The 121,896-nt window shown below is 46.6% G+C and overlaps 1 protein-coding gene across 2 annotated transcripts; it reads right to left on the minus strand.

Annotated features, from left to right (window-relative positions):
* Positions 1–41,409: 41,409 nt before the first annotated feature.
* Positions 41,410–99,827, minus strand: LOC119971138 (cysteine-rich secretory protein LCCL domain-containing 2-like). 2 transcript variants are annotated; one of them, XM_038806311.1, is made up of 15 exons: positions 99,241–99,827; positions 98,298–98,585; positions 97,030–97,148; positions 91,228–91,360; positions 89,391–89,506; positions 88,215–88,315; positions 84,054–84,212; positions 60,292–60,352; positions 59,501–59,567; positions 58,761–58,894; positions 57,371–57,414; positions 57,180–57,252; positions 53,796–53,871; positions 43,496–43,629; positions 41,410–41,724 (listed from the first exon to the last, which is right to left on the minus strand). In XM_038806311.1, exons 2-15 carry the CDS (start codon positions 98,520–98,522, stop codon positions 41,673–41,675), a joined length of 1,494 nt encoding a protein of 497 aa, XP_038662239.1. In that variant the 5' UTR covers positions 98,523–98,585; positions 99,241–99,827; the 3' UTR covers positions 41,410–41,672. The 2 variants fall into 2 exon arrangements, with proteins under 2 accessions (XP_038662239.1, XP_038662240.1); XM_038806312.1 differs by lacking the exon at positions 99,241–99,827 and adding an exon at positions 98,933–99,063.
* Between the last annotated feature and the right edge of the window lie 22,069 nt (positions 99,828–121,896).

A 121,896-nucleotide genomic window follows, 5' to 3' on the forward strand; every position in this document is an offset into this window, starting at 1 on the left:
AGTTATGTTTATTTCTGAAACGTAGATGCTGAGTTTATTTTATGAGTGATTGAACAATGAGAAGTTAGAGTATGATGATTCTCAAGTTTGCCACTTTGCCTTTTTTCAGTCTTCTAATCTTTAATAATCTTTATTGTCACATGTAGGCTTACATTACTACTGCAAAGATGTTACTGTGAAAATCCCCTAGTCGCCACATTCCCGCCCCTGCTCGGGTAGTCTGAGGGAGAATTCAGAATGTCCAAAATGCTTCACAGCACGTCTTTCGGGACTTCTGGGAGGAAACCGGAGCACCTGGAAGAATCCCACGCAGACATATGGGAGAACATGCAGACTCCACACAGACAATAACCCAGTGGGGAATCGAACCTGGGACCCTGGTGCCTTGAAGCAACAGTGCTAACCACTGTGCTACCATGCCACCCTGCACAGCAAATGTCACAAAGCAGACGTCAGGATTATTCCTCAGAGGATCTCATTCCCTCTGGGGGTGCAACATCCCAGGATGCAGACAGGCACTGCCGAAGCTTCTCACACTTCAGTACCTGAGACAGTTAGATGGGTTTACACCTGGTGATTCACTTCTCACAGTGATCACCAGCAGACACTAGCTGTAAACAGCTTGCATTGCGTGGCATGTAATCCTTTCTAAACTCTGCTCAGCTAGACACACAAGCTGAATCCCAGGGGCTGTCATTGAGAATGAGGATAGTAGAAGTGCATCAGGAACGTAACTGGATTCTGCAGACACAAGAGTATTAATAAGCCTTGCAACATCAACCTATACAATGTTGTTCAGCAACAGATAGTGTGGTTTTGTTGTCAGTAAATGGAGAGAATAACATCTGTGAATTAACCACTGACATTTGTGATATGGAGATAGATCAAGATCGCATTGAAGTTGTCAGAATGGAACTTGCCCAGCATTTGCTACAGCACAGTGGGCTAAACAGCTGGCTTATAATGCAGAACAAAGCCAGCAGCACTGGTTCAATTCCCGCACCGGCCTCCCAAAACAGGTGCCAGAATGTGGCGACTCGGGGCTTTTCACAGTAACTTAATTGAAGCCTACTTGTGACAATAAGCTATAATTCTATAGATGTTGATACTTTAATAGTTTGTATATATATTTTTATAATATAATAGATATAATATAGATATTTTTGTAGTTTGGTTCTTTGATCCACATTGTTGAAATGACTTATGCACTAGTTGTCTTTGTTGAAGTAGTATTAGAGATTGAGCATCGTATTTTTAGTGTAACACAAAATGGGTGCTGGGTAGATGGAGAGCTGACAAGAAGAGTGTGGGTTATGGATAGAGAATGACCAGAAGTGAAAGAGAGCATGCCCAGACATGAGGCAGAAAGCAGTCAAACGGCATCTACACACACAGAACCCTGGAACAAAGGACCAACCAAGCATGGCTTGAACACTACAATTAGGATGCGGGCGGTGATGATGATTCATACGACCCATCATCACATTGTTGAGTAACTTGAGGCTGAAAGCACGGTGCCAATGCGAAAACAACATCATTGCAAATGTAGCATAAAGGTCCGACAGACGGGTAGAAGAGCCAGACGTCTGCCTGACTCGGAGCTGCAGTCAAAAGAAAGGATTACCTGGTCAGCTATCAACATGAGTTACAGAACAGGATTGTTCGGCCGCCCAGCCCTGTCTGTCAAGAAACCAAGCGATGGGATTGTGAATATACATCAGCAGATGTTTGTGGCAGTATTTTGCATCGATATTAGCCGGATTATCTGTTCCCGGACTCAGCACGTCCATGCCCATGGGTTTCCCAGTGGCGTGGGGTGTCTTCATTGGGAAATCCCATTGACAAGCAGCAGAAACAGCAAATCCCACCACCAAAGATCAGCGTGCTGCCAGGAAACACACAGCTGTGGGCCAAGAGAATCTCACCCATTGATCAATATGCTAAGGAGGTTGCTTGTAATGCAAGTAAAGTGTGCATTGAGTCATTGATATCCAGAGTAGACCTCTGAACCACAAGGATCCAGGCCTAGAGGGTACTTAGGATTTGTTGGATTTTAGTCCCGTCGGTTTGTCTAATACTTTTTCTCTGCTGACAGTTTCCTCACTCTTCTAAAGTTCTGTCTTCTACTATGAAGACACACGCAAAATATTTGTTCAATCTCTCTATCATTTCCTCATACCCTATAATAATCTCTCCTGTCCCCTGCCTCCAAAGGACCAATGGAGCTACTCTCTTCACTTTTATATACTTGTACCAGCCCTTAACAATGTCTTGATATTCACAGCTAGTTTACTCACATATTCTATTACCCCTTTTTATCAACTTTTTGGTGGCTTTTTGCGAGTTTCTAAAAGACTCTGAATTCTCAGATTCACTATAATTCCTTGAAACATTATATGGCTCTTATTTTTACTGATCTTAATGATTTACCATCCTTAACCTCTTTAATAAGCCATGGATGGATCTTTCGCACTGAGTTTTTGGTTTTCAATAGAATGTAGATTTTTTTAATTGTTCCTTTAAATGTTTCCCACTGTTTATATATTGGTATACCTTTTAGTCTATTTATCCAGTCAACAACGAACAAGGGAGGGCAGCACGGTGGCCTAGCGGTTAGCACAGCTGCCTCACAACGCTGAGGTCACAGGTTCGATCCCGGCTCTGGGTCACTGTCCATGTGGAGTTTGCACATTCTCCCCATGTCTGCGTGGGTTTCGCCCCTACAACCGAAAAATGTGCAGAGTAGGTGGATTGGCCACGCTAAATTGCCCCTTAATTGGAAAGAATAATTGGGTAATCTAAATTTATTTAAAAAACAGAGAACAATGCAGCACAGGAACAGGCCCTTCGGCCCAAGCATGTATCAGTCATGATACCAATCTTTGCCAAAACCATCAGCGCTTCCTCGTGCCATATCCCTCTATACCCGGGGTGGGCAAACTACGGCCCACAGGCCGCATGCGGCCCGACAAAGGTTTTTATGCGGCCCGCCAATGAGGTGCCCGGAATCATAACCGGCATTTTTGAAAAGCCGCCGGGGAAAAGCCGCTGAAGTAAATGCGCTTATTCAATAAGCGCATTTACTTCAGCGGCTTTTCCCCGGCGGTTTTTCAAAAATGCCGGTTATGATTCCGGGCACCTCATTGGCGGGCCGCATAAAAACGCGCGCAGTGGGGTGGATGAGTGGGGCTGTCTCATTGGTCGGTTTAGTTGGGTGTGCGACCAATAGGAGTCCAGGTTACAAACAATAATAAGGCTTATTGTTTGTAACCTGGACTCCTATTGGTCGCACACCCAACTAAACCGACCAATAAGGCAGCCCCACTCATCCACCCCACTACGCGCGTTTTTATCGTTGACTCGGCTAGGCTGTGCTTCTGTCAGTGTTAAGGATCAGCACAAGCAACTTGACACCTGATTTCAACAAACTGGTAAATGACTGCAGTCAGATGCATCATTCTCATTGACATTGTTCTGTTACTTACTGAGTTACTTTGTTTTTCAAATAAATGTGCTTTTTTTTCTTGAAAGACCTTTTATTTTGGCTATTTAAAATATTAATTATTTTACTTAATATACTATGCGGCCCTTTAAAATTGTGAATTTCTGAATGTGGCCCTTGCACGGAAAAGTTTGCCCACCCCTGCTCTATACCCATCCTATCCATGTGTTCGTCAAGATGCCTTTTGAACGCCATTAATGTATCTGCTTCCACAACCTCTCCTGGCAACGCATTCCAGGCACTCACCACCCTCTGCATAAAAAAACTGCCTCACACATCTCCTCTGAACTTTGCCCACGGACCTTAAACCTATGTCTCCTGGTGACTGACCCCTCCCCCCTGGGAAAGAGTGCCTGCCCATCCACTCTATCCATGCCCCTCATAATCTTGTAGACCTCTATCGGGTCATCCCTCAACCTCCGTCTTTCTAATGAAAACAGTTTGAGTCTATTCAGCCTCTCCGCATAGCTAACACCCTCCAGACCAGGCAACATCCTGGTAAACCTCCTCTGCACCCTCTCCAAAGCCTCCACATCCTTCTGGTAGTGTGGCGACCAGAATAGTGCACAATATTCCAACCTTAGCCAGTGCTCCCTTGTGCTGTGCAGTGGTGTGAAGGATACAACATACCACTATTACTCTCGATATCCTTGCTGGGTGAGTACTGAATGACAACCCTGAGAGATATCTAGGCAACTGAAGCACTTCTCTATCTAACATTCCTGTTGTTTGCTTGGTTGTGGCCATGTTGCTGTCATTGTAGTGCTCCTGTGTTCCACCGATGGGGTTCCTCAAAATATCATGCTCCAATTTTGATGGCTATATCCCTTGTCCACTTACTTTAACAGTGCCTTCCAAACCAATGACCTCCCCCACCTAAAAGGACAAGGGCTGCAGATGCCATGAGACCATAAGACATAGGAGCAGAATTAGGCCATTTGGCCCATCGAGTTTGCTCCACCATTCAATCATGGCTGATATGTTTCTCATCCCCATTCTCCTGCCTTCTCCCCATTATTGATCCCCTTATTAATCAAGAATGCATCTAACGCTGTCTTAAAGACACTCAGTGATTTGGCCTCCACGGCCTTCTGCGGCAATGAGTTCCACAGATTCACCACCCTCTGGCTGAAGAAATTCCTCCTCATCTCAGTTTCAAAAGGAGCGTCCCTTCAGTCTGAGACTGTGACCTCAGGTTCTAGTTTTTCCTAGTAGTGGAAACATCCTTTCCACGTTCACTCTATCTAGGTCTAGCAGTATCCATAAATTTTAATAAGATCCCTCCTCATCCTTCTAAACTCCAACAAGTACAGACTCAAAATCCTTAACCATTCCTCATATCACAAGCACTTCATTCCAGGGATCATTCTTGTGAACCTCCTCTAGACCCTTTCCAAGGCAAAAACATCTTTCCTTAGATACAAGGCCCAAAACTGCTCACAATATTTCAAATAGGGTCTGATCAGAGCCTTCAACACCTCAGAAGTAATAATAATAATCTTTTATTGTCACAAGTATTAAGTTACTGTTAAAAGTCCCTAGTTGCCACATTCCGGCGCCTGTTCGGGTAAGCTGGTACGGGAATTGAACCTGCGCTGCTGGCCTTGTTCTGCATCACAAACCAGCTGTATAGCCCACTGAGCTAAACCCTGCTCTTGTATTCGAGTCCTTTCAACATGACTACTGACATTGCATTTGCTTGTTAACTGCCGACTGAACCATAACCGTAAGAAAATCTTTTTATAAATTTAGTGTATGCAATTCAATTTTTCCAGTTAAGGGGCAATTTAGCCTGGCCAATCCACCTATCCTACACATCATTTGGGTTGTGGGGGCAAAACCCATACAGACACGGGGAGAATGTGCAAACTCCACACGGGCAGTGACCCAGAGCCGGGATTGAACCTGGGAACTCAGCACCGTGAGGCAACCATGCTAACCACTTGCGCCACCGTAAGAAAATCTTGATGTGCTTCTGATTTCCTAAGCCTTTTCCCATTTAGAAAATAGTCTATGGCTCCATTCTTGCTACCAAAGTGCATAACCTCACACTTTTCCATATTGTTTTCCATCTGCCACTTCTTTGCCCACTGTCCTAGCCTATCCAAGTCCTTCTGTAGCCCCTTTGCTTCCTCAATACTACCTGTCCCTCTGCATATCTTTGTGTCACCTGCAAACTTAGCAACAGTGCTCTTGGTTCCTTCTTCCAGATCATTAATATACATTGTGAAAGGGCAGCACGGTGGCTCAGTGGGTTAGCCCTGTAGCCTCACGGCGCTGAGGTCCCAGGTTCGATCCCAGCTCTGGGTCACTGTCCGTGTGGAGTTTGCACATTCTCCCCGTGTTTGCGTGGGTTTTGCCCCCACAACCCAAAGATGTGCAGGGTAGGTGGATTGGCCACACTAAATTGCCCCTTAATTGGAAAAAATGAATTGGGTACTCTAAATTTATTTTAAAAAAAATATATACATTGTGAAAAGTTGTGGTCCCAGCACAGACCTCTGAGGCACACCACTAATCACCGGCTGTCATCCTGAAAAAGACCCCTTTATCCCCACTCTCTGCCTTTTGCCAGTCAGCCAATCCTTTATCCATACCGATATCTTACCCTTAACACTATGGGTTCTTAACTTATTTAACAGCCTCCTATATGGTACCTTGCCAAAGGCCTTCTTGAAATCTATATAGATTGCATCCACTGGTTCTCCTTTGTCTAACTTCCTTGTTGCATCCTCAAAGAACTCTAACAGATTTGTCAGACACGACCTCCCTTTGACAAAGTTGTGCTGACTCAGTCCTATTTTACCATGCGCTTCCACGTACTCTGCAATCTCATCTTTAATAATGGACTCTTAAATCTTACCAATGACTCAAGTCAGGCTAATCGGCCTATAATTTCCTCTATTATGCCTCCCTCCCTGCTTAAACAGGGGTGTTACATGACCCATTTTCCAGTCCTCTAGGACCCACCCTTCCACCAGTGATTCCTGAAATATCACCATTAATGCCTCCACAATCTCCTCAGTTATCTCCTTTGGAACCCTTGGGTGTAATGCATCCGATCCGGCTGATTTATCCACCTTCAGTTTCCCCAGAGCCTTGTCCTTAGTTATGGCCACTATAGTCACTTCTGCCCCCTGATTCTCCTGAAGTTCTGTAATCCCACTGGTATCTTCCACCATGAAAACTGATGCAAAGTAACTATTCAGTTCCTCTGCCATTTCTTTGTTTCATATTACTACTTCCCCAGCCACATTTTCCAGTGGTCCAAAGTCTATTCTTGCCGTTTCTCTTCCTTTTATATATTGAAAATAAACTCTTGTTATTTTCTTTCATATTACTAACTGGTTACACTCATATTTCATCTTCTTCCCCCTTTTTGATTTTTTCCTTGTCCTCTGCTTGCTTTTCAAGGCTTCCCAATCCTTTGGCCTCCCACTAATCCTTGCCACATTGTATGCTTTTTCCTTTGCTTTTCTGCTGTCCTTGACTTCCCTTGTCAGCCATGGTTGCCTTGTCCTCCCCTTAGCATGTTTCCTCCTCCTTGGAATGATTTTCTGCTGTGCCTCCCACATAATCTCCAAAAATCCATGCCAAAGCTGTTCCACCATCTTCCCTGCTAGGCTCCCCTTCCAATCAACTTTGGCCTGCTCCTCCCTCATCTCTTTGTAGTTACCTTTCTTCAATTGGAAGACCGTTACATCTGATTCTAGCTTCCCCCTCTCAAACTGCAGGGTAAATTCTATCATACAGGGGAACACCACGTTCCCCTCCAAGTCAATCCCCATCCTGACTTGGAAATATACCATCGCTCCTTCAATTTAACTGGGTCAAATCCCTGGAACTCCCTTCCTAACGGCATTGTGGGTGTAGATACACCACACGGACTGCAGCGGTTCAAGAAGGCAGCTCACCACCATCATCCAAAGGGCAATTAGGGATGGGCAATAAGTGCTGGCCTGACCAGTGATGCTCGGTTCCCATGAACAAATTAAAAATAAAATTTGCTTCACGGATCAAAGAGATTTGGAATGCACACCTTCCACACAATGAGCGCATCAGGACAGCTTGCCGGGAATCAGGCATAGATCTGTCTAAACCTCTTCCTGTGGTTGCACACCAGCTATGCATTGATGGATGAATAATCTTTTGCATTCATAAGAACTCCTGGTTGCTTTGCTGGTGTTCAGATTGTCATGGCTTGTGCATCGATAGCATCCTTCATCTGTGGAAATCCAGCGAGAAAGGCCAGTTGGAGTGCCTGCTTACCCTGCCTATTGTCAACACAAGGGAAGTTTCCACAGTTCCCAGCACTGGTAAGTAAGCCGTCCATTACCTTAGTGTAGAGCACACTGTGAGACACATGAGATGTCTTTGCCAGAACCTTGGAAGATACCAGAGGTAAAAGGATCGAGAATGATGGTTTTCTTCACTGCCATTAGTTCATGTCGACCAAGTCTAGCCTTCTTCAAGCCTTCTTCTAGGAGGTTACACAAGTTTACAACTAACGAAAGCACTGCCTTCTGAGAGGTCAAGGAAGCTGAAGCTCTGTGTGTAAACCCTGTTGTGGAGGTGCCGGGTTTGGACTGGGGTGAGCACAGTAAGAAGTCTTACAACACCAGGTTAAAGTCCCAACGGGTTTGTGTCAAATCACTAGCTTTCGGAGCACTGTTCCTTCAAGATATGAAACAAACCTGTTGGACTTTAATCTGGTGTTTTAAAACTTCTTACTGCAAAACCTGTGACATAGGTAAAGCCTCTCCTCACTTCAGCCCCTCTCCAGCACACCACCCTCCCCCAGCACCCCCTTCCCATGCACCACTCTTCCCTTCACCTCCTCTGCACGACTCTCCCTGCACATCCCCCCTCTGCACCACCCTCCCCTACACCCCCTTCCTCTGCACCACTATCCCCTGCACCTCCTCCCTCTGCACCACTCTCCCCTGCACCTCCTTCCTCTGCACCACTCTCCCCTGCACCTCCTCCCTCTGCACCACTCTCCCCTGCACCTCCTCCCTCTGCACCACTCTCCCCTGCACATTCTTCCCATGCACCACTCTCCCCTGCACATTCTTTCCATGCACCACTCTCCCCTGCACCTCCTTCCTATGCACCACTCTCCCCTGCACCTCCTTCCTATGCACCACTCTCCCCTGCACATTCTTCCCATGCACCACTCTCCTCTGCACTTCCTTCCTCTGCACCACTCTCCTCTGCACTTCCTTCCCATGCACCACTCTCCTCTGCACTTCCTTCCTATGCACCACCCTCCCCTGCACATTCTTCCCATGCACCACTCTCCCCTGCACCTCCTTCCTGTGCACCACCCTCCCCTACACCTCCTTCCTCTGCACCACTCTCCCCTGCACCTCCACCCTCTGCACCACTCTCCCCTGCACCTCCTTCCTCTGCACCACTCTCCCCTTCACCTCCTCTGCACCACTCTCCCCTTCACCTCCTCTGCACCACTCTCCCCTGCACCTCCTTCCTCTGCACCACCCTCCCCTACACCTCCTTCCTCTGCACCACCCTCCCCTGCACATCCTTCCTGTGCACCACCCTCCCCTTCACCTCCTCCGCACCACTCTCCCCTGCACCTCCTTCCTCTGCACCACCCTCCCCTTCACCTCCTCTGCACCACCCTCCCATGCACATCCTTCCCATGCACCATCCTCCCTGGCACATCCTTCCTGTGCACCACACTCCCCCTGCACCTCCTTCCTCTGCACCACTCTCCCCTGCACATCCTTCCCATGCGCCATCCTCCCCTGCACCTCCTTCCTCTGCACCACTCTCCCCTGCACATACTTCCCATGCGCCATCCTCCCTGGCACATCCTTCCTATGTGCCACCCTCCCCTGCACATCCTTCCTCTGGACCACTCTCCCCTGCACATCATTCCTATGCACCACCCTCCCCTACACCTTCTTCCTATGCACCGCTCTCCTGTGCACCACCTTCATGGCATGTGCTGATTACATCATCGGTACCATGGATAATACTTGGCTTCCTCTTCTGTTGTTCTGTCAAAAACGGCCATTACTACCAGCCATCCTGATCGTGTTGTCTAGAAAATGTAGAAAAAGCTGTAGCCACACCAACATTTTCTACCAAAGCTATCACTGAGGGAACGGTAACAAGTGAACTTTATTCAGATGGGGCAATCACAAGTTTAAATCTCCACCTGAATCGTGGCTCAATTTCATAATTTCTCTGGCCAGTTCCCCAAACCCCAGGAAACCCATCTCGAAGACATTAGAATGAAACCTATGTATAATTCATTTTGATGACACTGCACTAATGTCTCCTAACTTCAGCAATAAGTCCCCATGCACCTGCACTAATTGAGGCAGTGGTTCTCAGAGTATGATCTGCGCGGGTCCTTCAGGTTGTCCACAGGTTGGTCCAAATACAAGTCATCGATGTGCAACATCATGGTCAAGGCTAATTCGAGAAAATGGGGCAGAACCCTCAACCTGACCGCCCAGGTGGCATCATACAACCAGACCAGCTCCCGTGTGTACGGCAAGAGTCATCATCAACATAAGCCGCTAACGTGTAGTTTTAGAATCAAGGTTTTTGTTTTTGTCCATTTTGTTTGATTATTGTAGATGTAAAACAAGAATTAATCTGCCAGAAGAAGATTATAGTGATGATTTGATAGCTCAAAAATATATGTTTCAACAAAGAGTTTTCTCCAGTAGTATCAGGTTTATCTTTTGAAAATCTTGAAAGCGAATAGGAAACGTCCAGTAGGTGGACTGCGATGGCCTTTTGGCCCACCTAAGTGATCTGAGGACAAAAAGGTTTGAGAAGCACTGAAATAAAGTCCCAGCATTGGCAAGATGGTTGGTCACAGGCATCGAAACCTGTCTCCATCACACCAGGAAGTTGGTGCGGTCGTTGTTGTGATGTTAAAGTCAAATTTTAATGACCTGTTCTTGGCCCCCAAGCTGTTCTTGGGGGTTAAAATTATACCCTTGCTGGTCTCCAGATAATCCACAATGTGTTTTCAACTCTTAAATACAACAGCACAGAAAATCCTACCATAGCTCTAGCCAGCAAGGAAAACAATTAGTTGCCACTTTTCAATTGAATAGCAGAGGCTTGCAACCATCTGCGCCAGTAATAAGGGCAGTGAAGACATCAGGGGCTGCCTGCTCCGGTTCCCCAGCCGTGTGTTTTACTGCGGCGCACAGTTCGCGGACGGCGGAATTCTGACTTCCCGCCGCATGTCAATTTCCCATTGGGATTACCCATTGCAGCCACCCCCACGCCGCCGGAGAATTGCGGCCCAGCGCTGCCATTTAATTGGCTAACGAGAGTCAATCTGAGCTTCAGTAAACTTGAATACTGCCGCTTTCCAAGGGCTTCAGTCTGTGGTGCTCAGAACTGTTATCACAATTTGAGAAGTATCTGTAGTCGAGCATCTCGTCAAACAAATTTTTTTTTTTTAAACTATGAGCAAAGTGCAGGCCAGCTGTCCCTGCGCAATGGTGACAGCATTATGCCAATAGGCCTCACAACTGGGTCAGGACAGTACGTTTACACAAGAGCTTACAATGTGCCTCTTCTCTCTGTCCTGGAGAACAGCCAGCCTCAAAACAGAACACATCTGTTAAGGTGAAAGTCAAACTATATTCTAGGAAGAAAGGCTTAGTGCACTGGTATCTGTACAGACAAGGATGTCTAAAAGTTCATATAAATAATGATTGAGCCGCTTGGATCTGAATTGTCTCTTTTAAGGACTCTGTTGTTGTATCCCTTTGACGCTTTTCCAATTTTTTTCAAACACTCACTGTTTTCGCCATAACCTCTGCAGATTTTCCTCTTCTTTCTATCGGATTAGTGAGTAGAGTGAAGCCAGTTAACTCAATCACAGCACATTTTAATCGGATTACATAGACTACTAATTAATGGATAAAATGTTGTTCTAAACGACCTAGGGTGGAATTGGTCTGCCTGAGTTAATATTAGCATCTGTTTATTACTCACGCTGGAATGGCTAATTTGGCATTAGCATTACTTTCACTGGCATGGTCATTACAATCCCACATTTCGCAACATTAGTCACAGTCTCTGTGCATTAGTAACAAGTAATAAATTGCTCAGGTAAACTAATTATTAAAATCTGTGCATGACTACTGTAACCCAACATTTTTGACATACTTTCCCCTTTGCTTCGGTTTTCATAAATCTGAGGTTCAACATAGTAATAGATTCGCAAAAGTTAGAATAAAGCGGGTAACTGGGTCTTTTGAGGTAAAGGTATATTTTACGTAAAACTTAAAATTAATACTTTATTTACCTTTTGTCACACAATGTCAATCTCTAGTGTTGGGGGGGGGGGGCGGTATCAGACCCGGTGTTGGGACAGAGGGAGAGAAGGGGGTCAATCCAGGAGGGACTGAGGGGGGTCAATCCAGGAGGGACTGAGGGGGGTCAGTCCGGGAGGGAGGGAGGAAGGTCAGTCCAGGAGGAGCGTAGTCCAGGAGGGGGTGGGGTGGAGTATGTCGGACCGGGGGGGGTTGTGCTGAGTGTCCCGTACAAGGCTGGGTCAGGGTGTTTAAATAGTTACTCTGGAGTTTGAAGCTTTTTTTCTGTCAACTCTGTCAGAGTAACTATCAGGGTAAAGACGGCAGAACCGTCCGAAGTTAGCAATTTAAATCGCTTCTCTCGGATGATTTCCAGCCCAGCGCAATTGTCCACAGGACGTTAGCACTTCTGGGCAATTGCTGCGTAAATCCTTCCACTGGAACTTCCGAGAGTGATTCCCAGTGCATCGTCGGGGTACTCCCTAAATGCGACGCTGGGGAACCTGGAAGCTATGAGCCATTGTCACTTTAATCGCAGCCAAATTTGGAACATGGGGTACATTCTACATAAACTGTGTGTGTGTAGTAATTCATATACTTCATTGTCTTAGTGTAGTATAGCCCTGTTGATGTGTATATGACTTTTCTTTCATTTAATAAATAGTCTTTCATAATTGTTACATGTTACTGGAACCCATTCCCGCCTGGCAGCTCGAACTCCTCCTCCAACTCCTCCAAACTTGGGAGTTTCAGATCATTTGATGATTTCAAAGTAATACCTGTTTCTGTAGAGAATTTAAACCTGCGTCTTTGTTTAAAAGGGTTTAACTTATGGATGGTGCTAGGAAAGGGATTAAGGGTTACCTATAGAGTATTGTATCTTTGGAGTTATGTGTGTTGGTAGTTGATAAACTGTTTACTGTGCGTTTATGCACAAGACTCATAGAATAAATATTGTTTTGTTTTAAACATACTTTAGCTCTCTGTTGCATCACATCTGTAAAGTGGGCCCTTGTGGTCCCCATAACCAAAATCTATTTAAAGTTGTGGGTCAGGTGAACGCCATGATATACTTTGGTGTTCTCTAAACCCTGGCCCATAATAATAGAGGTAGACAACCAAATACACAGAAGCCAGCATCAACGTGGAACAAAGGTTTAATGACCAGGATCCTCAGATACAAGGCAGGCCAGTTGACACCTAGTAGCCTTTGAAGCAGACAAGTCCGTTTTCAGCGAGCAGCCTGGAGGCCAAGTTTCACATCTAACAACCTCTAAGTCTTAGAGCCAAGGCTGTTCAGAAACCTTCGGAAAGGGAGTTTAATTACCTTCGCTGGTTGAGGACAAGATGTTTCCCAGACTTGACTATCATCCCTGTATTGTGTGGTAACTATAATCTGGTTTTAACTAATAGATTTATTTAATTTGGATGTTGTTTGGGGGACAGGGGAAGTTTTAATGAGTTAAGGGATCCTAGATATAGAACATAGAACATAGAACAGTACAGCACAGAACAGGCCCTTCGGCCCTCAATGTTGTGCCGAGCCATGATCACCCTACTCAAACCCACGTATCCACCCTATACCCGTAACCCAACAACCCCCCCCTTAACCTTACTTTTTTATTAGGACACTACGGGCAATTTAGCATGGCCAATCACCTAACCCGCACATCTTTGGACTGTGGGAGGAAACCGGAGCACCCGGAGGAAACCCACGCACACAGTGGGAGGACGTGCAGACTCCACACAGACAGTGACCCAGCCGGGAATCGAACCTGGGACCCTGGAGCTGTGAAGCATTTATGCTAACCACCATGCTACCCTGCTGCCCATACAATTGCTCATTGAGAACACAGTGCAGAAAGTACAGGACAACGGTTTAACTGGGATTGTGCAGAAACCAGAAGTTCATGTTGCAAGTGCTCCTGTCTTTCTTGAATCCACATTGCCTTTCTAACAGCGTACATGTTGTGTTATGTGGTTTACCGCTCTGTCGAGTTGACCTCCTGCTAGAATCTATCACAAACAGCGAGATTCCTCTGTAGTTAGCCAACAAGGCTTTTATCTATTTCCATTAGACAAGTGAACAATCATGGCATCCTTCAACTCCTAAGGAATACTTTGTTGCTCCCACATTTTGTGATATAACTGTGTGAGTTTGATGGCTAGCTGGGGTCTCCCAGATTTGTAAACCTCTCCTGGGACTCTGTCGGAGCCTAGAGTTCCCTCAGGGCATGGAATCTGATAACTTAGTCAATTTCCACAACAGAACGTTTGCCATCCAGGTTTTCATATATGAGCCAGCCTGGAAACTTGTCTACAGCTACACCATTTATAATGAAAGGGCAGTTAAGCACACACTTTTTCTCCTACAGCAGTTCCTTAATTTGATCATCATTTTCATCTAACCAGCCTGAGTGGTTTCTGTGTTCCCAGGACATCATTGGCAGCTTTGAAGATGGTGTAGGTGATTGACACATTCCATCCTCAGCCTGATTGTCAGTTCCTAGCCTTGCTCTGAAGCCCTTCATCACAATGAGATGGCCTCCTGTGGAGTTCTTGCAGCATCTGTGTCCAAGTCACTTTAGAATTTGTCCTTCATGTTCCCAGATCCGGCCGTTGTTGGTGCCTGTGCAGAGATGATTCTTCCTTGCTTGTTGTTCAAAAGAGGCAGGAGTAGAATCATCAGGCAAACATTTATGAACCTCGGGAGAGCATCAAAACTTCTTCAATGTCTCACTTGATAGCAAAGCTGACAGCTGCCTCTCACCTCACACTCTCTGTGTGGTCTCCCAGAGGAATGTCTGCTGATAACTCTGCGAGCTGAGCTTCCTCAGCTTAAAGCAGCAATGTCGATAGTATCAATATTACATTGCAATAGTTCCCTGTCAACCAGAATACCTCTGGACAGAGATGCTGCAAGAACTCCACAGGAGGCTATTTCACCAGAATACCTCTGCACTGGGGTTCAGGAGCAATGTACTCAAGTATGTGGATAAACAACAAAGGAGTGCATTTCAGGATATAACGAGATGTGTGTGAAGGAATCAGTAAGGTGTGGACTCAAGAAACAACACTGCATGAGTTAATCACAGTGGAGATCACAGAGTGCGGCCAGCCCCACACTCTCAGTCTTACACATTAGCTCCTGTTGGCTTGGTAAGTCAAGGCGACCGGAAATATGGTTCAACTGCAATGGTTGATCTGCAGAACCTTCTCTGCCCGTGTGGATGAACTTTACAGCTGTGCTCACAGCTGGACTGCGATGCTTTCACTACAGTAAGGGAATTTCATTTCCTTGGCTACATTTGACAAAGCAGCTTTTATGTGCAGTTGAGAAAGGGTGGAAGGAGATAGGCATTGTCCCTCACATGTGGACACCAGCATGTGAGCCACCCTCGCCTGGTTTGGCCTGCGGATCAACACAGTTACCGTGGTGCGTCGCTGCTGTGCACTAGTAGCTATGTAGAGTCACAGGTGAGAGATGACTGAGTGTCGAACACCAGCTGCAGCGTTAGCCATCCAGCCATGAAGTAGGATGTAGCTGAGTCCTGCAGAAGAAGCTAATGTTGACACATATCCCACACATAATCTGGACAGGACATACTGGGCCAATTTCCACTCTGGTAGATCCCAGTATTGTAGCTCTACTTGACAAGTTTGGCAAGGGGCTGTTGTAATCTGCCTTTAAAGGATAGCACACATGACATCACTAGAAGGGAAGTGTGTCATGTGGTCCAGTCTCAGTTTCACTTTTGTCTGTGAGCAGGAGACAGCACACGCAGCTCTGTTGCTGATGGCTTCAAGCTTTCTATCCATGTATTTTGTTCTCACGGGCGTACTTTAAATAAATGGACTCACAATGTGCCTTCACAATTCCTTATGAGTGATCGGTATTTTAATGTCATAATAAAAACACAACAAGGGTGTGGCTAGTTTTGGAGAACAAGTTTTCAGCAGTATAGCCAGGATGCTGAAATGGTGGTAGAGGCAGGAACAATCACAACATTTAAGAAACATTTAATTGAGCATTTGAAACATCATAGCACGGACCAAGTACGGGAAAATGGGATTAGAATAGATGGCCGGTGCAGACATAATGGGCTGAAGGGCCTCTTTCAGTGCTGTAGAAGTCTCTGACTCTCTGGAGTGCATATAACCTTACATCTGAATGTGGGCTGAATCTAATTGGCTGCAGACTGGAATGGTATATGGTGGGTGCTTCACGGGGGAGGCCAGGATGGGTCATCTATTCGGTACTGAATACAGTTGCAAAAGCTTCAACCTTCTCCCTCTCATGTAGCAGACCAAAGGGTATGGTACTGTTATGCATCTGGAAAAAACTCTTGTTGGTTCTGCGTCACATGATGTGTAGTGGGGAGGTAGTGGCATAGTGATGTTGTCACTGGACTAGTAATCCAGAGACCCAGGGTAATGTTCTGGGGTCCTGGGTTCGAATCCCACCATGGTAGATGATGGAATTTGAATTCAATAAATTAAATCTGGAATTAAAAGTCTAATGGCTATGAAACCATTGCCGATTGCCGTAAAACAACATCTGGGCCGGGATTCTCCCTTACCCAGCGGGGCGGCGGCTCCCGGCGTATTGGAGTGGCGTCAACCACTCCGGCGTCGGAGAATTCCGCACCTTTGGGGAATTCTCCGCACCTTATGGGGCCAAGCCCTCACATTGAAGGGCTAGGCCTGCACCGGAGTGGTTTCCGCTCCACCAACTGGCGCGAACGGCCTTTGGTGCCCCGCCAGCTGGGGCCGAAAGGCCTTCGCCGGCCGGCGGAAGTCAGCAGCCGCTGACGCACCGGCGCATGCACAGGGGAGCAGGTCTCTTCCGCCCCCGCCATGATCAAGGGGGCCCATGGCGCCCCCCCCCCCCCCCCCGCAGGATCCCGGAGCCTGCCCGCGCCGCCAATCCCGCCGGCACCAGAGGTGCTTTGATTCCCGCCGGTGGGAGAGGCCTGTCAGCGGCGGGACTTCGGCCCGTCGCGAGCCGGAGAATCGCCATGGGGGCCCGCCGACCGGCGTGGCACGATTCCCGCCCCCGCCGATTCCCGGATGGCGGAGAATTCGGGCCACGGCTGGGGCGGGATTGACGCCGGTCCCGGGTGATTCTCCGACCTCCCGGGGGGTCGGAGAATTCCGCCCCAGTTCACTACTGTCCTTCAGGAAAGGAAAGCTGCCAACCTTACCTTTCTGACCTGCATATGACTCCAGACCCAAACTGCAAACTATGGGGCTGGTTTAGCACACTGGGCTAAATTGCTGGCTTTTAAAGCAGACCAAGGCAGGCCAGCAGCACGGTTCAATTCCCGTACCAGCCTCCCCGAACAGGCGCCGGAATGTGGCGACTAGGGACTTTTCACAGTAACTTAATTGAAGCCTACTCGTGACATTAAGCGATTTTCATTTCATTTCATTTCAATGCGATTGATTCTTAACTGTCCCCCTCTGAAATGGCCTAGGATGCCACTTAGTTCAAGGGCAACTAGGGATGGGCAACAAATGCTGCCCAAGCCAGCAACGTGCACATCCCAAGAACATTTTTTTAAAATAATGGCTTCAGCAGAATGTTTGCGTGGGCTTTGAGCAGATCACCATTTTGTTTATATGAGCGACACCCTAAGTAAACCTCTCATCGTATTTTACAAGAATCCAGAGTGTGGCCATTTCCATATCTTTTCTCTTTGCGACAACAAAGAAATGAACAGGAGAGAAAACTGGCGATGAGGATTGAGGCAGAAAAAGATCGCTGAAAATAAGATCTTTGTCGACTACTTGTGAGACAGCATCGGGAGCAACGGAAGATTCCTGGAGCCGGACTCGCCCACACACAGATGTCAGGCGAAACAGTGCCGCCGATATGAAGGTGAAACAAAAGTGTGACAGAAGCTGTGAGTAAGTAGACCGCCAGACGGGGAAGACTAACTTGCATTGAAGTGAGTGTGGTCTGGGCGGCAGGGACCATGCTCATGGCAAAGTTACACAGGTGGCAGGGACTAGGGATTTCAAAGTATGCCGACTCTGTGTGGGCTACTTGGTAGAAAAGCCGAAATACTCAGGCACAAAAAGGAAAGAATTCCTAGTTGCTTGTTCAAGGGGTTGCTAGTGCCATATTTTCTAATACAGTCAGAAGGTAGGAAGTGTAGACCCTAGGAGCCAGACCAAAATGGTGGGAAAAACAAGCACAATGGGCACATTTGATGGGGATTATGAAACATGGAATTCACATGAAGAAAGATTCCAATTGTTTTTAATAGCTTATCAGACACCGGAGGACCGAAAGGTCGTGACATTTCTCAGCTCAGTTGGCCGTAAAACATGTATGCTGCTACAGACTCTTGTTGACTGGCAAAACCAGGAGGCAAGTCCTTCAGTGAACAAATGAAAACCTCGGCCAAGTGGCCTAGTTCTGCTCCTATGTCATATGGTCTTATGGACAGTTCTCTCTTGAACCGTTATTGATTACAGAAAGGTTCTGATTCCACCATCGTAGTCAAGAACATAGGAATTAGGAGCGGAAGTAGGCAATTCAGCCCCTCGAGCCTGCTCCACCATTCAATCAGATCATGGCTGATCTCGTCCTGGTCTCAAAGCCACCTCCCTATCTATTCCCCACATCCCTTTAACCATTTTTTAATCATAAATGTATCTCCTTCTTGAAACCATTCAATGACTCAGACTGCACTGCACTACGGGGCAGCGAATTCCACACATTCACCACCTTCTGCGAGAAGTAGTTCTTCTCATCTCAGTTCTAAACCTACCGCCTCACAATCTACATCTGTGACCTCTCGTTCTAGGTCTATATCTGTTACCTCTCATTCTAGAAGGAAGAAGGTGAAACTATTTTACAGTTTGCAGCATCTTTAGAAAGATTATCTAGATATTGTGAATTTGATACAACACTTGATGATACTCTTCAAAACAGGGCTGGTTTGTGGATAACAAAGTGAAGCAATTTAGAGGAAGATGCTTAGTGTAAGTGACTGAACTCTGATTGCTGCTGTACAAGTTGCCACTGCTATGGAGCTTGCAATGAGAGCAGTTTCACAGATAGGGGCTGGAGAAAAGATCCACAAAATGGATACCTCAAGGAACAAGGCTGCAAAGGTGTAACCATGTCAGCGTTGTATGCAAGTTGGACACTCAGCGGGGGAATGCTGGAGTAAATCAAAAGCATCCAAGAACTGTGGCAAGAATGGCCATATTACCAAGGCGTGGTGGGCTCAAAAAACATCTATACGTGAGACAATTCATCATCAAAAACTGAAGCATCTGCCTTTAAAGCAGTCAAACGTGATCCAAAGGATGTGCATTGAAGAGGTCATACCATTAAAAGGATGCATTCTGGTGAAACTAGAAGCAATTGAGCAGACAGCGAAGTTGCCTCTTCAGGTTGTCCGTGAAAATGTTCCTGCTCTATTTAGCAGAGCATGGTTGGCTAAGATTAAGCTTAACTGAGAAACAGTCAATCAATTAATGGATTCAAAGAGCCACTTGCAAAAACTTCTAAAGAAGCATGAGAAGGTGTTCAAAGATTTGCTAGGCTCCATGACACCTAAGATTCAAGTCAGACAGTACACCCAAATGCATCAAAGCTAAAACAGGACCATACACCAGCACGGTAGCACAGTGGTTAGCTCAGTTGCTTCACAACTCTAATGGCCTAGGTTTGATTCCCGGCTTGGATCACTGTGTGAAGTCTGTACCTTCTCCCCGTGTATGCATGGGTTTCCTCCGGGTGCTCCAGTTTCCTCCCACAGTCCAAAGATGTGCAGGTTAGGTGGATTGGCCATGATAAATTGCCCTTAGTGTCCAAAAAGGATAGGTGGGGTTACTGGATTACGGGGATCGGGTGGAGGCGGGCGCTTAAGTGGGGTGCTCTTTCCAAGGGCCGGTACAGACTCAATGGGCCGAATTGCCTCCTTCTGCATTGTAAATTCCATGATGATTCTATGATGATTAAACCTAAAGTTGAAAACGGACTAGAAAGATTAGTAAAGACAGGAGTCATTGAATCTATTGTGACAAGTGATTGGGCAACACCAATCATTCCTGTGTTAAAACAGGATGGCTCAGTGAGAATTTGTGGAGATTTGAAAACTACTATTAACCCAGTTTTGTGCGTAGATCATTATCCACTCTTGCTGATTGAAGACTTTTTTGCTGGACTTTTTGAGGGACAAAAATTCAGTAAAATTGATCTTTCACAGGCATATCTGCAGTTGAATGTGGCTGGAAAATCACAGCCACGACATACCATAGTGACGCACAAAGGTCTGTTTTGTTACAGAAGACTTCCTTTTGGAATAACATCTGCTGCTGCTCTTTTTCAAAGATCCATGATTCAAATTCTAAGTGGGTTGAATGGAGTGCACTGTTGTTTAGATGATATACTCATCGAAAGTTGCAGTGAGCTGGAACACTTGACGAATCTGGAAACTACCCTTAAGCGGTTTCAGAACCACAACCGGAGAGTTAGGAAGAAGAAGTGTGACTTTTTCAAGTCATCCATAAAGTACCTTTGTTATCTTATAGACAAAGACAGTTTTCACAAAGAGCTGAAGAAAATGTCAGCCATCTTAGACACAACTACGGTCATTTTTAAGATTGATCAATTACAATGCTAAGTTCGTGCTGAACTTAGCGACACGGTTGTGCCTTTACGCAAGTTGCTATGTGTCTGACAGGCATGGCACTGGTCAGAAGAATGTGAAAATGCAAACAATGAAATGAAAAAAACTTTACTGAAGTCAGAGCTTTTAGTTCATTATAATCCAAAAATGAAGATGCAATTTGGGGTTATTTGGGGTTGGCGCAGTTGCCTTGTGCATTATGCTTTCAAGAGAAGAAGAACCAATCACATTTGCATCACGTACTCAGCTAGAAAAAGAAGCTTTGAGCATCATTTCTGGTGGAAGAAGGTTTCACCATTACCTTTAGGGTATTATTTTACTCTTTTGACGGATCATCAACCCTTGGCCACAATCTTTGGGCTGTATAAAGTATACCTCCGTTGGCAGCTGGCAGATTATTGATACTGTCGGCGCACACTTACGGTATCCAGTATCGCAAGTCAGAGTGGCATGCAAATGCTGATGCTTTGTCATGATTGCCATTACATGTGAAGTGTGACCCAGAAGGAAATACCATCGATATTTTGTATTCCTTGCTCATGGATAATGTACCTGTGACTACATCTCAAGTTCAAAGATACACAAGAACTGATCCAGTGATGGGGAAGGTGATGGGGACTTGGTCCAAAAAAGAATGCTATGAGATGTTCATAAGAAAAATCCAGACCTCAAGTCCTACATCACATGAAGACTTGAGTTGACTGCACAGAATGCATTTCTATTGTGGGGAATCCATATAATTATTCCTCCGTGCTTATGTAGTAGAGTCCTTGACCGATGCATGAGGGACATGCTGGTGTGGGAAGGATGAAGGAACTGGCACATAGTTATTATTGGTGGCCAGGATTAGATGCTCAAATTGAAGAGAAATTTAGGCAATGCCGATCTTGTGCAAAACTGAGGAGCTTCCACCATTACAATCATTAAATCCGTGTGAATGGCCAACTCAGCCATGGCAGAGAATTCAAATCATTATGCTGCTCCACTGGAAGGCCGTATGTTCTTGATGATTGTTGGCGTACTCCAAAAGGCCAGTAGTTGCGATAATGAAGTCAGCGACGACTGAGCAGACCATTAAGAAACCAGACAAAGTATTCGCAAGATTCGGAACACCAGAGCAGACTGTCAATGATAATAGCACACAAATTACTTTGAAAGGGCGGGATTCTCCGACCCCCCCCCCCCCCCGGCCGGGTCGGAGAATCATCCGGGGGCCGGCGTCAATCCCGCCCCCGCCGTGTCCCGAATTCTCCGCCACCAGAGATTCGGTGGGGGCAGGAATCGCTCCGCGCCGGTCGGCGCCCCCCCCCCCCCCCCCCCCGGCGATTCTCTGGCCCGTGATGGGCCGAAATCCCGCCGCTATCAAGCCTCTCCCGCCGGCGGGAATCAAAACACCTACCTGACTGGCGGGACTTCCCTGCATACAACACACATGGGATTTTCATTCTTATTTGCATCAGCACAATTGACAAAACCATACCTCCAGAAATGATTTTTATACTGCTTTGTTCCCGAGTTAGGTTTCTTCTTTGTAGGCCCTGGAGCTCTGTCCAGAGCTAACACTAGCACTGCGCTGTCCTGCCCTGGACTCTCCTGTGCAGCTCTCTCCAGCAGGTTTTGTTATGAGTTCCTGTCCAGTAGGTACACTGACTATGTAAGTCTCTGGCCATCTCTTACTGATTAAATAATCCATCTTCCATCTTTGCAGTCTTCTTGCCAGCAGGTGGAAAATGGAACCAGTTCTGCTCTGTGATTTTGCGCCAAAAGCATGACAAAGGAGGGCACTTGACGTCAAGTATGCATGCAGGGCACGTGGCCTGCTCTCTGCTGTCGCTTCTGGCCGGAAAACTGCACACAGCCGCATTTATTTTCAATTAAAAGGCAGCACTAGCCGCCATTCTCAATTCTAAAAGCTGGTAACGACATTGTGGATAGCACAATCGCTTCACAGCTCCAGGGTCCTAGGTTCGATTCCGGCTTGGGTCACTGTCTGTGTGGAGTCTGCACATCCTCCCTGTGTGTGCGTGGGTTTCCTCCGGGTGCTCCGGTTTCCTTCCACAGTCCAAAGATGTGCAGGTTAGGTGGATTGGTCATGATAAATTGCCCTTAGTGTCCAAAATTGCCCTTAGTGTTCGGTGGGGTTACTGGGTTATGGGGATAGGGTGGAGGTGTTGACCGTGGGTAGGGTGCTCTTTCCAAGAGCCGGTGCAGACTCGATGGGCCGAATGGCCTCCTTCTGCACTGTAAAATTCTATGATATTCTATGACACTTCTCCCATGATCGGGACCATCGCGGGAACACTGCGACCCTCCTGACACCCGTCCATGACCTGCACTTTGAAAAACCCTGTCATACATACACCATACAGCCGGATAATGAAAGAGTTTTGCAATGTCATTATAATCAGTTACTTGCTCCACAAAGTGGCTTTGCAGATACTTCTTAAGAACTTCTACTTTTCGAGGACCTAGAAAGCTATACTTTGGAACAGAGACCAGAGACAGTGACGGGTTCAGATTCAATTTCTTAGGACTTTTCAATGCCTATAGTGACAAATATCTCAAGGTGTACCATTTACAGAAAGGAATGAGGACACTTCTGTGGTCACAAATAGCTGAGTTCGTGAACACCGAATTCTACCAAAATAAATAAACGTCCACCACAGAGACAGTCTTCTTGAATTGTACATACCGATGGAAACAACATATCAGGGGATCTGTTGTATAAATGTTAATTGTTGTTGCACTAATTAAGCAAAGAAGGAGGGGTGATTTGTATCCCTCTACATGCTGTGCCACGTGATGTGTAGTGATGTCGGCAGAGTGTTTGAGAGGGCTTTGAGCAGAACTCCATCTTGAATGTATAAACCTCTCATTGTGCTTTACAAGCGCCCAGAGTTTGGGACCCTCCATACCTTTTCTCCTTGCGGCAACAAAGAAATATAACAGGTGCCTACAACATACAAGACTGAGAGCGGGCAGTCTGACCTTGAAGTGAAAATCAAGGCCTTCTCCACATGCAACACCGCAGCCTGTCAACCTCATCAGCTTTAAACAACTCTGAAAACCAAAAGCATTTCTACAAAATCAAATAGAGCCAGTACAAATGAATCAGCAACTTCAACAATAACTTATATTTTCGCCATAAGCTTCATTGGGACATTATAAAGCAGAATCTGTCACTGAACTACGCAAGGCAATACTAGAGCAGACGGCCAAAAGCTTAATTAAAGAATTAGGTTTTAAGGAGAACCTTTAAGAGAAAAGTAAGATAGCAAGATAGAGAGAATCAGGGAGAGCTCAGAATCTCAGAAGTTGAAGCTACAGCCACAGCCACAATGGTGAAGCAATCAAAATAGGTGATGGCGGGGCCGGCACGGTGATGCAGTGGTTAGCACTGCTGCCTCACTGCGCCAAGAACCTGTGTATGATCCCGGCCCGATCACTGTGGTGTGGAGTTTGCACATTGTCTGTGTGGGTCTCACCCCTACAATCCAAAGGTGAGCAGGGTAGGTAGTGTGGCCACGCTAAATTGCTCTTTAATTGAAAAAATAAGAATTGGGTACTTTAAAAAAAAATTTAAATAGGTGATGGAAGTATAATTGCTCTGCATTGTATATCGTTGCCTGGTTGGTAAATGAGGCTGGTTGCTCTGTAATCACGGCCAAAAGAGCTTCAGAAGCCACAGACCATACAAACCCACCATATGATCTTGAATTCAATCTTAAAACTGGTGGCGGAGGGCAATGTCTGTGCTAAGGATGCATGTAAAATCAACCTCGCACAGAGTGTCCGATCACAAAGTGTTTTTATTGGTGAAGGATTTAAGTCTCGTCTATCAGATGGACGACGGAGAATGTTATAACGTCTCATCTTTATGGGTGAAACTTAATAGGATGGTGAGAGCATTTATTTGCTACTAAACAGTAGCCCACTCGGTTGGTGGAAATTTGTGTTTACTTTTTACTTTGAAAACTTGAGTCAGTGTTGAGTGGGTAAAGAGTAAGCACACAGACAGGACCTGTGCACACAGCGTGTGTGTTTAAATGCTGCCCACAGTCCACCAGGCCACAGCAACACCATATGGAGCTCAGTATCGTCTAGCGTCGCTCCAGCTTATTTTTCTAATCCCAACAATTTCAACTTTATATTCTTTACCATTACAACCGGGGCCTTCATGTGCCTTCTCCAACCAGGAATGTTGGTAAATAAACGTCAGCCACCACCAACGATTGCTAAAACAGTGCTTTTCCTTGTTTGGCCAGGAGATTTCTTAGATTCAAGTCAGAATAACTGAGCTTATCTAATTTTTATTCCAAACACTACACAGCAATAATATGCTTCCACAAGACGACATCCAAGGCAAGAATATGGTTTGTTTTACTCAGGGTTCATAGGTCTTTATCAAATAGCTCATAAGAAGCGTCACATTCAACCCAAAATGTTGGGTTCAATTCTCCCAAAAAATGACTAAGGGTGCAATCTTCCCAAAAGGGAAGCACATGGCTACTGGACTAACTTGAATAAGTGGCCTAAACGGGGAATGCACGGCCAAGGGTGCACGTAGACCTCTTTCTTTATAATGGGGAGCCCTGCTCATCGGAATTCCCCATTTCGTAAGAGATCGGGACGCCATTTAAAAATGGCACCCCGATCTTCAAGACCCACAGAAAAATCCCCAACCTCTCCTCCAGTCCCAAAACAACATTGGAGGGTCCCCCAGCCCCTGTACCCCCCCCCCCCCCCCCCCACACTGGACCACCCCGACCCAATCTCACGTATGCAAAAAGATGCTAACTTGGCGCCTTGGCAGTGCCAACCTGGGCACCTTGGCAGTGGCAGGGCACCACCCTGCCCAAAGGGCATGCAGCTGGGGCACTTCAATTCCCTTGGAGACCCTCGCAAATGCCATTCCGCCTGGTCTCCGGTTGTGGGAAGCAGTTCCCGAGGCGACGGGATTGAATCCCAAAGCCTCAGGTAACTTGGAAATCTGCACATTAGAGTAAGGCATACTGCCTCACTCTAATATGCAGATTTGCCAAAAACTGAGGGCAGGATTACCCTTGCAATGTCGTGCGAGATTGCATTGAATCCCGCGAGGCATTGTGTTGGTCCTGGGAGTGGGGTCTCCCGGCTTTCACCGGCCACACTGTGCCGCAGCGAGATGCTTTCCGGCGCAGCATGGCCGGAATATCGTGGGTTTTGTGGGGTGTTTCCGGCTGGGTGTTTGGGATTGATCACAATTGCTACTCACTAATGCTTTGGAGTCTCAGTGAATCATCCCACATCTGGGCGCAATTTAATGGTTTCATTGTACCCGACTTGGTGGGGCTTCTCGCGTGATTTGCGATGCTCGGAATGCCTCACAAGATCTAAGGAGATGTCGCAAGTCGTCGCAATCTGGACCCTGCCATCACTGGACAAGAACCAGATTAACATATTTAAGTGAGCCATTAGGCATATTGAAACATGTCTGCAGCCAATTATCTCGAGGCCCAGGAAATAACGCCCATGCCTGGGAGACCTCACCATGGTGCCATTTAGCACTGGTCCGCACATCGTGGACCAGACGTAATGGCATCTGCGGGAGTCGGAGACACCTGGGTGGTTGAGCTCTGGGCAGGGTGGTACCCTATGCTCCCACTGGTACCTGGGCGCCTTGGCATTGTCACCCAAGCACATTGGTACAGCCACCCAGGTACCCTGGCAGTGCCACCAAAGTGTCCAGGTAGCAGTGATTGGGTCCGGGGGTGCCCTACCCTTGAGAGGTGGGGTGAGAAGGGTCTCAAGGACCCTCTAAGGGGTAGGTTGGGGCAGTGGGTCATCTGTGGGCTGCGATGGGGTTTCCCAGGTATCAGAAGTTTGGGGCAGCATTTAAAAATTCCGAAGTTCATCAGTGCAGAGAGCTAAGTGCGGCCTTGGCAGGCATTCCCTACCGTGGCCCAAAAAAAGGCAGAGTTCCGTTAGATAGCAGGATGGTTCTCAACACTGTAGGTGCCAAGAAAGACCCCGCTATATACACCCAAAACAGGACTCTGTTCTTTGCGCGTTAAATCTTGTCTGGTGTGGGGAACTAAAGATGGCAGCAAGACCGGCTCCTCAGAGATCAGGATGCCATTTTTAAAGGGTGCCCAGACCTCAAAGTTAAGTTGAAGGTCCCCCAGCCCCCCCACCCCACCCACGGACATCACAACCCCCCCCCCCCCCCCCACCTATTCGGGGTGTTGGACCAGCCGGGGCTGGAGGCGGGTGTGGGGACAGATGTCTTAGCCTTCGCCTCGCTGATTTCCCGAAGGTGGATCCTGTTGGGGTGGAGGTCAGCTTCTCCGTCCTGTGCCTCGGCTTGGCGGGGGGACCTGCTGGAATTTTTAACGCTCAAGAAGGTGAAGTTTGAGCTGAGGGGGAGGATGGAAGGGTTCTGCAATGCATGGGCATTGTTTATCATGTTTTTCAAGAATTGGATGCCATTGAACATTGTTGGGGGGGACCACGGGTTGAGTGCATGGTTTATTGGTTACTCTGTATGGGATGACCATGGTTTCTCTTTTTCTTTATTGTTTTGTATTTGGGATGTAGGGGGGAGGTTTGGGTTTGTAGGGTTATTGCTCAGGGGATTGCTGTTATATTTGTTATCGTTGGTGATCTTTTGCTGGGTGTACATTTGATGAAAATGCGGAAAATGAGGAGAATAAAAATATTTTTTTAACAAGTGTGAAGAAGTGAAAGTAACTGAAACAAAGCAGTGTTGTGCTAACGTCTTGCCATCAAGTAGTACCACCAAACGCAATATTCTGATTCTTCATCCGGTTGTGTCTATGTGCAAGATTCCTGGTGTGATTGTCAATGTGACCATCATCGATTTCAAAGCAACCCATTGTACATGAAGCACTGAGAGCTATGATGATGAACTATATAAATCCAAAACATTTTTTACATTAACTTCAAATGTTGATTTTGTTTTTACAGTAACCAAATTTGGTGACTGTGCTGGAATGGTTTCTTTTTCCACATTTATCGACAGTTATATACATTTTTTGCTGCCTTAATTTACTGTATTACACGAGAGGTTTATCCTGTCCTTCCCTCAATTGACTTTATGTACATTTCGCTGCCCTCTGGCTCGGCCTGTGGTTCCTTCCGCCACCCCCCCCCCCATCCCTCCCTGCCCGTCCCCCCCCAACCTTGTGTCCTCCTTCTTTCAGTCTCCCCCCTCATTCCAATTTATTCCCCCCGTCAACTTCTGCTGTGTTTCACCTGTGATTGGGGGGGGGGGGGGGGGGGGAGGATTGGCCCCTGATGCAACCATCATTCATTCCAAGACACGAGTGAAGTAAACTGTGGCTTTAATCGACTTACAACTGAGCCTGCCTGCGACTAACTGAACTGAAGACGGGCTCGTAAGACCGCAGCACTTTATACTTCCTGCTGGGGGTGGAGCCAAGGGCGGGGCCCTGTACATGTTCCTCATCTCCCCCTGTGGGCAGAGCCACGCAACGGCTCACGGATGGAGCCCACAGGGACACAGTCATATACAGTGTGGATTTATATGTTGTACATTCACCACAGCCCCTCCCACATCGTTTGCAAGGCTCAGACTAATGCAGCTCAAAGTGCACAGAGCGCACCTAACCAGCACCCGAATGAGCAGGTTCTTCCCGAAGGTGGAGGACAAATGTGAACGGTCAACCACACCCACATGTTTTGGGCCTGCCCCAAGCTTGCTGGGTTCTGGACAGCCTTCTCCGAGGCAATGTCCAAGGTTGTGGGGGTGAGGGTGAAGCCGTGCCCAATTGTGGCAATCTTCGGGGTATCGGAGCAGCCAGAGCTATACATGGGAAAGAGGGCCGATACCCTAGCTTTCGCTTCCCTAATCACACGCCGGGGAATCGTGCTCAGCTGGCGATCAGCAGCACCACCCACGGCTGCAGACTGGCTCCCTGACCTTTTGGAATTTCTCCACCTGCAGAAGATTAAGTACGCCATGTGAAGGTCGAAGGACGGCTTCCTAGATGCATGGGAACTGTTCGTCAGCCTGTTCCAAATCCTGTTCAAGGCCAGCAATGAAGAGTAAGATCAGAAAATGGGAGCGATAGGAAGAAAAAGAGGAAGTACAAGGGGGGAAACCAAGATAGAAGGGGAACCAAAGGAATGTGCAACCCGGGGAGAGGAGGAAAAAGAGGAAAGGCTGGAAAGCCACTCCGCTGGAAAATTGTTGGAACAGATGACTTTTAATTCATCATAAATCCTCAGCATTAGAAAAGAACAAGTAAGTTTAGGATGAGAAGGAACGTGTTTCCTCCGATCCTCCTGTATCCTAGATCCAGAAGTTACAGCTGGGATAGCATTTAACACACAGATTCCCAGCTCCATTATTACAAGTTAGTAAGTTAGGCCTCAGCACCAACATTGGGGTAGAGGCTGATGCTGGTGCTAAAAATAACGGGGTAGATTTTATGATTGGATGGATTACCCACTCTTCTGACCGAAAAGTCCACCAGCACTGTGCTGACCAGGAACCCAACAGCCTTAATTGATTTAATCTGGGGCTCCCGCTCCCATCTGGGAAGGAGTCCCACCGTACCAAGATGCAGGCCAATCTGGGCGGCTGGCACCTTTCTAGACTCAGCAAACCAGGGTTGAGTAGTGGCCAATGCTGGGAATACAAGCAGCTTCCATGGAATAATGTTGATGGATCCTGGGCTTCAGGTAAGTCTGGGAATTTTGGTCAGGCCTGCCTGGCAGACGCCAGCGAGTAGGAGGGGAGAGGTTTGCAGGGAGGAGAATTATCTAGTGGCATTTCCTCCGTTGGGCATAGGGGCCCACCCTGTCTGAACAATAAAAGCTGCCAGTTGTCCAACGTGATTCTGCCTTCCCCAACACCATGTATTATAGCAGTAAAGGCAGAAGTCGGCCCTTCTGTGGCCATCAGTTGGACATTCGAGGGCTTCAATAGGCCAAAGGATAACCCACAATAATGTTGATGTTGGGCAGGAAGGTGTTGGGCAGGCCACACATTTAATCTTACAAGCCATCCCCATTTTCAAATATGTCAGCGGGGAAGTGTTGTATGATTGAATAAAGAAGGGCCTCTACAATACAGAAACCCCATGTAGATTTAAAAAAAGTGAGTTCTGCTTCCAACCCTCTTTTTAGACATTAGACATTAGAACATTACAGCGCAGTACAGGCCCTTCAGCCCTCGATGTTGCGCCAACCTGCGAAACCAATCTAAAGCCCATCTACACTATTCCATTATCATCCATATGTTTATCAAATGACCATTTAAATGCCCTTAATGTTGGCAAGTCCACTATTGTTGCAGGCAGGGCATTCCACGCCCCTACTACTCTCTGAGTAAAGAACCTACCTCTGATATCTGTCCTATATATCTCCCTCAATTTAAAGCTATATCCCCTCGTGCTAGCCATCACTATCTGAGGAAAAAGGCTCTCACTGTCCACCCTATCTAATCCACTGATCATCTTGTATGCCTCTATTATGTCACCTCTTAACCTTCTTCTCTCTAATGAAAACAGCCTCCAGTCCCTCAGCCTTTCCTCATATGATCTTCCCTCCATACCAGGCAACATCCTGGCAAATCTCCTCTGTACCCTTTCCAATGCTTCCACATCCTTCCTATAATGCGGCAACCAGAACTGCACGCAATACTCCAAATGCGGCCGCACCAGAGTTTTGTACAGCTGCAACATGACCTCATGGCTCCGAAACTCAATCCCTCTACCAATAAAAGTTAACACATCGTACGCCTTCTTAACAACCCTATCAACCTGAGTGGCAACTTTCAGGGATCTATGTACATGGACACCGAGATCTCTCTGCTCATCCACACTACCAAGAATCTTTCTGGGAACTGTTACACTGCTGAGGCTCAAATCAACAATTAGGAGGCTCAGGGGCTCAGGGTAGCACAGTGGCACAGTGGTTAGCACTGTGTTTATTTGCAGCCTGGGGTAACTGTGTGGTGTTTACGCAGTCTCCCCATATCTGCGTGGGTTTCCTCCCACAATCCAAAGATGTGCAGGTTAGGGGGATTGGCCATGCTAAATTACCCCTCAGTGTCCAGGATGTGCAGATTAAGTGACATAGTTACAGGGATAGGGTGGGGTGGGCGGGCAGTGGGCCTGAGTGGGGCACTCTTTCAGCGGGTTGGTGCAGAATCAATGGGCCAAATGGCCTCCTTCACACTGTAGGGATTCCACGATTCTATGAAAGCAGTTAGACTCATTTGGAAATTTTCACTTTCCTTCTGCCTTCCTTGTGTGGGATTATTTTGTGGTTAGCACTTAATGCCAGTAAATCATCACACAGAAAGCTTTGAGCCCGAGTGTAACCGAATCGTGCCACACCACATTGGCACAATGTTATAAACTACCAACCTGCTAGACATGATGCATATTGAATTACATTTTTTTCCTAGACCTCCTGAAGCATGTCTGAAACTGCTAGAAAGTGACCGGGTCATCAAAAGTTCAAGCTTAATGGGTTGAAGCAAATTGAGCTTCTGTTGCTGGAGTGACTTATGATTGCTTAGTCACTGCAAACTGTAACAAATGTCAATTTCCTTAAAAACCTTGCCGCAGTCTTTTTTAATTCCAGTCCCAGTTTGAATATGATAATTGTGGTGAATGTAACTTGGTAATTCACACTGTATCTTTGTAAGCGCAGTAGCGCTATCCGACCACTAGAGGGAGTAGCTCTGGGAATGCTCAGGAGCTTGTACAGGGCTCCACCCTTGGCTCTGCCCACGACTCCTTCCCCTTGTGCTGCTGTATAAATACACTTGTCCAGAGTCAGCCTGCAGTTCACCGAGAGTTCATCAACAGGTAACAGGCTGGCTCTGTAGTAAGTAGATTATAACCACTGTTCATATCGGAAAGCACGTGTCTGGTGAATTGATGGTTCCATCAATAATATAAGTTACGTAAGGCTACAGCTCTGAAACACACCACGCAGACCAACCGTTCTTTACTCCACAAGAACCTCCTTCCATCCCACATCAACATCCTCCCTCCACTGCTCCTTGTTTTACTCCATATTGTGGGAAAATATGTTGTGGCAAAATCAAAATTCTTTAAAAATGCTGAAATAGCCATTTGTTATTTTGTGGCTACAATGATTTTGGAGATCCTGAATAGGACCCTAGACCAGCAGATTGGTCTGATTGATTCAATCCAACTTGAAACCCATTTATTTAAGCTCATTGAGAAAGCTGCTGTCTACTCAACTATTCAACTCCACATTGACGCTCGTTTTAAAAAATTGAACATAAAGTCTGGCTTTGAATTTGCTTTTATTGAACCAGCTGAATTTAAGCAGATTTGGTTTCATAGTTGCTGAGAGGTTGTTTCTCTCTGCGGGAGAGTCTAGGGCCAGAGGGATTAATCTCAGATTAAGGGGTCGCCCAATTAAGACCGAGGTGGTTTAGCACAGGGCTAAATCGCTGGCTTTGAAAGCAGACCAAGGCAGACCAGCAGCCTGGTTCAATTCCCGTACCAGCCTCCCCGAATAGGCGCCGGAATGTGGTGACTAGGGGCTTTTCACAGTAACTTCATTTGAAGCCTACTTGTGACAATAAGCGATTTTCATTTCAGGTGAGGAGGAATTCCTTCTCTCAGAGGGTAGTGAATCTGTGGAATTCTTTACCGTGGAGGCTGGATCATTAAGTATGTTCAAGGCCGCGATAGACAGGTTTTTAATCAGTAAGGCAATCGAGGGTTATGGGGATAAGGTGGGAAAGTTGAGTTGAGGATGATCAGATCAGTCATGATCTCATTGAATGGCGGAGCAGCCTCGATGGGCCAAATGGCTTACTTCTGCTCCTACATCTTATGGTCTTACAGTCAAGCGATACCCAGGACTGGTCTATGGTGATCTAAATATCGGGAGCAAGAACAGCTTGGTTTCAGAACCAATTACTGAAACAATGTGATGTTGAATATATCAGTTTTTTAGAAACCTGTGTGCAAAAATTGCTTTTTGAGGAAATGTTAATTCTTGATATGTGGTGTGGCCATCTAAAATGGCCGCCCGCAAAGATCGATGGGAAATTTGGCCAAGCCTGAGCACAGACAGGCTACAGCCTGCAAATATACAAAGCTGCAGCTCAGACATATGCAGAAACTAACATAGGAAAAAGGGCATTATGAGGTCATTCAGGGACAATGGGCTCCAGGTAGAAACTGACAATAAGTGGCAGACTCAGCAGCGCCTGCTTTCCTTATTTGGGAAGGCCTACGTGCCTCGGAAACTAACGGCTATGGCCGACCGGCACCTGCCCAGCCATCAAGGTGTTCGCTCCCGAGGGCAGCACGGTGGCAGAATGGTTAGCACCAAGGTTCCAGGTTCGATCCCGGCTCTGGGTCACTATCCGTGTGCAGTTTGCACATTCTCCCCGTGTTTGCGTGGGTTTCGCCCCCACAACCCAAAAATGTGCAAGCTAGGTGGATTGGCCACGCTAAATTGCCCCTTAATTGGAAAAAATTAATTGGGTACTCTAAATTTATTTTTTAAAAAGGTGTCCGCCCCTAATTGGTCAAGATCGATCAGGGTGATCGAGACCTGATTGATCCATTGGACCGTCACTTGGGAGCACCCAAAAGAGCGCAAAAGCTTTAAAAGGTGCTGCGTTGCCCACCACTCGCTCTCTCGACTGCAGCCCTCTTCACTGCAGCTTTCGACAGCCAACAGCAACAGTCAACCCTTCACTAGACAAGAGGAAGATCATCCACGCCATCCACAGAGGGACAAGAACAGAGGGCAAAGATGACCAGTTACAAGAACTCCAGCACTGCCAGTTTGCGAGATCCCAGATAAGGCCATATATACCCTGTGCTTGCCACTCATCTGGGAGTTAAGTTAAGGTCGTTTAGTGTATTATTTAGAGTCGAATGTGCATGTATGTGTGATTGATTAGTATTAACCTTGTGTGTGTATCAATAAACTGTTATTGTATTGAGCAACTTGTGTGATCATATTTTCACCGTGTACGGGTTAAATACACACTGTGGTTTAGAAGGTACAACGGTGGTGATCACATGCCTTCATGAAACTTGATATATTTGAATGTCTTTCGAAAGCATTGAGGAGAACAATTAAGAGTTGACTAGATTAACATGGGACATGATTCACATACAAATCAAACCAGGTATGGACAGCAGGGATTCCATTCCTTTTGTTTTAATTTTTCCAATTAAGGGGCAATTTAGCGTGGCCAATCCACCTACCCTGCACATCTTTTGGTTGTGGGGGTGAGACCCATGCAGCCATGGCGAGAATGTGCAAACTCCACACGGACAGTGATCCGGGGCCGGGATCGAACCCAGGTTCTCGGCTCCGTGAGGCAGCAGTGATAACCACTGACTTTCCATTCCTGAAGAATATTGCTGAACCAGGGGTTTAGAACAACCGATACCTTCAAACAACTGAAGCAAATCATAGTGTTTTTATTACAATAATAATCTTTATTAGTGTCACAAGTAGGCGTACATTTTTTGGGGGGAAAATATTTTTATTAAGGCATTTATAAATTTTTAACACCAATTTTCTCAATGAAAAACAACAAAGTAAATAACTCCACCCAACCAACAACCACAACAAGTAGGCTTACATTAACACTGCAATGAAGTTACTGTGAAAATCCCCTAGTCACCACACTCCGGCGCTTGTTCGGGTACACTGAAGGAGAATTCCGAATGTCCAATTCACCTAACGAAAATGTCTTTCGGGACATGTGGAAGGAAACCAGAGAATCGGAGGGAGCCCATGCAGACACAGAGAGAAGGTGCAGACTACGCACAGTCACCCAAGCCAGGAATTGAACCCGAGTCCCTGGCGCTATGAAGCAACGGTGCTAATCACTGCTAAAGCAGCTGAAGAAAAAAATAAACATTCACTTCTGCCATTGACAATATAAATGACCATTTATTTAAAATGTCTATGTTTGGTAACACTTAAAAATTATTACAAATACATTTGTTAAAAAAGGCAGAACATTTCCATTATTTCTCCATTTGTTGTCCCAAGATAACAATAAGGTATTCAAATTGTTCCATAGAAAGTAATCACACACCAGTAATAACAGAACGACAGGCTGAGGTAGCAGAGAGCCCAACACTAATCAGAATCCTGCAGATAGTTCAGAGTAGACAAGTAATGCAGGCACAAGGGTATATTGCTCCTTGTTATTTTCATCTGTTAGGAAACCGTATTTAATCGGTTCTAGTTCTAATATTTTGTTAAAATATGTTCCATTCTTGCGACATGTTCATGAACATAATATGAATTGCTTCAAATATTTGTAATGAATTATTAAATAGTAGCCTTTTTAAACTGTTAATAATGTAATTGGAATAGTCTGATATTTCTAAACAGTCCACTGCTTGAAGGCTGGATATTTCTAATTAAAATGGCTCATTTGATGCAACAATGATAATAGCATTGAATCAAGCCTTGGCACAAGGACAGCTAAAAGGAACTGTCCACTTTTAAGTTGCACTTAGGGCAGAGTCAGCAACAATGTCAGAAGTGTCAGAACACTTAACGGAGGAGCAAATAATAAAGTGAATTTGGTGATAAGTCAAATTCAATTATGGAGGTGATAAATGTATAGGTGAATAAACATACATCTATTGGTTAAGACTGTTCCTCTGAAAACAGATATTGCTGATATTAGTGACTGCTGCACAGTCCCAACAGTCGGCAGAATTATCCCCAAGTGTAAAAATAAAAGTTAAACAATGTTTGGAATGATTTATAATATGAAAATCTATGTTCTGTAGAAGGATCATTTCGATCCAAAAGGTAAACTCTCCACAGATGGTGCCAGACCTGCTGAGTTTACCCAGCATTTTCTTTCAGATTCCCAGCATCTGCAGGATTTTGCTTTTGGTTGTTAGGAATGGATTGTCTTGGCCCACATTCTCTTCTGGAATTGTGCATTTTCCAAGTGTTGGCTGGTGCTTGGGAGTGGAGAATTCCTGATTGACACACAGCCAGTGGAATGATTTGCCACCCTGGGGTGTAAACTTTCCCCACATTCACGGATCACAGGAGCCTTCCCTCTTTGCAAGATCTTTCATGCTTTGCTCCTCCACTGCTATTCTGTGGGCAGCATGGTAGCACAAGTGAATAACACTGTGGCTTCACAGCTCCAGAGTCCCAGGTTCGATTCCCTGCTGGGTCACTGCCTGTGCGGAGTCTGCACGTTCTCCCCGTGTCTGCGTGGGTTTTTTCCGGGTGCTCCGGTTTCCTCCCACAGTCCAAAGACATGCAGGTTAGGTGGATTGGCCATGCTAAATTGCTCTTAGTGTCCAAAAAGGTTAGATGGGGTTATTGGGTTAGGGGGATGGGGTGGAAGTGAGGGCTTAATGTGGGTCGGTGCAGACTCGATTGGCCGAATGGCCTCCTTCTGCACTCTATGTTCTATGCTGTAACCACTTACACTTGTTTAATAATCTGTCACATCACCATACCCCTTCACCTTCCACCACCAACCCTTTTGTCATTTAATCACTTGTGTCTCCACCCTATCACTTTCCCCATCACCCCCAATTTCCCTTGGATCTGTCTTTACTTGCCTATTTCTAATATCATCCAGTTCTAATGAAAAGTTATCAATGTGAAATTCTGGGTGCAATTTAATGGCCTTGCCGCACCCAACTTGGTGATGGGACAAGACTGTTGAATCTCGCGAGACGTCGCGACCTGGATCTCGCCCTCGCTGAGTGCCCTGATCTGCGAATACACTTCATGCACTAGCGAGCTGAGTTCATCAGTGCAGGAAATGATGGAAGCGCAGCCTCAGTGGGCGTTCCTCGCAAGGCTAAATAAACTAAGCAAAGTGCCGTTTATCATAGAATCCCTACAGTGCAGAAGGAGGCCCATCGGCCCATCGGGTCTGCACTGACCCTTCGAACGAGCACGCTACCCATATCCACTCACCCAAACACCTCTCCATACCGCCCTTAAACCCATAACCTAACCTGCACATCCCTGGGCACTAAAGGGAAGTTTAGTACCTAACCCGCACATCTTTGGACTGTGGGAAGAAACCGTAGCACCCAGAGGAAATCCACGCAGACACGGAGAGAACGTGCAGACTCCGCACAGACAGTCACCCAAGGCCGGAATTGAAGCCAGGTCACTGGTGATGTGAGGCAGCAGTGCTAACCACTGTGCCATCTCATAAATAGTGGTGTTGCTCTTGGCACTGCAGGTGCTGAGACACACCCCGTTTAACCCGCCTAAAACGGGACTCTGTTTCTGTTCCGTTAAATCGCTCCTGCTATTCCTCTGTTCCTCTCTCCACAGATATTGCCAGTACTGCTGAGTGCATTCCAACATTCTCTGTTTGTATTACAGATTTTAGTTGTGTTTTCGTTTAATCTAAAGTTTTACAAAGACGGATGAGCTTCAATGAGCCTCTGGATCTTTCCTTCATGTTCTAAGAGAGTGACCGGACCGGACAGAATCGTGTGCCCTCTGCCATTGCAAGTTTGGTGATGGGGAGATATTTACTCAGGTATCAGGATGGCTGGTGCACCCCCCACCTTTCTGCCTCCACACCGATTAGGTCTGTGGTGGAAGGGCTGAGGACAGCCTTCCTGCCTCATTACCAATTGGCAGCCAGAAATAGGCAATTAATCCGACTCATCTTCCAACCACCGCAGGTATTAACCCAGCAGTGGGCAGGGGTTCACCAGAGCATGACAAGCAAACCCGTGCCGGGTTGAAAAGAAGCAACCAGCAGCCTAGGCCCCCCAACATAGAATCCCGACAGTGCAGAAGGAAGTCCTTTGGCCCTTGACTCTCCCTACTGTGCACCCTACTTAGGCACAATCCCCCGTCTGATCCCCATAATCCCACCTGACCTTTGGACACTAAGGGCAATTCAGCATGGACAATCCACCTAACCTGCACATCCTTGGACTGTGGGGGGAAACACACGCAGACGCAGGGAGAATGCGCAAACTCCACACAGGCAGTCACCCTCGGTTGGAATCGAACCCGGGTCCCTGGCGCTGTGAGGCAGCAGCGCTGACCACTGCGCCATCGTGCCACCTCCACAAGATTCTGCCCATCATGTACAAATGATACAGGGCTGCATTTTTAAATGCACTGTGAACTTTGTCCACCGATATATTTAGTTTGAATACCAAAGGAATAATTTGGCCGATCTTAAAAATTACTTTTTCTGCGTAAGTCCAAAGATGTGCAGGTTAGGTGGATTGGTCATGATAAATTGCCCTTAGTGTCCAAAATTGCCCTTAGTGTTGGGTGGGGTTACTGGGTTATGGGGATAGGGTGGAGGTGTTGACCTTGGGTAGGGTGCTCTTTCCAAGAGCCGGTGCAGACTCAATGTGCCGAATGGCCTCCTTCTGCACTGTAAATTCTATGAATTCTTTGTAAGCACTTTTAACAAACAAGTACTGGCAAATTTAAAAAGCAAAGACGTTAGGTAATTTTTAGAAGTATTTTCTAGCAGTAATTTCTGGGCAAGTTCATTCTCGACGAGTAAGAAAATGTGTCGCTTTCCAACTTATTCAAAATACTACTTTACCACATGTTTAAGCCATTAAACCCATCTTAAAGATCACCCATTTAAAGTGTGGTTGGGTTTTATTTGTGTGAGAATTTCAAAAAATATTTGGAATTGGAAATACAGGAATTATTATTAAACATTATTACCCACATTTTTGTTCGGAGGTACATCACTATGAGCTGTGGAAATTCATTTTATATTAACTTCAGGAAACATGGGGAAGTATTGAAAGCAAGATGTGCCATCAAATTTTCCTGCATATTCCAGAATTTCCTTTCCAAATTTCTGCAGAATATTATGGGAAATAACCTAGCATGCAGTCAGATAGGAAACCAACTTCAAACTAATGTAATGCTGCACTTATTAAAAATAGTTATAAAATAAATAAACTTAAGTAAAGTATTTTAGCTTGTTGATCCTTTCTCCTTGTGTAAATCTATTTGTCACAGAATCGCAGCATAATATTTGAAAATGGTGCACCATTGAAACATTAAATCGAATGTCTGCAGAGGCTTTAGTGATGGAGCATCTCAGCTCAGCTGAGCACCAAAGTACGTTGCCACAAAGCGATGGTTAAAGTTTCCACAACCGTGGCTGTTTGCAGGTTCCCCCACCGGTGGATGGAGAATTGGGTGGGGGGGGGGGGGGGGGGGGGGGGGGGCGAGATAATTTATTTTGCACTCCTGCGCACCTCATGGTGGTTCCTTCAGCTTTGCATTGACAAATAGGGTCATTTCATGGTTCCTTCAGCCTGGGCCGATGTATGTCCCAGAGATCGAGAGGGATTGTTTTGTTTTTAACAAGGGATTTACAGGGGAAAAAAGTTAGCACCTCTGTGAGGTAGTCATGGACACAGAGTGCTAAATCGAGAATAAGACCACTTGAAATATGTTAGAAGGCTGTGCACAATAGGAAGTATTTGATGACACAAACATGGCAAAGGACTTTATGTAACCAGATGTCTTAAGCGTCTTTCCAAACACAGTTCAGTTACACAATATACACTGTTTCATTTTTGTTTAGCCTCTTAGAGCATTCAGTTCAGCTTGATCCTTGCGCTGCCATTACAGCCAACAAATACGTCCATTCAATTCCACCACATAACAGGGGGAGGTTTAAAAATTCCCATCCAAGATACAATAGGGTCAGTTGACAGAAAAATTTAATTTTATCATGAAATGATGCACCCTGTTTCATAAATGTATTAAAAATAGCTGATGCGGTTTGTCAGTGTACATAGTTTTATATATATTTATGAAAACATACACAATGCCATAACACAAATCAAAGTGGTTGGACAGCTATCCCCGTCCACGTTGGCCCGACACAGCACAATAAATTATATTTAATAGTATGATCAGAATTTGCACCTGCAAATATTAATTCTGGAAGAATCTTCCAGATCGCTAATGGTTTGCAGACATGCAATGGATGAGCAAGAGAACTTAATTTTTTTTTCTGATAATTAAAAGAAAACTTAACTTGAGTGGTGACTGCAATGCATGAATCCATTTATCTAATATCGCTTATGTTTGTCACCTCATTATAAATGTGCATTTCCCTGTGGATTATTGATGTGACGGAAGATTTGGTTTTAAATTAAGGTTCCGTCTACCCCGCCTCCCCCCCTCACTCCCAACCTTTCAACCATAACTATAGTTTTGGTAACGCAGGTGAACAGGTAAGTACATAAGGGCACCAGTTGCACATAATTCTTAGCAGGAAAGCTGTGTGACAGTGTTGTGTGGTCTATCGAACTGAGCATACTGCACTCAAAGGATAAGGAACAAGTTTTTGACAAGCACTGAGGATAATTAAATAAACTGGGAGTTACGATAGCATTGTTGCAAAAGGGATCGTTTTGCCTAGGTAGTTCTGATGAAAGGTCACAGACCTAGGATGTTAACTCTTTGTGCTCTCCACAGATGTAGCTAAGCCTGCGGAGTCTTTCCAGCATTTTCTGTTTCGATTTCAGATTTCCAGCATCTGCAGTATTTTGCTTTTACTTGAGGGCGGGATTTCCCGGTTTCCCCAGCCTCGCGCCTCTCGGCAGTGCGCCATCCGCTGGTGGCAGGATTCTATCTTCCTGCCGCTTGTCAATGGGATTTCTCATTGTAACCACGCGGCGCTGCTCGGAGCCCCGAAGACGTGGGTGCGCTGCCGGCGGGAGAGGTGAATCACAACGACAGGAGAATTCCGGCCATTGCCTCACTTGGATTTGATTTACCTTTTAATCAAGTTAATTTGTGGAATATTAGACAAGCAAAGGTGGAATATGGTCCTCAATTAGTCTGAGCCAGTATTCACACGGGTGGCACAGCCACAAGACACTTACAAACTTAAAGGTAATGAGGCACCGCCTGAACGTCTGTGTAATTCCTTCCTGTCCACCATAATTTATATAAAATATACAAATTCCTTCCTCTTGTCTCACGTCATGTACCATGGCTGTGATGTTACTGGTGTAATATGACCTTGTGGTTAGCAAGCCCAAGAATGAGCCTGTGGATATCTGATCGGTTGGGACTGATGTAAGTACAGATTGCAAGGTTATAATTTCAGAGTTCAAAGATCGAGGATGAAGCTTACATACATTAGAATCTAACAGTTACACGATACAATAACCGTGAACACAATTGGTTGTTCAAGCCATCCAAGCAATGCAAATAACTCAGCCTCCAAGTATCTTCCAAAGAAAAGTCACCATTGTTTTGCTGTGTAAAAGGAAATAGCATTACAAATATTTTGGTAGATTAACCTGGATGTCCACCAATATTTACCAGCCTTTATACCCTGTCCAGCCAAATGAAAAGCTGCTATGAAGTCCCCTTAACTCCGCTCCAAAATTTCTTTCACAAAACGTACACACATGGGGCAGGATTCTCTGTCCTGCCGCACCAGTTTTCTTGTACAGCACACCCCGCCAGCAGAGGGATTCTCCGTCCTGCCAGCCAGCCAATTGGGGGCTGGACTCTCCGCCACATTTCTGCCTCGACTCGCCGGCGGGATTCTCCATTACGCATGCCGATCAATGGGTTTCCCATTGTGGGGCAGCCCCACGCTGTCGGGAAACCGCCAGGCTCCGGCAAAACGGAGCTTCCCGCTGGCGGAGAATCCTGCCCGGGGTTTCCCATTGTAGGCAGCCCCACGCCATCGGGAAATCCCCGGGCGTGAGTGCCCTGCCAGTGTAACAGAGAATCCCAACAGCGGAGAATCCAGCCCATGGTGTTTAGCCAATTTGCAGTGAGGAAAACAAACGTAAGAGACTCACAAACCCAAATACAATAGATTGCACTGAAATATATATCAGACTAAGAGTAAATATTTACCTATATTAATATTGAGCAATTTAACTTATAGACTTACCAGCACCGCTGTAAATAACTATATTTCTGCCTTTAATCAAAATATTACATTTATTATGTACAAAAGTGATAGGAATGTTCAAACCAGAGTCCATTATTTTTGGCAGATGAGATGCAAGATATGTAGTCTGAGAACGTTGTTTAATTTTTCCTGTGATGAAGATGTTCATGACTGTCAAATGTGCACAGTTTCTGCTAATATTTCTTGTGCTCGTGCTTCCTGCTCTGGGAAATCAGTCTGGCAAACCCAGAAGAGTTCTCTCACAGTTAATCCCTCATTCATGCCACTGCAAATATTCTGAAAGCTTTCCCGTCAGGAGGATTTTTTATACTGGAAAAGAACACAAATGACAGAGATGATCAACATGAAGCGATAGCATCTTGTGTACTGTCTCTATGGATCTGACACAGCATCTCAGGAACATCACTGTGAACAAGAAGCAAAGTCCCACTCAGCCACTTAAAGGGAGTTTCCAACCTAATTCCAGAGGAGTTCTGGAGGCGCAGGCACAAAGTCCAAAAGAATTTTTTCCCATTGACTTCACACCACCTCTGCTGCCTCACGGCGCCGAGGACCTGGGTTCGATCCCAGCCCCAGGTTACCGTAGATAACCAGAGTAGATAAGGAGAAACTGATCCCATTGGCAGAAGGGTCGAGAACAGTGGGACACGGATCTAATGTGATTTTTACCATAGAATTTACAGTGCAGAAGGAGGCCATTCGGCCCATCGAGTCTGCAACGGCTCTTGGAAAGAGCACCCTACCCAAGGTCAACACCTCCACCCTATCCCCATAACCCAATAACCCCACCCAACACTAAGGGCAATTTTGGACACGAAGGGCAATTTTGGACACTAAGGGCAATTTATCATGGCCAATCCACCTAACCTGCACATCTTTGGACTGTGGGAGGAAACCGGAGCACCTGGAGGAAACCCACGCACACACGGGGAGGATGTGCAGACTCCGCACAGACAGTGACCCAAGCCGGAATCGAACCTAGGACCCTGGAGCTGTGAAGCAATTGTGCTATCCACAATGCTACCGTGCTGCCCAATTGATTGATAAAAGAACCAAAGAGGACATGCGGAAAAAAATCTCTTTGCAACAAATGGTTAGGATCTGGAATGTGCGGTGAACATGAGTGTGCGGTGGAACTAGATTCAAATGTGGCTTTTAAAAGGGAATTGGATAATTAACTCAAGACACACAAAAAAAATGCAGGGCAACAGGGGAAAGGTGAGGGAGTGGGACAAGGCAAGTTGCTCTTTTTAAAAAATTAATTTCTGGACAAGAATGTCGCTGGTTAGGCCAGCATTTATTGCCCGTCCCTAGTTGCTCTTCAGAAGGTTGCAGTGAGCTGCCTTCTTGAACCGCTACAGTCCTTGAGGTGTCGGTACACCCACTGTGCTGTTAGGGAGGGAGTTCCAGGATGCTCCCCCGGCGACAGTGAAGGAGCGGCGATATATTTCCAGGTCAGGGTGGTGAGTGACTTGGAGGGGAACCTCCAGGCGGTAAGGTTCTCAAGTATCTGCTGCGCTTATGTTGTCCACGGGACCTTGGTAAGTTACTGCAGTGCATCTTGCAGATTGCACACATGGCTGCCACTGTTCGTCAATGGTGGAGGGTTTGAATGATTGTGGAAGGGAGAGCAATCAAGTGGACTGCTTTGCCTTGGATGGTGACGAGCTTCTTCAGTATTGTTGGAGCTGCACTCATCTAGGCATTACACTCCTGCCTTGTGCCTTGTATTTGGTAGACAGGCTTTGGGTGGTCAGGTGGTGAGTTACTCACCGTAGGATTCCCAGCCTTTGACCTGCCCTGGTAGCCACAGTATCAATATGGCTAGTCCAGTTCAGCTTTTGATCAATGGTAACCCCCAGGATGTTGATTGCAAGGAGCTAGCACAGACACGACTGGCCAAATGGTCTCCTTCTGAGCTGAAATCATTGCGAGTAAAGATTATTTCCCGTCAAATATTTCTTCTTAGCTCAGCCTGCTACAGATGAGAAATTTAAACAGCCATCCACCATCATCTCAAACAACCATACTTGTAACAAGATGTAACGGGCAATTTGTCTCCTTCTTTTCTGAAGGTTACCTCTCTGACTGAATTCCATTTTTGGAGGCTGCTGCATATCGGTTCTTCTTCTCGACGGGCTTCACGTCTACAAGACCCCCAATGTGGTTCTTAATCACACCGGCATGTACTGCTGTTCGACAGATACTCGATCTCTAGAAGGCGAAGCAGAAAAATTATTTGAATCCTTCAGCGCTTTGTGCAGCTGAAATCTTGGCAACACTTGCCGTTAGAAATTCTATCTATATATGGCAAAGATGAAACAAGCTTTCATATTGGAGCACACTCTCGGGGAGGAAATGTTCCTGGTGTAATTTGCCTCTGATATATCTCTTTCACTAACAAGTGAGTCAGAAAGACTTTTATCAGTTTTAGTATAAAATTGATGGTAACCTCATTTCCGGCAGCCAGTTCTCTTTTTTCTGAGGTACTTTTCTGCCATTTATCCCCTCAACTCAGTTTACAGCCCAAATTGAGTGGTTAGGGTGGTACTAGCAAATTAGAAGGAAATGCCACTATTGTCCTTTGTAGACTTGGTTAGCCGAATGAGGGGGTGTAAAGAAAAGTGAGGTGTCCTCATTCTAAATCAAAATGGTTATTTGACAAAAAGATTCCGGTCGACATTACGTCATTTGGTTGTCTGTTTCCATTGCCGTTGCGATTTTTAAAAATAAAATGATTTTTTTCCAATTAAGGGGTAATTTAGCGTGGCCGATCCACCTAACCTACACATCTTCAGACACTGAGAGGACATTGCAGCACCTGGAGGAAACCCACGCAGACAAACAGACAGTCACCCGAGACACTGTGAAGCAGCAGTGCTAACCGCTGTGCCACCCTGGTTCAAATCAATCTAAGCCACCCCCCCTAGACTGCTCGCCATTTGCTCTTCAGTCCTTCGCAATGATTCTATTAATAATCTTTATTGTCACAAGTTGGCTTACATTAACACTGCAATGAAGTTACTGTGGAAAGCCCCTAGTTGCCACATTCCGGCGCCTGTTCGGGCACACAGAGGGAGAATTCAGAATGTCCAAGTCACCTAACAAGCACGTCTTTTGGGACTTGTGGGAGGAAACCGGAGCAGCCGGAGGAAACCCACGCAGACACATGGAGAACATGACGACTCCACACAGACAGTGACCCAGGCGGGGAATCGAACCTGGGACTCTGGCGCTGTGAAGCAACAGTGCTAACCACTAAGCTACCATGCTGCCCTACTGCTAGTGCAAACGGCATAATTCCCTCTCAAAAATGGTTTCACATCCCAACTGACAAAAGGCAGCATATGTGCACCATGCAGTGTCAAGAACCACAAGAGCTAGCTAATGGGCAAGTCAACTATTTCAGAGCTCAAACCCGCAGCAGGGAGCTCTTTAAAACTACCTGGTTGCCAGCTCAATTCATTTGTTTAAGCCTCCACTTGTGTGTATTAGTATAATTTTTATACATCTGCAGTCCTTCTGCTATGTATAGTGAACAGTGTGAATCCAGCTGAAGCTGACTAAGGTTGCTATTAATATACACTGTAACCTATTTGTATTATGCCTTCCGTATGATTCCTCCCAAAAAGGAAGCACAATTGTATTTAATTTGCTAAAAGGTACTTGCTGCGCACATAACAGCTCGCTGATCACACAAGGCAGAAGAAACAAATCACTAGCTACTTTAGAGCAGCAAAATTTTGAACTTGGAAATAGAAATTTCAAAACTTAATTTTGTACAAAATCCATAACTAAAAGCTAATCCTGATTCCATTGGATAATCCATACTAAACTGGGAATCCAGACTCTCTGCCGTAAAATGTCTGAACCTGTTTCTCACACTTCAGTTAATTAACCCACCAATAACTGGTAAGCCTACACTCTGTCATGGGCCAAGTGTTGTTGCGCTGCAGCGTGGCCGATGAAAGCCAGAGACCCCGCTCCCAGGATCTACCTTGCTCACCATGCCTCACGAGATCCAACTCAATCTCGTGAGACGTTGCGATGTAAATCCTGCCCAGAATGGGCGGGGTCACTTTTTGGCAAATCTGCTCATTAGAGCGAGACAGCTAGTCTGACTCTAATGTGCAGATTCCTGAGGTACCTGAGGCTTTTGAGATTCAACCCCTTTGCCTCAGAGACCTTGGGCGAGCGCTGTTCAGACGGAATGGCACTTGTGGGGGCCCCCAGGGAACCGGAGGCCCCCAGCTGCAGGCCCTTTGGGCAGGATAGTGCCCTGGCACTGCTGGTTCCACCTGGGTACCCTGGCAGGTGCCCAGGTGGCACTGCCAGATGTCATGGCAGTTAGTGTCAAGCTGGCATTTTCTGCAGTTGTGTCATTGGGTTGGAGTTGACTGGTATGGGTGCGGGCGGGGGGGGCGGGCCTCCCATAGTGTGTTCATTCTGGATGACCTAACCTTTGAACCTTTGAAGGATGGGTGAGCAGTAGCATAGCTGAGGTGTTTAAAGAGGCTTTTTAGAGCTCAGGCCCAAAGTAGCTGAATGAAACAGCTAAACAGAAAAAAGAACTGGCGGACATTTATCCACTCACCTCGGTGGGTTTCCCATGACAGAGGCATCTCGCCACTGACCACGGGTGGAATCTTCCAGTCCCACCAGAATCTGTAGGCTTTTGCATAGCTCGTCCGCCCCGTTGCCAGGCGACCCACCACATGGGTGGAGGGAGGAAAACTTGTGCGGGGATGGAAGATCCCGCCAGCAAGAGGGGCTGGAAAATCCCACCCAGTGGAGCATTTCCCACGGTGGGGCTTTTAACTTTATTAAAGGCGCTACATAAATGTAAGGGATTGTTGTATCGGTTAGAGAAGGTTGCAACTTTAAGGACAAGTCTGGCTGCGAAGCAATTGGTATAAAGGAGAACAAAGATTTTCAATTGGGAATGTCGGGAAGTGGTGAACCAATCGACATTGCCAGCACTGATATGGGACTCAGACTTGCTATGAGATGCGATGTGAAGGACAGAATCGTGGATGTGCTGTAGTTTACATGAGGTGAAGCTTGAGATGCTGACAATGAGAACATTAACGCAGTCAAGTTGGGAGACGATAAAGACATGGATCAGATCTTAGGAAGCAATGAGAATGAGATCTGGTTTGGTGGTGCACCATGTTGCATTTAAGGAATAAACAGTTTTTGGGATTCCCAACAGTGGTTGGGATGTGAGGTTCGAAATTCAACTCTGGGTCAAACTGAAGATGAGCACTATCTGGTTCAACCTGGGTTAACAGCTGGGACTTGGCATCCCCGGGAAGTAGACAGGCAGCTAGGGAGACATACATTTGGTGGGGCCATCCCAGTTACCTGCCTACCCAGATTGAGATTTTCCTAATTCCAGGCGTCCGGCAGTTTGCTGCTCTTGGGCCATAAAATGACTAATTAAGGGGCTCCTTCAACCACTGCTGGTATTTTTGTTGGGGGTTGGGTGCTCGGGCACCTTGTGCACAATGCAGACAGCTTCCTCAGGTTATTACCTGTGCCCACCTGTTCCTCAACATGTCCTCCCAGTCTCAGCCCCTTCATCCCCTCTTGCCGTGACCTACCATAGAACCACAGAATTCCTACAGTGCAGAAGGAGGCCATTCGGCCAACAAATTGAAAATGAAAAATGAAAATCGCTTATTGTCACGAGTAGGCTTCAATGAAGTTACTGTGAAAAGCCCCTAGTCGCCACATTCCGGCGCCTGTCCGGGGAGGCTGGTACGGGAATCGAACCGTGCTGCTGGCCTGCTTGGTAAGCCAGCGATTTAGCCGAGTGAGCTAAACCAGCCCCTAATTCTGCACTGATCCTCTGAAAGAGCACCCTACCTAGGCCCATTCTCCAGCCCTATCCCTGTAACGCCACCTAATCTGCACAATGTTGGACACTAAGGGGCAATTCAGCATGGCCAATCCACCGAACCTGCACATCCTTGGGCTGTGGGAGGAAACCAGAGCACCTGGAGGAAACCCACGCGCACACGGGGAGAAAGTGCAAACTCCACACAGACAGTCACCCAAGGCCGGAATTGAACTAGAGTCCCTGCCGCTATGAGGTAGCACTGCTAACCACTGTGCCACCGTGCTGGCCAGACTGGCCTCAGCAAATTCCCCCCCACCCCTTCCCGCTCACCTTGTTATCCGACTCCAGCGATGATCATTGTTGAGGATGACCTGCAGTCCCGACAGTGTCTGCCACTCCCAGTGGCGCTGCTGGGTCTATAAAGCTAGCTTGGCAGCTCTCAGATGCAGGGCTTCCTTCCAGATAGGGGCAGAAGTCTCGCCCTGATCTGACTAAAGGCCCGATGGCCGTAGAAACAGCCATGTGGGTCACCGCCTCTGCATAAATCTCCACCCGACATCTGCGAAAGGCGCAGAATCAGGGTTAATATGCAGAGGTTTGAAGGAGCAAAACTTTTTTGCAAGGGTCATTGCTTTTCCCTGACTTGAAACGTACCCAGCAGTCAGACAACACAGGAGTTATCATGAGCCTGGTAAGTGATGAAGTAGAGCTTGCTCCATATGGTGACACTTTACAGTTAGAAACTGACTTAATGCCAATCTCATCAAAAGGTAACATGTAAGTGGGGAAATCTAAATGGCCAGGAGTAGAATCTTGGGGTGCACCTAATATGATTATTGAAGGGCAGGTTAAAAACATAGATGCCTTCAAACACCATGTCCAAATTCAAGCCTTCACAAAGAAGTCCAAAACGCTGCACTTTAATTGTAATGTCTCACTTATTATTACTAACACTGGGTAATAGGAAGCATTTCTTTGCTCCTAGAATCATATGATCCAAAGTAATTGGGTGTAGGAAAATCTTTAGTTAGCCGGCATGCTCCGAGAATGGAAAGCGGCAGTTAATCAAATGTGCCGGTTAAAGTTTAAGGAGAGTTCCACGTTTTCATCCTATGCGAAATCTCCGGGATAATTGTGCAGGTATTGAGGTCTCCCATGCGCTGTGGGAGCATGTGAATGGTGTGAGGACAGGCCGTCGATAACCATTACCATTGAGTACGGCGTCACCAATCGAAAAACAGACCTGACAGACCCCACCCCAAAATATCCGTTAAGAGAGAGAGAATTCGGGTTGGCAGAGTGTCGGACAACGGAACTTTTAGTGTACTAATTTTGCAGATTTACTTATAAATAGTGAATATTATAGAACAGTCAGGTTTCCTAACTGTCGAATAATAAAGCAACTATAGCCTTGGGTCAGCATGACATAGGCCTGCTTGTACTGCAGTAAAAGAACTGGGCGTAACCTTAAAAAATGTTTTTACATTTAGACCAACCAACATTAACGTCTCATTGTTCTTTTTCTATCTTGGACACTGGTGGAGAAGCTGTACTCCATTGCTGGCAGTGCTCTATCTGTCAGCCTCGATTTACTGACACTGTGTATAACAGAGCTCTCTGGAGATGTGCAGGAATGCGTTTACTTTAGTCATAGTCACACAGTGTTTCCATACATTAGCAGAACCAGGTTTATTGAAGAGTCACAAGGATTTATCGCATCCAGGGCCTTTCGATAAGAATTATATAAAGTTGGTATAAGATAATGGATTGCTCTTTAACTCAAACTCTTGGCTTAAGTATTTTGCAAAGGAACAACCCTATTTAGATTTTAATTTCCAATGGTGCTGCTGCCTTCGACTGGGATTATTAAAATTATTTACTTTAATTCTTTCAGTAGATGCTTTTAGCGAACTTTAGAGTACCCCAAAGAATGGTGTACATTCAAGTGTGATTACTTTATTCATTTACAGCTATTGAAGTTGATGAAGTTAATGTGTGTGCTCATTCTGAGACCCAGAGAGAAATATAGTTCAACAGATAAAATAGAGCCTTACCCGGGTTGTGAACAGCAGCCACACAAGTGAGTGAGCAACAACAAAATGCATAAAGACCTCTTCCTAAAGCTTGCGCTTGGAATTTTCCCAATTCACCCAGGATCATCCAGATTGTAGGTAAACATATCAACTGGCAAGCTGAAGGTTCAAGCCTGCTAAACATGCCCAACCAATGGACAGCAATTAGCAAATTGTCGGGCTACTTTGCCAAAACAGTGGAATATAAGCCAAGGAGATCCACGACCAAACATACAATGTTCTTGCCAGACCACACTTCGAGCACGTCCTGGTTACCGTGACACAAGGAAGTCATTGAAGCACTGACGACAGCAGAGGGGACAGCCACAAGGTCTTATGTTGTGAGCCTGAGTTATGAAGGAAGACTGGGGATACTTAAATTTTTTCAATCCTGAAGGGAGTTATGTAAGAGATGACCTTAAAGAAGCACATAAAATTATGAATGGAATAGTTACTAATAAATCTGCTAAGGAATCCAGATAGAACATCTTTTCCCGGAGGGGTTGCTGAAATGTGGAATTTGCTACTGCGTGGAGTTATTGAGGCAAATCGCATAGATGCGTTAGGGAAAGCTAAATAGATTTATGAAGGACATAGGACTAGAAAAAGATTCTGGTAAGGTGATAGGAAGCAGGGTGGAGAGGCTTGTGTGGCCCATGAACAGTAGCATAAAGCAGCTGGGCCGAATGGCCTGTTTGTCTGCTGTCATTGATATGCAACTCTAAATATTAAAAACAAATCTGGAATTTAAATTAGGACAAGGGTACACAGGTTCAAACTGATAAAAATGGAAATGTTTCTACGTGCAGAGAATGCTGGAGAGAATAACTTTCCTGATGCAGCAGTAAAAATCCGTGGGAACATTTGGATGCAACAAGGATCCTTAGGATCTCTCAGGAAGGATGAATTCAAATAGCCATCCATAAGTGCAGTACGATCTTGTAATCAACACAAAACTGAGTGAGATGATGATTTAGTTTATCCAGCAGATTTACGTCAAAACGGTGTCTCTCGGAATAACTAGTTACCGGCATAAACATTATTTTTTTTGCCCATTTATATATACACCATGCACCAATGGGCAATCGTGATGATTTGTGTACTGCAAAACTCACCAAAATAGAAACACCTGTCCACTAACAGCCCTGTATCAATATTCCAATTCTCTTCCAACACCTAGTGATGCACTAAGGCAGACTTCTGTCGGGTTTCGTAGAACAGGGGCGGAATTCTCCGACCCCACGCAGGGTCAGAGAATTGCCCGGGGCCACCGAAAATCCCGCCCCCGCTGTGGCAGAAATTCTCCGCCACCCGGGAATTGGCAGGGGTGGGAATCGCGCCACGTCGAGTGGCAAGCCCCCTGCGGCGATTATCCGGTCCGCGATGGGCCGAAGTCCCGCCGCTGGGAGGCCTCTCCCGCCAATGTGGTTTCAACCACCTCTGGTGGCGGCGGGATCGGCAGCGCGAGCGGGACCCCGGTGTCCTGGGGGGGGGGGGGGGGGCGCGGGGTGATCGGACCCTGGGGGGTGCCCCCACGGTGGCCAGGCCCGCGATCGGGGACCACCGATTGGCGGCCAGGCCAGTGCCGTGGGGGCACTCTTTCTCTTCCGCTGCCACGGCCTACACCATGGCGGAGGCGGAAGAGAATCCCCCAGCGCGCATGCGTAAACCGGCGAAGGCCTTTCGGCCAGCCCCGGTGCCGGGCGCCAAAGGTCGCTGGTGCCGGTTTTGGCGCCAGTCGGCGTGGTGCCAACTGCTCCGGCGCGGGCCTAGCCTCCAAAGGTGCGGAGAATTCCGCACCTTTGGGGAGGCCCGCGCCGGAGTGGTTGGCGCCACTCCGCTACGCCGGGACCCCCCACCCCGCCGGGTAGGGGAGAATCCCATCCCAGGTCACTAGTCTATTGCTTGAGGGGCGGCATTCCACATCAAGCGTGGCTGACCAGGAGTCTCTCTCGCTCTTACCGCCAGACATTGGCCTGCTTGGAAGGATGTTTGCAGGTTGACACACTCAGACTGTTTGGCTCCTTTATGAATGGACCTTCCTTGACCATCAGGTCCTGGGGTAGAACTCAAACCCAGAGCTTCTGATTCAGAGGCAGGGATGTTGCCCACTGTGCCACTTGACCTCCTTGTACTTCTATTGGGAAGAAATCATTACTCTGCCATAGGTGGGTACTTTATGTTTGCCGACACAATGCGCAACAAGATGTGCTGAAATTCATCTCTAATGGGTGGATAAAACTTCACAAGATATTTACAATAAGCTAATGTTTAAAGCATAAGCCAGGAAAAGCTCATCAGAAGAACCACAGAAGTTGCTTAGTTAGGCCAATTAGATTCTAAATGCAATCTAGTGAATCAGGTTAATGCAGATAATGTCCTTGTTAATCAAGCATTATTATTTAAGCACTATTTCTTGTCACAAGACAAACTCAATGATTGGCAGGTACAGACATTGACTCATCTCTCTCCCACTCATGTACCCTAGCCCAAATTCTTTCTTCATTATTATTTTATTTTCTCTCCTTTATCGCAATGCTTATCTTGCCTTAGTTTGTTTATGTGAAACGTTCATTGCTTTTCCCCATTCCTTCTTTTCTCTTCCAGTTACATTAATTTGCTTCCAGCCTGATGGTCAGACAATATACCCTTCCTCGCTCTTTGAGCTCGCAGCTGTGCCATCTGACACTGCTCGTGATTTTTCTTGGCAAACCACCACTATTCAAAGTGCGTCCTACATACGGTGAATCATTCCTTTCATCTCCTTCCTTATCGGTAATGCATTCTGACACATAATTAGGCAAGTCCTGTAAAAGCTGTTCATTAGGTGGAACACAATGGATTAACTCTGGGAAAGTCTGCAGTTAAGACCCATGCCACCCTGATTGTCACTCTTAAAGGAAAATGTGACCATTCATATGAATTCCCCATTCAGCCAATTACTTTATTAATGTTCATGGTTGTTTCACATGTAGTCAATACGACGGAGCAGAGACTAAAACGGATGGACATCACTTTTAAACTAAAATGGACTATGTGCTACAACTTGAATCCTAGGTTTCAACTTGACTGATTCTAAATCATAGAAGAAACCATTAAAATTGCTCACTAAGATAAATTAAAGAGTCTCAAATATAGGCCAGAATTCTCTGGTCGATGGGATTCCGTGGTGTCGTCAGCAGCTTACCCCCGCCCGTGGGTTTCCCGGCGGCATGGGGTGGCTTCAATGGAAATTCCCATTGACTAACAACGGGAGTATAGAATCCTGCCACGAGCAAACGGCGCGGCCAAATTTTCCGTCCTCGCTAGCAGCGGAAGCGGGGGGACTCGCAATGGAGAACCCTCATCTGGCAAATCAATTATTACCATTAATGTTGCAAAAAGGAATTGTTAAAAAAATCTGCTGGAGAGATTATAGAAATTCGTATAGAAGTTAATTCCACAATTATTAAATCAAAGCACATTAACACTCCCCTCCAAATAAATACTCGTTAAATTTTGAATTTGTCTTGCCTGTTTCCACTCTGAATGACTTTAATTGCAATCGTCCTATTGTCTAACAAGCCTTTTCTGGTTTTGTTCCTCCGACAGCCTGACAATGCAATTCCTGGGCAGCACAGTGGCACAGTGGGTTAGCCCTGCTGCCTCACGGTGCCGAGGTCCCAGGTTCGATCCCGGCTCTGGGTCACTGTCTGTGTGGAGTTTGCACATTCTCCCCGTGTTTGCGTGGGTGTCGGCCCCACAACCCAAAGATGTGCAGGGTAGGTGGATTGGCCACGCTAAATTGCCCCTTCATTGGAAAAAATGAATTGGGTACTCTAAATTTAAGAAAAAACAATGTATTTTCTGCAAGGGATATTTAGCATAGACACTTTACATTACGTGGAGGAAAGCACTTATTGATTTGGATTATATACATTGTACAAATCCCCCAGTAATAGTTATCTAGTCTGTTGTGGATGTAGCGATCAATGAAGAAAAATGACACTCGCAGCAAAATAGGCACAGAGGGAGTTGGGAAACAGAACACCATCTGCTGGAATGAACCAGCAGCAAAACCACAATTGGTCATCACACAGAAACCAGAACTGAGAGATTAACCCCCCCAGGATGCTTTAAACATTCTATGGGGAATAAAGTAACCGCAATAGAAATTTCCTGAGCTGGCATTCCCTTTTCTTGTTGCTGTTCTCCAGCTTTTAGAAACACTGCTATGACGTGAGTGGAAGTACAGCGCAAAATTAAAAGCGGAATACTCGGTGAACTTTCCGCGGAGGTAAACAAATTTTCTTTGCTCGTGGGATGTTACATTGAATTAGAGTCAGGCATTGTGAACATGAGCTGCTCAGCCTATCCCACAAAGGGGGTATCTTGGCTTTGAGTTTCCACAGCTACTGCTTGATCCAAACACTTACATTTTATAGCAGGAGTGAGTGTAACCACTACGCAAAGTAAAATACACTTACGTCAGAATAGATTTTGTTGCCGATAACCCGTGCCCAGAATGGGAACTCCTCCAAACAGTTTGGTGGGCAGTTAATTCTAAGGATCAAATAAATTAGTCTATAACTTGGGAAATGCACAATAAAACATCAAAGTTACTTATAGGTTAACCAATACGAGCTTGCAACTACAAACATAACAGTTGACATAAAAATTCTTCATTTTAAATCTCAAATCCAGTTTTTACCAAATGCTCAATTGGAGTTGAACGGTGACGCAAAAGAAACAACAGCAAGTGGAAACAAGATCGAGATAAAGTATAGTAGACTAAGGAGGTGTAAAAGGGTTCATGCTTGTTTAACTCTGTATTACAGTTAAACTTCAATTTTACTCTTGTGGCTTAGCTCCCAGAATTGCATTGGTAAAACAAAATATAACTCAATGAGTGATAGCACTTCCACAACAACTTGCATTCATCTGGCACTCCAGGGTGCTTGATGAATGGAAGTGCATAAGGAAAATGGATGCCTAGCTTTTAAGGGAAAGGTTAGTCAAGGTGAGAAAAAGTTTGATAAAATAGTTACGTTTCGGAAAGTCTTTTAAAAAAGGAGAAACGGAGCGAGCAGGGATCCAGGGAAGGAGCTCCGAAGGTTAAGGTTGCGAAGCATCATCACCAATTATGGGACAAAGGGATGGAGACACATACACAAAAAATGAGTCAATTGAAGAGTGTAGGAGGGGATGATTTTACATGATCAAAAGGTTGTAGAGATATGTTAGGGTAAGGCCATGGAGAGATTTGAAGAGTGAGATGAGAAGTTTTGACATATCGGAGGACACAAATTCAATGTAGGTCAGTAAAAAGAAGAGTGAAGAATGAGTTAGGATGAATACAAGACAGGACAGGCCCACACAGTTGCATATTGGCCAAGGTGGAGCTAATGGGCAGTGAAAGGAGTAACCAAATATCAAGGTGAACAAAGCTAAGCGAACTACTTCAACAGTGACAGGGTTTAGGTAGATGTTTAAGTGGAAAGTGTTGGAAATAGTCAATAGTGGTGATTGATTGTGCATGGGTTTTAATGCTCAGAAATGACTGGAGATAGAAGCATTGGGAAGAGAGAATTGATGGTGGGAGTTTTGATCTTCCTGATGATCGGTTGTATGAAGTGTCTTGTGACAGGTATCAGCAGCATTCATATGGAAGCTGGCCCTTTAATTTCATGTAAATAATGAAGATAGAAAAACAAGGATAGTTCCTGACAGTGTGGGTTGTCAAAGGGGGCTAGGTGACAAGAGAAGCCATTGATGGGGATCCACTGGATCGACAGAAGTGGAAGCGCATAGGTGGCACGGTAGCAGAGTGATTAACACTGTTGCTTCACAGCACCAGGGTCCCAGGATCAATTCCTGGCTTGGGTCACTATCTGTGCGGAGTCTACACATTCTCCCCGGGTCTGCGTGGGTTTCCTCCCACAAGTCCCGAAAGCGCTTGTTAGGTGAATTGGGCATTCTGAATTCTCCCTCTGTGTGCCCGAACAGGTGTCGGAATGTGGCAACTGGGGGTTTTCACAGTAACTTCATTGCAGTGTTACTGTAAGCCTACTTGCGACACTAATAAAAATTATTATTATTATTAAAGAATAGACTCACAGAGCTGAAAGATGCAACAAGGAACTTTGAACTTTGAGGAGAAATACTACACATCAAATGATAAAGGACATAAATAGATTCTGTGGGAAGATGGGAACAGATAACATATTCAAAGCAGCTGGCTGATGCTGGGACAAGAGTTATGCACAACCTGAGCGTTTTGATTCGATTCCGCCCTTTAAGGGGTGAGGTCCCATCCCCAAGAGCTGTCAGCCAATCAAATGACCAGTAACTGTTCAGTCCCAGCAGTGTCATTGGGAGCAGTGACCACAGCTGGGTCTACAGCAGGCCTGGATCATTCACAATGCAGGGTGCCTCAGGGTGAAGGAAAGTTGGGTCAGGTTCACCAGGGCCAATGAAGCACCCTGGTGAGGGGGTGCTGGGCTCATGAGGATAGGGAAGGGATTTGGGGGGGTGGGGGTTCTCCTCAGTGGACGACAGCATGCCTGATCAGGAGAGTCTCCCTCTCCCCACCTGCAAGGAGCTGCCAGGATATATATGGCAGTCTCCCCAGATGGCAAAGTACGGTGGGAAGAAGCGAGAAAGAAAGATATCTTCCATAGAATCCATAGACTCCCTACATTGCGGAAGGAGGCTATTCAACACATCGAGTCAGCCTGACCCTCCAGAAGAGCACTCTGCCTCGTCTCACTCCCTCACCCTATCTCCGTGCACATTGATCATGGCCAATCCACCTAACCTGCACATCTTTGGACTGTGGGAGGGAACCGGAGCACGCGGAGGAAACCCACACAGACACAGGGAGAACGTGCAAAAATCCAAACAGTCACCCAAGGCTGGAATCGAACCCGGGTCCCTGCAGCAACCTCTATTGAATTGGAATTGCAGGATACTTTCATTGTTCTTAAGACTTGGCTGAACATATTGCGAAGCACAGTTGCTGAGGGCAAAACCCATGATTTGAAAATAAATTTAAATCACAGTTATACAATCTCAGGTATGTTTTAACAAAGCTTCATCACATAATCTGTTAGTTCTAATGATGTTTTCTCACAACATGGGCGGAATGCAGGGGGTCGGGGAATCGCCCGTGGCCAGCGTAAATCCCACCCCCGCCATGGCCGGAATTCTCTGCCACCCGGGAATCGGCGGGACGGGAATTGTGCCCCGCCAGTCGGCGGCCCCCCACGACGATTCTCCAGCCCACGATGGGCCGAAGTCCCGCCTCTGTCAGGCCTCTCCCGCCGACGTGGTTTAAACCACCTCTGTGCCATCGGGAGCAGGCGGCGCGAGCGGGCCCCGGGGGGTGCCCCCACGGTGGACTGGCCCGTGATCGGAGCCCACCGATCAGCGGGCGGGCCTATGCCGTGGGGGCACTCTTTTTCTTCCACCGCCGCCACAGCCTCCACCATGGCGGAGGCGGAAGAGACCCCCTCCATCTCGCATGCGCCGGTGGTGACGTCAGCGGCCGCTGACGCTCCGGCGCATGCGCGGACTCACGCCGACCGGCAAAGGCCTTTCGGCCAGCCCCGACGCGGGCAGCGTGGCGCCAAAGGCCGTTTGCGGCAGTCGGCGGAGCGGGAGCCACTCCGGCGCGGGCCTAGCCCCTAAAGGTGCGGAATTCCGCACTTTTGGGAAGGCCCGACGCCGGAATGGTTGGCGCCACTCCGCTACGCCGGGACCCCCCGCTCTGCCAGGTAGGGGAGAATTTCGCCCCATTTCTTCATAATAACCAACGGTGTTAATCTGAATTTTTGGAGAAAAATAACTGATTGGCATTGTACCTCTCTTACCTGGGACAATGGGTGGCCGGCTTGCTGAATGGACACAGTTGGGCCACCGTAGCATAACAGTCAACTGTCCGACCTGATGAAACAAAATCAAACAATTACATTCAGCGAAATGACATCGCTTAAAGTGAAGGTTGTACGCAATAAACTAAAACTTCTTGAACCGTTATGAAAATTTGAAGAAATAAACTTACTCGTCACTTTGGATATACTAAACCCATTTGCTGAATTGAACTTGCTGTAAATAAATATAACACAAATTAAACGGCAGGCCAGTGATGGATTCTGAATGACAGTCAACCCCACTAATGTCACGATTTCTACCCCTCAATTAATCAGATATCATGTACCATAATGGAAAGCAACCAAAAATAAAACTGTGGAATCCAATCTTGACTACCCACGCCTGCATTTCTGTTATTTTGCCTTCTTTGCCAATGAAATGCTGACGCCAAGAAAATCACAGTTGGCTAATGCCAAACAGATTAATTGTACACATATGGATGCTATCTTCATATCTCTCACATTCAGGGAGAGTGTGTTTGTGTGCATGAGTGAATAAGTGAGATAAAAGGGGATTGGGTTGCATGGAGCATGATCAGCACTGTTGCTTCACAGCGCCAGGGCCCCAGGTTCGATTTCCGGCTTGGGTGACTGTCTGTCTGGAGTCTGCACGTGCTCCCAGTGTCTGCGTGGGATTCCTCCAGGTGCTCCGGTTTCCCCCCTACAAGTCCCGAAAGACGTGCTGTGAGGTAATTTGGACATTCTAAATTCTCCCTCCATGTACCCAAACAGGCGCCTGAATGTGGTGACTAGGGGCTTTTCACAGTAACTTCATTGCAGTGTTAATGTAAGCCTACTTGTGACAATAAAGGTTATTATTATTATTGCAAACTGGTTACAAAAGGGTCACTAAAAAGCAGCAACTGGCATCACTGACGTATTAATTTATCCCAGCTTTATTAGCTTTTATAAGCAGTGATTAATAAACTCAGTGGCCACATGCTTAGGCATGCTCGACATAATTACTAGAAATTTCCATGGAGATGTCCAGCAGGAGATCGGCACAAACCCCCAAAAGAAAAGTGTAAGTGGCTGAAAACAACCATTTATCCAACTTTTTGAGAGCTTTCGCCAATCTCCTGATAACTTTATGGCAAAAGATGGCAAATTCCTCCATTTAGTGCCATGTTGCACCATAGTTTTTGCTCATAACTCATATTGAGTGGAATTAGATCAAGATGCACGCATTGTTATCGTTCCAGTCTTGACTGCAAACATTGACTTCCAATAAATTAATACACAGTGAAAGGCAATTGCATAAAAATGACGACAGGCCGTTCAGTTCAACTATTCTTTGTTGGTGTTTATCCTCCACATAAGCAGTAATCCTAGTCCACTTTATTTTAGAATTTTAATTTTAGTCTTTATTTGTGAAGGTTTCCGGAAAATAAAAAATAAAACAGTTAGCCCTGGTTGATTTATGCATAACTATTAAGAATTTATTGCCGCCTCAAAACTAAGCCAGTAAAGAGGGAAAGCATTTGGCTCGAATATTTTAAACCATACATCGGGAGCTCTCACCTCAGAGACTGAACACCATTTCGAGACGATTTGACGAAGAATGGGATTTTTCCTTTTCGTGTGATATCCACAAGCCCGCCTTCTTCGTTACTGATGATCCCTTGGTGCACTGCAGCCCGGCAAATACTGGATTGCTATAAATAGACAAAAGAAATGTATTGTCCATCTGCTGCACTACCAGACAAAATACCAGAAAGTGATCGGCCCCTGCAAATCCATAATGGTTCCAACAATCTCCTCAGGGAGCCCGATGGAATGCCACAAACCCAGCCAGGACTCTCCAATTCCAGAATGGTCTAATCAGAGCGCAGCTGCTGCCTGTCCTTAAATGGTCAACACGGGAGATGGGAACACCAAACAGTAAGTGCTCCCACACCATGACCTTCCAATGGGAGCCTGCATTATGTCTGACACCCATAGAAGTGGGGTCTACATGGAGTTCCAGGCCTGAGTTAGGAAACAACTCAAAATATATTTTAACGTAATCTTCTTACAAGGTCTGGCGCAGGATCGGGCTGGAAGCCACGATTGTTTTTGTTTGCTGGGAACTCCAGGGGGAGTGAAGATTGGCACCCCCACCCCTGGACAATAGCTCAGATGCACCTTATTTTCCCTCTCACCAAAGGCCTACATTTCCTGGCCCTATCTATAATCCTTGGCGAGGTAAGCAGGCAGGGGTAGCTATACCCCAGAAGCCGTTGTTAAGGTGATGGCAAGCTGAGAGGAATTTGAGTCCTTACCATTTCATAATAGAGCGTTCCAATTACTTTAGCCTTTGACGATTTGCAATTTCTTGGGCACATATACCTAATTAATAACAAGAACTCTGTTAGTCAATATTTTTGCGTTTACTGCATAACACCTGAATATCAGCAGGTCACAGAGCATTTTGAAGATAAATTTTAACAACCAAATGGATCAAAAGAAATATTTTAAATATTTATTTATATTAAGTGCTCTCACTGCCCATTTTAAAGTAGTTTTTTTTCTGGCCTTCACCGCTGCATTACATCTTCTAATGATGGACTAGTAGCAGAACATCAAATGTCAAGCTTTGGCATTCAGCTGTGCAGTAACCGTTAATCGCAACATCTGCGGATAGCGAAACCTTTCGAGTCCGCATGATTCCTCTTCAGAGCTCGGAGGCTCTTCAGAGCTCAACTGGCAGACCTGCTGAATTTTTCAAGCACTTTCTGTTTTTATTTCAGATTTCCAGCATCTGCAGCATTTTGCTTTCATGGAACGTTCTGAACCATAGCCTGTACACTATTGAGATGCAACAGGGGTTACTCAATTACAAGTATTTACTGTCTAGTTGATTATTTTTCCAAGGTTTCCATTCTTTATGTGAAGCTCTTCTGCTCCTGCCCTTGGAGAGTACAGACTTGCTGAATTTAGATTTCTAACATTTTATGTTTGTACCTGAATTCCAGTCAAGTACTGTATCCTTGTTATTTATATTCATCATGCCATACACTGGAAATACAAGAAAAGACATAAATAATACAGATGTAGGAATCAACAACAATACCTGTTGCACGGTGTCCCTTTGCACTGATCTCTCATTTTAGTTGTACACTTGATGACTTGAGCTGAAAAGTAGGAAGAGAGTCACGTTTTATACAAACAATCCAAAAGCAGAGCAATTTAAGCCAATCAGAAAAGGAAACAGTGCGCATATGAACGTTGAGATGCAATGGTGGATCCATGTAAAATCTTAGTAAAACCATAGTTGTTGCCCTGTGTTTTGGACTCAATGCTACAGGAAAGATATTGAGGCAATTGAAAGAGTACAACACCACGTTCACTGGAATATTGCCTGGTGTGAGAAAACACAAATAGAAAGAAAGATTAGAAAAATTGTGGCAGTTTTCATCAGAAGAGATAACGGGTGATTTTATTAAGGGATTTGAAATTATGAAAGGATGAGAAAGGGGATTTGAAAAAACCATGGGTGAGTTTTTCCATCTGTTCATGTTGGCATGATCTGCTGTTTCCGCAAACAGCACACCCCTGCCGCAGCTTTCCAGATGGCGTTGGGTGGATTTAATGGGAAATCCCATTGACAGTCACGGGACCGGAGGTTCCCACCATTGGCCAACGGTGGGTCGCCTCCCATCACTGAGAAACATGCCACAGGGATGCCAGAGAATCTTGCCCCACAACTTCAATTGCAAGCTGTAAATTAAGGGGGCATGAATACAAGATGAAATCGCAGAATGGATATAGCACAGAAGACTATTCAACCCATCTTATCTGCTCTGTCTCTCCAAAGGAGCAATTCACCCAGTGACAATCCCCAGCCTTTTCCCCAGAACCCTGCACATTCCTCCTTTTCAGATTATAAATCCAAAGATGTGCGGGTTAGGTGGATTGGCCATGCTAAATTGCCCGTAGTGTCCTAATAAAAGTAAGGTTAAGGGGGGCTTGTTGGGTTACGGGTATAGGGTGGATACGTGGGTTTGAGTAGGGTGATCATGGCTCGGCACAACATTGAGGGCCGAAGGGCCTGTTCTGTGCTGTACTGTTCTATGTTCTATGTTCTATAATACATTTAATTGGGAGATAGCCAACTTCGATGGGATGAGAATGCAACTGAGTTGAGTGAGTCGCTATGAAATATTGGCAGGAAAGACAGTGGCTGGACAATGGAATACCTTCAAAGAAAAAGTACTGCAGGCATCGTCGAGGTATATTCCCTTGAAGGAGAAAGGTAGGACAAATAAATTCAGAGCAACCTGGATGACGAGAGAGAAGAAATGAAGATGAAAAGGAAGAGGTGCACGTACACCAGATGTCAGGTAGAAAATACAATGGAGAATCAGGCTGAATATAGAAGGACCAGTGGAAACTAATAAGAAAAGTAAGGAGAGAACATGAAAATAGCTCAAATAGCTCACATAAAAGTAATCTCAAGGTCGCCAATCAGCATATAAATAATAAAAATATGGGAAAAGAAATACTAGGGCCAATTAGGGTTAAGAAAGGGGACTTGCACATGGAGAAATAGCGGTGGTATTAAATAAGTATTTTTCATTTTGTCTTTACAAAGGAAGAAGATGCTACCCAGGCCCAGGTTAAGTTCAATGAAGAGAAGTGTGAGGTGATTCATTTTGGTAGGAAGAACGTGCAGTGAAAGTTTAAAATAAAAGGAGAAACTCTAAAGGAAGTGTAGGAACAGAGGTACCTCAGTGTGAATGTACATTAATCATTGAAGATGACAGGACAGGTTGAGAGAGCAGTTAATGAAGCATGTAGGCTTTATTAACAGGGGCATTGAGTACAAGAGTAAGGAAGTCATATTGAACTTGCATAAGACACCAGTTAGGCCTCATCTGGAGCACTGCATCCAGTCCCGGGCACCATACATGAGGAAGAACATGAAAGCATTGGCGAGAATACAAAGGAGATTCACAGGAATTATTCCATGGATAGCAACTGCAGCCATGAGGATAGATTGGAGAGGGTTGGGACTGTTTTCGTTGGAGAAATTAAAGCTGAAAAGAGACTTGATAGAGGTATTCAAGATGCTGGGGAGTATGAACAGGTAAATAGTGAGAAACTGTTCCTATTTGAAGGCATCAAGACCTATAGGGCAGAGATTCAAAATAATTGGCAAAAGGACTAAAAATGGTATGAGGAAACATTTTTCACCGACGGAATGATTAGAGTCTGGAATGAGAGGGTGGTAGAGGCAGGTTTGATCGAAGTATTCAAAAGGGAATTGGATTGTTATCTTAAAAGAAAGAATGTGCAAGGTTATGGATAAGGCAGGAGAATGGGACTAGATACAATGCTCTTTCAGAGAGCCTGTGCAGACTCGTAGGGCCAAGTGGCCTTCTGCACTGTTAAGATTCTGTGACTCCAGCTTAAAAGCATTGATTGAATTTGCCTCCACCACACTCTCGGACAGTGCAGTCCAGATCCTAACCACTCACTGCGTGGAAACATTTCTCCTCCTGGCACTGTTGCTTCTTTTGCCAATGACCTTAAATCAATGTCCTCCGGAGTTCTCAATCTTTCACCCAATGGGAAGTCTTTCTCCCTGTCTTACTCTGTTCAGACCCCTCATGATTTGGAACACCTCTATCAAACCTTCCAACTCCTTTTCTCCATGGAGAGCAGCCCATGTTTCTCCAATCTGTCCACGTAACTGAACTGAAATGCAAGAGATTTAGGACAGAGAGCAAGAGAAAATGTTTCTCCCTGTATGATAATGAGGCTGTGGAATTGAGTACCAGAGTTAGTAATGGAAGCAGGGTCCATGTCAACATTTAAGAATAAATTAAATAAGTGATTGATTGGGAATAAACAGATATGTGAACATGGTGAACCCATGAATTTGGGACGACTGCTCATGCGGAGATAAACAGCAACACATGCCAAGATCGATCGTGCTGATAAGATCACAGCCGGAGGAATTCTCCGACCATTGGGATCCTCTTTACCCACCAGCAGTGCTGCCCACCCACAGGTTTCCTGGAGGCATGAGGTGGTTTCAATGGGAAATTCCATTAACAAGCGGTGGGAAGATAGAATCCCACCACCAGCAGATGGCGCACTGCAGAGAAACATGCGGCTGGGGGCAGGGAGGGGACCAGAGAATCCAACCCCACTCGTTTTATTTCAGGGATATCTTACAATAAAATCAGTTCTACAAAGCCGGCTAGGAAAAACAAAACCTGTCTTTCTATGAGTGCTGTCTTATTGATTCGGTAGATGTGACAAGAGTCAGTTCATAAGAGACAATTTAGGCAATTTTAACCTGCACTGCCTCGGTGACAATCAGTCGGAGCAATCTGCCCACCCATTGTAGCATCCAATGGCATGAAATCAACAGAGCAAAAATCGAGCAGTTTTTACCCGTGGGCAGACAATGTAAAGGCAATGAGTTTGTTTATACTATTTCCAATTTATTATTGTCCGGCTTACATTGATAAATGGTGCAGTAGACACACAAGTATCAACCAAATCATGAGGGCGCTCGTTGACTGCTGAACCTTGCACCTTGTATAGCTGTTGGCTGAGGTGCCAACTTGTGGAGAAGACTGGGGGAGATAATGATGGTGCATTTTGTGCACAGTCAGATGAGTAGTCAATTTGTAAACAAAAAGCTTCTCTCAGCCTTCCATCTGTTTGGGCTGTCGGCAGTAGGAGTGTGGAGGGAACACTGTCTTTCATTACATTAACCAAATTGTATGTTTTGTTTCGTGCAACTAATTGAACCTTGCCCGGATGATCAGATTTGACCAAAATAAGCATTTCATTCCACAGCATTCTTTTTCACAAGGCTTCTTTTGATCTCCAAACAAATCCACAGTGTGGATTCTGAAGTGTATTTTTACTGTATGATATAATGTATTAATGCACCCCAAAAATCACAAATCACGTTTTACATAGTAAATAAAACGTATTTAGATTGAAAACATTTTTTAAGAACAGTTGTTTGCTTCTGAAGAAACAGGCTAGAAAATATAACAAAATAAATAGATGCAACAGCTTTGGACAGATGCTAACCCATATGTTAACCTTAAAGAAGTTATGTCTATTTTAATTATAGGAAAATATGTAAAGCCTAGTCAAGTACCTCCATTGTTAGGTCTTGTTCTGCGCTCTGTGGAGAAAGATGCTGATAGTTTCAGGGTTTTTTCCTGGGTTCACTTGCAATAGTGTGTATTTGGACCATCATCGCCCAACATGCTGGGTGGTTGTAGTCAGGGAAGGGGAGGGAAATATTCGGTTGAAGAGCCCAGGTCAGGCACAGTCTTAGTCTGAGCAGCTGGGGGACTCATCAAACCATCACATTTAAAGCCAAGTGCCTTATTTTCAACATGAGCAAAGTAAGAGAATCTATTCCACCCAGCAACGCCAATGGATTCCAGCCAGCCAAATACTCCCTGCAGAACTTCCTAGTTCTGTTTGAAAGCATTGCATTATTTAGAATTGTACAACCCCTAAATTGACCTGCCCCATGACCAGGGGTTCCCAAACTGTGGGTCATAGCCTTCAGTAGAGGGGTGCACAGAGATGACATTTGAGGTCACAAACTCCCCCTCATCTGAGACATGAAGAGGAGACTCTGGCGGGACAGCCCAGGATTCACTGCCCGCTCGCTGCCAATCAACAAGGAGCAGCTGGTGAACCCAAAGCGAATGGTTCACCAGCTGTTCCTTGTTGACTGGCCGCGAGTGTCAAAGGAGCCCCGGATGTTTGTGCGCCACGTTGGTGCAGGCCGGAAAGGGAAGTCTGCAGGAAGAGCCAGAGTAAAGTGGCTGTGCGTGTGGGGGAGACAAAGAGTCTGAATACAGTGTATCTGTGTTTGGGGGAGGCGTGGGGGAATATGGCAAAGGAGGGCTGATTGTGTGCATGGGGGAAGGCTGATACTGTGCGTGTATGGGGGAGGGGGGGGGAGGGCTGATTAGTGTGTATGGGGGAGGGGAGAGGGGCTGAATACTGTGTGTATGGGGGAGGGGAGAGGGGCTGATTACTGTGTGTATGGGGGAGGGGAGAGGGGCTGATTACTGTGTGTATGGGGGAGGGGAGAGGGGCTGAATACTGTGTGTGTATGGGGGAGGGGAGGAGGTCTGATTATTGTGCGTGTATGGGGAGGGGCTTATTACTGTGTGTGTATGGGGGAGGGGGAGGGCTGATTACTGTGTGTGTATGGGGGAGGGGAGAGGGGCTGAATACTGTGTGTGTATGGGGGAGGGGAGAGGGGCTGATTACTGTGTGTGTATGGGGGAGGGGCTGATCACTGTGTGCGTATGGGGGAGGGGAGAGGGGCTGAATACTGTGTGTGTATGGGGGAGGGGAGAGGGGCTGATTACTGTGTGTGTATGGGGGAGGGGCTGATTACTGTGTGTATGGGGGAGGGGGAGAGCAGATTACTGTGTGTGTGAGGGGGAGGGCGGATTACTGTGTGTGTATGGGGAGGGGAGAGGAACTGATTACTGTGTGTATGGGGGAGGGGGAGGGGCTGATTACTGTGTGTGTATGGGGGAGGGGGAGGGCTGATTACTGTGTGTGTATGGGGGAGGGGAGAGGGGCTGAATACTGTGTGTGTATGGGGGAGGGGAGGGGCTGATTACTGTGTGGGGGGGGAGGGGAGAGGGGAGAGGGGCTGGTTACTGTGTGTGTATGGGGGAGGGGGAGGGGCTGATTACTGTGTGTATGGGGGAGGGGGAGAGGGGCTGATTACTGTGTATGGGGGAGGGGGAGGGGCTGATTACTGTGTGTGTATGGGGCGGGGGAGGGGCTGATTACTGTGTGTGTGTATGGGGGAGGGGCTGATTACTGTATGTGTGTGTGGGGGAGGGGGAGGGGCTGATTACTGTGTATGGGGGAGGGGAGAGGTGCTGATTACTGTGTATGGGGGAGGGGAGAGGGGCTGATTACTGTGTGTGTATGGGGGAGGGGCAGATTACTGTGTGTATGTGGGGAGGGGGAGGGGCTGATTACTGTGTATGGGTGAGGGGGAGGGGCTGATTAATGTGTGTGTATGGGGGAGGGGGAGGGGCTGATTACTGTGTGTGTATATGGGGGAGGGGCTGATTACTGTGTGTGTGTGTGAGGGAGGGGGAGGGGGAGGGGGAGGGGGAGGGGCTGATTACTGTGTGTGTATGGGGGAGGGGATGATTACTGTGTGTGTATGGGGGAGGGGGAGAGCAGATTACTGTGTGTGTGAGGGGGAGGGCGGATTACTGTGTGTGTATGGGGGAGGGGAGAGGAACTGATTACTGTGTGTATGGGGGAGGGGGAGGGGGAGGGGCTGATTACTGTGTGTGTGTGAGGGAGGGGGAGGGGGAGGGGGAGGGGCTGATTACTGTGTGTGTATGGGGGAGGGGCTGATTACTGTGTGTGTATGGGGGAGGGGGGAGAGCAGATTACTGTGTGTGTGAGGGGGAGGGCGGATTACTGTGTGTGTATGGGGGAGGGGAGAGGAACTGATTACTGTGTGTATGGGGGAGGGGGAGGGGCTGAATACTGTGTGTGTGTGAGGGAGGGGGAGGGGGAGGGGCTGATTACTGTGTGTGTATGGGGGAGGGGCTGATTACTGTGTGTGTATGGGGGAGGGGGAGAGCAGATTACTGTGTGTGTGAGGGGGGAGGGCGGATTACTGTGTGTGTATGGGGGAGGGGAGAGGAACTGATTACTGTGTGTGAGGGGGAGGGGCTGATTACTGTGTGTGTATGGGGGAGTGGGGAGGGGCTGATTACTGTGTGTATGGGGGAGTGGGGAGGGGCTGATTACTGTGCGTGTATGGGGGAGGGGCTGATCACTGTGTGTGTATGGGGGAGGGGCTGATCACTGTGTGTATGGGGGAGGGGCTGATTACTGTGTGTGTATGGGGGAGGGGGGAGGGGCTGATTACTGTGTGTATGGGGGAGGGATGAGGGGCTGATTACTGTGTGTGGGGGAGGGGGAGGGGATGTTTACTGTGTGTGGGGGAGGGGGAGAGGATGTTTACTGTGTATGGGGGAGGGGCTGATTACTGTGTGTGAGGGAGTGGGAGGGGCTGATTACTGTGTGTGGGGGAGGGGGAGGGGATGTTTTACTGTGTATGGGGGAGGGGCTGATTACTGTGTGTGAGGGAGTGGGAGGGGCTGATTACTGTGTGTGGGGGAGGGGGAGGGGCTGATTACTGTATGGGGGAGAGGGGCTGATTACTGTGTGTGAGGGAGTGGGAGGGGCTGATTACTGTGTGTGGGGGAGGGGGAGGGGCTGATTACTGTGTGTGGGGGAGGGGGAGGGGCTGATTACTGTGTGTGGGGGAGGGGGAGGGGCTGATTACTGTGTGTGGGGGACGTGGGAGGGGCTGATTACTGTGTGTGGGGGAGGGGCTGATTACTGTGTGTGTATGGGGGAGGGAGAGGGGCTGATTACTGTGTGTGTATGGGGGAGGAGAGAGGGGCTGATTACTGTGTGTCTATGGGGGAGGGGAGAGGGGCTGATTACTGTGTATGGGGGAGGGGCTGATTACTGTGTGTGGATGGGGAGGGGCTGATGACTGTGTGTGTGTGTATGGGGGAGGGGGGCTGATTACTGTGTGTGTATGGAGGAGGGGAGAGGGGCGAGGGGCTGATTACTGTGTGTGTATGGGGGAGGGAGGGGCTGATTACTGTGTGTATGGAGGAGGGGGGAGGGGCTGATTACTGTGTATGGGGGAGGGGCTGATTACTGTGTATGGGGAGGGGGGGGGCTGATTACTGTGTGTGTCTGGGGGAGGGGAGAGGGGCTGATTAATGTGTATTGGGAGGGGGAGGGGCTGATTGCTGTGTGTGTGTTTGGGGGAGGGGGAGGGGGGAGGGGCTGATTACTGTGTGTGGATGGGGGAGGGGAGAGGGGCTGATTACTGTGTGTGTGAGGGGGAGGGGCTGATTACTGTGTGTGTATGGGTGAGGGGGAGGGGCTGATTACTGTGTGTATGGGGAAGGAGAGAGGGGCTGCTTACTGTGTGTGTATGGGGGAGGAGAGAGGGGCTGATTACTGTGTGTCTATGGGGGAGGGGAGAGGGGCTGATTACTGTGTGTGTATGGAGGAGGGGAGAGGGGCTGATTACTGTGTATGGGGGAGGGGCTGATTACTGTGTGTGAATGGGGGAGGGGGGCTGATTACTGTGTGTGTATGGAGGAGGGGAGAGGGGCTGATTACTGTGTGTGTATGGGGGAGGGAGGGGCTGATTACTGTGTGTATGGAGGAGGGGGGAGGGGCTGATTACTGTGTATGGGGGAGGGGCTGATTACTGTGTATGGGGGAGGGGGAGGGGCTGATTACTGTGTGTGTCTGGGGGAGGGGAGAGGGGCTGATTAATGTGTATTGGTAGGGGGAGGGGCTGATTGCTGTGTGTGTGTTTGGGGGAGGGGGGAGGGGCTGATTACTGTGTGTGTATGAGGGAGGGGAGAGGGGCTGATTACTGTGTGTGTGAGGGGGAGGGGCTGATTACTGTGTGTGTATGGGGGAGGGGGAGGGGCTGATTACTGTGTGTATGGGGGAGGAGAGAGGGGCTGCTTACTGTGTGTGTATGGGGGAGGGGGGCTGATTACTGTGTGTTGCGGGAGAGGGGCTCAATAATAATAATATTTGCCTATTGTCACGAGTGGGCTTGAATGAAGTTACTGTCAAAAGCGCCTAGTCGCCACATACCGGCACCTGTTTGGGGAGACCAGTACGGGAATATAACCTGCGCTGCTGCCATTGTTCTGTATTACAAGCCAGCTGTTTAGCTCTCTGTGCTAAACCAGCCGCTTCCTGTGTGTCGGGGAGAGGAGATCAATACTGTGTGTTGGGAAGAGGGGATCAATACTGTGTGTTGGGGGAGAGGGGATCAATAGTGTGTGCTGGGGAAAGGGGATCAATAGTGTGTGCTGGGGGAGAGGGTCTCAATACTGTGTGTTGGGGAGAGAGGATCAATATTGTTTGTTGGACAGAGGGGCACAAGACTGTGTGTTGGGGAGAGATGATCAATACTGTATGTTGGGGAGAGGGGATCAATACGGTGTGTTGGACAGAGGGGCTCAAGACTGTGTGTTGGCAAGAGATGATCAATACTGTGTGTTGGGGAGAGGGGATCAATACTGTGTGTTGGGGAGAGGGGATCAATACTGTGTGTTGTGGAGAGGGGATCAATACTGTGTGTTGGGGAGTGGACAATACTGTGTGTTGGGGCGAGGGGATCAATACAGTGCATTGTGGAGAGGGGATCAATACAGTGCATTGTGGAGAGGGGATCAATACTGTGTGTTGGGGAGCGGGGCTCAATACTGTGTGTTAGACAGAGGGGCTCAATATTGTGTGTTGGGGAGAGAGGATCAATACTGTGTGTTGGGTAGAGGGATCAATACTGTGTGTTGGGGGAGAGGGGATCAATACTGTGTGTTGGGGCGAGGGAATCAATACTGTGTGTTGGGGAGAGGGGTTCAATACTGTGTGTCGGGGAGAGGGGATCAATACTGTGTTGGGGGAGAGGATCAATACTGTGTTGGGGGAGAGGGGATCAATACTGTGTGTTGGGGGAGAGGATCAATACTGTGTTGGGGGAGAGGATCAATACTGTGTGTTGGGGAGAGGGGCTCAATACTGTGTGTCGGGGAGAGGGGATCAAAACTGTGTGTTGGGGAGAGGGGATCAATACTGTGTGTTGGGGAGAGGGGCTCAATACTGTGTGTTGGGGAGAGGGGATCAATACTGTGTGTTGGGGCGAGGGAATCAATACTGTGTGTCGGGGAGAGGGGATCAATACTGTGTGTTGGGGAGAGGGGCTCAATACTGTGTGTCGGGGAGAGGGGATCAATACTGTGTTGGGGGAGAGAGGATCAATACTGTGTGTTGGGGGAAAGGGGATCAATACTGTGTGTTGGGGGGAGAGGATCAATACTGTGTTGGGGGAGGGGGGATCAATACTGTGTGTTGGGGGAGAGGATCAATACTATGTTGGGGGGAGAGGATCAATACAGTGTGTTGGGGAGAGGGGCTCAATACTGTGTGTCGGGGAGAGGATCAATACTGTGTGTTGGGGAGCGGGGCTCAATACTGTGTGTTGGGGAGAGAGGATCAATACTGTGTGTTGGGGCGAGGGAATCAATACTGTGTGTCGTGGAGAGGGGATCAATACTGTGTGTTGGGGAGGGGGGCTCAATACTGTGTGTCGGGGAGAGGGGATCAATACTGTGTTGGGGTAGAGAGGATCAATACTGTGTGTTGGGGGAGAGGGGATCAATACTGTGTGTTGGGGGGAGAGGATCAATACTGTGTGTTGGGAAGAGGGAATCAATACTGTGTGTTGGGGGGAGATGATCAATACTGTGTGTTGGGGAGAGTGGATCAATACGGTGTGTTGGGGGAGAGGGGATCAATACTGTGTGTTGGACAGAGTGGCTCAATACTGTGTGTTGAGGAGAGGGGATCAATACTGTGTGTTGGGGGAGAGGGGATCAATACTGTGTGCTGGGGGGAGGGGATCAATACTGTGTGTTGGGGGAGAGGGGATCAATACTGTGTTTTGGGGAGAGTGGATCAATACTGTGTGTTGAGGAGAGGGGATCAATACTGTGTGTTGGGGAGAGGACCTCAATACTGTATCGGGGAGAGGGGATTAATACTGTGTGTTGGGGAGAGGGGATTAATACTGTGTGTTGGGGAGGGGATCAATACTGTGTGTTGGGGAGAGGATCAATACTGCGTGTTGGGGAGAGGATCAATACTGCGTGTTGGGGAGAGGATCAATACTGTGTGTTAGGGAGAGGATCAATACTGTGTGTTGGGAAGAGGGAATCAATACTGTGTGTTGGGGGGAGATGATCAATACTGTGTGTTGGGGAGAGTGGATCAATACGGTGTGTTGGGGGAGAGGGGATCAATACTGTGTGTTGGACAGAGTGGCTCAATACTGTGTGTTGAGGAGAGGGGATCAATACTGTGTGTTGGGGAGAGGGGATCAATACTGTGTGCTGGGGGGAGGGGATCAATACTGTGTGTTGGGGGAGAGGGGATCAATACTGTGTTTTGGGGAGAGTGGATCAATACTGTGTGTTGAGGAGAGGGGATCAATACTGTGTGTTGGGGAGAGGACCTCAATACTGTATCGGGGAGAGGGGATTAATACTGTGTGTTGGGGAGAGGGGATTAATACTGTGTGTTGGGGAGGGGATCAATACTGTGTGTTGGGGAGAGGATCAATACTGCGTGTTGGGGAGAGGATCAATACTGCGTGTTGGGGAGAGGATCAATACTGTGTGTTAGGGAGAGGATCAATACTGTGTGTTGGGGAGAGGGGATCAATACTGTGTGTTGGGGGAGAGGGGATCAATACTGTGTGTTGGGGGAGAGGGGCTCAATTCTGTGTGTCAGGGGAGAGGGGATCAATACTGTGTGTTGAGGGAGAGGGGATCAATACTGTGTGTTGGGGGAGAGGGGATCAATACTGTGTTGGGGAGAGGATGAATACTGTGTGTTGGGGGGGTGAGGCTCAATACTGTGTGTTGGGGAAGAGGGGCTTAATACTGTGTGTTGGGGAGAGGGGATCAATACTCTGTGTTGGGGGAGAGGGGATCAATACTGTGTGTTGGACAGAGGGGCTCAATATTGTGTGTTGGGGGAGAGGGAATCAATACTGTATGTTGGGGATGGGCTCAATACTGTGTGTTGGGGGAGAGGGGATCAATACTGTGTGTTGGGGGGATGGGCTCAATACTGTGTGTTGGGGGAGTGGGGATCAATACTGTGTGTTGGGGAGAGGGGCTCAGTACTGTGTGTTGGAGATAGGGGATCAATACTGTGTGTTGGCGGAGAGGTGATCAATACTGTGTGTTGGGGAGAGGGGATCAATACTGTGTATTGGGGGACAGGGGATCAATACTGTGTGTTGGGGGAGAGGGGATCAATAGGGTGTGTTACAGAATCATAGAATTTACAGTGCAGAAGGAGGCCATTCAGCCCATCGAGCCTGCACCGGCTGTTGGAAAGAGCACCCTACCCAAGGTCAACAACTCCACCCTATCCCCATTACCCCATAACTCAGTAACCCCACCCAACACTAAGGGCAATTTTGAACTCTGAGGGCAATTTATCATGGCCAATCCACCTAACCTGCACATCTTTGGACTCACAGTATTGATTTGGATCAATACTGTGTGTTGGGGATGCTAGAGGCTGATTACATTGTGTGTTAGGAGAGATGAGGAAGGCTGGTTACTGTGTGGTGGGGAAAGGGTCTGATTGATTTCTGTTTTATGGGAAGAGCGGCTGTGTGTTGGGGAAGTGGGGGCTGATTATAGTGTTGGGGGAGGGGGTTGATTACTATGTGGCTGGGGGGAAGGAGAGGGGCTCCTGGGCTACAACAAACAGCATGAAATGCTGTCCAATCATCTCCCTTCATGGTTGAGTGGCTTTGAAGTGGTCAGTCAGAATCTGGGAGCACTTAACTCCGTTTGAAGTGGTCCAGGAGCTGTCACTTAAAGCTTGATGTTTATAAATATTGCAGTTGGCTTCGCAGCTGGCTACTTCAAAGTTACTCAACCATGAAGGGAGATGAATAGAACAATGCTGACAGCTGGGGGTGTGTGGAAGCTGTCAATCACAGCCCGGTAAAATCAATATCAAAGAGAAATGAATGAACGACTTGCAGATCAAAGATCTAAGAGGGTTTAAACACAACTGACTGATTTTTTTCTTTGCAGGAACTGACAGGTGCAGGTTCCTTCCAGCAGGTGTAGTGCCCAGAAGAATGTTAAAGCAGTATTTTTTTTTCCACTGCCTCGGTCTGGACTGCTCTCTTGCTTCCAGACAGGGGTCTCTCTTATGGGGGGCTTCTTGACACGGGGCTCTCTTCTGGGAGGTCTTAGGGGGATTCTCCTTATTTAGGGGGTCTTCATGGAAGGGTCTCCTTATTTATGGGGGTCTCTGTGAGGGGTCCCTTTATTTAGTAAGTCTCTGTGGTCTCCTTATTTAGGGGCCTCTCGGGGGGAGGGGAGGTGTCACTTATTTAGGGTGTCACTGGGAGGTATCCTTAGTTAGGGGGTCTCTCTTGGGTCACCTCCATACTGGGGGGGCTGATTGCTGTGTATGGGGGGAGGGGCTGATTACTGTGTGGGGTGGATGGGGGAAGAGGGGATGATTATTGTGTGTTCGGTGGGAGGGGCTGATTGCTGGGTGGGTGGGGGAAGAGGGGACGATTATTGTGTGTTCGGTGGGAGGGGCTGATTGCTGTGTGGGGTGGGTGGGGGAAGAGGGGACGATTATTGTGTGTTCAGTGGGAGGGGCTGATTGCTGTGTGTGTGCAAGGGACGGGAGGAAGGCTGTGTGTGTGGGGTGATGGGCTGATAAGTGTGTGGGGGGAGAGGGGTGATTACTGTGTGTGTATGGGAATAGGGCTGGTTGCTGTGTGTTGGGTGGGGGGCTGATTGCTATGTGTTGGTGGGGAGGGGGCTGGTTGCTGTGTGTTGGGTGGGGAGGGGGCTGATTGCTATGTGTTGGTGGGGAGGGGGCTGGTTGCTGTGTGTTGGGGGGGAGGGGGCTGATTGCCGTGTGTTGGGTGGGGGGAGGAGGCTGATTGCCGTGTGTTGGGTGGGGGGAGGGGGCTGATTGCTGTGTGTTTGGTGGGGAGGGAGCTGATTGCTGTGTGTTGGGTGGGGGGAGGGGGCTGGTTGCTCTGTGTTGAGTGGTCGGAGGGGGGCTGATAGCTGTGTGTTGGGTGGGGGCGGATTTCTGTGTGTTGGGTGGGGGGACGGGGCTGGTTGCTGTGTGTTGGATGGGGGGAGGGGGCTGATTGCTGTGTGATGGGTAGGGAGGGGGCAGATTGCTGTGTGTTGAGTGGGGGGAGGTGGCTGATTGCTGTGTGTTGGGTGGGGTGGGGGCTGATTGCTGTGTGATGGGTGGGGAGGGGGCAGATTGCTGTGTGTTGAGTGGGGGGAGGTGGCTGATTGCTGTGTGTTGGGTGGGGGGAGGGGGCTGACTGCTGTGTGTTGGGTGGGGGGAGGGGGCTGACTGATGTGTGTTGGGTGGGGAGAGGGCTGATTGATATATATTGGGTGGGGGGATTGGGTCTGATTGCTGTGTGTTGGGTGGGGGAGGGGGCTGATTGCTGTGTGTTGGGTGGGGAGGGGGCTAATTGATGTGTGCTGGTGGGGAGGGGGCTGACTGCTGTGCCTATGTGGGGCTTCTGAGAGGTAGATGGGCTTCACTGAATCTTCTGTCACTCGGGAATACGGAAAACCTGGCTGAAACCTCCATGAGCCCACAAACCATGTAATATTCTTACAAAGCACTTTAAAAATATATATATATTTTTTTAATTTAGATTACCCAATTATTTTTTCCAATTAAGGGGCAATTTAGCGTGGCCAATCCACCTACTCTGCACATTTTTGGGTTGTGAGGGCGAAACCCACGCAAACACGGGGAGAACGTGCAAACTCCACACGGACAGTGACCCAGAGCCGGGATCGAACCTGGGACCTCAGCGCCGTGAGGCGGTTGTGCTAACCACTAGGCCACCGTGCTGCCCCAGCACTTTAAAAATATTGATTACAATAATGTATTGTTTATATGTTGATTTTTGACTGCAACTTTAATCATTATATAGCATTACGATGCTGCTTGGTTTCAGTTTTGCTGGTGTCCGAGGTCACCTTAATTTTAGGGTGACATTTAAAGCTAGTTTGGTAAGTCCTGCCTTAAGTCCTAAGTCGAGTACACAATGAGGAAGTGAACCCAACATGACGGTCAACAGCCAGGAAGAAATTGCTCCATCTCTGTCAGCACTTTTGAGTGCAGGAATTGTTTATGTAGCAAATACTTTAAAGGTTATTTAGTTTTTGAACTTCAGTGCTCACGGTCAGCCCCAGTCTTTTGCAGCGGGAAGAACAGGCACTCTGTACAGAAACTCCTTTAAAAGTTCCATAAACCATGGGTTGCCCTGCACATCAGACACAAGCAATAGGACTGGATCTTTCTCCCAGGAAAGCTGAATGGCGTATGTTGCTGAGAATTAAAAAGATTCTTCACCTAAATGCCAGCCATTTCCAGGACTCAGACCTTATAGCCACACATTGTGCTAATGGCCGAAAAGATTCCAACAGCTGACAACTGCGGAAAGGACACTGAAAAGTAACAACTAAGATCACAACCTAGTTACGCATACATTGGTAACATTGCAATTGTTGTCAGAGGGGGGCACTAGTGGGGGATTAGCGGGCATATAATAGCATGAATCTGTTAACAAGTGCTTGTCTAGACATGATGTGGAGATGCCGGCGTTGGACTGGGGTGAGCACAGTAAGAAGTCTTACAACACCAGGTTAAAGTCCAACAGGTTTGTTTCAAACACGAGCTTTCGGAGCACGGCTCCTTCTTCAGGTGAATGGAAAGGCTTGTTCCAGAAATGTTTATATAGACACAGTCAGAGATGCCCCGGAATGCGAGCACCTGCAGGCAATCAAATCATCAAAGATGCAGAGAGAGAGGTAACTCCAGGTTAAAGAGGTGTGAATTGTCCAAGCCAGTTCAGTCGGTAGGCCTCTGCAAGTCCAGGCTTGTTGGTGGGGGCCGAATGTAATGCGACATGAATCCCAGATCCCGGTTGAGTCCGCATTCATGCGTGCGGAACTTAGCTATAAGTTTTTGCTCAGCAATTTTGCGTTGTCGCGTCTCCTGAAGGCCTCCTTGTAGAATGCTGACCCGGAGATCAGAGGCTGAATGTCCTTGACTGCTGAAGTGTTCCCCAACTGGAAGGGAACAGTCCTGCCTGTTGATAGTCGCACGATGCCCGTTTATTCGTTGTCGCAGTGTCTGCATGGTCTCGCCAATGTACCACGCTTCGGGACACCCTTTCCTGCAGCGTATGAGGTAGACTACATTGGTCGAGTCGCACGAGTATGCGCCGCGTACCTGGTGGGTGGTGTTTCCACGTGTAATGGTGGTGTCCATGTCGATGATCTGGCATGTCTTGCAGAGATTACCCTGGCAGGGTTTTGTGGTGTTGTGGTTGCTGTTCTGAAGGCTGGGTAATTTGCTGCAAACAATGGTTTGTTTGAGGTTGCGCGGTTGTTTGAAGGCCAGTAGTGGGGGTGTGGGGATGACCTTGGCAAGATGTCCATCCTCGCTGATGATGTGTTGGAGGCTGCGAAGAAGATGTCGTAGTTTCTCCGCCCCAGGAAAGTACTGGACGACGAAGGGTACTCTGTCAGTGGTGTCCCGTGTTTGTCTTCTGAGGAGGTCGGTGCGGTTTTTTGCTGTGGCGCGGTGGAACTGTCGATCAATGAGTCGAGCGCCATATCCCGTTCGTACGAGGGCATCTTTCAGCATCTCTAGGTGTCTGTTGCGCTCCTCCTTGTCTGAGCAGATCCTGTGTATACGGAGGGCTTGTCCATAGGGGATGGCTTCTTTAATGTGTTTCGGGTGAAAGCTGGAGAAGTGGAGCATCGTGAGATTATCTGTGGGCTTGCGGTAAAGCGAGGTGCTGAGGTGACCGTCCTTGATGGAGACGAGTGTGTCCAAGAATGGAACTGAATTTGGAGAATAGTCCATGGTGAGTTTGATGGTGGGATGGAACTTATTGATGTCATCGTGTAGTCGTTTCAGTGATGTCTCGCCGTGGGTCCAAAGGAAAAAAATGTAATCGATGTATCTGGTGTATAGCATCGGTTGAAAGTCCTGTGTGGTGAGGAAGTCCTGTTCAAACTTGTGCATGAAGATGTTGGCATATTGAGGTGCAAATTTGGTCCCCATGGCTGTTCCGTGCGTCTGGATGAAGAATTTGTTGTCGAAGGTGAAGACGTTGTGGTCTAGAATGAAACGGATGAGTTGCAGAATTGCGTCTGGAGATTGGCAGTTGTCGGTGTTGAGGACTGAGGCTGTTGCAGCAATGCCGTCGTCATGGGGGATGCTGGTGTAGAGTGCCGAGACATCCATTGTGACGAGGAATGTTCCTGGTTCAACTGGTCCATGGGTGCTGAGTTTCTGTAGGAAGTCCGTCGTGTCGCGACAGAAGCTGGGTGTACCTTGTACGATGGGTTTCAAGATGCCCTCGATGTGGCCAGAGAGGTTCTCACACAGGGTCCCATTGCCTGAACGATAGGACGGCCTGGTGTGTTGGCCTTGTGTATTTTCGGGAGGCAGTAGAGATCTCCAATGCGGGGATTACGTGGGATAAGAGCACGTAGGGTGTTCTGAAGGTCTGGATCTAAGGTCTTGATCAGTCTGCTGAGTTGGCGGATGTGTTCCTTGGTTGGATCTGCGGGTAACTGCCTGTAGTGTTCCTGGTTGTCGAGTTGTCGGTATACTTCTTTGCAGTAGTCTGTTCTGTTCAGTATGACGGTGGCCCCTCCTTTGTCTGCTGGTTTGATGACGATGTTGCGGTTGGTCTTGAGAGTGCGGATGGCGTTGCGTTGTGCTTGGGTGACGTTTGAGGCTGCCTTGTGATTGCGAGTGATGAATCTGGCATTGACACGACTTCTGACGGCTTGAGCATACATGTCGAGTCTAGGGCAGCGGCCTTCCGGAGGGGTCCAATTTGACTCTTTCCTTTTCGGTTGCTGCACTGCAGATCTCGCGGTCTGCTGTTCCGGTTCATTGGTCGTGTCCCTGGGTTCGCTGTCGGCCTCTTGGGGTCTGTGGAAGAATTCCCGGAGCCTCATTCGCCTGATGAATTCCTCCGTATCTGCCGCGAGACTGATGGGGTCCATTTTGGTGGTGGTGCAGAAATTGAGCCCTCTGCTGAGGACTTCGATTTCGTCTGGTTGAAGGGTGTAGTCTGACAAGTTGACAATGGATTTCCCTGTATTGTTTTCGACTGTTGTACCGGGAGAAGCTTGATTGCTGCTGGTGGTGATGCCAAGTTTCTCAAGCTTCCTGTTCTTGGTGTGCATGTAGGTGGCATAGTATTGCTGTCTCGTCTGTTTGGCGGTGTTCCGCAGCTGGTCTGCTGTGTCCTGAGCGCAAGTTGAGAATATGGCCTCTCTCTTGGTTTCCAGGTTGCGTCGACTGCTGTAGAGTTGGTGTACGAGGTGTTTGAGGAGTGTGACAGAGGTGCGGTGGCAGAGTCTTTCAGCGTAGTCTGTGTTGTAAGTCGACTTGAGTGGGTTTTTGATCTGTAGTCCTTTCGGGATCTTGTCTGCTTTTTTGCATCTTTGTAGAAACTGAATGTCAGTGTCTATATGCGCGATCTTCCTGGAGATCCTCTCCACTTTGAGCCGGCAGTTTGCGGTGTCAATGGTAGCCATGATGTGGAGATGCCGGCGTTGGACTGCTTACATTCGGCCCCCACCAACAAGCCTGGACTTGCAGAGGCCTACCGACTGAACTGGCTTGGGACAATTCACACCTCTTTAACCTGGAGTTACCTCTCTCTCTGCATCTTTGATGATTTGATTGCCTGCAGGTGCTCGCATTCCGGGGCATCTCTGACTGTGTCTATATAAACATTTCTGGAACAAGCCTTTCCATTCACCTGAAGAAGGAGCCGTGCTCCGAAAGCTCGTGTTTGAAACAAACCTGTTGGACTTTAACCTGGTGTTGTAAGACTTCTTACTGTCTAGACATGGCATTGGTTCATTAAATACAGGGGCCCTTATGAGGAAGGGAAATCCACTCACTGCAGGCCCTAGAGAGTGACCTCTTCAGGAAGCACGAGACATTGAAGAGAAAGACAAAGGCTGCAGGGCCTGGCTTCTAGAAGCAAAGGCCCTCCCAGACCGAGTTACGTGCCGGAGTTTAAGGGATACAACAATCAGTCAACCTCCCAGAGAAGTAAAGAGAGCAATTGAGGAGTTAAGGGGAAAGGCTTAGCTGTGAGCTCAATGTCCTATTTTGTGACAAGAGCTTATTCAAGAAATGCAAAGTCAGGCGGAATTAGAAACTTAAATTGAGGACCAGAGGAGGTAGTGCCAGAAAATAACTAGTTTAAGCAGAGGTTATATGAACAAGAAATGACAGTAACAGGGCTTGGAGGCAGGTTTAGGTAGAATATGGGACCACGGAGCTCGGTAGTAGTTGTAGTTCAGAAGAGTGAACAATAATGAGACTGGGTTCCAGCCTGGCACTGCCTTGGTGCCCAGCCTGGCAGGGGCATTGCCAGGGTGCCAGGCTGGCACTGCCAAGGTGTCCAGGTGGCATTTTTCCAAAGCTGGAGATCAGGCCCGGGGGTGCCCTGCCCATAGGAGGTGGGGTGGGGATGGGGGGGGGGGGGGGGGGGGGGGTTGAGGATCCCCCAACAGGAGTTGGGGAGTCACATTGGGGAGGCGAGAGATTGGGGACACCATTTCTCTTCTTGCACTGGGGAGTGGAGCTCCTCAGTGCAGGAAATGCGACTGAGTGCATCCTCGGTGGGAACGAGAACATTTTTAAACAGAGTCGCATTCGATAGCGGGATCGTTCCCGGTGCTACAAGCACTGGGAATGACCCTGCAAACCCACCCAAAACAGGACTCTTTTATTTGTTAAATCGCACCGGTGTTATTAAGGATGCAAATTCTTCAATTTTGACACCCTTCTACTTGTTTAGATATACAGCATGTTATGCTGCAAAGTTAAAACTTGGTCCAAAGATGTGCAGGTTGGGTGGATTGGCCATACTAAATTGCCTTTATTGTCCAAAAAGGTTAGGTGGGGTTCCTGGGTTACGGGGATAGATGTGGGCTTAGGCGGGGTGCTCTTTCCAAGGGCGGGCGCAGACTCGATGGGCCGAATGGCCTCCTTCTGCACTGTAAATTCTATGATTCTATGAAAACCCTTGCTTGAAAATTGAACCCTATGAAAACCCTTGCTGAAATGAAAGAGGAGTGAACCAGATTAATTTAGCTTGAAATTTATTTGGGAGAATTTATATGCACTTGATTAAGAAAATCATGGCCAGGTTTCTCTGGTCGTTGCGATTCAATGTTCTGCCGGCAGCACAGCCCCACCAGCGGATTTCACGGTGACGTGGGGTGTTTACATTGGGACATCCCTTAACAATAGGCGGGAAGATGGAATCCTACGGCCTGTGAACGGCGCGCGGCCGATAAACAAACGGCTGGCGGATCGGAGAATCCTGCCCCATATTTGTACTTTTAAGATCATGTTGTAGGTTTATTTGGAATCAAATTGAATGCCGGTTTTATTAATTTATTTTCACAGGAAACATTGTCCACAGTTAGATGCACAAGAGATGAAAGAGCAAAGGGAGTTTGGAGAATCGCATAGTTATAGGACTCTGTCTTTTCTAGATCTGAGATCTATATTTTTTTCTAATCCGCTAATGATTCTTTTAATTTACTTGCTATCTACCCAAGTCTGAAGCTGCTCTGATGAAGCTGGGTCCACCCCTTATTTTCACAGTCTGTGGTATGGAGAAGTTAAACCTGTTACTCCCATAAGCAGGGTTTTTTTTTTTAAGTTTCCTCATCTCAGATCAGCTCAGCCCCAATGTTCACTAAGCAACCACTAAGTCAGAATGTTGAGTTTATCGGTATAATGCTTTATTAGATTTAAAGTTTCAGGACTTTGGGCCAAGTAGTGGAAAATGGGATGAGAATAGTTAGGTGGTTGTTTTTTGGCCGGCGCAGACGGGATGGGCCGAAGGGCCTTTTCTGTGCTGTAGACCTTTATGACTATATGACTTAAGAGGAGTCAATAGTTAGCAAATGCACTCCCCCAAATGACAGAAAGATATAAAATTAACAAAGGCATCGCATTTCATGCAAAGTAAACCATTCAAGGCATATCCGGAAGAAACACGATTGATTGTTTGTTCTTTATTACAGGCATTCATAGTTCTCATGGTGGTTGCAGAGGGTCGCGGACAGTATTTCACTTATACGATGGTAGAATTACAGAACAGCCGCTACCAGAAAAGGTGATGGTGCAAGGAGCAGGTCCAGTAGGGTTAACATGCATGACTGATAATCAAAGAACAGGCAACACAGATAACACAAATAACATTCTGAGGAATGACCAAAAATAAGGAATGGTTGAAGTAGTTGAGTTTGAAGAGCGGTTCCATAAATAGTAAGCACAGGCAATGAACGTGACAGATGATGAACTGGTGTACCCGGATGCCATTGCAAGTGGCCAAAATAATGGCCTTGAAGTGATCACAGGAAACTTTGACACTGTTCCCGATTTATTCATTTTCACTGCTGAAACTATGCCAAAAGGCCTGTGTACTCAAAAGCATGAGCTACTGTATTTGCAAATGACTAAACTTACACAGCATCTCTTCAAACGGTGTAATCTGGGTTGGGGGCACAGAAGGAATTTAGGAGAATGGCTAGGACTGGGTGAAGGTACTGCAGATAGGCATCAAATCATTGTTCGAGCCAGGTGAGGTGATGAGAATATATATATATATAATATGAAGAGCCATAATGGACAGCCTGAGTGAAAGGCTGCTCTTAAATTAGATCCAAAAAAGGGTTTTAAATGACAGAGGGGACAATTGGGTCCTTTTTACAATCAATAAATATAATTGGACCTAAATTGATGTAAAATATGGTGCAGCAGAGCCCTTTATGTGTCAAAGCTCCATGTGATCACTTCACTCCCATTCTTTCAATGCCATCCGGGTATGCCTGGAAAGCTTGATTATTGATGTAATTGCATCGAGACAGATAGTGGTGGTGGACGGAGAATGACAAACGTTTAAAGTAGAGTTCCTGATGAATCTGAATCATTCAAACCCACTAGGAGCCTGGAAACCACCTCAAGCTCTTTCACGAAAGATGGAGTGGGCTGTCCTAACTTTGTCAACTTGTGGTTTTACTGCAGATGAAGAGTTTACTCTCCCCTCCCCCTCACCCCCATCTGTACTGGCTAAATTAGGAAATGGGGCCCAAATCAAAGAAATATTGGATATTCAGAACAGGGAATATATTACCAAAACCCAATCACACTTTCATTAATGGGCCGGCCTCTTGGCTATTTCACAAGCTAATAGCTAAATCCTTTGTGCACAAATCGAAATCTCGAAATTGTGTAGACCCATAATGCAGCTGAAAGTCAGGTAAACTTGACTCTCCAAACAAAGGCATTAAGGACAATGGTTAGATCTGGACTACCCAATAACCTCACTATTACTGGGTCTTCAATCTATCCTGGATGAATAGCGTCTCCCAGAAGCATTTAGTGAATGCTCACAAAGAGAAAAGCACCTCCCATCTTAAAGATCCTGTATGCTGATAGGTAGCATATAATAATAATAGCTTATTGTCACAAGTAGGCTTCAATTAAATTACTGTGAAAAGCCCCTAGTCGCCACATTCCGGGGCCTGTTTGGGGAGGCCAATACGGGAATTGGACCTGCGCTGCTGGCCTTGTTCTGCATTACAAGCCAGCAGTTTAGCCCACTGTGCTAAACCAGCCCCATATAAACATATAAACCATATGTACAGCATCCTTTGATCCGAATCATGTCTTGGAGCATCACCTTGGGAGTTACGATAGGAATCTTAACCACCTTGGCTTGTCTGGATTAAGCAGACGCCATGACAGATGAGACACAGGAAAATGTCATGGTACCTATTGCTTTACTAAAGGATAGTTGGGACTGTAGAGTGGAATATCAGGACTACACAAACTCAAGGATTGAGAGCTGAAATGAAGATGTTTGAATCTTTAGGAAAGATCCCAAAGTTACAAGGTGGAAAATGTTGGCATGTTAATGGTTTGCTGTACCAGTATAGAATCCTACAACACAGAAGGTGGTCATTTAGCCCTTGCCGTCTCTACCAGTGCATTGATAGGTACCGATTAGCCCCACCCACCCTGCTGTCTCCCCATGCCCCTATAATAGTTCTTTCCTTTCCATTCAGTTTCTCCCTGTTTATCCTATCAGGACCCTTAATAAATTTGAGCATCGCTATTAAATCTCCCCTTAGCATTCTCTGTTCTAAGGAGAACAGCTCTTGCTTCTCTAGTCTCTCTGCTTGGCTGATGTCCCTCATCCGTTCTGATAACTTTCCTTCAGATTTTCTCCAAGGATTTGACATCCTTCTGAAAGATTGTGACGTCCAGAATTAAACATAATACTCCAAATGGGGCTTTACCAGTGACCTAGAAAGGTTTAGTATAAAATCCTTGTTTTAGTGCTTCCTGCTACTACTTATAAAGTCCAAGAATCATGTAATTTTTCTTCCACAAACAAGCATCTTGATTTTGGCATTCACTGTTCTCATGATAAACAGGTGATAGAAAAGTACTGAGCACTGTTCTACAATAAATGTTAACTTGTCTCCATTACAACGAGACGCAGCAAAGAATTCTAAAGTTTTGGAATTGGTGAAGGGGGACGTATGAGGAAGGGGAATGGAATGAAGGACCAGAGAGGAAACACTGACCAGCAAAAGAAGGCCGAAATATTAAACTATAACTAGCTACGGCTGGCATACTTAAAAGAGGAGAGCCTACATTACCGACGTTCATGGATAATTATGTTTTTGTTTCTTTTCTAACTATAAATATAAGGTGCCAAGAAGCTATGACGTCCCTATCCCAAGCATCTTTGCGGCCATGTGCACAAAGGTTCCTCGCAGATCATTGGTTCTACATATGCGGTTACAGCCATCCCTCACTGCCCTGGAGGGGATTCCATTTGTAATTAAATGGACCACCCGTACAAATGCTTTACTGCTACATTACTATTAGCCCACTTTCAGCTTCTGAATCTAATTTGGAATTATGCATTCCAGCAAAGACCAATCTTCACTTGCGCTCCTGACACACTAGGGAGCTGTGCAAGGCTATTCTTCAAAGCAACGCATTACATTCCTGATGCTTACTGCAGCATTTAAGTGTATGAGGCATAAAGCTCAAATTCATCCTTACTCATGTACTCCACGCTGTTAGGTTCCTCCTTTGGTTGGGGTTGAGGTTGAGGGTTTGGTTGGGAATGTGGCGCAGTCCATGTGATTAATGTGTCTGTGTTGACCTGGGGAGGCTCCACTTCGTTGGTTTGCTCATGCTGTGGTCTCCTCATTGCATTGCCTAAGAACAAATGTTGAAACAAAGTTAAGTAACGTTTTGCACACATGGGCCCCAAGAACTTTAATTCAGATGCAGTGAACCGAGACATTTTTTTCACTGTTTGTTTTCATGTGTTTCATTTTCTTCTTCCCAGTTTACACCCGATTCATTTCCATGCACTCTGCAGCAGAAGGAAGGCTCAATAAGTGAACTATGAAATGAAATGAAAGTCACCACAGCCCCCCCCCCCCCCCCCCCCTCCCCTCACCGAGGACCATAGGCTGCTCTCCCCTTTTGAGAGAGAGCTAACTGGTGATGATTTAACCTGGGGGTCACCACACCTCAGGTGAGAGGCAAGGCGGGCCCTTCATAGACAACCTCAGCCTGTGTGGGAGATGAAAACAAGCTGTTTTGCGCCGCTCCGCATCACGAACCAGCCGTCCAGCCAACTGAACAAACCGACCATAATACGCCAACACTCATAAACCTGCACACCAATAATAGACCTCACCTTCGAAAATGGAAGCCTAGATTTTTCGAAAGCATAACGAATTGGTCAATTTGTTTCCCCTCCCCGTCCCCCCAAAAAAGATTGGAAGGTCCTCTGCCGAGACCAAAAGGCTACTTGCGAAATATGCACCAGTATTAGCAAGTAGATTTATACATTAGCTATTAGCTCAACCACTGACCATCTTTGTAAAATATGCTCTATGCTCTGTGATACACACATGACACACACATGTCTAAATATAAATGGACATCTTGGAAATACTCAAGTGCTTAGACAAAGGCACCACGGGTTGGATTTTATCCCCCCCCCCCCCCCCCCCCCCCCCCCCCCCCCCCCCCCCCCCCCCCCCCCCCCCCCCCCCCCCCCCCCCCCCCACCCCACACCACCACCACCACCGTTTCTGGCAGAAGTGGCACCTAAAATCTGACAGGTGGGCAGCCCACCACCTGTGATGGGGAAGCTCGCTATGATATTACAATGTGTGTTAATAGGATCTTCTACCTCTCATGGCGGAAATCCCATTACATAATTGGTGGGGAGTCGAGAACAACCGCAACAAGAAATCCCAACGGTATGAGGGCCAATTGGAGGCTCCCGTTGGATTTTCTACCTCACCACCATCCCCACCCGCCAAAAACAGGGGTGGGAAATCCCCCCCCCCCCGTCCTTATCTAGCTCAATCTAACCTCATTTTGCTTTACATATCAAAGAGTAAAGTATGTATGAAAATAAAAATGTCAATCCAAATAGGGTAGAGGTGTGGGCTTAGATAGGGTTCTGTTTCCAAGGGCCGGTGCAGGCTCGATGATCCGAATGGCCCCCTTCTGCACTGTAAATTCTATGATTCATGAAAAACTCTCTTCCATTGGTTGTACAGTGTAGTTTTAACAGCAAAAAAACTGTGTCTGAGTACATTACCAGCGACGTTGGGAGAAAGTATCTCCGGTTAGATGGCAGTGAGGGCCACTAAACATCAACCCATCGGGTTTTCCTCATTCTGAGTCGCAGTTTTGGACAGGAGTACACCATGCAAGCCTGGCCTGAGTGGAGTGGCAGGGGGCTCAGGAGGCTCAGGAGGCATTACTGGTTGGGGCTGGTTTAGCACAGTGAGCTAAACCGCTGGCTTGTGATGCAGAACAAGACCATCAGCACGGGTTCAATTCCCGTACTGGCCTCCCCGAAGAGGCGCCAAAATGTGGCGACTAGGGGCTTTTCACAGTAACTTCATTGAAGACTACTTGTGACAATAAGCTACTATTATTATTATTATATCGAATCTCAAACCTAACCACACCTATTTCCAGCAGGGGTCTGTGCACAGCCCTTTGCAGCAGGAATTCTGGCCGTTTTATTTTCCTTTTAGGAATAAGGCTACATTGGGCCAGTCAACACAAAGCGAGGATGGGGGCCTGGGACTTTCCTGATGAGTGTGGCTCTGTCTGGTCACAGCTATTGAGGTAACTCTCAAGTCCTTTTCCTGATTCTTTGGCTGGGTTATATTTCCTTCCATTCGCATGTCACCTTACCTGTCCCCATCAGAAATAAACTGGAGCACAATAACCTCTCAATTCTCCTCAAAAAGGTTGTTAGTGTCAAGCCAACTGTTAAAAAAGTGCCTGGCAGCTCAAAATGAAAAGGTTCTGTTTAGAAACAAGCAGCTATTCATCGCCTGAGTGGATTATGCAAGCCAAAATCAACTGGATTAAGCATTTAAAATTAGTCGAGCGAAAATGATATTAATTTAGGCTGAGTAGGGAGACATTGGAATCTTTTACTTGTAACAACAGAAAATTAAGTTGGAAACCGCATAATGTGATTTTAATTGCACCAGTTACTTTTCCTAATGGCCATATTTATATTTAAATTGAGGTAAATTTTAAATGCCATGAGTAAACTAGGCATCTCAGTGCAGGAAAAGATCGGGCGGCATTTTTAAATGGTGCCCCAATGTCTCAAACACCCCCCCCCCCCCCTCCCCCAGCCCCCGACGTGACCACCAGTCCCTCCCCTCATGCCTAACTCACCGACAGAAGGGTCCTTCAGTTCCCCCTCCCTTCCTCCACACCCCACCTCATACGGGCAGGGCGCTCCCAGGGCCTGATTCCAGTGTGGGCAAAATGCCAGCATGTGACCTTGTCACTGCCAGGTGCCGCCTGAACAGCCTGGCAGTGCCACCTGGGTGCCAGCCTGGCCAGGTGGCACTGCCAGGGCAACAGGCTGGCAGTGCCAAGGTGCCAGGGAGCCATTCTGCCCAGAGGCTGACCACCCTGGACCCTCCGATCGCCTGGGAGACACCCCCCCCCCAAGCCGCCCAAGTTCCGTTCTGCTTGATCCCCGTTTGTGGAAGCCAGTGCTAAATGGCGCTCAGCTGGGGTCTCCTCAGTGAGGCCGATAGGTGCCGGGTGGCCACTCCATTCAGTTCAAGCTTAGATATAAGTGCTTTTCAATTATTTTAACCATGCAAGCCTGGGTCCTGCCTATTGTGAGAGGGATTCAGATTGCGACGTCTGGTTAGATTTCACGAGGCGCAAGACTGTCGCGTATTCCGGGAGAGGCCTCTCCACGAATCTACCGGCTGTGTCCCGTCCCAATTCCGGTGGGATGCAGCGGATAGATTGCGGCCATTGTATTGCAAAAAACTAATTGTTGGAGTGTTCAACTCAATTAAATTTAAATTGACAGCGGAAAGCAATAATCCGAAATGATTACAGCTAATTATAATTCTGATTGATGCTGTTCTTCATTCAGTCTTTTTAGCACAACTGATATCTAGAATATTCCATTTCAAAAATCCTACGTCTGCATTTCCATTGTTGGTGCAAAATGGTGTCTGTCCTATTCTCCTTCAATTATGCTCCCCTTTTTATTATTCCTCCACTCTGATCTTCAATTTGTTATGAAAGGTTCAGTTTTCAATCCCCCAATATAATCATAGTTACACAGGTTTTAGAGCCAGTTGGCCGTTTCTCATTCTGAACTTTCCATCTTGGGGCGGGATTCTCCGTGCCGCCGCATCAGTTTTCTGGTGCAGCCCGCCCCCGCCGGCAGGAACTACCCGGGCGTGGGTGCGCTGCCAGCATAACAGAGAATCCCTAACGGCAGAGAATCCAGCCCCTTTATTTTCATACCCCCACTCAAAGCTTTAAGTCAATTCCTCTGCTTATGGACTTTACCTGTCTCCATTACTCATATTTCAGGTACTTTCATCCCGGCCCTTTATTACCACCTTCTCCCAAATGAGTGCTAGCTTCACATTTCACCTTCACTCAATTCATCTGAAAGACGCCCACTAACTGAGACCTTGCTTGCAGCCACAGTGATCGCTGAGCTACACTAACTCAGTGACCTAGGTTGTATTGGTGACAGAAAATGTTAGGACAAAATGTAAGTAAACACTTATCCACGTTCAAACCACCTGCGTTTCCTGTTAAATAAATGTAAGAATTATTTTTGGATGTTAAAGGTGTTTTGCTGATCTATGTTATTGGATGCAGCACAACAGATTTATGTACCTTTATAGCAGAGATTGTTTTTGCAGCCTCCGCCGTAGCTGGGTGGACACTCTGAGCATGGTCGGCCATGCTTATAAGGAGCTTCTCCAATCCAATTCCCCCTGGTTAGTAAAAACAGAAAATAATTCAGGTAAATCTAAATTCAGTTCAGATGAAATAATCTAAAATAAAGTTTTCTAATGAAGCTACGTGTCTTTGCTTCTTGAATGAAGGCCAAATATAGGTGCCAAATTTGTGTATGATCCTGAGCGAGAATGGTCATCATTATGTAATATAAAGCAATGCTCCAGCGCGCCATCCGTCACAGTAATAAATGTCTGGACTACAGAAGGGAAACCTGCTATTTCTCATCACCTACAATCCTGACAGAGAAATGGTTCAAAGTTATAGGTGAGAGAAGGATCTCCCGAGTTTTTTGCAAATCTGTTTGCTACACTTATTCAAGCAAAAGAAAAGTCCATGTCTAAACTAAAAGCAAAGGTAGCTGTGTTGAATTCAAAATAAACATTAGTCCCAAGAGTTTTCTTCCTACTTCTCCTGAAGTTACTGACTCATTCTGGATTATCATTCCTGATCAGCAGCCTTCTGGTATTTTGCCCAAATGGCCATTAACTATGTCAAGAGAAACAATTGACAGGTTATTCGAACATGAGATCCAAGTCCAATCTGTTTTTTTTCCGATGTTTACATTTTATCTCACAATGTCACCAAACTGACCCTGACTGATTTGCAGTTCCCTAAAATGGGGGCACTGAAGCCAATGTTGCCGCTGCCTCCACCACTGTGGGTGTATCTGCACCACATGGACTACGGCGGTTCAAGAAGGTGACTCACCACCACTTCCTCGAGTGCAATTAGGGTTGAGTAACAAATAGGGGCCCTCCCAGCGACACTCAAATCCAAGGAATGAATAAAAGAAGTACATCACCGTCAGGATTAAAATAAAGTGATGGGTTTTCCCTCTCACATCTGTTTCTTTGACCAGGTCAATGAAACATTGCGTGTAACATGATACATGCACACTCCATAGAGAACAAATAAAGGTGTTTTTCACCAATTGCTCTGTAAAAGGAATACAACTGTTCGCCAGATACAAGGATTCCATGTTACATCTCCATTTATCGACTAAATGGCAATAAATCCACATAAATTATACGATGATGATTAATAACTTACTTTGGTGAATAATTGCATACTAAATAGACGGCATTCTCCCAGATTTCTCCCCATACATTCATTCTTCCGCATACATTAACAGCACAGCCAACTCTGTTCGTTGTTGCCCACACCAACTGAAAATAAATACAAAATGAATGTTAAACAAAGAATTGAGCTTTAAGAACATCTTGAGCGCAGATCATAGTTTACTGCTAACCAAAGTGAAAATAAGCAGTGGCAACTTTCTTGTTTTGGTTTGGAAAAAAAGATAGGCAACTTAGTTGACCATCTTTACTCATTCAAGACAAGCGTTTGATTTAACAGGCTGCAAAATAATCAACATTGTATAATCTCTACTAAGGGATGATTATGGGAGGAAATGAGATTGAGGGTGAGTGTGAGTGCAAAGCGCACGCACAAGCTCAAGAAAGGCAAAAGGCTGAATTGTCCTTTTGATACAAGGCCAAGGAATAGTTAGTGGTCAGATCCATGAGTGAACGGTCTGCAGCTGTTGTCTGCAGATGCTCAGGATAATGTATTGGTGAAAGCACAAAGGCAGATGATCTGGTGCTTAGCCCATTCTTAATTATGAAATGAATCAAGATACAGCCCCCGGCAAATTGCAACAACCTTTGTGGGATGTCAATGTTTGTAGAGTTGGAGCATCGCGTCGGTGCTGTCCAAACCTGCTTCTTCTTTTTTTTTAAATTAACAACAAAGGTCTCAGGGCAAATTTAGTTTCCAGAAATCTGAAAACTCAAAATAATTTTTCACCTCTGCCCAAAGGGAGACTGCAGGATGTCCAGGAAAAAATCATTTTAAGATTTAGTACCCGGCCCTATAGGAAACAGCTCCTGTGAAATTTACTGCGAGTCACAGTAAACACCAAGCCCACGTTTATTGGCCAAGTGGCTGCTTCCAAAGGCTGGAAGCAGCTTTCATCTCACAATGGGATATCACAATTAGAACACCATTCACATCCTAATGACAGTTGTTTATACATCATTGGCAGTAAAGTAATGGCCTATAAAAAAAACTTTGCTAACGAGGTTGCAGTCTCAGCACAGCACCAAGCGAGGGGCTGTTAATATATTTCTCTGAGCTGGCAGCTCGCGCCAGCTGGACAGAATTTCAGTATCTCCCCCACACTGTCTGCTGGCCGGCATCCCACCTTGTGTTATGTTCCCTACACTGATCATATTTAATCCACATAGTGCTGCTTGAACTTGCATGTCACATTCTTTTCCACGGCTATCTCAAATCAGTGATTGATATTCGTTAACGTATGTCCCACACAAATGTCAGAGCATAATATACAATATAGGCAGCAGGCATAGAGAGTAACCAGCACCTGTACGTTGATCAAAATTTAACATCAGTGCAGGGTCCATTGGACAGTTAATGTCCACAAACACTAGCATTGTTAAAAAATAATATTCCCAGAGCAATAAAGCTCCCTTTAGAGCTTTGAAATCTCCTTGCCATCTGCAGTGAATACTGCAACTAGCAAACTGAAGCAGTGGAAGACCGTCTCATCAGTGTGATCCCACGCCATCAGTTTGATTTAGGCAAAGTCCAATCAAATCTGTCTTGCTTCATAATTGCTTGACTAATCATTGTTTGAGTTTTTGTCCCACCTCTCCTGAAATTGACTGACCTTGCTCATGTATCCACTGCAATGCAGATATAGCAACAAAGGTTAAAATTCAATTGTTTCTAACTAATGTTAGAAGTGCTGTAAATCCCAACCAGAACACACAAACATTTTGCTCTTTACAATAACCACATGGCCTTTACGTTATTTGGTTTGTGTATTTGTTTCAAACGGAATGTGATTCTCGGGCATTTGACTTACTTGAGTGTAGTGAGTGCACATTGCACCGGAACATCTCTCGGGGCACCAAGGGTTGCATTCATGTGCATATGGGTAGGTGTAATCCTTCACTTCATCATACCATGCTTGCACATGGGAAGCTGGGGAACGATATCTGAAACAACAGAAGCGTTAATCTGACACAGCCATTACTCGCAGGACGCATTATTGGTGAACCAGTCATTAATACCTGTTTAATCCGAAACAAGCTTGTCAATTTAGGGTCAATTTAGCTCAGTTAGCTGGACAGCTGGTTAATAATAATCATAATAATCTCTATTATTGTCACAAGTAGGCTTACATTAACACTGCAATGAAGTTACTATGAAAATCCCCTGGTCGCCACACTTTGGGTAGCACGGTAGCATAGTGGTTAGCACTGTGGCTTCACAGCGCCAGGGTCCCGGGTTCGATTCACTGCTGGGTCACTGTCTGTGCACAGTCTGCACGTTCTCCCCGTGTCTGCGTGGGTTTTTTCTGGGTGCTCCGGTTTCCTACCACAGTCCAAAGATGTGTGGGTTAGGTGGATTGCCCATGCTAAATTACCCTTAGTGTCCAAAAAGGTGAGATGGGGTTATTCGGTTAGGGTGGAAGTGAGGGCTTAAATGGGTCGGTGCAGACCCGAGTGGCCGAATGGCCTCCTTCTGCACTGTATGTTCTATGTTTTATGTACTCAGGCCCCTGTTCAGGTAAACTGAGGGAGAATTCAGAATGTCCAATTCACCTAACAAGCACGTCTTTTGGGACTTGCAGAAGAAAACCGGAGCACCCGGAGGAAACCCACGCAGACACAGGGAGAATGTGCAGACACCACTCAGACAGCGACCCAAGCTGGGAATCGAACCTGGGACCCTGGCACAGTGAAGCAATAGTGTTAACCACTGTGCTTCCGTGCCGCCCTATAAATTGTGAGCATTGGTTCTCGAGGAAGCTGCTTTGACCTAAACGCATGAAGGCATGCTGAGATTCGCAATGCAAAGCAAGGCAGAAGCCCAGGTTCAATTCCCATACCGGCTGAGGTTATTCATGAAGGCCCCGCCTTCTCAATGTTGCCCCTCATCTGAGGTGTGGTGATCCTCAGGTTAAATCACCACCAGCCAGCTCTCCCCCTCAAAGAGGGGGGAGATCCTCAAAGAGGGTCATGTGGGACTATGACGATTTTATAGAATGATAGAATTTACAGTGCAGAAGGAGGCTATTGGGCCCATCGAGTCTGCACCGGCCCTTGGAAAGAGCACCCCACCTAAGCCCACACCTCCACCCTATCCCCGTAACCCAGTATCCCCACTTAACCTTTGTGGACACTAAGGGTAATTTAAAATGGCCAATCCACCTAACCTGCACATCTTTGGACTGTGGGAGGAAACCGGAGCACCCGGAGGAAACCCACGCAGACACGGGGAGAACATGCATCCTCCGCACAGACAGTGACCCAAGCCACGAATCAAACCTGGGACCCTGGCGCTGTGAAGCAATTGTGCTAACCACTGTGCTACCGTGCCGCCCATACTTACATAGTGAGTCAAGATAACGTATTCAAGTGAAGCAGGGTCCAATTTAAACAGGGCGTGCACAGAATAAAATTCAATCCTCTTTAAAAGTCTTAAATTCTGTCCTTAATTTTATGTTATTATTCATTGAAGTTGCAAATCTCGCATCAATTTAGGACCTCAGGAGCTGAGAAGCAAACCTGAAGTTCTGCAATTCCAGCGCTGGTGGGACTCCGAGTCTGATTACAGGGTCAGAACATTTGCAGAGTTCCCATTATAAGAGGGAGGATTTATACATCCATCTAAAAATATGAGTTTGTTAGGAAAACAAATTTAACTTTAAGGGATTTATATTTGTATTGGCAAACATTAGAAATAATCAGTTTGATACAGAGGGCAGTAAAGAGTCAATTATGTTCGTGTGGGATTGTAGTCATTTACAGGCTGGGCCAAGTAAGGATGATAGGTTTCCCTCCAAAAGGACATTAATGAACCTGTTGGGCTTTTATGACTTAGAGCAAAAGCAGTATTTTTAACAATTCTGTTCACATTAAAATTCCCAACTGCTATATTGGGATTTGAACTAACAGGTCGGAATTTTCCAACCGTTTTTGCCGGCGGAATTGTCTGGTCTCACCAAGAAGGGAATCTTCGCTGTGGGTTTCCCAGTGGCCTGGGGTGGATCCGGTGGCAAATCCCATTGCCAGTGACGGCACCAGAATATCCCGCCACCGGCCAATGACGGGCCACCTCCCACTGTCGGGAAACACGTCACGGGGAGTGTGGAAAATCCCTCCCCATATTCTCTCAATTATTAGTCCAGTAACATAACTAATACACGACAAATATCCAAATTTCTGCTTCCTCTTCACTATCTTCACTCTTCTTTTCTTCTTCCACCTCTCTCACTTTTAATTAGAGAATCCCTATGGTGCAGAGGAGGCCATTCGTGCCATCGGGTCCGCACTGACCATCTGAAAGAACATGCCACCCAAGCCCACACCACCACCCTATCTCAGTAATCCCTTAACCTAACCTACACATCTTTGGACATTAAGGGGCAATTTAGCATGGCCAATCCACCTGACCTGCTCATCTTTTGGACTGTGGGAGGAAACTGGAGCACCCGGAGGAAAACCAAGCAGACACGGGGAGAACGTGCAGACTCCATACAGTCGCCAATGCCAGAATTAAACCTTGGTCCCTAGCGCTGTAAGGCAGCAGTGCTAATCACAAACAGGTTAGTAGAAATCTCTACTCCTTTTCTTTTGAATGGGTGGGAGGGCATGGTATGCCAATTTTAACAACCAATAGATGCAAGCTATATGTGTGCTTTGGGTTGGGCAGAAGCTCCTCAGCAGCTCCCTTCAAATCGCCCTCTCCAATCATTCATGCTTGCCCCTCCCCTTCTTTTTCCATTGTGTCTCCTCCGCTATCTCTTGCCCTTCCTACCAACCATCACGCTCTCACCTCTTTGCCTTTGAACTTCCCATTCTGCCTCATGTATGCTTCCATCCCTCTTGCACGACTGTGAATCACCTCATCATTAACCCTCCATTCAGTTCATCCCCACTCCAATCCCCAGGCAGAGAGCCAGATGTCAAAAGTCTCTTTCCTCATCTTACCTGTTTCCTTCAGAATAGTTCTGTTTGTTTTGAAAATTCAACTTGCCTCAATCTGTGTCTCTCTCTGACTCAGTGATAATAATAGTTACAAACACTGTCTCATGCATGTAAGCAATTTGCAACTATCTTTTCCAATGTCTATAAGTACTCCTCTTCCAGGTACCATGCCCTAAGAGGGAACTGGCAACCATGGACTTCCACTGGATTGGTCCATCATTATGCTTGGCAACATACTACAGTTCTTTTCCATTGCGTTCTGCAGTATGGCTGAGCAAGAAACTTGTCTGTTCTTACCACCTGCCATCAGGTATATTGGAAGGATTTTCTGGCTGATAATCATCCTGTTTGGCCATGTATCTTCAGTGGTCATTAGGTTCTGAAATGGGGCCTGAAACCAGAGTTTCTCGCACAAGAGCCAGAAGGCTACCACTGTATAACCACACCTGCATCCAAAAATACAGGTGATATAATTACTTGGTCTTCGTAATTGTTTCTTTTTGAAGACTGAACAAACGTCAGCTTGGAAGAGATGTAATATTGTGCCTGCTATCTGACCTTTATACGCCTGCTGAGGTTTTCTACTCCTTCAGGTACCATGCTCTCAGAGGGCATTGGCAACTGGTCCATGTTTAGGCTTAAAAAAGTACTGCATTGGTTCGCGGTTTCCTTCTGCAGCCAGGCTGACGAGGAAACTCTCCTGCTCTTACCAACTGATACGAGGGGTATTGGAAGGATTAACAGGCTGATAACTAACCTGTGGCCATGTTATGAACATACCTTCCAAAGCCATCAAGTGAGACTTGAATCAGGAGCTTCTCACCCACAGGTAAGGACACTGCCACCGCATCACATGGCTTCCCTTTTGAGAAGCTACAGCAGGTACATTGTCAATAGAGCCATCTCACATCTCCACCCGCCCCTTTCGGGTGGCACGGTAGAACAGTGGTTAGCACTGTTGCTTCACAGCGATGGGTCCCAGGTTCGATTCCCGGCTTGGGTCACTGTCTGTGCGGAGTTTGCACGTTCGGCCCATGTCTGCGTAGATTTTCTCCAGGCGCTCCAGTTTACTCCCAGAAGTCCCGAAAGATGTGCTTGTTAGGTGAATTATACGTTCTGAATTTTCCCTCAGTGTACCTGAACAGGCGCCGGAGTGTGGCGACGAGGGGATTTTCACAGTAACTTCATTGCAGTGTTAACATAAGCCTACTTGTGACACTAATAAAGACTACTATATTGAAAAGAAATATCCAATGTTAAATTTTACCTCAATAAAATACAACAGTGCTTGGGGCTGAAGGAAAATATGGGATCAATGCCAATGCTATGCTGCCATTTTCTAGGAGTTTGGGTATAATGAGCATTCTTAGATTGCAACTATTGAAATTCAGCGCACAGAATCAAATCTCTGGGCAAAAACATCAAATCCAATCCCAACGTTTTTGGAAGAGATTCAAGTTTTCAAATTAAAAACTTGAACTACAGCACAAAAGAGACAATGTGAGATGTAATTTTACTGTGAAAGGCGATGATTTCAACATTTTAACCCTTTATTTGAGCTTTAAAATTTGTAATTGCTGGGAAAGCATGGCAGGCAATTTTTCACTTGAAAATTATTCAGAAAACATTTTGAATAAATTGCGAGGCAAAGCCACCAGCTGGTCAGATGATGTAGTTGCAGGGTAATTAATTTGCATATCATGGTAAAATGTTCACCCAAAATTGTGACAATGCGTAATATTTTGTAGAAAATATGGGTAGTATAAGAACTTTGAAAAGTCTTAGAGTTAAACGGCAAAGAATTATGGCAATTTGAGATGCAGGGTGGTGGAGTTGGATGGAGCATCAGCAGTACTGGATGAGGAACTGGGGGAGATTTAACACTAAGGCGAGACAGTGCCACCACTGGTGGACGGGGTTAATTACAGAATTACAAGATTACTTTGGTCATTTTCATTATGAATGCAGATGCAAAAATGCATTGTGGAAAAAGTTGACAACATTGTTTGATGGCACGAAGGGTATAATGTCAGAGCAACATGGATGGATGGATGGATCACTTAAAGGGGACCAGAGGTGAAATTCTCAGCCTTTAGTTCCCCCAAATTTAACCTGAGTTTTCATCTGTGTTATTTTGCTTCCCCCAGGCGATTATGGGTGAGGTGGAGAGTGCAGTGTTAATTTTTCTTTTCTTATTCATGGGATGTAGGCGTCGCTGGCTGTGCCAGCATTTATTACCCATCCCTGAGGGCATTTAAGAGTAAACCATATTGCTGGGGGTCTGGAGTCACATGTAGGCCAGACTAGGTAAGGACAGCAGATTTCCTTCCCCAAAGGACACTAGTGAATCAGATGGGTTTTTATGACAATCAACAATAGTTTCATGGTCGCCATTAGACTTTTCATTCCAGATTTTTTATTGAATTAAAATTCCACCAACTATTCTGGTGGGATTCGAGCACTACCCTGGGTCCCTGGATTACTCGTCCAGTGACAATACCACTATGCCACCTCCTCCCCTGATTGATGCACAAGGTACACCATAGTGTTAGACATGCAGAGTAGTGCATCCAAATGATCGGATCCTCTATGATAAGATCCTGTACTTGTTTCAAATCGATCCATGCAAACCGTGTTGTAGCTGTGACAATGTGCCTGTGCAAGATTCTTACCTTCCCCAGTGCACTGCCAAGTTCTGACCTATTGACTTGAGCAGATGGGAAGGTCCATGATCCCAAACGCATTGCTGGGCCCAGCTTTCGGCCGACCGTTCCAATTCATTATCCCACTCCTACAAAACACACCATACATTCAATAATGGCATGCAAATAACAATTCATTCTGAGGCAGGAGCAGCAACTAGAATTAAAACATTTCTTATAATAGCCCCATCATTAAGTATTATTATAGACCCCTCCATTTACTGTTCATTCATTCCCACATACCATTTCAGTTTAGTGCAGTAATAATGGCTGAGATACATCTGAATTAAAAGATGAAAACACAGAGTGATGAAGGTACTCATTTAGATTCATCTTTATATTCATTTAGTTCTGTATCTAAATTACCTTAAACTCCAGTTACAAGAATTTGAGGAATACGTTTAGCTGGTCGGGGAAAGGTTAAATACGAGAGGTTGGCTGTAATAGCCGAATATTTAATATTAAAATGTCTAGTTTTCTCGATTGACAGTACTGAATATAATGAATTACATAAATACTCTTCCCTGCACTTTTATTCATTGCCTGCTCCAACTTCTTCATGTGAATTATAATCTGGCTTTAACGGCGCCCACAGTCTACTAGAAAGAGTCACATTGGGAAAATAAGCCTTGAAAAACCACGAGCCAACACTGAAAAGGTGTTATAAAGGGGGATTTAATGGATTTGTCTTGCAGAAGCCAATAAATAATGGTTTCTTCACACTTTCCCTACGTTCATCCTACTGGGTTTGCATCACCACCATTCTGGACAAACCAAACACAAGTAAGTAATGCTTCCATCCATATATTTGGAGAGGAGGAAGTCATGCACCCCCCCCCCCCCCCCTTCCCCCCCCAATGCAGGGAGCTTCAAGGATAGGGAAAGTGGGGCAGTGCAGCTGAGGCCTGATCCAGCAATGGATGGACTATCCCACAGGACAGTGCATTGGGCATCCCAGGCAGGAATGCATGGGGCACCCCCTTGCTTTTTCTGGAATGATCGAAATAGCAATTGCAATGCAGCAATCGCACAATATACAATGACATCTATCTGCTCAAGGTTATTGTCTCATTCACACAAACACACAGAGCACTCCGCACCTGATTTGTTTTTAAATGGCGCCCCCCAAAAAAAGGGCAAAATAATCTAAAACAAGAGCAAAACTTCCCATTTGCTCACAGCAGAGAGATGTATTGTTTCCTGCTCTCTATGTCTGGGACACTGTGGCGCCTACTCACCATGTATTCCATGTTGGAGGATGACGGGTAGACCTCTCCCCTCAGGTGGTTGTGAAGTTGCAAAATCTCGTCTTTGTCGATCTGGGGGATGGCCCTCTTGGTCCTGAAGAGGTAACGATTCAGCAGTGAGTCGAAACGCGAGTCATTGAGCAAGGTCCTGCCGCTGGATTCTTGTAGCAAGGCCAATCCCAAGGCGAGCAGGAACCAGGAGAGGGAAGGACCCATGTCTGAGAAATGGTCAGCCAAACAAAATCAAACCACCGCACCCAAACAGCCAAAGGCAGCGACCTGGAAGGAAGATAAAAAGAGGTCAGAATCACCTGTTGATAAAATAACTGGACCTTGTCTTTACATTGGGTACCAGCTGTGGTAGAAAGAACCCCATTGGGAAGGAGTGATGTTGAAATGGAGTGAAATCAGCCTGGCCTTACTAGCTGTAAGGTTCAAGGGGCATATTCAGATGGAGCAAATAAGCCAAGGGGTTTAGCACAGGACAACACAGACTGGGCAGCTTCGCCTTATTGGATGCTTCGACCTGACGATGAAGGGTGGACGCTGCAAGCCGGAGAGGAAGAGGGCAATGCTGTCAATCCCAATAAAACACAGGCAATTCCGGGCACTGGAATAAAGCTCACTTTATTCATCTGTCTGTTCTCATGTCCCTCCGAATGCTTCCCATCGGTTGTGTTCCGCCGGCTCCCTTTTTGGATGTGGAAGGTGGGGGTGGCGGGGTGGAAGGTTGGGGAGAGGGTTGACTATTGAGCCCAAGGCTGTCAGAAACATCTGCCTCCCAGAAAGTTTCAGCAAAGACCAATGATGCCAGAGTAAGCCGGTGTCCCAGGAGTTGGCTGAAACTTTGGGGAGGGTGAGAGGGGGGGGGGGGGGGGGTAAATAAAGAGCAAGTTGCGAGCAATAGATTTCACAATCACCCCCCTTCACTCACTTTGCACCCCGAGTGTGGGATGGATGAGGGAGGTTGCCCCTGGATGCTGCTCCCTCGCCTTCACTCAGGAATCTCCGCAGCTCAGACGAGGCGATTTCAAAGGGGCCGCCGCTCGGTGCAAGTCGATTTCCCGGCGCGGCTGCAGCTCTGTCTCCGGGATCCGACAGCGGCTCACTGCGTCTCTGCACGAATCGATTGGTGAATTTCTATATATATATCTGAGAGGGGAGCGGGAGGGGGGTAAAAGGCAGGCTGGTCACATCCTGTGAAATGATGTTGTTGGCTGCGAACTGGACCGTGACGCTGCAGACAGAGAGAGAGAGAGAGAGAAATGACAAGTTAGTGCATCCTGATGCAGAGAGAGTCTCCTAACACACACCACAGCATCTTCAACTTGACCTGAGACTTATGTGTGTGTGCGTGTGTTCACTGCACTCACTCACTCACTCAACTTTTACTGATGCTGCTTTTTGCACAACTTTTTTGCACACGTTTGCACAACTTTGCCACTCTCTAGGTCAGGCAATGGGACAGTTCTAAGTCTCTCTCTCTCTCTCTTTCTCTCTCTCCACTTCAATCTATCTCTCTGAGCTTCCACAACCATACGGACTCCAAAATATGGCTCTTGCAGTCTTTCTCTGCCCCCCCCCCCCCCCCCCCCCCACAAACACACACACACATGCTGTCAGATAGGCTGGGATTGTCCAGCATTTTCTGTTTATTTTTTGTGTGTTTCAATCCCACTGAGCTGGTGTGTGTGAAAGAGGGGTTTGCTGAAATAAGCAATCCCCCCCCCCCCGCCCCCCACAAACCCTCTCCCAAGGAATTCCTTCTCCTGACATCCAGCACTGCCCCAACATCCACTCTTCCGCGACCCAAAGATAATCCGGAGGGGGTTTCAACTCTTTGGGGGGGGGGGGGGGGGGAGACAGGGGATAACGAGCAACAGGACAGGGAGGGCTCAGCGGGAGGTCCAGGAGCACACTGGGGGGAGGGGGGTGAAACAGGGGTTTAGGAATCATGTTGTCCTGGAAACGTTAACCCATGTTTCTCTCACTCCGCACAGACCCACTGAAGCTCTCCTGCATTTACTGTGTTGGACTGTGACTGACTGGAGTGTGCATCAATAATCAATACATGTCTTTACTCGCCCTTAAGTTTAAGGCAATAGTTTAAGGGAATTGTTTTAAGCGCCCGCTTCCCCAAATACAGGGATGCACATCACATACATCAACGTGAAGGGCACTTGGTGGGGGGGGGGGGGGGGGGGGGCGGGGGGAGGAGGTAGACACGTCGGTGCTGACAGGGGTCACATAGAGTCACCCCCACGTCCCAAGATGGTATTTGCACGTTTATTACGCACTTTGCAACAACAGACGAGGTGGAAATGTTGCTGTTGGATGGACCTCATTCAGAATTCACTTAAAATGTATCATCGCTGCTCCATTGTTCTTTCACATGTCCAACACAAAGAGCCACCGCTTTAGAATTCCACCCCCGCCGTCCTGCATTCAAACCAAAGTGCGCAGTGCAGGGATGATTAAAGTATTGATGTCTTAGGGAAGCGAGTTGGGATTCTGACATTTCTGGAACAATGTTGGGTGAAACGTTAACGACCTGATGTTTGGTGAACATTTTTAAGCTTGGTTTAAAATGAGGTTTTGAGCAAAAGTGTTTATTTCGGGGGTCCAATGGGACGGGTCACTCCAGCCCCGCCTTGCTTGACCATGTTGGTGAGGACTGGGTTTGGGTTTTGCTGGGTCAGTAGCTTTGAATGCTTGGCTCCTGTTGCTTGGAGTCAGTTTCTACCGAAGCTGCCATCTAGCGGTGGCGGATCGAATTCGCCTTCTCTGCACCCACAGCTCAGAGAAGTTCAATACCTAACAGCCAGTTTTTGTTTTAAACATGTACCTTCCTAAAAGAAACCAAAAGTTTTCTGGTGATATGGGGCGGCACGGTGGCACAGTGGTTAGCACTGCTGCCTCGCAGCGCCAGGGACCCGGGTTCAATTCAGGCCTTGGGGGACTGCCTGTATGGAGTTTGCACATTCTCCCCCTGTCTGCGTGGGTTTCCTCCCACAGTTTAAAGGTGTGCAGGTTAGGTGAATTGGTCCTGCCCCTTAGCGTCCAAACATGCATAGGTTAGGTTGAGAGGTTGCAGGGATAGGGCGGGGGGGGGGGGGGGGTAGGTAGGGTGCTCTTTCGGAGGGTCGGTGCAGACTCAATGGGCTGAATGGCCTCCTTCTGCACCGTAGGGATTCTATGGTTGACAAACCCATACACCAGCAAATCGAATGCAGGTTCATGTTAAAAGACTGATTTGGTCTCCTGGTTACTCAGCTGAGAGGGAATAAGGTGTCAATCAAAGGAATACAAAAGGGTTTTAACTCTGCCGGGTATTGTTTTGCAAGAGGAAAATAACCGACTCAGGTGATACAAAATAATATTTAATGTAATGTTGGAGGGAAGAAATGCTCAGAGTCCGTTTGCGACCACGTGGTGTTGGCTGTGCGCACAACAGGAGAACCAGGAGATGTTGCTGCCTTCAGCTAGCACGATTCTGTTCTGATTTTTATAGGGGTTTCATGCATATATATTTTAAGTTCGTTCACAGTTACAGATAAGCAATGACGTCATCGATCAATTTCATTCAATACAGTCTGATCAGGAGGTATCAGTAGAGATGTTTCCTGAGCCCCTTAATTGGAAGCCGATTTAATCATATAATGGGTTTTTGCAAGTTACCAGATCATGTTCAGAATGTTCCCCTTAACCTGAATAATGCTTTTAGTCCTTGATGAGGCATTAATGGGTTTATATTCCCTGCTCTGGGTACAACAATGAATCTCCTGCAGACAAGCTGGGGCCATAGTCTTGTGACGTTGGTTCCAAATTATTATTATAATGTCCTGTAAGATGATTAAATTATCCTGAGTGCAGGTTTCTTTAAGGTTTCTGGCTGATCCAACAATTTAACCCTTTGCCTATTAGTTTTCCACTCCCCATGTGCTGCTTTTAACCTCAAACATCTTTTTATTAATATATATATATTCTCGCTAACATGTAGTAACATGGAGCTATGGGGAGGAGAGAGAGCAGGAGAGTTGGACGAATTGTATACTTGTTTCAAACAATCGGCACAAACGCGGTGGGTCTAATTGCCTCAGGCTGTGCTGTAAGATTCTATGAATCTCGGAGAAATCGGCTGTGCCCTGGTTCTGTAGTGTCGTGGTTATTATGTCTGCTTGTTACGTCCCTGGTTCAAAACTGGCCACAAACATTGTCTGAGTAATTGGCTGTCCTGCTGTCAATGATAGTCTCACTCAATTCCCCTTCCACTCAATTCCCCTTCCTAAGGGTGGCACTGTAGCACAGTAGTTAGCACTGATGCTTCACAGCACAAGGGTCCCGGGTTCGATTTCCGCTTGGGTCACTGTCTGTGCGGCGTCTGCACGTTCTCCCCGGGTCTGCGTGGGTTTCCTCCGGGTGCTCCGGTTTCCTCCCACAAGTCCCGAAAGGCATGCTTGTAAAATGAATTGGACATTCTGAATTCTCCCTCCGTGTACCCGACAATGCGTTGGAGTGTGTCAATCAGGGGATTTTCACAGTAACTTCATTATAGAGTTAATGTAAGCCTACTTGTGACAATATTAAAGATTATTTGTTTATTTATTATTTTATTTAATAATAATTAACAATTTTATGTGCATATTGGTTATAGGGCTATTTATTCAAATCTGTACTGTAACTAGCTTTATTCCCCATTATTTACCTTTCACTAGGTTGTGGTAGTGAATCTAGTTAAAGCTATCTTCATTTTAACACCTCTCATAAATAGGGTAGTAACCTATTTAACACTGGCCACATTCTGTGATCCTTGTTAACATAGATTTATTGAAATACATTTTTTGACAACCACTTCCAGTTTTGTACCATTTATCGCTTAATTTTACAAATCTAAATTTACAAAATAAAGCTAGTAAAAAATTGCGATAGGTCTTTGAGACAATTGAAAAAGTTGAGAAATCAACAACTTATAACTCTACCTATGGAGGTACCATTATTGAATAATCATGAATCTTAAAATATAGATCTTTAAAATTTTCACACACTGTTAAAATGTTTGACATTTATCTTTTGAATGTGGCTGTTTTTGTCAATTCTGTTAAGGTTCAGTGACAAAATAAATCATGCCTATCCATCCCATGAGCAGCACTCCTCATCTCATATTCCCATTTCCTTTTATTATATTTTTGTTCACCAGTCTATCTGACCTATTCTTTAATGTTGCCATGGCCTTTGTGTCAATCACTAACTTCAATAGTTCATTTGACAGTGTCACAATCTTTTGTGTAAATGCTTCTCCAGTGTCCCATGCTAAATTTTATTAGGTTTAAATCAATATTAATAATCTTTATTGTCACAAGTAGGCTTACATTAACACTGCAATGAAGTTACTGTGAAAGTTCCCTAGACGCCACATTCCGGCGCCTGTTCGGGTACAAGGAGGGAGAATTCAGAATGTCCAAATTACCTAACAGCACGTCTCTCGGGGCTTGTGGGAGGAAACCGGAGCACCCAGAAGAAACCCACGCAGACACAGAGAGAACGTACAGACTCCGCACAGACAGTGACCCAAGCTGGGAATTGAACCTGGGACTCTGGCGCTGTGAAGCAACAGTGCTAACCACTGTGCTACTATGCCACCCATATATCTTATATCTCGGTTTTATCATGTTATACTTCTCATTGGTAACAAATGGTCTGATTCGTTTTATAAATTTACTCTGTCCCATCCTTTCTTCATTTTAAATGTCTCTGAAAGCTGAGTTTTGCATAAGTGATTCCTAGAATTGCTGCAAAACTCAGATTATGGCAGTGATTAATTCAAACTACTCGTTAACATATAACTCAGTGTTCTGCATCAAGATGAGCAGTGACAAACTTCAGCCACAGGACCTGACCAATACTGAAAGTTTTTAGAGGACTCCATAGGGACCAAGTAAAACAAAGGACTCAAACTATTCAACTGTGTAAAACTTCCACACAAATTCAGAGATCATAAACACCTCTAATTATTGTAGTGTCACACCACATAGGCATAAATTCAGGCAATCTGATGATGACACAAATAAATCAAGTTCCATCACAATGTTTTAAATCTATCTTCAAATATCTGATAACATACATGTTCAGTCACCTCCTCTAATGTTCGGTGTCGGTTCACATCAACCCACCTTTTTGTGAAGTGCTTTGAATTGTTTTATTAAATTAAAGATAGAATTGAAAATATATTACTCAGCACTGAACATCTTTGAATAAATCTGATTATTTGCGATTAAGTGTAAAATAATTAGCACGTAAGCAAAAGAGGAAATGTGTGAAGTGGAATAATCTTACAGAAGGTCAGGTAAAAGCTTGAGAGATTATTGTGGATAAATCAACACAATTGCCAATGAAAGGTATAGGCACTGGTGTGCATTAGAAAAGGGACAGAGGCAAGTCAAACAATGTTACATCATAGGTAGAGTCTTTGGCTCAGTTTTAACATTGTGCCCTAAGTTGTAAGATTTTGAGTTCAAGCCCCACTCCAGACAACCCTGTGCATGGAGATCAATGTTCCAGACCCTGAATACTTGATATCCAGTGGGAGTAGGGCGACAACTTCCATTAGCAACCACCATCATCTGTTGAAGCGAGCTGGCCACCCTGGGGTCGGTTACTTTAATTCTCATAAGAACGCAAGGGGACAAAAGTAGGAGCGCCATAGACCATATGGCCTGACAAGCCTGCACTGTCATTCAGTACAATCATGGCTGATCTTGGGTTTCAATTATTCATCCAGTCATAGCCACAGCATCCCCTGCAAAGGCTTCTCTTCCTGCTCCCACACCATTATCGCTGGTGTCACCCAAGGACCTATCATTTGCCTCCTGTTTCTCATCTACGTGATACATTTTAGTCACACCATCCGAAAACACTCCATCAGGTTCCACAGGAACACACAACAACGAATTCTACCTCACCACTACTTTTCTTAACCCTCCGCTGTCTCTAAATTATCAGACTGCTTGCCTGGCATCCGGTACTAGATGAATAGAATCTCCTCCAATTAAATATTGTAGACTCAAGCCTACTGTTTGTGGCTGAACCAGACTATTAAGACCATAAGACATAGGAGCAGAATTAGGCCACTCGACCCATCGAGTCTGCTCCGCCATTCAATCATGGCTGATATTTTCTCATCCCCATTCTCCTGCCTTCTCCCCATAACCCCATATCCCCTTATTAATCAAGAACCTATCTATCTCTGTTTTAAAGACACTCAATGATTTGGTCTTCACAGCCTTCTGCGGCAAAGAGTTCCACAGATTCACCACCATCTGGCTGAAGAAATTCATCCTCAGCTCTGTTTTAAAGGATCGTCCCTTTAGTCTGAGATGGTGTCCTCTGGTTTGAGTTTTTCCTACAAGTGGAAACATCCTCTCCACATCCACTCTATCCAGGCAATGCAGTATCTTGTAAGTTTTAATAAGATTCCCCCCTCATTCTTCTAAACTCCAATGAGTACAGACCCAGAGTCCTCAAACGTTCCTCATACGTCAAGGTCTTCATCCCAAGGATCATTCTTGTGAACCTCATCTGGACCTTTTCCAAGGCCAGCACATCCTTACTTAGATACAGGGCCCAAAACTGCTCACAATACTCCAAATGGGGTCTGACCAAAGCCTTATACAGTCTCAGAAGTACATCCCTTGTCTTATATTCTAGTCCTCTTGACATGAATGCTAACATTGCATTTGTCTTCTTAACTGCCGACTGAACCTGCACATTAACGTTGAGAGAATCGTGAACAAGGGCTTCTAAGTCCCTTTGTGCTTTTGATTTCCTAAGCATTTCCCCATTTAGAAACTAGTCTATGCCTACATTCCTCCTTCCAAAGTGCATACCCTCAAACCTTTCCACATTGTATTTCATTTGCCACTTCATTGCCCACTCTTCTAGCTTGTCCAAGTCCTTCTGCAGCCCCCTTGCTTCCGAAATACTACCTGTCCTTCTACAAATCTTTGTGTCACCTGCAACCTTAGCAACAGTGCCTTCAGTGCCTTCAGTACCTTCAGTACCTTCAGTACCTTCTTCCAGATCATTCATGTATATTGTGAAAAGTTGTGGTCCCAGCACAGACCCCTGAGGCACACCACTAGTCACCAGCTGCCATCCTGAAAAAGACCGCTTTATCCCCACTCTCTGCCTTCTGCCAGTCAGCCAATTCTCTATCCATGCCAGGATCTTACCCTGAACACCATGGGCTCTTAACTTATTTAACAACCTGCTATGTGGCACCTTGTCAAAGGCTTTCTGGAAATCTAAATAAATCACATCCACTGGTTCTCCTTTGTCTAACTTCCTTGTTACCTCCTCAAAGAACAACAACTGTGACATAACTGACCCCAAGGTGATCTTTCACCCACATTCATAACATCGCCTGTTCTTACCCTCAGCTCACCTGCTTCAGAAACCCTCATCAATGCTTTGTTATTTCTAGACTTCACTAATTCACTGTTATTCTGGTAGTTTTCCCACGCTCTACATTACAATAACTTAGGGTTATCCAAAACCCTCCACTCCCCAAATGTCATCACCAACCTACATTGGCTCCCAGTTAATCAATGTCCCGTTCTTAAAATTCTCATCCTTGTTTTCAAATATTTCCCGCACCTTATCCGTCCTTATCGGGCGGCACAGTAGCACAGTGGTTAGCATTGTCGCTTCAGGGTCGCAGGTTCGATTCCCGGCTTGGGTCACTGTCTGTGCGGAGTCTGCACATTCTCCTTGTGTCTGCGTGGGTTTCCTCCGGGTGCTCTAGTTTCCTCCCACAGTCCAAAGATGTGCAGGTTAGGTAGATTGGGCATGATAAATTGCCCTTAGTGTCCAAATCGGTTGGGTGGGGTTGCTGGGTTACAGGTATGGGGCGGAGCTGTGGGCTTAAGTGGAGTGCTCCTTCCAGGGGCCAGTGCAGGCTAAATGGGCCAAATGGCCTCCTTCTGCACTGTAAATTCTATGTTCTATATCTCTGCAACCTCCCACAGTTGGGAACTACAACCTTCCCAGACACCTGATCTCCTCCAATTCAGGACTTGTGTCCACACCTAAAATTAACTTTTGATAATAATCATCTTTATTAGTTTCACAAGTAGTCTTACATTAACACTGCAATGAAGTTTCTGTGAAAAGCCCCTAGCCTAGTCACCACACTACAGCACCTGTTCGGGTACACAGAAGGAGAATTCAGAATGTCCAATTCACTGAACAAGCACGTCTTTCAGGACTTGTGGGAGGAAACTGAAGTACCCGGAGGAAACCCACGCAGACACGGGGAGAACGTGCAGACTCCGCACAGACAGTGATCCAAGCCGGGAATCGAACCTGGGACTCTGGCGCTGTGAAGCTCTGAAATTTCCTCCCTAAAATCTCGAACCTGCATGTATCTAAACACTTCTCCCTGCTCCAGCCCAGACTTCGCTTCCAGCTCCCTCAATCCTGCAAACCGACCCCTAAAAAACAAATCGTCTTAATCCCCTTCTCCTCCCATTTCCGAAAATTTCCACCCCACCTCCCTGGCTCAAATCTGCGGTTTCCCCGAATCGGCATTTCCCTTGACCCTGCCGCCAACCCGAAGTGTTGGCGAAACTGCCTCCAGATTTTCAATGAAGCTATTATTACCGGACTCCCTGAGTGTTTCCCCGGAGCTATCGGGAGCGGCGCTGTTGCTAGTGCTTTCAGTCCCGACCCCCTGCACAAACCCTCCTCCATTCTGACCCACTGGGAATCAACCCCTCTGACCCAGCTCCGCACCTTCTCCACATTCGCCGCCCACTAGTAATACATCAGGTTCGGAATTCCCAAACCCCCTGCCTGCCTTCCCCTCTGTAGCAGAACCTTTCTCACTCTGGCCACCTTCTCCCCCCATATGGTTCACCATCTCTTCTGAAGGGCAATTTGCGATGGGCAACAAATGTTGGCCTAGCAAATGACGCCCACATCCTGTGAAATAATTTTTTTTTAAACTATATTGTTTGATACAATTTTAAATAGATTTGTTTCTGATTACAAACATGTCAAGAAATAAAAATGCACCTGATTCCTGAGTGGAGGTCGAGAACTACAAGTCTCGATATTGCCCGTGTGTCCCTGTACATGTGTGAATTGGAAGCAGGATGCACATGGGCAGATCAGCATTACGACATTGTTGGGCCAGGGTCAAGTCCCAGTGCACTGGCATGGGAAAACAACAATTCAAAAACCTGGCCACAGGATCCATATCACAGGGGATTCCCGGGACAGGGCACATGGAGAGGTCTCAGAGATAAAGAGAAAGAGGGAGAGGAAGGATGAGGAAGGAGCCATCGCGGAGACCATGGGAAAGAGGTGATCACGGGGAAGAAACCACAAGTTAGAACCACCAGGGAGAGAAACCACTGAAAGGAGGTGCAAAGAAAGAGGCCCCAAGCAGTACAAGTGATGCAGTTGGCAGGCTCCTAGTAACCGGGGCTTAGGAGAAGCTCTGGACAGCTGAAAAGGCAGTGGAAACTGTGATTCCATGACGTAGTTCGTTGGGGCAACAGTAACCCATTGGAATATTGGTCTTCTGCTTGGCATTGGCCAAGAAGCTAAAGTTGTGCATGTGAGTTGGTGCTGGAATGCATCTCAAGTGATTCCTGACTCAGGAATCCACGGGAATGTATGATGCGACCATCAATTCACTCAAGACACAAGTGTAAGTAAACTGTGGCTTTAATCGACTTTAATGAGCCTGCCTGCGACCAGAAGAACTGAGGGCAGGCTCACAAGACCGCAGCACTTTATACTTCTGGTAGTGGGAGGAGCCATGGGCGGAGCCAAGGGTGGAGCCCTGTACATGCTCCTCATCTCCCCCTGTGGGCAGAGCCGCGCAACGGCTCACAGATGGAGCCCACAGGGACACAGTGATACACAGTGTGAATTATACATTCACCACAATGCAGTCTTGGGGATCAGATTGAAACCCTGGTAGAGGAGCAGCTTTGAGGCAGTCTGAAGTCAGAGTGGCTTTGAGAGAATTCAGAGCCTTGATCTTCAGAAGTAAAAAGTTTGGAACTCCCTCATGAAGGAGACAGTTTTTAATGGGACTGTGTAACTCACAGTGGACACTGACATCGGGATGGCTCACTGAGAAATCAGAGATCTGACTTGGTCACAGCTGCTATTCAATGCACAGTGTGGTGTGCTTGACCACAGTTTGCCTGTTAATTCACATGTAGCTCATGTTAATTCTGAAAGTTAGTAAGATAGATATTTAATTGATTTTACTTTTCTGGCTTTGCAGAGTAAAGCTTATATTGCTTGATCAAAAACCAAAAGTACCAGGAAACTCAAACTTTGTCCATTTTAAACAAAAAGTTACTGTTCCCTCAGCCGATTGTACCAAACGTTTGAGGGTCTGGTCCAGGATCATAGCAGAAGACTAATCAAGCAGATGGGTTTGTTGGAGAAAATAGCCCTTTCCTGTTACAAAAAGTGCTTGTTTTTATGAACTGCTAAATGTACATGACCCTCTTTATTAAGTGCTGGCGTCTGCCATTTGGAAGTAATCTTTCTTGTTTACAAAAGCTAAGACTAGTTGTGCAAACATATCGTTCGTACTGATGATCACCCCCTCCCCTTCTCCCAAATCCTTCCTTGGTAGACAACCGAGGAGAACAGGAAATTGAAAATACAAAACAAAATTCTGCAGAGGCGAGAAATCTGAAATAAAAGCAGACAGTGCTGTCAATACTCATCAGGTCGGGCAGTCCCGATGGATGGTCATTGACCTGAAACATTGACTCTTGTTTCTTTCCCCAGTGGATGGCGCCTGACCTGCTGAGGATTTCCAAGAAATCTAGAATACGCGACGAAGCAATTTTGTTACTCATTTGGCCAGACCCGTTACCAACAGCCAGCCAGGAATCAAAATATCCGTTTTCCAGTAATGGACCAGTGTAAATCGCAAGACAGGTTCAGGCATGCGCAACAGAAATTCTAAGCTTAATTCAAGTCGAACCAGGCATAAGATTTCACAGCATCTCACTGAGGAGCAAATACTGTTTTAAATTTGAAAATCATTTCCAGATAGGCAGCATTCAGAATTGAATACAGTGCAATATGGGTGCGGCACAGATGTAAAAAAATAACAATTCAGATGCTATGGGGACGAACAGAACTTTCCAAAGAGTGAAACATTACTCAATAGCTGCAAGAACAAAAACAGAAGATTGGCATTCACAGAGATTATGGTTAAAAAGAAATAAAGGAACCTCGCAATGGCACAGTGACTAAAGTCAGTGGTTCAGATACACCATTCAGATCAGATTCGGCAGGATGTTGCCCGGGATGGAACATTTAAGTTATAACAAGAGGCTGTATAGTCTTGGGTTGTTTTTGTTGGATTGATTGATTGATTTATTGTCACATGTAGCGAATGACAGTGAAAAGTACTTTTCTAGGGCAGCACGTTGGTGCAGTGGTAGCACTGCAGCCTCACGTCACCGAGGTCCCAGGTTTGATCCTGGGCCTGGGTCACTGTCCGTGTGGGATTTGCACATTCTCCCCGTGTTTGCGTGGGTTTCTCCCCCACAACCCAAAGATGCGCAACAGAAATTCTAAGCTTAATTCAAGTCGAACCAGGCATAAGATTTCACAGCATCTCACTGGGGCCTCACGGTAGCATGGTGGTTAGCATCAATGCTTCACAGCTCCAGGGTCCCAGGTTCGATTTCCGCCTGGGTCACTGTCTGTGTGGAGTCTGCACGTCCTCCCCGTGTGCGCGTGGGTTTCCTCCGGGTGCTCCGGTTTCCTCCCACAGTCCAAAGATGTGCGGGTTAGGTGGATTGGCCATGCTAAATTGCCCGTAGTGTAAGGTTAATGAGGGGATTGTTGGGTTATGGGTTACGTGGGTTTAAGTGGGGTGAACATTGTTCGGCACAACATCGAGGGCCGAAGGGCCTGTTCTGTGCTGTACTGTTCTATGTTCTATGTTCTATGTTCTATGTGCAGGGTAGGTGGATTGGCCATGCTAAATTGCCTCTTAATTGGGAAAATGAATTGGGTACTCTAAATTTTTTTTAAAGTATTTTTCTGCAGCCAAGGGAACGTACATAGTAGAGAAAAAGAATAATCGACAAAGTACAGCGACAAATAGTGATTGGTTACAGTGCGGAACAAGGGCCAAACAAAGCAAATACATGAGCAAGAGCAGCATAAGGCGTCATGAATAGTGTTCTTACAGGGAACAAATGAGTTCGAGGGAGAGTCAATGAGGAGTCTAGCAGCTATGGGGAAGAAGCTGTTCCTACATCTGGATGTGTGGGTCTTCAGACTTCTGTATCTTTTGCCTGATGGGAGGGTCTGGAAGAGGACAAATCCTAGGTGTGAGGGGTCTCTGACATTGCTGTCTGCCTTCCTGAGGCAGGGAGAGGTGTATACAGAATCAATGCAAGGGTGGCAAACTTATGTGATACGTTTGGCCGAGTTCACCACACTCTGCCGTTTCTTGCGATCTTGGACCGAGCAGTTGCCATAACGGGCTGTGATGCAGCCGGATAGGATGCTCTCTATCGCACATCTGTAGAAGTTTGTGAGAGTCGATGCAGACATTCCAAATTTCTTTACCTTCCGTAGGAAGTAGAGATGTTGTTGAGCTTTCTTGACTGTTGCAACAAGATGAGTGGATCAGGACAGACTGTTAGTGATGGTGACCCCCAGGAACATAAAGCTATCGACCATCTCCACTTCGGAGCCATTCATGTAGACATGGGTGGGGGGGGGGGGGGGGGGGGGTCATACTCTGCTTCCTGAAGTCGATGATCAGTTCCTTGATCTTTCCAACATTTACAGAGAGGTTGTTTTCGGTACACCATGCAACCAAGTGATCTATCTCCCTACTGCAGTCTGATTCATTGTTCTTGAGATACCATCAACCACAGTCGTATCATCTGCAAATGTATAGGTTGAATTGGAGTTAAATCTTGGCACACAGTCATGTGTGTGTAGGGAGTACAGTAGAGGACTGAGTACACATCCTTGCAGGGCCCTGGTGTTGAGGACTATTGTGGAGGAGGTGCTGTTACCGAACCTGACAGATTGCGGCCTGTTGGTGAGGAAGGCAAGGATCCAGCTGCACAGGGAGGGGGTCAAGTCCAAGTTTGGTTTTTAGTCTTGTCAGGATAATGGTGTTGCAGGCGGAGCTGTAGTCTATGAACAGCAGTCTGACATAGGTGTCCTTGTTGTTGAGGTGTTCGACTGTCGATTGTAGGGCCAGGGAGCTAGCATCTGCTGTGGACCCGTTGCAGCAAACTGCAGTGAATCGAGACCATCTGGGAGGCTGATGTTGATCCACCTCAGGACTAGCTGCTCGAAGCATTTCATGTTAACAGATGTCAGGGCCACCGGTTGGTAATCTATGAGGCATGCTACCTTTTTCTTCTTTGGTACTGGTATTGTGGTGGTCTTCTTGAAGGAGGCGGGAATCGAGGAGCAGAGAAGATTGAGGGGTGATGTGATCGAGGTATACAAGGTTATCAGGGACAGGGTGGATAGGAAGGGTCAGTCATGTTGAGGACACAAGTTCAAGGTGACGGGCAGGACCTTCGGGGGGGGGGGGGGGGGGGGTGCCTGGGATGCTGGGAGAGGCGGGTTGCCTCACATCCTTTTTTAAAAGTGCCCAGATGAGCACTTGGCACGTCATAATATTCAAGGCTATGGGCCAAGGGCTGGCAAATGGGATTAGGTAGACATCTCAGGCGTTTTTCACGTGCAGAGGCGATGGGGCAAAGGGCCTCTTCTTCACTGCGTGATTCTGTGAAAAGTGTTAGGTTCTGTCCCTCAGGAGTTGAGTTGGCAACCTCTCGCAGCTGGAACGGAAGCTGAGCATAAAAGACCATCACGTTCCAAGATAAGACTGGAGATATTTGCACATCATTGCCAATTGCCATCCAGCAATGTTTACTGCAAAAAAAGTACAGACAGCTTGTCCAACTGTATTTTGAAATTTTTACATCTGGAAGGAAACATAAAGAACGGCCTTCCGGAGAGAAAGCAAACATTGGAACTTACTTATCTATAAAAAAAAAAATTCTTCTTCGATCTTCAGGCTCAAATGGGATTATAGGGGAAAGACACTTAAAATTTTCATTCGAGGTGAAGGCGACTCTCTTTTGCTTCGCTAAGTAACTCAATCCGGCTGCAGACTTGGTTCTTTCTTTCCCATCAGAGGCAGGTTACATTGTTCAAAGGTCGTTTGCGCAGGTTTGATAATTCTATACTGGTTCCAACCATTTCAATCCCTGCTTTTATGATCACTTCCACAAACATTAAGAGCTGTGTACGATGAGATAACCCTGCTCGGGGGGAACACCTGAAGGTCTGCCCTCGATAAATAACTCATTTTGCAAAAGTACCTTATTAGGCAGCTCCATCATCTCAGATTCAGGAACGTGAAGTCGAGGGTTGGCCATGGAAAGCAGATGATTATGTTGAATCTCCGGACTGGAGCTACTGTTACTTGAAATAAGTAATTTTACATAGAATTTTCCTCAGTTTCCAGAGGTTGGTTCTGTCTTATCTCATTCAGATACTAAAGATTTCATTCAAACCCCCCCTCCCCCCCCCCCCAGATATTATTTGCATTCTGCCAATATTTGCTATTTTTCTTGCAAATTCCATTTGTGACCTGCTCAACCTATTCCCTTTATTCAGACGTTCCTTGGCCTTTGACTTCCTTTTCTGTCAGCCTTTGGGGTTAAGCGAAAGAACAGCATTGGCCTACCGTGGTGATATCATAGGCTGAGAGAATGTGCAGGATGCCATCCATACAGAGGGAGACCCCGTATACAGCAAACTGGAGTCTCTGCAGTTGTCTTTCATCAAACCGCGTAGCGTCGGACGTCACTTGGTCAGGCCTATCTGATTCCACCGGGCTGAAAGAGCTACCAAGTGTGGTGAATGTAATATAGATGTATATATGTTAATTCACACGGTCTTTGTAAGCGCAGTAGCGCTATCCTACCACCAGGGGGAGTAGCGCTGGGAGCACTCAGGAACTTGTACTGGGCTCCACCCTTGGCTCCGCCCATGACTCCTCCCCCTAGTGCAGCTGTATAAATACCCGTGTCCAGAGTCAGCCTGAGTTCACGACGAGTTCACGACGAGTTCATCGACAGGTAACAGGCTGGCTCTGAAGTAAGTCGATTAAAGCCTAGATTCCCATCGGAAACACGTGTCTGGTGAATTGATGGTTCCATCACCAAGAATTCCCACTCTCCTGTTCCTTCTCCACAGGCCTGCAAACATTTCCTTTTTAATTATAAATCCAACTCCCTTTTGAAAGGGAGAATTGATATTGTCCATCATCTTGTCAGACAATGAATCCCAGATTGTAACCCGATCAGGAAAACACATTGCTTCTGGCAATTTGCCTTTGCCCTCTGTTTACAGACTTGCGTTAATGAGAAGTTTCTCCCTATCCCTTCAAAAAACCCCAATTTTGAACACCTCGATTAAATCTTTGTTTCATCTTTTTTTCTGTTCCTAGGAGAACAATCGCAGCTTCTTCACTCTTTCCTCACAATTAAATTGCCTCATCCATACCACCATCCTGGCAACTCACCACGACATCCCCTCCAAGGCCTGGATAGTGTTTCTAAGGTGTAGGACTCAAAACTGGACACTATATTGTAAGTGAGGCTTAATCAAGTTTAGATTTAGCCTAACTCTTGTTTTCAACATAAAGCACCTTTATTAACTAAGCAGCAGGAAACAGAGTAGGAATAATGGCAGATACCTGTATTCTAAGTGGCAAGATGTGATTCCCAGTGTCCCACAGGGATCTGTATTGGGGCCTCACTATATTTATTAAGAACTCAAGTTAACAAAATAGAGCTGCATATACAGAAGATGGTGACATTGTGAAATCCAGAATCGGCCACTAATCCGGAGACCCATGGGTCATGGGTTCAAATCCCATTTAAATTCAATAAATAAATCCGGAATAGAAAACTACTACTGAGGACCATGAAACCATGCTTGATGGTAAAAAAAACACCTGGTTCACTAGAGAACAAAATCTGCCATCCTTATAGCAGTACGGTAGCAGAGTGGTTAGCACAGTTGCTCACAATTCCAGGGTCCCAGGTTCAATTCCCGGCTTGGTTCACTGTCTGTGTGGAGTCTGCACGTTCTCCCCGTGTCTATATGGGTTTCGTCCGGGTGCTCCGGTTTCCTCCCACAGTCCAAAGATGTGCAGGTTAGGTGGATTGGCCATGATAAATTGCCCTTAGTGTCCAAAAAGTTTAAGTGGGGTTACTGGGATAGAGTGGAGGTGTGGGCTTGAGTAGGGTTCTCATTCCAAGGGCCGGTGCAGACTAGATGGGCCAAATGGCCTCCATCTGCACTGTATATTCTAGGATTAACTGGTCTGTTGTATACGTTACTCCAGACCCACTGCCTTCTGAAATACCCCACCAAGCCACTTTTAGTGATGGGTAACAAATGCTGGTCTTGCCAGCGAAACCCACAGCCCATTAAAGAATTTTTAAAAATCTAAGTTTGCAATGGGGGGGGGGGAATGGAACTTGGTGCAGGAGCCACGGTTGGACAGGTCACTGCCGCGCTCGCTGGTCCCATCGGGGGGTGGGGGAGCGAGAAAACATTGGCTGGGCTAATGGTGGAAATGGGAGGGGTGGACCCTTGGATGTTTCCGCACCCGAGGGAACGGGAGTACTCATTTTTAACAGCAGTCCATAAGGTATACTCGCGGATCGACCTTTTCGTGGTGGGGAAGGCTTTGCTGGCTGGGGTTAAGCGGTCAGAATACTCGGCAATTGCAGCGTCAGATCACGCTCCCCATTGTGTGGCTATGGTACTGGAGAAGGGGGTAGCACAGAGTCCGGGGTGGAAATTAGATGTGGGACCTTTGGGGGACCAAGGGTTCTGTGACAAAATTAAAAAGGTAATTGAGGAATATGTAGGTGTCAACTGTACAGGTGAAGTGTCGAAGGCAGTTGTCTGGGAGGCTCTAAAGGCGGTGGTGAGGGCCGAGGCGGTTTCGTTTAAGGCCAGGGTGGATAAAGAGGAGGTTGGAGCAGCTGAGGGTAATAGATGAGATGTTGGAGGTAGATAGGAGTTATGCAGAAGATGGGGGCCCAGCAAAGCTGGAAAAGAGGAAGGAATTACAGACGAGCTTTGACCGACTACCTACCAGGAAGGCGGTGCGCCAACTGAGACGAGCAAGGGGTGCAGTTTACGAACATGGAGATAAGCAGGTATGTTAGCAGGTCAGCTCCGGAGGGAGGCAGCGGTAAGGGAAATTGTTCAGGTAAGGGAGAGGACTGGGAAGTTTGTGGTGGCTACGGATCTGATTAACAAGGTCTTTGAGGAATTTTATGAGAGGTTGTACCAGTCAGAGCCACCTGGAGGAGACTGTGAGATGCAGGAATTTCTAGATGGGTTGGAGTACCCGAGGCTAGGGGAGGGGGACAGGGCGACATTAGAAGGAGCGAGAGTGGAGCAGGAGATAAAGGATGTGATTTGGAGGATGCAGTCAGGGAAGGTGGCAGGGCCGGATGGGTTTCCAGTGGAACATTATAAAAAATTCAAGGATAAGCTGGCACCCCTGATTGTGGGGATGTTAGAAGAGGCGATAGGGAAGGGGGTGTTGCCACAAACTTTGGTGTAGCATCGATTTCCCTGTTGCTAAAAAAAGATAAGGATCCGACGGAGTGTGGGTTACGTATAGGCCTATATCACTTCTGGATGTGGACGCAAAAGTATTGGCGAAGGTACAGGCGTGTAGGCTAGAGGAGTACCTCCCGAAGGTGATAGGTGAAGATCAGACGGGTTCGTCAGAGGGAGGCAGTTCTTTTCAAACGTTAGAAGAGTATTGAACGTGGTTATGGCACCGGCAGAGGGGAAGGAAACAGAGGTGGTAGTGGCATTGGACGCTGAGAAGGTGTTTGACCGTGTGGAATGGGGGCACTTGATGGCAGTTCTGGAGTGGTTTGGGATTGGACCAAGATTTGTGGACTGGGTAAAGCTACTATATAAGGAGACGAGGGCGAGTGTCCGCACAAACAACATCAGCTCGAGATACTTTTCTCTCCACCGTGGGACTAGGCAGGGATGTCCTTGTCCCCCTGCTGTTTGCACTTGTGATTGAGCCATTGGCCATCGCATTAAGACGTTTGTGGGTATGGAAAGGAATAGTGCGGAGGGGAATAGAGCATAGGGTGTCCTTATATGCCGATGACTTGCTGTTATACGAGTCAGAACCGAATGTGTCGATAGGGGGAATATTGGAGCTGCTTCGAGTGTTTGGGTCTTTCTCAGGGTACAAACTAAATCTAGACAAGAGTGAATATTTTGTGGTGTCTTGGCAGGGGGTGGGGGGGCTGTCATTTTGTAGGACGGGGACTCACTTTAGGTACCTGGAGGTGCAGGTTGCCCGGGAGTGAGAGGGGCGGGGGGGGGGGTTCCGCAGGTACAACATTTCTAGTTTGGTGGGGAGAGTGAAAGCTGATCTGGCAAGGTGGGATGGTCTCCCTCTGTCACTGGCGGGCAGGTACAGGCGATTAAATTAAGATGTTGCCGTGGTTTCTGTTTATTTTCCAATGCCTGGCGATTTTCCTGCCAAAGGCATTTTTCAGAGAGATTGAGGGAAGGATTAATTTGTTCATATGGGGAGGGAAGGTGGCCAGAGTTAGAAAGGTGCTGCTACAGAGGGGAAGGCAGGCAGGGGGTTTGGGAATTCCGAACCTGGTGTATTACTAGTGGGCGGCGAATATGGAGGTGCGGAGCTGGGTCAGAGGGGTTGATTCCCAGTAGGTCAGAATGGAGGAGAGTTTGTGCAGGGGGTCAGGATTGAAAGCTCTAGTAACAGCACCGCTCCCGATGGCCCCAGGGAAATACTCGGAATTCGGTAATAATAGCTTCACTGAGAATTTGGAGGTAGTTTCGCCAACACTTCGGGTTAGGGGCAGATTCAAGGGAAATGCCGATTCGGGGGAACCACAGATTGAGCCAGGGAAGTGGGATGGAAATTTTCAGAAATGGGAGGAGAAGGGGATTAAGACACTAAAAGATTTGTTTCTTGGGGGTCGGTTTGCAGGATTGAAGGAGCTGGAAGCGAAGTATGGGCTGGTGCAGGGGGAGATAGAACATAGAACAGCACAGAACAGGCCCTTCGGCCCTTGATGTTGTGCCGAGCAATGATCACCCTACTCAAACCCACGTATCCACACGATACCCGTAACCCAACAACAAACCCCCCCCCCCCGCCTTTACTTTTTAGGACACTACGGGCAATTTAGCATGGCCAATCCACCTAACCCGCACATCTTTGGACTGTGGGAGGAAACCGGAGCAAACCCACGCACACACGGGGAGGACGTGCAGACTCCGCACAGACAGTGACCCAGCCGGGAATCGAACCTGGGACCTTGGAGCTGTGAAGCATTTATGCTAACCACCATGCTACCGTGCTGCCCCTATGTTTAGATACATGCAGGTTCAAGATTTTGCCAGAAGGAGATACAGAGCTTCCTGGTGGAGCCGGCCTCCACATTGCTGGAGGAGGTGCTGCCGACAGGAGGACTGGAGAAGGGGGTAGTGTCGGCGGTTTACGGAGCTATTTTGGAAGAGGAGAAGGAGCCACTGGAAGGGATCAAAGCAAAGTGGGGGGAAGAGTTGGGAGAGGATATGGAGGAGGGGTTCCGGTGTGAGGTGCTCCGGAGGAGTGAATGCCTCCACCTCGTGTGCGAGGTTGGGGCTGATACAGCTGAAGGTGGTATACAGAGCACACCTCACGAGGGCGAGGATAAGCCGATTCTTTGAAGGAGTAGAAGATGTGTGTGAACGTTGCGGGGGGGGGGGGGGGGGGGGGGGGGTCACTAATGACGTTCATATGTTTTGGTCCTGTCCAAAGCTGGAAGATTACTGGAAGGAGGTTTTTAGGGTAATTTCTAAAGTGGTGCAGGTGAAACTGGACCCGGGCCCCTGGGAGGCCGTATTCGGGGTATCAGACCAGCCAGGATTGGAAACAGGTGCGGAGGCAGATGTTGTAGCCTTCACCTCGTTGATCGCCTGAAGGCGGATCCTGTTAGGGTGGAGATCAACCTCTCCACCCTGTGCCCTGGCGTGGCGGGGAGACCTATTGGAATTCTTGACTCTTGAGAAGGTTAAGTTTGAACTGAGGGGAAGGACGGAGGATTCTACAAGTCATGGGCATTATTCATTGTGCACTTTCAAGAACTGGATAACGTCGAACATTAGTTGGGGCGGGTGGAGGGGTGGAGGGGGGGATGTTGCTGTGTGTGTTAATGGCAACTCTGGGCGATCCCTAATTCCTTTTTGTCATTTGTTTGTGTGAACATGTGGGCTAATGTTTGGGATTTGGTGGGAGGATGAAATCGTTGTTATTGATATGGGGATTGATATATTTGTTACTCATTATTGTTTATTGTTGTCGGGTGTAAATTTTGGGAGAAAATGTGAAAAAGGAGAATAACATTAAAAAAATCTAAGTTTGCAGATGGTATAAAGATATGTGGTATTTGTAAGTGGGTGTAGGTGGAAGCATAAAATGAGATCTTTTAAATATAAATTTAGAGTACCCAATTCTTTTTCCCCCAATTAAGGGACAATTTAGTGTCACCAATCCACCTACCCTGCACATCTTTAGATTGTGGGGCTGAGACCCACGCAAACACAGGGAGAACATGTTAACTCCAGACAGTGACCCAGGGCCGGGATTGAACCCGGTTCCACAGCGATGTGCGGCCACTGTGCTAGCCACTGTGCATCCATGCCGCCCGAAATGAGATATTAAATGGACTTCAACATACACAGGTGTAAGCTCATGCCCTCTGGATCAAAAGAGAGCAGATCAGAATACTTTCTGAATGGTTTGAAGCAGCGAGTCCAATTACATCATTAAAATGTCATGGTCGAGCTCAAAATGAAAGGGATGCTGTCCTCAATATAAAGAGGCCAAGGGGTTAAAAAATCATGCTCCAGCTATACAAAAATGTTGTTAAATCACATGTGGAGTACTGTCCAGTAGATCCGGAAAGCACTCCACAGGACTTGGATCAAAGAAGCGTTGATTTACAGGAACGATAATACAAAAGCAAAATTCTGCATATGATGGAAACCTGATATCAAAAAATATTGGAAATTCTCAGCATGGCAAGAAGCATCGGTGGCGAGAAACTGCGATAACATTTCATGTTGCTGATTCTGACCCGAGACATTTACTCTGTGTGGTGAATGTACCGTATATACTCGCGTAACATGCGACTTTCGAGCACCTAATTTGAAGCCTAAATTTTGGGGGTCGCATGATACGCGAGGTACAAAAATCGCGAGTCTAAAATGCTGGCCTAAATTTCGGGGGTCGCATGATATGCGAGATACAAAAATTGCGGGTGTGAAGTGCTGGCCAAGATAAGTCAAATAGCATCCATTAGTCAATGAAACTGTTATACAGGTATTTATTTTTGAACATAATGATATATGAAACAGGAAAACATTGGTTATTTAACATTTATTGAAATGTAAAAACATCATTAAAACAAACTAATGCAGGTAAACTAAAATCCTTCGAATTCGCTTTCATTGTCATCGTCATCGTCAAATAAAGCTTTGAATTCTTCTTCATCGAGGCAGTTGTCATACTGATCATCTTCCAGGTCTTCCATATTTTCATCCTCTTCTCCTGCATCTTCGAATAAAGCATCATCTTCACTTCCATCCAAAGCATTTGCTATTCCACATTTTTTAAATCACCATCTATCCCAGCCCATGCCTCTTTTACCCACAAACACAATAGAGCCAAATCCGGAGCCTTCATATTCCCTCCCTTTGTAAATGATTTATCTCCTTCCATCATCCAGTCATTCCACTTCTTCCTTAGATTGTCTTTAAATGGCTTATTGATGGATACGTCAAGTGGCTGAACGACGCTAGTCAAGCCAGCTGGAACAATCGCTATATCGGTGTTCGCTTCGCGAACAGCTTTCACAACGGCATCCACTCGATGTGACCTAAACATATCCCAAACAAGTAAACTTTTTTGGCGTAGTAAACCACCTGCTCTTGATTCCCAAACTCTCTTCAGCCAAATAATGCAGCCATTATCGTTCATCCAACCTTTTCCATGGACATGGACAATTATACCACTTGGAAATTTTAGCTTGGGCATTAATTTCCGTTTGAAGATGACCATTGGAGGAAGTTTCGTCCCATCTGCCATACATGTTAGTACAACCGTAAAATGTGTCTTTTCATGCCCTGTAGTTTTGATAAAGATACTTTTTTCGCCGACTTTATTAACGGTTGAGTTTGATGGCATATTAAAATTCACGGGTGTCTCATCCATGTTTCCAATGCACGATAAATTATATCTGTTAGCTTTGCGATGTTTGATAACAAATCTATGAAAACTTATCACTTTTTCTTCTAATTCTTTGGGGAGTCTCTGTGCAATTTTTGTTTTTCTTCTTATCACAAAGTCATGTCTTTTCATGAACCGCGTACACCATCCGGGACTTGCAGTAAACTCACGAATGCCCATGTTTCTAGTTTC

This window comes from Scyliorhinus canicula, chromosome 9 (assembly GCF_902713615.1).
Source record: "Scyliorhinus canicula chromosome 9, sScyCan1.1, whole genome shotgun sequence".
NCBI classification, from domain to species: Eukaryota; Metazoa; Chordata; class Chondrichthyes; order Carcharhiniformes; family Scyliorhinidae; genus Scyliorhinus; species Scyliorhinus canicula.

Coding starts and splice junctions, on each gene's coding strand:
- LOC119971138 (XM_038806311.1), bottom strand. CDS start 98,522: ATGGGTCCTTCCCTCTCCTGGTTCCTGCTCGCCTTGGGATTGGCCTTG. Junction 91,361..97,029: donor TTGGCAGTGCACTGGGGAAG/GTAAGAATCTTG, acceptor CTGTTGTTTCAG/ATATCGTTCCCCAGCTTCCC. Junction 88,316..89,390: donor GTATGCAATTATTCACCAAA/GTAAGTTATTAA, acceptor TTTACTAACCAG/GGGGAATTGGATTGGAGAAG.